Raw genomic sequence first — 115338 nt, forward strand, 5'->3', positions numbered from 1 at the left:
CCAAATTCTTAAGGCAAATGATTTCAGACCTACGATTCAATTATCAATGAGCTTGTAAGGACAGAACAAAGGCAATTTCAGGTGAGCAAGGTCTCAAAAAAAAAAAAAGAAAAAGAAAAAGAAAAGAAAAGAAAAGAAAAGAAAAGAAAAGAAAAGAAAAGAAAAAGAAAAGAAAGGAGTCTTCCAGGCAGCCTTGTTTGGAAAGCTTTTGGAGCATATGCTCCACTAAAACAATAGAGTAAACCAAGAGAAGAGAAAGATGTTGGAGTTGGGAAACAAAGGGTGCCTAGGATGATGGTGAAGAGAAATTCCAGAAGTCAGCAATGTCCCACATGTACAGGGAAACCACTTTAGTTTGGATCATGTCAGAAGGTGAAGAGAGGAGAGTATACAAGAAATTAAAATACACATTCATATGTAGTGTGCCTGAATGCCTGTTGAGAACATTCAGGCAACTGGTGAAATTTGTTGTTGTTGTTGTTTTTTACTGATAAGGACACAGAACTAAGGAAACCATGAAAAAGGAAATTATAAAATTAGTAACTCCAGGCAAACAAATAATCGAAAGAAAAAGTAATATAATATTACATGATTCATTGTGTTTGCTTAGTCATCATTAGGTAACACTGAATGCTATCTGATACTAAAGTTCTATATATTAAGAGGACAGAAGGAAGGAAAGTGTGTGCTTATGTGTGAGAGCAGAGGGAAGAAAGAGTCAAAATCTTCACCTTCCATAGTGGAAAATCAAGTGGTAATGCCTAGAAGTGTTTTGGTTCTGTTTTGTTTTGTTGTGGATTTGGAAGCAATAACCAAAAAAAAAAAAAAATCAGTTATAGTTGTTGAAAGTCGTTGGCTTGGGGAGGAGACATGGAAGAGGTAGGAAATTGCTGCTTTTCATAATGGATCTAGTTGACTATTTAACTTTGTATACAATGAACACTGAAGAAGAACCAGACCAAAAGAGGAGAAAGGAAAATACTAGAAAGAAATATAGCAAAACGTTAGTTTTTATCTCTGGGTTTATGGTATTTTCAGATTTTCTCCAGTTTCTAAAATAAACATGATCTAGTTTTTTTATCATGAAACACATATTTTAGGTTAAGGAGAGGGAGGAAGAGCGATAGTGAAAATAAGCTGTTTTGACAAGAGGATTTGGGAAGGCTTCACTGATTGTGACATTTGGCCATATCTTTAAGGGAACAAAGTATGTGGGCACTGAGAGGAAGAGCATTCTAGAAAGCTATGCAAAGATCCTGGGGGGTGGGAATGTGCTTGAACCATGACTGGCACCTGTGAAGAAGGGTACAGAGGCCAGGTGTGTGGTAAGTGTGGTGAGTGAAGATGAGGTCAGAGGGAGAGCTTGGGGCCAGACCCTTATGGTGCATGTTAAAGACTTTAGATTTGGGGTGCCTGGGTGGCTCAGTCAGTTAAGCATGTGACTTCGGCTCAGGTCAGTGATCTCACTGGGTTTGTGAGTTCGAGCCTCACATCGGGCTCTGTTCTGACAGCTCAGAGCCTGGAGCTTCCTTCAGATTGTGTCTACTCCTCTCTCTGTCCCTCCCATGCTCATGCTCTGTTCTCTGTTTGTCTCTCAATAATAAACGTTAAAATAAAATTTTTTTTAAAAAAAGAAAAAAAAATAAAGACTTTAGATTTATCCTGACTGCTATGGGAAAATGGCAAAATCTTGAGGAGAAAAGTGAAATGATTTGATTTGCATTTTAACCGGATCACAGTGGCTGCTGCTGTGTGTTGGGGGGTGGGGAGGGGAGAAGGGAGGTGCTAGAGTGGAAACTGGAAGACCATTTAGGAGCCTCTTGCTGTAGTTCCAATGAGGGATTTTTTTTTTAGGGTTAAACACTTGTGTTCAAAGAGTTTTTACTTTCTTTTAGTAGCAGAAACACCTTTTCAAAGGAAATCTTACATTGATCCCTCATCTATAAAACATTAAAGTGAAGCATAAAAGTGAAGGGGCTTTAGTTGAAGTAGGAGGTGGAGGGTCCAGAGCCACCCCCACCCCACATCCTCTTGTCCCAGCCTCTGCATCCTGGTGATCCCTGGGAGGTGTGCCTTTGAACTTTGGGTTTTGCAAACTCTGATTCCACCTAGCTTCCTCCTTTCACTGAGGAGGTTCAGTGGCAGGAGGAGTTGGATGAGGAGTAGGTTTGTGTAGGAGCACTTCCCAGGTGAGGTTCATGCTGTGGGAAAAGTTGGGGAGGTAGGAAAAAAGAATTATGCTCCATGCCCCTGTGAGGCAGAGCAATAACCAGGCATCTTCACTCCAGCTCAGGGCACTTCTACTGAACATACTGTTGGGAAGTGCAGTTTGTCAGGCTTTTACCATGTTTAGTGTCCCCATCTCCCCATCCTTTCCCCAGGGGATGATACACTTTGACCCAACTAGAATCTATAAGAAAAGCTGGGGCACAGTGTGCAGTAGGGAGGGAACCAGTGAGGACAATGGGTGAAGCATCTGCTGTAGAGAGGATCTAGGCTCTTTCAAACTTTTCCCACCCCACAGTGTGCTAGTAAATGTTTGATAACTGCTTTCTGGAAGAAGGAAGGAAGGAAGGAAGGAAAGAAGAGAGGGAGGGAAGGAGGGTGGGCGAAAAGGAGAAAGGAGGGGGAAAAGAAGGAGGGAGGGAAGGAGGGAGGAAGGAAGGAAGGAAGGAAGGAAGGAAGGAAGGAAGGGAGGAAAGAAGAGAGAGAGGGAAGGAGGGAGGGAGGAAGGAAGGAAGGAAGGAATCAGGCACCTGATTTGTAGCATTTGCAGATTTCCATGGTGTAAATAGTCATCATGACGGATTTAATGGCAGCAACATGAAGCCGCTGAACACAAATTTGGAAAGTTGCCCGTCATTATACAGTACTCCCACCATACAGATGCAATAGATGAAATAACCTCATGATCTTTGATAATAGTAGAATCTAGTAATTCTAGTAATAATTTTCAGTGATGAATTTTGAGTAGTTAGTTCTTTTACATTTAATTTAACTGTTTAATGGCTGTGTTTAGCAACCAGCTGGCATAGTTTCTGAAAAGTTAACAATCAACTGTCACCAGCCAGTTTCAAGCAGCACCCCACTGCCCCACCTCTCAAAAAATCTCTCTGAATTTGAATCAAGAATTTCAGTCTGCAGAAAAACCGTGTTATAGCTATACAGAGGAACACCACAGAGTAATAAACAGGAATGAACTACTGGTTTACCAAAACCTCAAGTGATACAAACATTATGGAAGCCTGCATTAAAAGGTTACATAATGTATGATTTCACTTTTCTGATAGGCTTTAAAGGCAAAACTATTGTGATGGAGAACAGATCAGTGGGTTGCTGAGGGGTAGTGATGGCAGGAGGGAGTGGCAATAAAGGGGCAGCATGACACAGTTTCTTGGGGGTGATGGACTGTTTTATTTCCTGATTGTGGTGGAGATCACATGAATTTATACATGTGTTAAAATTCATAGAACTATATACAAAAACAGTTTTACTGTATAATAATTTTTCAAAAAGGAGGAAAAGTCAGCATATTGTTAAAAATAACAACAAACAGAATTTCAGTCTGAATTGAGCAAGCCATTCTGCCGTTTTGGGCCTCCTTGGAAATCTGCTGTCACAAGAGAGGTGTAGATAGTCGGGAGCTGCAGAATTAAGTGCCTATGAGGGGTGCGGTGGGTAATGCAAATGGGAGACAATAGGGAATGGTAAAGACTGTGGAGAACTAGTGAATTTTCACCTGCCTAAATGGAGCAGCTACAGCTTCTGCCTCTGCTGATGGCTACCATGCTGGATTGTGGGCCTAGCTTGTCTGATCTTTTGAATTTTATGATAAATAAGGACTCCAGATTTTTAAAAAAATGTTATTTATTTATTTTGAGAGAGGGAGAAAGTATGAATGGGGAAGGGTCAGAGAGAGGGACCCTCTCTCTGGGAGAGAGAGAATCCCAAGCAAGCTCTGCACTATCAGTGCAGAGCCCTATGCGGGGCTTGAACTCATGAACCATGACATCATGACCTGAGCCGAAGTTGGATGCTTAACTGACTGAGCCACTAGGCGCCCCAGGACTCTGGATTTTTTAGAGGTGAAATTTCCTTATTGGTAAGTACTCCCAGAACCCCGCAAAACATGTATATGAATCATAATCAGCTTAAGGGCTGCCAGTTTGCAGCTGCTGGATAGGATGCTTTGTACTATTTTTTTTTTTTTTTTTATAACTCTTTGGGCCAGGATTATAAGTCCTGATAAGCAGTTTCTTCATCAGAGGGTGCATCAGAGATTTGGAAGTAACCCTGAAGGTTCTTGCACCACTGAAAGTAAAATTAAGCCCTGTGCTACCCCATGATGTAAAAATTGTGCAGTTGAAGTGCTGTGAACAACACTGTGCCTTTGTGACTGTCAGAATCCACGCATGGGCAAGAGGACCCAGGCCTGAAGTGGACTCAGTGGTGCTGCTCCTCTTACTGGAGGCCCTGCAGCAGCACTTGAAAATGTGTCATTTGGTCCGTCACAGATCATAGCCTCTCATAAATGGGCCTGACTTCTCTGCACACATTACTGATTTTGTGATGATGAGTGAGAATTGAGACCATCTTTCATCCCCATTGCCAGACCATGACTGATGCTCTTACACACTTAGATATGCACTTGGCATGTAACAGGGGAAGGCCCATTATAAAGGACTGAAAAATGGCATCAGAGTAGGAAACATGTATCCGGAGCAGAAAGCTGGGGAATGCAGTGTAAATGTGAGTAGGACAAATGAGTCATGAGTTGGAGGGCCTGGATGGCTCCTCTTCCCTGTCCAATACAATTACATTATATACCAACCAAAGGAAGACCCTGTTTAAGATTTTGTGGGGGTGGGCCTGGGGCTGAGAGGGGACTAGAAAGTGACTTGCCTGAAGATGCTTTAATCCTCAGGAATGCATCTCCAGGAAGCCCAGATCCAGGCTGAAGGAAAGTAATAGGAAGAAATCTGTAGATTCGGGAGTCTCACTCTTGGGGCCAGAACCCATGAGGGAAAGTCATGGGTTTTCTTGCCAATATGGCAGCCAGAGCTTTTGCCCAACATGGTTCCCCTTTCCCATTTCATCTAAAAACCAAAACTTGTTTTAAAACTTTTTTAATGCTTATTTTTGAGAGAGAGAGAGAGAGAGAGAGAGAGGGAGCGCGCGCGCACGCGCAATGGGGGAGGGGCAGAGAGAGAGGGAGAAGCAGAATCTGAGGCAGGCTCCAGGCTCTGAGCTGTCAGCACAGAGCCCCACATGGGGCTCAAACTCATGAACTGCAAGATCATGACCTGAGCTAACGTCAGACACTTAACTGACTAAGCCACCCAGGCGCCCCCCAAAACTTGTTTTTTAGAGGGAACCTATTCCACATAGCTTGGGAAGGAAAGTGGCCTTTCTCTCTCTTCCAGAGGAGAGAGGCCTCTCTAATCAGAACACCATTTTCCTAGCTTCAGTGATTAGTTCAAGGACGGACTTGTGACTCCAGCTGGTGTAATCTGAGTTCTTTCTGGAACTTGTGCTGGAAATGGAAAGAGTCACTTTTCTCTGTCAGCATTAGCTTTAAGGATGATATGACCAACAGGGTCTTGCCACCATGTGGAAGAGTCTGTGAAAGGAAAATTGAACTATTAAGTGCTTTTGATGGAGCTCCTGGATACAGTCTTACCTGAAGTCCAGCTCTGAACTTTGTAGTTCCATGTGCCAATTTCTTCCTTCTTTCCTTACTTTGTCTTTTTTTTTTCCCTCTTATCGTAGTTTGTAATGATTTCTGTCATTTGCAACCAGAAAGTCCTGACTAATACGTCACCCTATATAGGTACCTAATACTAAACAGGTTGATGTCACATATTCAATATATTAATAGTAAATTTAATATTATGTGAATATAAGATTTAGTTTATTCATTCAACTAATGTACCAAAACTATGGTAGATACTAGTGATCAAATTATGAACAAGATAAACAAAATGGTTGATCTACCCCCATTGCCCTCATTAATATTCAGTTAGGTATTTTGTAACTATAACATTCAATTAATTCACTCAACCATTGCCTACTATATGCCAGGATAATATTATGATAAAAGAATGAACAAGGGGCGCCTGGGTGGCTCAGTCGGTTGAGCGTCTGACTTCGGCTCAGGTCATGATCTCACAGTCCGTGAGTTCGAGCCCCGCATCGGGCTCTGTGCTGACGGCTCAGAGCCTGGAGCCTGCTTCACATTCTGTGTCTCCCTCTCTCTTTGCCCCTTCCCTGCTCATGCTCTGTCTCTCTCTGCCTCAAAAATAAATAAACATTAAAAAAATTAAAAAAAAAAAAAAAAAGAATGAACAAGATAGATGTGGTTCCTTTCCTCATAAACTGTTAACTCTCTGCCTCAGCTTCTTCACCTACAAAGTGAGTATAATAGTCCCTAATTCCAAAAGTTGTTGTGACTATATGAGATATATAAAATGCTTAAAATAATTTCTAGCACATGGTCAGTGCTCAATAAATTGTAGATTGTAATTTTTAATACTGAAATTTTTGGAGATTCAAGATTTTCATTTATTTCTTTTTAAAGTTTGGTCATTTTCTTTTGTACTGCAATAAGAAGTAGTTTTGGGGACCAGATAATACGAGTTCGTATCCTGCTTCTTCCAGTTACTGATTAAAAGACTTTGGGCAAATCATTTAATTTCTCTGGGTTTTAGTTTGCTCATCTGTAAAATGTCAAATGGAATAATAATACCTTCTTTGAGATGGCACACAGCAGAAACTTAATTATTATTATTAATCCATGCACAGAAATATAATGATAACATTGCTTGAGGAAAAATCATCTCAGAGAAAGCAGTAATAACTATTATTATTTTTGTAAATAGCATTCAGAATCTCCACCTAGCCCAATTCTCATACTTTTCACTAAAATACTTCTGGGAACAGAAGAGGGGAAATTATCCTGAGGGTGGGAGTCTAGGGGAGGATGGTGACCCACAGTGGCCTCCTGCAAATGAGAAATCAATTTGTCTAAACTGACCAAGTTTTTGCTTTCCAGTGTATGCTAAATTCAGGCTATTTTAATATGAAGATGTTTTGAATTACCTATCAGTTAAATTACTTTCAGCCCTCTTCTTTCTACCTGACATGCCAGTAGGAAATGGCTGGTTTATTCTGGGGCTTCATGTGGGTCCACCCATCCTATGCATCCCTCACAGCTGCCCATTGGGGGGATTCTGGGGCCCCCACTTTGAGAAACACAACCTAAGAGCATTCTGAGTGGCAGTGGGCTTGGAAGTGATGCCCTACTCAATGCCGTGTCACAAAGGGGTGGCCTCCCAAGACACCCACAGCACCAAAGTGAGAACAGGGGTAAGTGGACCCAGGTCAGCCTCTCCCTGCCTAATTTGGCAAATTAGTACTAGAGGCAACATATATTACATAATTCTGTCACCAAGATGATGAAAAGGCAGGATAAAGATGTAGAGAAGTACATCAGTCAGGGCAATAAATCCTAAAGGAATATTATTCCCCCTACCAGGCTGCCCTGGAAAGATGCTGGCTGAGGGAGAACCAGATACCAGCAGCTAAGCATAAGTCAGCCAGTAGGCTGAGAAGGGGGAGAACAGAGCAAGAAAAGAAGGCAGCTCGGTCATTGAGAGTGAATTGCATGCATTTGGAGAGTAGGGGTGATGGAAAACTTTAGGATTGGGCACCCCACAGTCTTTTAATATGATCAGGGTGAGACAAATGAGCATCAAATTTGCTGGAGTTGACCTGGAGCCGGCTGCATGGGCCATATGGTTTCCCTGACCCATAAAAGTCACTAAGTGAGGAAGTAATTTATTGCTGGAGATCGCTGTCCGCCCCAGAATATCCTGGTGTGTTCGCTTCATTGTTTCCTTAATATGGGAATGGGAGAGGAACCGGGCTGTGAGAGGGCTGGGGGTTGGGGGGAGCAAGCAGCTTTGGGTTATTTGCTCTAACAGTTAGACCTCGTTTATTGGAGAGGAGGAAGTTTGGGAAGTCTGATGCCTCTGCCGATTGCGCTGGGTTCACTGGAGTTTTTCCTGCCTGGCCGCTGAGTGACTTGTGGGAGAGGGAGAGAGCTGGGAACATAAAGAGGGAAAAGGGGCCATGAACTTCAAATGAATAACTTGGCATTTGCACAGTTGGAAGAGAGGACATTTCATAAATGGCAAATCATTCCGGAGCCCAGGGAAAGAAGCCAGCCAATATGTCTAATGAATTGGTGCCATAAACGTGAGGGCTGTTTCCTCCCCTGAACATTGCAAATGAAACATCAAAACAATAGCTGCTGATAACCTCTCAATGGAAGCTGAATTCCGACAGAGGTTCCTTTGCTCTGGTAGCTGTCCTGTTTAACAATGAGCCTCCTAACAAAGGCTCCAGACCAGGCAGCAGGAGCCTTGAAAGTTTGCTGGTGCAATTGAGAGTCTTTTCTTTCTTCTTCCTCTTCTCTTTTTAATAGCCCCAGGCTTCGCAGTAGCAATTATTTCAGAGAAGGTATCCTAGGTTTCTTACCTCTGTGTTATCTGAAGATGTTATCTGTATGAACTTGAAATAGGAGCTTTTGCTCCAACACCTGTCAGATCTGCCTCTGCTTTTAGCATAAAAAACCCATGTACTGACGCTAAGAACATTTTTGACTTTCTGTTTTTCAGGCTGCATGAAAACAGATTCTGCTGAATTGCTACCTGGACATTTAAAAAGAGCTTCCTTAGAGGATTCCTGACTTAGCTCTAGCAATCTTAACCATCACATGGGCTAAATGAACCCTGGATCATTTGTTTGCCCTTTGGCAGGTAGGATTTTCAAAAGTTAGACCCATGTAAAAATGTGCTCAAATAGTCCCTCAGAACAAACATTTTTCGTGGGCTTCTATAGCCCGCACAACACGTAAGGCATCTGTCTTCTCTCAGACTGAATCATACTAGCCACATTCTTTTAGGTCCTTAGCCACGGGCCTTTCTATCTTCCAGTACTTAAAGAACTAGCTACCACCTAGAAGGGTTGGTATCTGGGAAGGAAGATAGAAATCTGGAGGAGAATACAAACTCCAGTCATACCCGTAAATGGCAGTCATTTGTCCTCTGAGGCTGCTCTGGGAAGGAGGGGATGCTAGGAGTCACGTGGAAAACTTAGAAGAGAGGGGTGTAGTGCTCTGTCCTGTGTGTCTGTTTTAGCATTTGCAATTGTACAACCCTGACCTTCTTGTCTTATGAAAAGATCAGGGGCTGGGGAGTCAGGTGACCCAGATTTAAATCCCAGCTATATTAGGCTACTGGCCTGTGTGACTTTGGGCAAGTTTCTTAACCTCTCTGGCCCTTACTTTCCTTAGCTGAAAAGAAGGGCTCATGATACTTATTTCAAATAGGTTGTTGTGAAGATCAAATTCTGAGGCATGTTGGGAAGAAACTGGGATGAGTCCTTTATGTGTGGTCCAGCGGGGTTCCCTCCCCCCCCATAGAAGAGGTGCCATGGTCCCACTCATTTAGTCTATTATCTCTTAACTCAAAAATCATATCCTTAAACTTTCCTTCTCCTAAAATTGTTCTTTCTGTGGGTAAACTTTCAACGGCTTCTATTCCAGTTTTTAAAAGGGATAACATCCATTAACACTTTGGCTTGAATTAGTTTAGGAACTGGCTAGATTGATGATGACATTGAAGGAGAAACATAGCAGAGAAGGGTGTGGAAATAAGTGAAGGCTTTTCAGGGACATGGAGCTCCATTCCTGGCTGTGACAAAGGGGAAGTATATAGTGGGGAGGGACTTAGGGCAGTGTTGTGGAGAGAGGAAGAAATTGAAAAATCCAAGAACCATTAGAAGATGGAAAGGGAGTACAGAAGAGGCAATTATGGGCATAGAGTGGCTGCTAGCTCCAGGTAGGAGGGACCACTCTTCCTTTGAGATACAAGGGAAGGGAGAAATCATGTGGGCTGAGAGAGACAATCCAGGGAAGAGAGGAGACTGGCAGAATTAGTTCAGTGGGTTAAAGGGTAAAGGGTGAGGCTTTGGAGCCAAGTAGCATAGATGTGTTCCTTTCTGGGAAACTAGCCATCTGATCTTAGGCAATCTGTGTATTTCCGATGACATGACAGTTACTACATCTATAAATGGGGATGGTATCTAATTTGAAGAGCTGACTCAATGACATATTGTAAAATACCCAGAACATGCAGGTTCTTAATAAAGAACCCACTGCATATCATTGTCATTGGCATTATCTGCTGACAGTGGGGATTTTGAATAGCCTGACGACTCAATGAGAGGGACACAATGTTTGGAGGGGCCACTGTGGAATAGTAGTAGTAACAAAAGGTAAGGGCTCAGTGGAAAGTAAGACAGAATGGATTAATAGTGGACCAAGTCCATGGTGTCTGGTGATGCCCAGCAACATCCTCAGCCCAGGATCAGAACTAGAGAACACAGAACTGGATGAGGGGATCCAGGGCTGGGGTCTGGTGTTTGGAACAAGCAGGTGGTTACAGAAGGATGGGGAATAGGTTTTTCCTGTGGTCTGCACTGCTGACAGCTGCACAAGGGGAAGGCAGAGGGGTCAAGTCCAGAAAGGTCTTGGTGACGGCAAAGAGCTGATGGCACAGTGGAGTGGAAGAGTGCAGTCAGAAGGGAAAGGCCTCAGCTGTGTACTCACCAGGGAAACAGCCCAGAAATACCAATGTAAAATGAGGCTGTGATGCAGGGACTATGGGGTCAAGAGGTCTGATGTGTTGTCAACAGGGATGGTGAAGTCCTGAGAATTCCTTGGTGGCCAGAAAGAATATGGACTGCAGTTATCCAAGAATGAAGAATTGGGTCATGGGGAGGGTCAGTAGTCAAGAAAAGCCATAATGTGAAGAGATGGCTTTGCCAGACCTAGCAAGTCCAGTAGGGAGAAAGACGCTTTGATGGAAGAATGGAGGGCAAGTTCTTGAACGGAGATGTGCATTTGGGTTTGGCTTGCACATTATTAAAAAAAAAAAACAACTGAGCCAACATTTATATACTTTTGTAAAAAATAATCTTGATTTCTGACTTCTGTAGAAAAGTAGGATTATCTGGCAATCCTATGTCTGTATTCCTATATGTTGACATTTTACTATCCTCATTAGAAGGGGATGTGTGATTTGTCTGTTCATTATCCCCCCCACCCCCACCATTCCCTGTTGATCCCCAACACTGAGGTTAAATGTCATTTGTTATTTATTCTTGAACTTTCCCCCCCTTTTTTTTATGGTAAGAAAATATATGTGTATAGAATATGCATATGGAGGCATTTGAGTTTGTGACCTTGATTTGGAACAAAGCCTGTACCAATGAAACTAGGCCTAGATCCAGTGGCAGATGAGGGAACCTTAGTTGTTCTAGGAACTTTGTGACCATAGTGCTAGGCAGAGAAGGGGTACAGGAAGATAGAAGTAGTGGGTCAGAAAGGACTGAAAGAAGGGAATAAAATGCTATAAAAATAAGAAAACCACAGTTCCTAGGGCTACTTGCCTGGGTCCCTTGAAACACTTCTTCAAAGTGGTTGTACCTAGCTCCCTTCCCCATCATGAGGACTGGGCCAATGGGATCAGGGCTCTGTGGTAGATCCTTTGGTTTGCCTGTCCAGTGGGGAGTTATGAGGCCCCTACTTCATCTACTTCCTTGCTGGCCAAAGTTACTTTTACTATAAGCTTTTGACAATGTCAGATTTTCCATTTTCCAGTCTTCCTTACAACTAAGGGTTAGGCACTATCTTAGTCTATTCGGGCTACTATAACAGATTACCATAGACTGGGTGGCTTATAAACAACAGACATTCATTTCTCACAGTCCTAGAAGCTGGGAAGTTTAAGATCATGGCACTGGCAGATCTGACATATGGTGAGAGCTCGCTTCCTCAGAGATGGTGCCTTCTCACTGTATGCTCCCATGATGAATGGGGTTGATGGTGGGGATGCAGCTTTCTTAGGCCACTTTTACAAGATCAGTAATCCCATTCATGAGGGCTGTGCCTTAACCCAATCATGTCCCAAAGGCCCCGCCTCCTAGTACCATCACTGTGGGGGTTAGAGTTTCAACAAAGGAGTTTTGGGGGTTCATAAACATTCAACCTACAGTAGGCATGTGGTTCAATTATGGCCAATGGGGCTTGAGGGAAAGTTTCTTGGGGGAACTTTGGGAAACATTTCTTCCTTAATCAAGCATGATTCATGAGAGGAAGCATTCGTTTTCTTCAGTCAGATGCTGGGGTGTTCATTTAGATTGCCATCACCATGACACCCATCTTGTGCCCATGATGGGACAAGCCAAAGGATCTAGCCAGCATGCCAATCCTGGGGGGGCATGGAAAGCTGCCAGGAACCTGGGTCCTTGATGACATTTTTGAGGCACTGAAACAACCTCCTACCATCCACCTCCGGAATATTTTATGTACAGTAATACATTTTCATCACTGTTTAGGCTGCTTTAAATTAGATGTGTTGTTCCTTGCAGCCAAAACCATTGTAAAGAATAGAGACCTTATTCAGAGCTGGGTTTATTTTTTTAATTTTTTATTTATTTTTTTAATGTTTTTATTTATTTTTGAGACGGAGAGAGACAGAGCATGAGCAGGGGAGAGGCAGAGAGAGAGAGGGAGACACAGAATCCAAAGCAGGCTCCAGGATCCAAGCTGTCAGCCCAGAGCCTGACGCGGGGCTCGAACTCACGGACTGTGAGATCGTGACCTGAGCCGAAGTCGGACGCTCAACCGACTGAGCCACCCAGGCGCCCCAGAGCTGGGTTTATTAATGGGGATGCAGGCCGGTGAGCTGGGTGTCCTCCCAGAAATTGGATAAACACAGTGCTATTTTCCTAGTGGATCCATTTAATTTGATGACAGCTCAAATAGTACTTTCATATGAAAACAAACATGGATAACACTGGTATGGCGTATACAATTCATAAGATAAAACATGAGTCTTGGGGCTACTTCCAGGCAAGTTTCCCAGAAGCTTGGGAGATGGTAAGATGTATATACATAGTGCTTCTCTTTCTATTGGGAACAAGACATAAGACAATTCAAATTAAACTGCAGTTAGAAAGATTAAGTTAGACACAGGGAAGGATTTTGTCTATTATGATTATTAAAGGGACTCTACACGGGAAATGGCATAGGGCAGTGGAATATCAGAGCTTTGGGAGTTTGAAAGAGAAGAGTATTGTGGTTTCAAATGCAGTTTTGCCTGAACTAGTTTTCTCCACTTTCTAGATCCTTGTCAGTACCTTGTCATTGTTTTCTATTTGTGAAGAATAATGGTTTTGGGTTTTTGTTTTGTTTTGTTTTGTTTTCTCTCAGAGGAAGATTGTGTTCCAGACCCTCCAATGTTTCTTTGGTGATTTATCCTTTGTTTTAATTTAATGTGCTACTCTAATGCTGCCCTGGGGTTTTCCTTTAAGTAGTTAATGTGAATGAAGGGAGAAAATCGCCAGGAGTCAGCCAAATGTTGAGACAGATTGTAAATACCTGTAGGGAAAGTATTTAAGCATTTCCGATAGGAAGGATACTGTAAATTTTACATGCGAGGGCTCTGCATCAAAGCCCAGATCCCAGCTTTTCTCCCCACTTTGTGACTTCATAGACAAGATCAGCACAAAGAACCCACTGTTTCCACAGGCATTTACATCACTGCACTATCTTGTTATTCCTGACTTCTTGCCAATCATATTGAGAATTTCTTAAGGGGAGTAGAAAAAAGAATAATCAAACCAGATTTGCCTCCTTGACAGTGAAGAATAGAAAGAAAAGGCTCCCAGAGACAGGCTTTTCTTTTCTTTTCCCTCTTTATTTTAGCTGTATGTTTTAACTTGACACTCTGCCTTTGAGAGCCCCTGGAGTCCAAGCTGATGAAAAGCAGAGTTATTTTCTTCCACGGCTCAAACTCACATTAATTTTTTTTTTTTTTTTTAAACAGGAAATTTGGAGAAGCATTGGTTTAGGGAATAGGCCCATCACACTTCTTCTCCGGCTTATAAACCCATATTCCAGGCCCCTAGACTGAGGATGTGGTTGCTCCTTTTGGCTCTGTCAGCAATGGCAGGCACAGAGGGCAGCAATAGGAGGGTGGAAGGAGAGGTGGAAAAGTCTCCTCCAATCTGCGTTCCAGGGGCATCTGCTCCCCCTTTTGAAAAAGGTTTCTCCTGTGCTAGCTTGTTTATCCAGGCCAGACCTGCTCTAGCAGTTCTCTACTTCAGCCGTTAGCCTCTCAGCAAGCTAGAGTAGGTCCTCTTCCTTTGTCTACTCATTCAGTCTTGCAGCAAGTTGAGTAAGCACCTAATCATTGTTGCAAAAGCTGACATTGTGTGTGTGTGTGTGTCTGCCATTTCTCAGAAGGAGGAGTGGAGGGGAGGGTTAAGAGTGTGGAGTCTGAAAGCCCAACTGTTTAAGGGTGAATCTTGACTAACCAAATGACCTTGGCCAAGTTCCCAAACCTCTGTAGGTCCTGGATAATAGCATCCCACCAGCTTCTTGTGAGGATTGAATGAGGTATTTTATTCTTAAAGCTTAGCCCATCTACCTGGGAGGACATAGCTGGTAGATGGTTATTGTTGGGATCATTGTCAATAGTGTTCAGGAACCCACAAACATGGTGGCCCTTCCCATGGAGCTCTTCTCCTTTTCTGGGCATTTTCAATGTTTATTTATTTATCTTGAAAGAAAGAGAGAGAGAGAGAGAGAGAGAGCATGCACACATATTGGTGCAAATGGGGGAAGGGCAGAGAGAGAGGGAGACAGAGAATCCCAAGCAGGTTCTGCACTGTCAGCACAGAGCCCCATGCAGGGCTTGAACTCACAAAGTGTGAGATCATGACCTGAGCCAAAACCAAGAGTTGGCTTAACCAACTGAGCCACCAGTTACCTCTTCAGGGCATTTTCTTACCATTTTTATTCCCTGAGCCATCTTCTGCCCACCTCAGTGATTCACCAAGTGAATATTCAATACCTACCAGGAGCTCTGCACTGTACTCAGTGCTGTGGGGTGACAAAAAGAATAGGTGCTATTGGGCCCTTAAGGGGAATTCTGCCTGAGTTGTGTGCTGACCAGTGGGAGGGTGCTGGGAGGGAGTCAGTGTGTTAGGGAGGGAATGGAGAAGGACTGGATCCCACCCTGGTCTGCAGCAGAACCCTGGGTAAGTCATTTTTCCCTCCTGGGGCCTCATCTTCCCCATCTGTAAAAGCAGAAGATTGGTCAACGGTGTTCAAACTTTTTAGGCCAGGAACCATAGTAAGAAATGTCGGGGTGCCTGAATGGTTCAGTCAGTTAGGCGTCCAACTCTTGATTTCAGGTCAAGTCATGATTTCACTGTTTTTGAGTTTGAGTCCCACACGGGGCTCTGTGCTAACAGTGGGGAGCCTGCTTGAGATTCTCTCTCTTCCTCTCTCTACTCCTCCCCTGCTTGCTCTCTCTTAAGAAAAAGAAAAAAGTGTCCACAGTTTTATGTCGTGACCCTCAGACCTATGTATATAACTGAGATAATACTTTTATGAAAAAATAATTACCCTTACTATGTGAAATTCTCTGTGTTTTCTATTTTTAAAGAATGCTGATCATAACCCTTTATATTGACTTCCTGACCCCTAATGGTTCAGTTTGAAAACCCTGGACTAGATGATCCCCAAGGAGCATTTTAGCATAAACTTTCCATAATTTTATATCTACATGGGCTGCTTGGATTTAAGAGAAGAAGGAATAATTAATCTCCCAGAGTAGTGACTGGCTAGAGCTCACTAGATTAATTTTAAAACAATTATATGTATATATAGATGGTTGGCTCTCATACTAGCTTTCTGGAATTCAAGGACATGGTCTAATGGAAAAGAAGAGGCTAATTGTTGGGATTCATTTGCTGGAGCATGATGAGGCTGCAAATAGTTACAATGTGCATTGCTCATCTGAATTGGGTTTTCATTTGTGGAAAGAGAAGAAAGAATCCTGTCATTAAAGTTTGTTCCTGCTCTCTAAAGTATGGGAATTCTGGAAAGAATCCACTCTCCTCAAGGAAAAAAAAAAAAAAAAAAAAAGCCAGCTTGTTTTAATCCCTAAATGGATACAGTCCTGTGAATTAGGACTTGGGAGAAAGAACTTCCCTGCCTATGTAAATGTTTGTTTTTGCTCTAATGTGTTTGTCCATTTGCTTGACTGCTCAGGAGATAGTCATCTAGAAACACAAACTTCAGGAGAAATTTAAAATCCAGAACAAACAAAACCCACCAACCCAACCCCCACAGACAGAAAATCAACCTGTGACCACCTAATGTGACGTCCTTAGGCTGTCCTTTCACATTTCAGAGAGAAAACTTACATCGCAGTGGGCCTTTCAAGACTAGGCTCTGTACTAGGGCTTACAAACACCCAGGGATTTCGGGGAAGCCCCTTCATGCTATCCTGAGTCAAGTGAAATCAAAGACTTTTCTACTTTTTTTTTTTTTTTTTTTAAAACAGAGGGCTCTCTCTTGCTCTTTGCACCCAAAGGAAACTTCTGGAATTTTCAGTGACTTTCTGGGATCAATGGCTTTTTTTTAACGTCTTGAGATTTTCTAAGCGCTTCCCTTAGTTTGGAACAAAGCCTGATCAACACCTGCAGACTGACAGGCCCTTTGGGAAAAATGTCAGCCTGAACTTTCATGGGTGCAGACTTTGTCTTAAAGAAGTCAAGGCAGGCTTTCTGTTCTTTCAAACTGTTGTCTGGCCTAGACTTTGCTCAAAAACACAGGATTCTGGGGGCTCCTGGGTGGCTCTGACGGTTGGGCATCTGATTCTTGATCTGGCCTCAGGTCATGATCTCATGGTTTCGTGGGGTTTGGGCTCCGTGCCTGGCTGCATGCTGTCAGTGTGGGACCTGCTTGGGATTCTCTCTTTCCCCCTCTTTCTGTCCCTGCCCCGCTAGCATTCTCTCTCTGAATAAATAAATAAACTTAAGAGAGAAAAAACAAAACAAAACACAGGATTCTGAGTCAATGGGTTAGGCAAGTTTGTTAACCTCCCATGCCTCTGTAAAATACAGCTAATAATAGTATTGAATTTATAGGATTAAATTATATAACACATATACAGTGTGTAGAATCAGTGGTAGGTTAGTCAGTAAAGAGCAGCCTCTAGTGTTCCTGTTGTTTTACACATTATCCCAGGAAGAAGGTGGAAAATTCAGAGGCAGAGATGGAAAGAATGATGCTAAAGGAGGTACCACTTGCCTAAGACCATGTTATAAGTCCAGAAGAATGGAACCAAGATAGTATTATTGGCCCATCCGTCTAACTGGGGCACGGGAGGGAGGTGGCTATGCAGTCTTGGTGAAAACGGGTCAAGAGAGAGTGCTCCAAGAAATGGGGATAGAGATACCAACCCTGAAGGGTTGCTAAAAAGATAAACTTAGCGGATGAAGCTTTTGATTGGAACTTGGCACATGGCAGGGCTGGATAAATGGTGACTATAATAATAGCTTTCTTTTACTACAGCTCAGCCCCTTCATTGGAGCTTCAGGCTTTCTGAATTCAGAGCCTTCCTCTAGGTAAGGAAATGGCAGTTTGCCGGAATACAATGGTCTTTTTAAGGCAGCCGAGATGCTTATCTTATTCCAATATTTACCCTATTGAATAGGATTTGGGTGGCTTACTTTTCTATTCCTCTGGGGAGTAAGGTTTCACTGTGTTAAGTTGAATATCAACTTTTAAATGAAAAATGGATAAACCTGAAAGAAAAACCCTTTTTTGACCCAGGGAAGAAAAATGCTCTGCTGAAATCTGGCTGGGATTCTTCCCCACCCCACAACCTTAGGGCCAGGGAGCCCAGGGGAAAGCTGGAAGGGGTTTGGATTGGGTGAAATAACCACAGACGTTTAGCAGGAACCCTATCCAGGCTCATGGTGAACATCTGGAATGTTCTAGCATTTGATTGCGTATCACTGGATGGTAACTTGCCCTGAGTGCAGAGCAGCTGTTGACTGAGCCAGAGCTCTCACCTCCACCACCCCACCCCCCACCAGGTGGCCCTAGGTCTGGTCAGCCTTCCTGGTTTAGGCTAGGTTAAATCCTACACCATTTATTTTGTTCCAGTTTGTCTCAAATCAGCCCCAGGAAATAGAATCAATGATAACAACTTCTTTAAGTAAGAAGAACAATGGCCAAATTAGCCCTGTGGGTATAGGTGTGTGTTCAGCTATCAGCACTTCTCCTTAGAATGGAAGACTTCATAATCACTACCAAAAGTTTTCCCTTCAGGTAAGACTCAAGACAACTGTGTGTATTTGGAATATCCAAAAGTTTCAAGTGTTTTTTCTTTTCCAGGACTGTCAAGGACTAGATATATTTTTTTTTTTTTAACATTTATTTATTTTTGAGACAGAGAGAGAGCATGAATGGGGGAGGGACAGAGAGAGAGGGAGACACAGAATCGGAAGCAGGCTCCAGGCTCTGAGCTGTCAGCACAGAGCCCGACGCGGGGCTCGAACTCACGGACCGTGAGATCGTGACCTGAGCTGAAGTCGGACGCTCAACCGACTGAGCCACCCAGGCGCCCCAAGATATATTTGTACTCAGATAATCTTCTCAATATAACTCTGTAAAACAGGGTTTTACAGTTGAAGAAACTGAGGCATAGTGCAGTTGGGTCACTTCAGGATTCAATAGCTGGTGAAGGACAGAGCCAGTGTTTAAAAGTGTGTGCATACAATTCTTAGCATGATACTCTTGCTGGAGCCATTTTTGGAAACTGAGCAAGCTGTGGGTGTGTAAAGGTGGTGGTTTTTATTTCCCTCAGTAAGCTTCCATCAGGTTAGAGGATAGGACCGGCCAGAGGAAGTGAAAGAAAAATGAGAGAAATAAAGATATTGCTTGTGAAATTAAGATTCAGGTTCCAGCATGTGTTTATGTGGTACCAACTAAAATTCTTTAGATTTCCAAGATACTGGGAGGCAGGGAGGACACTCAGCCTCTTCTACCCCACCTGAGTAATTTCATTTGTTCTATTTAGTTGATGGAGGAATCATGGACAAGTTGTCCAGGGAGAAAAGACTGGAGTTGTGACAGACAGTGGGCATTCTAGTCTTCACCTTTCTTGGAAGCTGAGGCTATGTGAAAAGAGAAGATGGGCAGTAGCTGCCCATGAGCTCATGAGAAAAAAAATCTCAAAGCAATGCTTAAGTGTTACACTAGCAAGGCCCTCCTCCCCCAGACTTCTACTTTCAAACATGAGAATTTCTCCAATGATGTTTTGAAGTCTCCCATCAGCACAGAATTGCTTATTCACTTTGTTCAATCCATACATAGGTGTTTATTGAGAATTGTCTGTGTGCCAGGCACTTTTATAGAACCTAGAGATATAAGGATGAAAATATGGACAGGTATGATGGCATTAGCAACAATAACAAAAACTGTAATATAATGAACAATGGTACAAACAACATTAAAATTAATAAACAGAGTAGGATAAAATAGCACTGTATATGCCAATTATCAAGTCAGTATCCATAATATGTAAAGAGCACTTATAAATCAACAAGAAAAAGACACACCCAGTAGAAAAAAGAGCAGAGAATAGAAACAAGTTATTTCCAGAGGACTGGGGGGGAAGGCCCTTGCCTTGTATTCAGGGTTTAGCAAAGGAGGAAAATTCATTTATAAGTGATAAGTGCTGTGAACAGAAGTAAGTACAGAGGAGTTACATCACCTGTGTGTTAGTTTCGGAAGTTCAAAGGTAGCAAAAATCAACTGAGTAGAAATTACCCTTAATAGATCTCTTAAATCCCCAATGTACTGTTTACCTGATTTTGTGTATACAAACCTTTACCTCTTGGCATTTAAGAAGCACTGGTAGAGACTAAGTGAAGGAACAGAAAGAATACAGAGGTCTAGAGATTCAATCAGTTCTGTTCTTCCAGTGGAGGGATATAGGCCAGGTTGGGCCTGTTGGGTTTGAGGTGTCCTGGGGACCTCTGGTTGGAGCTTTCCAGCGCAGTTGTACACATGGGTTTAGGCTTAGCTCAGAGCTGGGAAGAGAGTACTGGGACCTTGCATTGAGAATCAGCTGCTGCTGGGGAGCCTGCGTGGCTCAGTCAGTTAAGTGTCTGACTCAGGTCATGATCTTACAGTTCTTGAGTTTGAGCCTCACATCGGGCTCGCTGCTGTCAGTGCAGAGCCTGCTTTGGATCCTCTGTTTCCCTCTCTTTCTGCCCTTCCCCTGCTCATGCTCGCTCTTTCTCTCTTTCTCAAAATAAATAAACAAACATTAAAAAAATGTGGTTTGCACATGTTACAGTCGCTACTCTAACTCCCAGTTTCCATATTAATCTCTTGCTTTTTGTTTTCTCTTATGCTTCATTAGTATTCAAAAAAATTTTTGGAAGTAAAATTCACACAACACAAAATTTACCATTTTATTTATTTATTTATTTATTTATTTATTTATTTATTTAGAGATAAAGAGCTAGTGTGAGTGGGGGGGCAGGGGGGAGAGAGACTGGGAGAGAGGATCCCAAGCAGGCTCTGTACTGTAAGTGCAGAGCCAGAAGTGGGTCTCGAACTCATGAAACTGTGAGATCATGACCTGAGCTGAAGTCAAGAGTCAGATGCTTAACCACTGAGCCACCCAGGTGCCCCTTAACTGTTCTAAAGTGTTCAACTCAGTGGCTTTTGGTACATTCACAATGTTATGCAACCATCACTGCTATCTAATTCCAGAACAGTTTTGTCACCCTGAAAAGAAACCCCTTATACATTAAGTGGTCACTTCCCCTTTCCCTTTCCCCACAACCACTGGCAACCACTAATCTGCTTTCTGTCTGTATGGATTTTCCTATTCTGGAAATTTGCTATAAATGGAAACATATATGTGGCCATTTATGCCTCATCACATGGCAAATGCTTTCAAGGCTCATCCATGTTGTAGCATGTATCAAGTGCTTCATTCCTTTTTATGGCTAAACCATATTCCATTTTAATAGATACACCAATTAAAAAAATCTGTTTATCAGTGGATGGACATTTGGGTTGTCTCATTACTCTTTTTAAAAATATTCTTGGGGGGGCGCCTGGGTGGCTCAGTCGGTTGAGCGTCCAACTTCAGCTCAGGTCACCATCTCGCTGTCCGTGAGTTCGAGCCCCGCGTCGGGCTCTGGGCTGATGGCTCAGAGCCTGGAGCCTGCTTCCGATTCTGTGTCTCCCTCTCTCTCTGCCCCTCCCCTGTTCATGCTCTGTCTCTCTCTGTCTCAAAAATAAATAAACGTTAAAAAAAAAAAAACTTTAAAAATATTCTTGGGGTGCCTGGATGGCTCAGTTGATTTAGTGTCCGACTTTGGTTCTGCACATAATCTTGCAGTTTGTGGGTTTGAGCCCCCCCCCACCATCGGGTTTGCCTCTGTTAGTGCAGACCCCTATTTGGATCCTCTGTCTCTTTCTCTCTGCTTTTCCCCCACTTGCACTCGTTCAAGAATATACTAAGCATTCAAAAAATATTCTTTGGTGTTGTATATAGCTTATAGCCACCTCAAATTCTTTTTTTTTAATAAGGCACAAGACAGATAGGCAATTAAAATTTATATATGTGTCTATGTATGTATATAGCTGCATGTAAGATTCTGTACAGTGACCAACACAAACAAAGTATTGTCATCATTTCTGAGCTCAGATAATAAAGTGTGGTCTCTAATTATTCAGTGAGGTATTCATCCATTATTTGTGACCAGTTCTGAGTCTCTCCTGGGTCCCTACATTTCGCTTAGAGGTTAAGGTGTGTCTGGAGATGTGATCCATTTGTCCTGGTGATAACTGCTCACCTGACCCACTGCCCCTCACCAGCACAGACACCTCTTCCTCCTTGGAGTCAGGAACAAGAAAAGGGAGCAGGATTGGACTGCTTTTCCCAAGTCCTTTTTGTTCTTTTTTTTTTTTTTTTTTAGGTTTATTTATTTTTGAGAGAGAGAGGGAGAAAGAGAGAGACAGAGCATGAACAGGGCAGAGAGAGAGGGAGACACAGAATCCAAAGCACAGAGCTGTCAGCACAGAGCCCAACTCGGAGCCCAAACTCACAAGTGGTGAGATCATGACCTGAGCCCAAGTCGGAGGCTCAACCGACTGAGCCACCCAGGCGCCCCTCCAAGTCCCTTTTGCTGTTTACAACCATGGATGGATTTGAATTAAAATGAGGTCATGGGCTATTAAGATGACAGTGCAGTCTGTGGGGTGCGTGAATCACCTGTGTGTGTGAAATGCCCATGGCTGTTTGGTAGAATTCAGGCTCCAGTCTCTGTTTTCTTCTGTGGGTGGGTTTAGGAGTGGATAGCAGACGTGTCATTGGAAATGAATGTGCTCCGTGGGCATCCAAGATCACCTCTCTGCCTCTACCCTCCCCCTTATCTGGACTCACAGAACAAAACTGCATGAAAAGCCTTCCTGAACAGGAAAAAGTGGCCAAACTTCAGTTGGTTCTGTTTTTGGAGAACTTAGTTATGTGCAGCAGCCTGAGCCGTACCTTGATGGTGGGAAATAAGGATAGGATCAAGGCAAGGATGTGCAGTGGGTGTCTTTAGGGCCACTCTGCCTAGTCAGTAGTTCTGGAGGGCAGCTGAGGAGGCCAGGAGAGATTCTTCCTGGCTGTCCTTGGCTATTATTGATGGCTGTTCTACTGTCTTAAGAACATGCCAAGAGAGAGTCAGAGTGCTGGGCTGGTCTCTGGGAACAACGACAACAACAACACAGTGTCTGAAATCAGTTCAAGACATTCAAGGATGGGCCAATTCCTATGGCTTTTTTTTTTTTTTTTTTTTTTTTTTTTTTTTTTTTTTTTTTTTTTTTTTGGTGGGGGTGATGAGCCTGTCTGGGGGCATAAATTCCTAACCTTTGAATTCTTACCAGAAAGTGTGGCTGTGTAGTCCTGTGATGAGGTCACTCAGAGCCACTTTGTAGATGCAGAATTCCAGGCTAATTGAATGGAGCAGCTGGCTCCAGTGGGCAAGTTTTATGTTCTGATGATCTCCAGAACTGTCCTGTGTGGTAAAATGTACTCCCCACCCCCCACCCCACCCTCCCATAGGCAACTTGGTGAGCAAGGTGGCAGCAGCAGAAGAGGGCGTGTGGACACTGGGCTGGTTGGGTTGGTTAGGTTGGGTCTCTGACCAGGTGAGAAATGTCAGACTTTGGGTTCTTTAGAAGTTTAAGCTAGACCATGGTTTCAGATCTGGGTTGCAGATCTCATGAGAAGTAAGAGAAATTGAGTGCATTAGAGACATAAGATCACTAGAGACAGCCCATGTTCCAGTTCCAGAGGGCCCAGGAGGGGGACAGTGGGCCAGAAGCAGGATCACATATGATGCAGACTCATGCACACATGTGTGAGCACATGTGCACTCTGAATGTGGTGTGTATATGTGCATCTAGGGTTTGTGTGTGCAGAGGGTGCTGGATGTGTTTATGTTTTGAGACCAGTGTGCAGATGTGAATGTGAGCAGGGGGCCCTAAGCACTTGCAAGAACTTTGGTATGTGAATTTAGAGGTTGGCAGGTGTGCATTGGTGTTTGGGTTGTGGGTTGGGCTGCTTGTGAATTTAAACCTCACATGTGGTCAAGGCCAACTGTGCTAAGTAACTTGTCTTCTGAGGTTTGCTGTTCTTAAAGGCTGTCAGGAGTCGAGAATCTGGGGTTGCACTTAGATCTTTTTAGGGTTTCATTTACTGAAATTAATGGAGCTGTGAAACCTACTGCGAGAGGTAAGTAGAATTACTGGGATCTTAATAATAAATGCATGCTGACCATTCTCAGGAAAAACTTTCTCCTGCAAACCTCTGACTTCTAGTTTCTGGTTCTAGCTTCTGAGTTCAGATGCCTTCCATAGGCTATAAACTCAAAGACAACTCATAGGTTTAAATTGCATCTCGAGCTGTCAGCAACTCGGATGGACCATACTTGGGGGGAGAGAGAGGAGAATCAGAGTCACCTTAGAGTTGGAGAGAACTGCAGAGCTGTTGACGAACTCCTGGGTGAGTTAGGCGTGCTGAGTTCTGGATTGGGTTATGCTGGCTGACCATGGATGAAGAGATGCTTCTGGACATAGTGGCTCATGTGCAAGACCATGGTGTTGGGCATGGACTCTCCACACCCCCTTCATGTGCGACGGTGTTAGGATTTCAGGCCACCAGCTGCCCGCCCATGGTTTCAGGCCACAGTAGTAGATCTCCAGTAGTGTTTCTGCACCTTTTGTACCACTTTGGAAAGGTAGCAATTCAGGTTTTTGGAAAAATGATCAATTGTTCCTAATGGACAAAGCCCTTTAGTTTGCAACCAGTCGATACGTGTTCACAAAATCAATATTTTCCCACAAAACTATGTGTTTTCTGGTGTTTCAGGCAGTGTTAAAAGGTAGCAAAATCCACTGGTGCCTTCCATGCACCAAATAGATGCTGAGCTGCCTGCCCTTCACGGACCCAGGATTGCTCTCCGCACCCTGTGAGGCAGGCGCTATTATCCACCTTTCAGGAATGAGAAACAGAGGCACTGAGAAGTTAAGTAGTGGAAGCTTGTGTGCTTCACCACTCTGCTAGTCTCTTGTCTCACATTCTTAAGATCTTGGCTACATAGAATCCCTTTCTTCATCTAAGAATTCGCTGATAGGAAAATGCATTGTGTTTGAAGGGAGAAGCACAATCCCAACAGATTCCACATAGTGACAAAACCCAGTCCCTCTACTGAGCAGGAGAAAGCCTAGGCTGGAAGCAGCAGACTGGAGCATCCCAATCCGGGAACCAGCTTCCTGCAGCCCACAGCCTCCTGGTGGAGGGAGGGGGAGAACCTTGAGGTGTGGGGGTGGGTACAAGGTGGGGGGCTGGGGGATAGGCTTGTGGGGCCAGCCTAGTGAACCTTTGGTTTCAGGCCCTTCTAGTAAAATTAGCCCAGTGCTCTGTTTCCAGTGATAAGTGGTGGGATTTCATCCCTCCAACAAAGACCCTTTGACACATTTATTAATGAATTATTAAACATGATGTTTGGAGACATTTTCCTGTTAAAGAATAATCCTCAAGTCCTTGAAAATGGATCAGTGCCCCTCCTAAGTCCCTTTCAAAATCTTCCTCCCCACCAGCATAGCTGCTGGGTTTTGTGCCCTGAGACTGACTGAGGTGCCTTGCACAGGCCGCCACTCTTTGTTTTTCCCTCCTCACAAGTTAATTTTCCCAGGGTCATGCGGCGGCAGCTCACTATGGACACAGCATTTTCCTGCAAGATATTTTCTGAAGCCACCAACAGCCTTTTGGTTTTCAGCATCCTCATTTAAAGAAATTTGCATTAACAGCTCTTTGGGCCCCCTCATTTACATACATGTTTGAAAGGGCAGGAGCTTGGGGAATGCGATGAAAAAAACGTGAATGTGCTGGTATTGCATGCTCCGCAGGGATGCCCACAGCTTTCAAAAAGTAGACATTTAACTTCCAGTTATCTCACTATGTTTCTGTGCAGTGATGGAGTCTGGGAAGAAAATAAATGCTGCTTGTTCGTTTTTTCCTACCTTTGCCTCTTATGACAGAGAACAATGAGAGAACAGTTTTTTTTGTGTGGAACGGTTTTTCTGGGGGTGGGGGAAACAGGGCATTAATTAAGACCCATTAGGGAATGAAATGGAATGTGTCCTAAAGGAGCCGAAAATGTTTTGCAGTTAGTACCGGATCTGATTTGGTGCAGTACCCTACAGGCAAGATATCTTTGAGTTTATGATTCTGAGAATCATTTTGACCTGTGGGTCAAAATACGATTATTTTGAATCAGTGATGTTGTATATTGTTTTATTTTTTATTTTATTAAAAAAATTTTTTTTTAACATTTATTTATTTTTGAGATAGAGAGAGAGCATGAACAGGGGAGGGTCAGAGAAAGAGGGAGACACAGAATCTGAAACAGGCTCCAGACTCTGAGCTGTCAGCACAGAGCCCGACGCGGGGCACGAACCCACGGACCGGGAGACCATGACCTGAGATGAAGTCGGACGCTTAACCGACTGAGCCACCCAGGTGCCCCAATGATGTTGTATATTGTTTAGAAATTAGGTTGGATCTATGACATTTGCCAAGTCCTGTTGAGACATGAATGTAAGTGTTTTGTGCTTCATATGGTAGATCCTAGCTAGGGTAATTACCGAACCACAAGTATAACTCCTTCCAAGTTTTACAATCGAAAAAAAAAAAAAAAAAAAGGCAAGGAAAGCCTTGTGTGCAGCCATATTTTAAAAAAGAATATGAAAAATAAGATGTAAATTTGAGTGGCATGAAGTTTTATTTAGACCTGTTGAATCTGACTTAAACTGGGATCCATGGATCCCCTGCAGAGGAGTTTATGTTTAGAATTCTGAATTTCTCTAATTGAAAATTAGCATGTCCTTTAATTATGAATGTAGGTGACAAACCACATAGCATTAGCAGACCTATGACTATAAACAGCAGAAATGACAGCTATTTCCATAGCACACTGAAATTATTTCAGATATGTCAAAAGATGATTTGCTTCACTGCTTTACAATTATGGCAGTGACTAGGCTACCCCCTAAATTTTGTGTTAAGTGTTTTTAAAAAAATTGTTTTTAATGTTTATTTTTTTTGGCCCTGTGATCTGTTTACCAAGACCCTCAGGTGATTCTAATGTTCTGTAAAGTGTGGTACCCCATGCTTAAACCATCCCTTATCTCTGGGATTGAATAAAATTGGAGGCAGCTGTTCTCTACCACATGCTCGACTCTGCTATTTGCTCTTAGCTGTAGCTGGGATGATTTCGGCTTTTGACCCATTTAGGCTTGCCTTGGCTTTGGGAGCTTCTAGCGCTTTGAGATTTATCTTTGGGACTGAACATGTCTTACTCTTAGGCTAGTTTACTTTATCAAGGCTACAGGCAAAAGTGATCCTCATCAGCTGGATTCCAACAGTGGACGGGGAAGCTTGGAAGTAGGGGTATGGGTGTGGGTTGGCTGATGTGCTTAGAGTAAGTAACTCGTTCTCAATTCCTCTTAGCTTCACCTTTGCCCTTGGTGTTTGTCCACCTCTTCCCTGCCCCAGTCCACATATGTGAGGCAGGCTTTTTATAGCTTGACTTTGGTCACATTGGGAATATTTACACCATGGGAATCACAAATGCTTCAAATCAAGGTATTTTTTATTTGTTTTTTCTGTTCTGTTTTGGTTTTTAAAGAGTTCGTTTATGAGCACACCTCTGAACTCATGATTTAAATAAAAATTGGCACTAGTTTGTGTGAACTTGAGAATGTGATTCAACCTGTTAACTATCACTGTACACAACTGAGAAAACATAATAGGTCTAGATAAGAGAATGGAAATTATACATAATTCAAAGAAAATTATATTTAACATTTTGAGTCATTTCTTCCATGCTATGCATTTTGTTTAAATATTTGAGATTATACAATTTGGCATTCTTTTTATCAACCACCTTTATATCATAAGCATTTTCCTATGTTTTTATTAAAATTATTTGAAAACATGTTTTTTAATAGCTGTGTTAATATCTCACTCTTGCGATTAAACACTATCTGATCTGCATTATACATGATGCTGCAAGGTCTCTCTTTTTCTGCATTTTAATTGTTTTCTTAGATTATATTCCCAGGAGAAAAATTACTGGATCAGCTTTTGAAGTTTAAAAACATAATTCCAAGTTGTTTTAGAAAATGTTTATACTAGTTTATATTCCGCCCCAAGTGGAGAGGGAGTAACTCCTTTTAGTTGCTATGTTGACCACACTGAGAGTTCTGTTTTAACATAGAAACCAGCATTTTGGCACATTGCATTTGGATGTCTGTTTGTTGTCTGATAGCTTTAGAAGGAGACAACCAAATTTGGAGTATTACTAAAAAAAAATGTTGGTATCATGACAATTCCTTAGGCTTTACTGGGGGAAGGAGGTTGGCCAACATGAATAGAAATGATAGTCATATTCTTTTTATGTGCCAATCTTTAGGAATTTGAATGCATTGCAATGAAAGTTGAAATATGAAGAGAGGTTTTGCATATGGCCATATTGAGTGAGGGTGACAGTGACACATGGTTTATCCCAGAGCAGTGGTGGCTGGGAAGTTAACCACTATACTTCATTCTTCTGTTGCTGGAGACAGTGTAGTCCTCTTCCATCTAGGTGGTGGTAGGGTGGGGAGTGAGAAGCAGGAGTGAGTGAGGGGGATGTAGCCAAGATTGTACCACTCCTTTTATTAATTAAACATTTAAAACAGCAGCAGCAACCTTTATTGTTTTATTCTTATTACAAAAGGAATGTATGCTCAACATAAGTTAATTTGAAAAATATAGACAATCTAGAATAAATATTACTCAGAAAAAAAATGACTACTTATCAGTTGCATTCTTCCAGTCTTTTTTCCTGTGCACCTGTATGTACATATAGTTTTTATCTTTTGCATATACAATTTTATTTATCTATTTTTAATGTTTATTTATTTTCGAGACAGAGAGAGACAGAGCATGAGCAGAGGAGGGGTAGAAAGAGGGGGAGACACAGAATCTGAAGCAGGCTCCAGGCTCTGAGCTGTCAGCACAGAGTCCGACGCGGGGCTTGAACTCATGAGCTGTGACATCATGACCTAAGCTGAAGTCAGTTGCTTAACTGGCTGAGCCACTCAGGCGCCCCTGCATATGCAATTTTAGACAAAAAAGGCATGGTGTACAAGCTGTTGTATGCTTTCCTTTTTTCTTCCTTTTACTCCCTTTAAACTGAATAGACTGTAAATACCTCTCTATGTCATTTAATAGCCTTCTAAGCATCCTCTTAAATGTCTGCCCGATATTCTATATATGGATATACTATTTTTATTTAAGCCATCCCTTATGATTGGACACTTTTGCATCATGTGTTTTACATTATTGTCAATAATACTTTTTATCCACTGAACCCTGGGTTTTATAGCTAGCAGCTTTGTTTGGGAACAGTTCAGAGAGAAGCTGACTCAGTCCTAGAAGTTCCCAGCTGACCGACTCCAAGACGGATTCTTGTGCCTGTGCTTTGCACTTCTTTCCTCTCCGACCATTCCCCTCTCTTGCTCTCACAGATCTATGACACAGGGAGGTACAGGACTCTCCATATTCCCTGCTCAATCTGACTTGTACTTCATCTCAGGAGCACACAGAGCCTCCGACTGAGATAATTCTAACTATACCATGCTGCCTCTGCTGCTTTTGTGCTTAAAATAATTACGGGCACTGTTAAACAGTAAGGTGGTAATGTGAGGATTAGGAGAGAAATGACAGTCTCTTGCCCGACCCCTGCCAACCTCCAATAACCTATCACTCCTCAGAGGTAACCAGTTATAATTTTTTAACTTGTTTCCATATTTTAAAAAATGTTTATTTATTTATTTTTGAGAGAGGGAGAGACAGAGACAGTGCAAGCAGGGGAAGAGAGCAGAGAGAGAGAGAGACAGAGGATCCAAAGCAGGCTCTGTGCTGATAGCAGAGAACCCCACATGGGGCTCAAACTCACAAACCGAACCATGAGATCATGACCTGAGCTGAAGTTGGATTCTTAACTATCTGAGCTACCTAGGCCCCCCGTTTCCTTATTTTTGTATAACATGCTTACATAGCATTTCCTCCATTTTCCATTTTATCTATTGTTTTCCTACTATAAAGTTAGAGTATTCTGCTTAGAGTCTCCAATTCCACACCCAATTACATTCTATTGTTTTAATTTTTTTTAATGTTTATTTATTTTTGAAAGACAGACGGATCATGAGTGGGAGAGCGGCAGAGAGAGAGAGGAAGACACAGAATCCTAAGCAGGCTCCAGGCTCTGAGCTGTCAGCAGAGAGCCTGACATGGGATAAACTGTGAGATCATGACCTGGGCTGAAGTCAGACCCTTAACTGACTGAGCCACCCAGGCATCCGCTAATTATATTCTATTGATAGAGCTATATAACAGTTTGAATTAGATCAATATTTGGTATTTACATCACTATGAGTAGGTAGACATTGTTCACACCTGAGCCAAGTAGTGTATTAGAATTATATTTCCTTTTTTTGTGTAACATTTCATTTTCCCTGCAGTCAATAATTGCATTTGGGGGGGGGGGGAATCTTCATTTGCACCTGTTACTAATATATCCCTAAAGTCTCTACCAGAGTTTAAAAATTCTTCTCCACATGGTCAAAACTATCACATAATTTTTTAGTCTTCCCACTCCCCTTTTTGGGAGACACTTTTCCTAGAACGCTTTATCCATTTTCTCCTCAGCTGTCCTAGGACTTCTTTTCATCATTATCTTTGGAATTCACTTAGCTTTTCTCTTAAGTGGGATACCTGTTTCCAGGATCTCTTGTCTTTCTCTTTCTTAGTTTATTCCATTGGTGTGCTGGTAAATGTTTAACAACCATCTGGGGAGGGGCAAAGAGAGAGGAAGTCATAATTTGTACTGTTGCTTATTTCTGTGGTGTTCCCACCTTGGCCAATTTTAAGCCACCAATGTGATGTTACTAAATTTGGTGTATTAGAGTTCTCCAGAGAAACACAATGAGTAGAAGATACATATTTAGCTCCTCAAAAAAAAATATGTATATTCAGATTGATAGATAAATAGAAATCTCTATCTGTCTGTCTCTATCTGGAGACGTTTGTAATGAGGAATTGGCTCATGTGATTATGGTGGCTGAGAATTCCCACCATCTGCCTTCAGCAAGCTGGAAGACCAGGAAAGCTGGTGGGATAAATCTAGTCTGAGTCCTAAGACCTGAGAACCAGGGGAGCCATGGGTGTAAATCCAGGAGAAGATCAATGCCCTGGTTAGCAGGCAGCTAGGAAGTGAAAGAGGCAAATTCTTCCTTCCTCTGCCTTTTTGTTCTCAGACCTTTACTGGATTGAATAATGCCCACCCACAGTGAGGAGGGCAAGATACCTTACTGAGTCCACCAATTCAGATGGTAACCTTATCCAGAAACACCCTCACAGACACACCAGCGATATTATTTAATCTTGGCACTCTTTGGCCCAGTCAAGTTGACATAAGGGTAATCATCACACTCAGAATTGGGAAGAGATGCTCTTGTGGGCTGGTAAGAGCCAGCTACAGCATGCCACTGGGTTACCACCTTAATTTTGATGGAGCACATATTCTAATAGCTTTCTGAGAAAAGGTATGTGGAAGTAATTGTTTTGAAAACTTTCATATTTTTTGAAATGGCTATTTTACTCACACTTGATTGACATCTTGATATTAAAATCTGGGTGGGGAATGGTTTTCACTCAGAACTTTGGGGGTGTTGCTCCATATTTTTTTTCCTATTTCCTTTGTTGCTGGGGAGAACCCCAGTGCCATCCAGGGTCTAATCCTTTGTATGTATCTTACTTGTCTTTTTTGGAAGCCTCTAGAATCTTTTCTTTATCCTTGATGATTGTAAATTTCATGATGATGCATTCTGCCTCCCAATTGTTCAGAATCCTTAGCAGATGTTTTTCAATCAGGATGCTCATCCTTTTCAGTTCTGAGAAACTTTCTTATAATTCTTTGATTTCCACTCTTCCATTTTCTTTTCCTAGAACTCTTGCTTGTTGAATATTAGATCTCTTGTTTTGATCTTCTATTCTTTCTTTCTTTCTCTTGCTTCTTTCTTTCTTTGTCTCTCTCTCTCTCTCTCTCTCTCCCTCCCTCCCTCTCTCCTTCCTTCCCTCTTTTAGATTGCCAGAAGTTTTTCTCAACTATGTTGTAGCCCTTCTATGTAACATTAGGTGTTCCTGTCAGGTTAATGACACTTGGGTGCGGGGCCATGTCCTATATGGGGATGAGGAGGGAGGCCAGAAAGCCTGAGAGGTAGTCTACCAGGTCTGGTGAAAGGAGAGCATGGCCCTCCCATCCTCCCAGCCTCCCCTCAGCTTGCATTCTAAATGACACATCTTAATCTTAAAAATGTAGAATCTCATGAAAGATTACTTTAAATTTTATGGTGCCCAGTGTCACAGTCACATTTGTTTATTTTTGAGAGACAGAGAAAGACAGAGCATAAGCAGGGAAGGGGCAGAGAGAGAATGAGACACAGAATCTGAAGCAGGTTCCAGGCTCTGAGCTGTCAGCACAGAGCCTGACATGGGGCTTGAACTCACAAACCATGAGATCATGACGTGAGCTGAAGCTGGACGCTTAACCAACTGAGCCACCCAGGCCCCCCAATAACAAGGAGCATTTTGATACTTAAATAGGACTATTACTATTCAATGATGGATTTGAATTGTTTTCTTCCAGCTGCCTTTCATCCACCCTCCCTTGACCAAAGTAATGATAATAAAAATGGCTAAGGTTTATTGAGCATTTACCATATCCCAGGCCCTGTTCTAAGTACTATGTATTTATTTCAGTCTTACAAAACCCAATGAAGTAGATGGTTTCATTATTCCCATTTACAGTTGAGGAAACAAAGGCTCAGATAGGCCTAGGGATACACAGCTAGTAAATGTAATGTTGAGACTTAAACCCTGCAATTAACTATGGATTGTGCACTACTATGAAATCTTCACGAAGTGGGTTCTGTATGTGGATCCTTCACTTGAGGAAATCCAGGAGCCCAGGGAAGTTCTCCCCAGAGGGGAGGCTGAGTATCCCAGGACTCAGCTCTGAAGCTGGGTGAGAATGCACAACAGGCTTAGCAGATGTCCCAACCCACAAGGGAGGTGGTTCCTCGGGGCTGAACACCCTTTACAGCTGTCCACAAGAGCAGCCTTGACAGGCCTGGCCAACAGTGGCACCTCTCCTGTGCAAGCAGCCTTAACCACTAACACTGTTTTGCCTCAGCGGCCAGGCTCAACTCCCGACAGGCCTTGTTTAAACAGGCGGCTCGTAACAGCTGGGGCTGGCTCAGCAGAGCGTGCGGGCAGCCAAGGATGTTCCGAGTGCAGGTGCCTGTCTCTGAATGTGCAATCATGCAAATCCGAGCACCCAGACTGACGTGAATTGAAAGCCTGGTGTTCAGTTCCAATAAACTCAACTGTCTATTGCCAGAGCAGCCTGGACTGGCAGTCTTCTACTCATCAATTCAAATGAGCATGTGTGGTAATAGAGGACAGAAGTGTGGGGTGAATCCCAATCAGGGCTTACTCCCTTTGGGTAGGCAGCATCTGAGAAAGGCTTTAGACACCTTTCAGGGAGTAATTCTTATAGGAACTGGTCATGAGACAGAAGGTGTTGCTGGAGAAGGAGGTGAGGGAAATCACACTCTCTACTCATAGGATCTTGGAAATCACTGGATCTTCCCTCCACTGTTTTACAGTGAGGTGTAAAGGTGAAAGCCAGCAAGATAAGGAGGTCCCAGGGGCACACAGCTCACCCACAGGCTAGAACCCTGGTTCCCGAGTTTTGGTTTTCCTTTTAGCCATTCCACCCATCAGATTGTCCCTTCTAGCTCACTGCTTTGAGCACCAGGTCACAAGTGAGTTTAACACCAAACAACAGCTCTCTCCCCAAAGTCACTCAAGGAGACTAGTGATAGCAAACTTGGTATAATGTGAAGAACTGAAAGGGTTGCTTGAAACAGAAAAGGGGAAGCTGAAGGCAGGTTGTGGCGCAAATATCTGGGCATTGTCTCAGGGACAAAGCAGCTTGAGGGGCCACAAGACTTGTTATCCTCTCTCCTGACACTGTTCTCATGGACTCTCAAAGAGCCTTCAGAACTGGATCTTAACTGTTAAATGTCTGCTTTGTGAGGGTCCTCACGTTGCCATTAATAGTAAGCAACTCCAGCGAATAAAAAGCAAACCTGGGGCATCCATTCTCTACCAGTAGAACAACATTCTCTTTGGTCCATCTCGTCAACCAGGACTGCCCTACAGCCCATGGGCCCTGTCACATAGACCTTTGACAACTCCCCCTGCCATTCACTGCACAGCCCTGCCCTCCCCTGGCTTCCAAAGTCCATGTAAATGCTCTAGAGATGACTCTCATTAGTCTCCTAATTTGCAATAAGCACCAGGATTGTATTATTTAAATGCCACAGAGGCCAGTGCAAGGGGCATGAATTAAATGGTATAAGCTTCTTACCTCTCAATCACCAATTCAGGAAATCACCTTCAACAGCATCTTTTAGCTCACCTGCCAAGCTGGTCTATATGCTTAAGCCCCCACACCATCCCTCCAGGCCAGGTTTGGAGCAAAGAGGCTATTTTGGCTTCAAATGGTGGTTATACAATTTCTATTTTTTCACCGTACCCCCACCTGGTGTAGCACATCCCAGGAGAAATGGTAAAAATTAAGATGGATACACCTAGTTACTTGTAGCTAAAAATGAACACCTCAGATTTTAAAGTTCAAAAAAATTTCTAGAAAGCATGGATGGAGGATGGACATACATCTTCTATGTTAACTCAGGCAGCATGCAAACATCGTTACAATCCCAGTCTTAGATGGAAGCTGACTTGTAGTTTCACACCCAAATTCTGAATTCCTGGGAGAGAGAATCTGATTGGCTTTTCATGGGTCAGGGTGTCTGTGGTTGGTCCAGTCATCAGAAGGCAGGGTCACCCACACTGGAAGCCTACCCTCATAAGATGCTTGGGGAAATTTCTCAAGAGAAAAGGGGTTTCTGGTGAGCTGAGCAGTCACCGAAAAGATGTCTGCTCCCATTTCCTAATTGAATATCCAGGTTAAATTGCCTATCTGTCACCAAGTAGTCTATTTAAGTTTGGGGACTGCTAGCCAATTTCCCCAAGGCCAGACAGCCCTGTAGTAAATCAGCTTCTCAGGTGTGTGGAATCCAGGCTCTCTGGAATGTCAAAGGGAGCAGTGCCCTTGAAACCATCTTCTTACAACTCAGACGTATAGCATTGGTTTAATCCCTTTCTTTTTACAGATGAGGAAACAGGTTTGGGGAAGAGACAAGCCCTGCTCAAGGGCAGCCCATCCCCAGCAGATATTTCATCATGTAGGGAAGCTGGAAGAACCACCTTGCTAAATCCTTCACCAGCCATCAGCACCGCTGTGGAAATGCTGACTGGATAAATACTATATCTCAGGGCAAGATTTGTGGCCCTTGGAGGCCTTCCTGTAACAATGCCTAAGGAGGTTTTAATGATCTGCCTACCGGGCATTTCCGAAACATTCATTTCAGAGAAGGCCAAGGTGCTCAGACTATAATTCTGAAGCTAATTTCTCCCTGGACTCTCATGCCCTGGCAGTAAGAGAAAGCGAACAAGGAGAATGACTAGGATTGCGCCGTCCTTGATTCTTGTCCTTTTGACCTTGTGCTGCTGAAAGAAGATGGGCTTGGTGTGCCTTTTTACACCTGCTTCAAAATGTTGTTACAGAGGGCATACAAGGAGGGGAGGAGAGAGCCATTGCCCAGTGCCTCTGCCTGCAATATATCTTCTTGTAGTTCTTATGCTCTTAACCCCAAGATCACTGGGAACCAGTAGAGTGCAGGATTGAGCTGGGGGTGGAGGTGGGAGTGGGCTGATGTGAAGAGGGGCCATTGTCACAGCTTCTTTGAGCACACTGTATCCCAGATCATGAGCAAGCGGAAGGATTAGGGAGGAGAAGATGAAAGGTAAGCCAGGGAAAATAGGTGAAGGAAGTAGGTATTAAAGTAAGAAGTGAAATTCGTGGGAAGCATATCCAATGCTTTGTCCATGCTCAACTGGATTAGGAACATATAATGAAAGCAAACAGATGTAATGGGGTGGGGATGATTAATGGTGTCTTGCGATACGTCAGGAAATGACTTTGTTCAGAAGAGCTACGAGAGGAAATTGAACTTAATTCTTTTAGTTGTAGTCACTTAACTTCTTAGTACACACCTGTAAAACCAGAAAGGAAGAGAGGGCTGAGGTTTAATATGTTGTTTGCAAAGTAACTTGAGATATGAATGTCTTGAGAATGTGCTTCAGCTTTATCAAGGACTAGGTTTTTCCTACACGATTACTGTGGTAAGTGGATGTCCCCAGTGGTGACTGGTTAAAAGTCATCTTCCAATGAAATGAAAGTACAGCTTCTCTCCAACTACTCACTCCAGAATGGATTTACTGGCTTTCCAGAGGCCCAGTGAAGGTTTATCTGTACCATAAACCCCACGACACATCTTTCCTCCTTGGAGTTCTTATACTGCTTAGTTTCCTTCACTCATCGTTGCATTGCATCACTTATGGTTTTGTATTACTAGTGCACTGTAGTGGGATCTGCATCTTTCAGACTATTCTAACATGGGACTTATGGCAAGACGGTCCTGCCCCCTTGTAGAAGGCAATGACTACCCCGCTAGAGTCTCCATTTCTCAGTCTTCCTTGGAGCTAAGTATGGCTGATGATGGAATGTGAAAAGACATCCACAGTTGTTCCTTGCAAAGAAATTGCCTGCCCTTTCTTTTCTCCCTCCTTTCTTTCCAAGTGGCTAGACTGTCAACTACCTATGCAATAATGAAAGAAGAGGAGGAATGTGAGACATGGATTGGCTTTGCAAAATTGAGTTGCCTACCTGCTTTGGACTGTCCATCTGCCCCTTGATTTGAAGTAAGAGAGAAAGACATTGATATCTTGTTTTACCTCCACAGTACTGATATCATTGTAGCAGCTTATCCTGTATCTAAGCTAATAAAGAAGTTAAATGCTTTGTGTTTCTTTCTTTCCTTGTTGGTATACAGATGTTTTCTCCCAACCTCCTGGGAAGATATGAGGGTTCTGTCCTTCTTGCTCCTCAGGAAAGGGGATTGATTTTTCTCTTGAGTTCTGGGTCTGATGGGTACCATGTTATGAAAAAACAAAAGAGGGTTTGAAGAGGAGGTAGAGGGAAGGAGATAGGGATTTCATTAGTGCTAAAAAGGATATGGTGGTAGGTGGACAGAGAAGAAGCAAGGAATCTTCTCCTGGGTGGTCCCAGGAGCTGAGACTGAGCCCAGAAGTTATTAAGCGGGGAGAGGGTCTGCTGTGTGGATAGAGATGTGAGTTCAGAGCTAGCAAAAGACTAGCAAGAGGAGTACTGTTCAAGTCCTGTATGGAAATTGAGTCATGACATTTGGGATGAGCCTAGGTACTATGCTGGCAGAACTTTGTGTAGGTATCTGGTGAGGCCTTCCCTTCAACATTTGGTAGCTTGACATCCTACTATGCTCCAGGACTGTGCCCAGCCCCATTGATTACCCTGTGTCAGCTCTTCCCTGCATCCTCCACCTTAGGGTACTGCCGGATGCAGGAATAGGCCTGGGGGGAGTGAAAGTTCCCCCGGCAACTGAACTTAGCAGTGAAATTGCCAGATTTAGGGGAAAAAACCCAGGACGCTAATTAAATTTGAATTTTGGGCAACAACATACACTTTTTTTGTATAAGTATGCTCCATGCAGTAATGCATGTGTTTTATCTGGCTACCTTATCTGGCAGGAGGGTCTCTAGAAGTCTCCTGAGCTGGGCCAATGGTAGTAACACCTGTGTCACATTGTTCTTTCAGGAGTGTGGATGGTACAAACCCAAAGTAGGAAGATTAATTCCAGTGCCACCCATGGCATGAGGATGAAGTGAGGGTCCCCACTGACTGTAAACTACCTGGAGGGCAGGCACTAATCAGATGTATCTGATGATTCCATTCAGCACAAGCAGAGGGATGGGCACAGGCTTGACACTCAGTAAAGCCTTGCTGCCAACTTGAGTTGAAAGGTCCTGTGCTGAACTGAAGGGAGCAGTGGATTGGGAGTCAGGAACCTGGGTGCTGTTCCTGGTGTTGTTTTCAATTTGGCATGTGCTCATCAGCAATTTTCTCTACTTCTCTGGTTCTCTTCTTCTCTGGTTCCTAGTTTTAATAAGGATTAAAACTTATGGTTTTAACTTGTGTCCTTTAGCAAAGTGGGAGAGGTAAGAAGAGGGAGGATCCAAATAGGGAGGACCAGATCTGCGTTGCCTACTGGAAGCAAATTACCAGCAGCAGCTTGGTATATGACACACAGCATCTATTAAGAGTCAGTTAACAAGATTGACCTCATTTTCCCCTTTTCCTCCATTCAATAGATTTGGGGAAGTCCATTCTCCTGTGATTCTTCTCCCAAGATGCTCTTAGGGAGCTCCAGAGTGGCTCCCTGGCCCAGAACATCAGCTTGGTAACTGTGGTCAGAAAGTCTGGCCAGTCTGCCCAAAGGCTTGCCACCAACTACCATTGGGGTTGTCATGGGGACACCTGGGCCATCAAGCTCAGCCGCAGGCTTCTCTGCTCATTGCTGCCCTGCTACCCTGGCACCAGAACTCCAGGAAGAACCAGACCCTCTCAGTTAGCTTCAATCCCAGTCACAGGCCCCTCCCTCCCTTCCTCAAGTCTAACTTGGGATGGACTCCATGATTCATAATCCACAGCACATTTCTTGTTTCTCAGGCATTTGCTCGTAGCCTCTTGGGCTGGGAGATGAGGAGGACTGATGGTTCAGTATGAATTTCTCTCTAGGAAAAGCCATTTTTCTTCTGCTTTTAGGTGCGCAGTGTGGCTTGAGAGATCACTTCCCATCCCTTTCTGTGGCAGGTACATGCAACTATGAGAAACCCTCATGGTTGACTTGTCTTTTGTTGATGGAACTGAAAGGCTTAGTCACTTCCCCAAATAAAGGGAGTGGGCTCCAAAGGAAGTGAGAACCTCTGCTTCTAGAAATCAAAACTAAAAGCCACCCCTCCAAGTAATTATTCCCTCACTGAAATTTAAAAAAATAATTAAAAAAAATCTCTCTTTACAAGGTTCTCTACTATATAGCCAATGTCCTGTGTTAGGTTTCATTAGAGGACTACAGCCTTGCAGAGAAGGTGAGAGTAATATGAAACAAAACCAGAGGGCATAGAACAGGGCACCACCGAATGGCATCAGACGTCAGTCCTGGGAAACGTGAGGAGTGGGAGATGAGGCAGGGCTTGGGGCATCCTAGAGGCTTCCTGGGAGGAGACGGAATGTGAGCCAAGCCTCAAAGGATGACTCTGCTTTGAAAAATCAGAAGGAAGAACATTCAAGATCAAAGTCCTGACATCATGATGAGGTATAAATGAGCATTATTGTGTTTATGGGAAGGTGAGGAAACACAGGGAGTGGCACTGGGTATCCTCACTGCCTTTCACTAAGTAGGATAGAAAGAGGATTCATCTAGGTGGCAACTCTGATCAACTGGGAATGGCTTCCTGGGGTGCTGTGCTGAGAATAGAATTAAGGCCACAGAGCTAAGTAAAGAGGAGTGCTGTCATTGATTAGTGATGTTTGCCATAGGTACAGGAGGAGAGAGGAGTGATGTATGTTTCAAGAATATGTCACTGTGTCCTAGAAACTGTTGGATGCAAGTTCAAAAGAACCTCCAGTGTGGGGACTTTATTCCTCTTTCCTGTCCTGAGTTTAAGTCAGGTAGACACTGGGAATAAACTCTGTGACTTTGAACAATATCTTACTACGTTTCGCCAAGCACCCAAGCCTAACTGTACCAATTCCCCACTCTTGCTTTTCTTTTTTTTTTTTTTTTAACGTTTATTTATTTTTGAGACAGAGAGAGACAGAGCATGAACGGGGGAGGGTCAGAGAGAGGGAGACACAGAATCTGAAACAGGCTCCAGGCTCTGAGCTGTCAGCACAGAGCCCGACGCAGGGCTCGAACTCACGGACTGTGAGATCATGACCTGAGCCGAAGTTGGCCGCTTAACCGACTGAGCCACCCAGGTGCCCCATCCCCACTCTTGCTTTTCATGCTGGTCTGAGAAGCCAGGGTTCTTGTCTCTGCTCCCTGGTTATAAAAGAGAACAGTGTTTTCAACTGTGACAAATAACTTTGGTTCAAGGGAAGACGATGAAGGCACCAAGAGTGGAAGAGAACAGGGGAAATTCTGCCTGTGGATACTTGCTGATACTCATGTGAGTGTGTTATTTCCTAATATGTGGCACTGGGCTTGTATTGCTTCATGTACCCAAGTCTTATCTCCCTATCACGGTTTTAAGTTCCTTGAGGTCAGGGACTGTGATGTCTTTATCTTAGGGGTTAAAGAGACAGGAACTGGGTCTGTGCTCTTTGCGTGTCTATCATGCTTTGCATATGGTGGACGTTTGTGTCCTTCAGAGTGTTAGATGCTTATAAGATGACTGTTGGGTTGCATGAGAGTCCTGCTGATGGCTTGTCTGCTTTAAAGAAAAAAAACTGAGCTGTGATCCTTGAGTCTAAGCAATTGGCAGAACATAACAATGTGCCATTCATTCCACCTCCTGTTTCGACTTTTTTCTTAGAGCCTGAGTCTTCTCTCAATTCACAGGATCCTCCCTTGTGGGTGGAGGTGGACTGTGTGGGGACAAAGAGAGGACTGGCTGGATAGTGTATCTTTATAAATATTCTCCCTGGAGCCTGCCGAGTGGCATTTTTCTGTCTGCGCTGAAGTTGTCCAACTGGTATTTTCAAAGGATGCCTTTCTGCAAAATTGGAGCCTGGAGGGTGACTTTTCAGGAAACAGTCTCTGGTCTCTGATCCATTAAAAAAACTGTACACTGGTAGGCAGATTGTGCCACTCCAGCAACAAAGTAACCTGGCATGCATGATAAGAAGTGGCTGGGGTGATTCTGCATCATGGCATTAATGATGAAATAACACAGTAGGATTGTGGAAGGATCAGGGGACGTTGAGTTGTGGAGAGCCAGTCAGCTAGACTTACAGAGCATAAAATGGAAGGCCAGCTTAGCCCAGCTGGAAATGCTTTGTAAAAGTAGAAAACAGGTTTAAGAGTACATACACCTTACAGATAGATAGGAGGTGACATCTATAGACTATCTATAGATATTGGGGTGCCTGGTTTGGTCAATTGGTCAAGTGTCTGACTCTTGATTTTGGCTCAGGTCATGATCTCACAATTCCTGGGATTGAGGGCTCTGCACTGACAGCATGGAGCCTGCTTGGGATTCTCTCCCTCTCTCTCTGCCCCTCCCCAAGTTAAATGCGCACATGTGCACGCACACTTTCTCTCTCTCAAAATGCATAAATAAACTTAAAAAAAAGAGTATCTATACGTATCATTGTGTGGGTTTTGAGTTTGCCTGCAGCTTCTTAAACTATCTTTGATGGGAGAGCTTTCTGGCAAGCAAGACTAAGTAAAATCTCCTTACTTTCAGATTTTGCATCATGGTTGTTTTTTCTAGGATGGTAGACAGTTGACTAGAGAGTTTATGCTGAACATCTCGCTGCAGGAGCTTAGAGCTAAAAGGGAGCACTAGTGTATGAGCTACCCTGCCCACTTTGGGTTCTAGCTGAGAACAATGAGACCTACATGGGTACCTGTACCTGGCCTGTTCACATGCTTTAGTTAGTGACCAGCCCAGGCTCAGGACTCAGCATTGCTGCTTCCAGATCTGGGCATAGTCCACCCCACCTCCCTGGCCTTTTGGAGGACAGGAGCTCAGCTGGCTCTGGCTCCTCTGAGGTCTAGAGAGGAGCCCTTGCCACCACTCTGATCTGAAATTGTTGCCCCACCAAACTCCAGCTGCCACACCATCTATACAACATGGACAGCATCAGGCACCTTGCTCAACGTAAAGGAGAGTTACACTTTGAAAAAAGGAATACACCTAAAATCACAGCCCGGGCTGGTAAAAACCTACAGCTCACTGTAGAAAAGATGCTGAATAATGTGGATCTCTAATAAGTGTTAGCAGCCGTATTGAGTTAGTAGCAGTTAAGGGTATGACCTCAGGGCAAGTCACGTAACCTCTTTGTGCCTCAGTTTCCTCATTTGTAAAGTGGTGCTAATGACAGTATCTACCTTACTGACTTCTTGAACACACACACACACACACACACACACACACACACACACACACACTTTATAGTCCTTATAATGATGCCTAGTACATAGTAAGCAACATAAGGACAGTTGGTAATACTTACGTGTGTTATTACCTAAGAGTGGCCCTGGTCTTATATTGCTTCATGTACCCAAGCCTTATCTCCTTATCAAGGTATAAATCCTTTGAGGTCAGGGACTGTGCTCTTTTTATCTTAGAAAGTTACAGTGACAGGAATCAGGTTGGCTATTATCATACTAGTTTTAATATGTCTCCAAATGGTTTTGGTTGTTGTAGCTGTTTACAACAGCAATTGAGCAACTGCCCCGTTGTATAAAGTAGCTCACTCAACTTTTCCACTGTCCATATGAACAAGGCATTAAAACCACCTGCTGCAGGGGTGTTGTTGGGGCTCCATGCCTCATGCCCTCAGCCTGGATCATCAGCTTCCCTCTTACCAGCTTCCTGCTTTGAATACTCGCTGACTGTCCCAGCTTTTCTTCCTTAGGGTTTTCTCCTGAGCTGTTGGAGGTCTGTTAAACCTGGGAATGCAGGAGTGAATGCTCCCTTGACAAATGAAGGACAAGACCCTCCTGCCTTTCTGATGTTCTGCAGTGAAGTACTTTCTACACTAAGACCTGTCACACTTGAATGTGAACCAGAATCACCCAGGGCTCTAATTAAAATGAAAATTCTGATTCAGGAGGTCTGAGGTGGGACAGGATTCTGCTTTTCTTCTTTTTTAAAAATGCTTATTTATTTATTTATTTATTTATGGGGGAGAGAGAGAGAGAGAGGGAACACAAGTTGGGGAGGGACAGAGACAGAGGGAGATACAAAATCTGAAGCAGGCTCCAGGTTCTGTGCTATCAGCACAGAGCCCCATGGGGGGCTTGAACCCATCGTGAGATCATGACCTGAGCCAAAGTCGGACGCTTAACCAACTGAGCCACCCAGGTGCCCCCGATGATTCTGCTTTTCTAATCTGCCCCCAGGTGATGCTGGTGCCGATGATCTATGGACCATACTCATAGTAAAAAGTTCTATGGGGTTTCCTCAGTAATTTCCTCAGGAGATAGAACAAGAGTTGCCCTGCAGTGGTACCCAGTGCAATAACATGCTCGTATTACTCTTCTCTCCTTTCCTGTCTCAACTCTCCCTGGCTTCCTGGGATCACCTCCCAAATAAACCACCTGTTCTGCATCCAAATTTTTGCTTGGACTCTAGAGCATCTACAGTAAGACACCCCCACTGATGTGGGTCACACACACATATAGAGATGGGACACCAGCCTGGGTCTGATCTCTGGGCTCTTTGTACTACACCTTTATACCTTTGTGCTGTACTCCCTCTCTAGTAGACTATGACCACTTTAGATTTTGAGTTTAGCTGCAGATAACTGAAAACCCAAGTAACAATGGCCTAAGCACAATAGGAACTCATTTTCCTTGTGTAAAGGCAAATCCCCAGGTATTGAGTTGATGATGTTGATTTGGTGGCTCAGGGATTTTTAGCTGAGTGGCCTCTGAATCTCTTGGCATTTTTGTCATGGTTGGAAAAACATCGCCACATCTCCTGTCGTCATGTCTGCATTTCAGGGAGGAGGATGAGAAAGACTGAAGGGCAAAAGGGTACATGCCAGTTGAGAATGCTCTTTCCCTCCTTCTATGAACTTTCTTTGAAGCACTACCTAAAAACTCCCCCCCAAGTATTTCAAAGGCTGAAACTTTCACGTGGCCACTGCAATTTATAAACACTTTGGAAAAATGTAGTTTTTTTCTGAAAAATTGGCGTGTTGCTGTCCCAACACAATAGGCTGTAGCCAATCACTCCTGTAGGAGATTAACTGGGGTTTCAGGAGAGTTCTTTTTGAAGGGCTTTACATGAGTTTTCCAAAGCTCTCTTGTGTCAAAATGGGGGGTGGGCAGAGAGGGAAGTATTGGGGGCAGAGGAAGTAGAGTGTTGTATTCCTGTTCTAGACACCTTCCTAGGCACCTCCCTGGTACCATTCAAGGGCTGACCCTTGGCCTGCAGGATTTGACTGGTCAGTTAAAGAGCAGGGCTTTAACTTCAGGCTAGGTTGACTTTCTCCCAAAGTATAAGAACTCAAAAACAGTTTTACAACTTCTGGGACTAATTTTTCCCAAGGACCTCCATTCAACCAACAGGAGAAATTAATATTCTTCCTATTAACATAAACTTAATCCCATTTCTAGTGGACCAATGACACTTATTATAACCCTGGTCTCATACAAGGAGGAATCTGCCTCTTCTCTGCCTGGGTTATGCTTCAAAGCTTGATAACATTGGCTCCCCAAGATAGATAATGACCTCAAATAATTTCTCCTTGATCTGTAGTTTCTGGTGTCCCCACTCCTCCCAGTACATCATTCTATTGTGCTCCACATCTCAGCCAGGTAAGTACTGGGTTATTTAGACAGGTATCTTACCCACTCACTTGTGAGCATCTGCAGTTTCATGTTTTTATTCTTATTCTTTCAAATGCCTGGAGCAGTCAGTTAATTAATACAGCAATGATATAACCGAGAAAGATCCCTTTTCTCCTGGAACTTGGAGTCTTCTTCTCAAAGTAGGTCGGGACTTTAAGTGTGTGTTGACTGATTTAATTATTCAAAGAATGGTAAAAACTTAAATATAGAAATGTTCTTGAAGATGTTTCCTCTGTATTTTGAAGTCAGGTAGCTCAGCTCTACTACTTAAATTCACTGTGTAAATTTAGGCATATCAACCCACTTGTTTGTCCTATTTCACCACCTATACAATGGAGCTAGTACTAATAATGTATATTTGAGTACTTACTTTGTGCCAGGTGCATGCATTAACTCAGTTAAGTTCTTAGCATTGAATTCTTATAAGGTGTAAGTAAATTAATATGTGGAAAATTCTTGGCATGGTATCTGGCACATTGCAAGCTTCCAAATGTAGTTATTATAATCCGTTCTCAGTTCTTTCCTAATATTAATGTTGGGTTGGAGATCTGTTTGCAGTGTCTATTTGTTTCTTCTTTTTTAACTCAAGGTAATATGGAGCCATTCTCAAGTCCTCCAGAACCTTCATGCTTGTCTCTATGTTTCAACCACGCACGTTGATTCCTCTGGGCTACTTGCTTCAAATTGGTCTGTTACTCTTCACCCCGCTTCTTCTCTGAAAGCATTTCCTTCTCTTGGTGGTGGAGGTGAAAAATGAGTGTATATTTCAGGCTTTCCAATGCTTTCTAAATTTCAAAGTCTATCTACATAGCCTTACTGACAACTTTTTTTCTTTTCATATGATAACCAAAAAAAAAAAAAAAAAAAAATTGTAAGTGGTAAGAGTTGGGTCAAAGGACGCCATCGTTATAATACATTATCTCTATAAGGTGTTTTATAGTTTATAAAGCCCTTTCACCTACATCTTACTGAAGTCTCACAGCAACTCCAGGTTGTCTTCATTGAAATCTTCATGACACAATTGCCCATTAAGTTTGAAAGCAGGTTTTAAGGGAGAGGAGAGCTGCCTCATGCAATCATCTGGTGGATCCTTACTTTAGAATTAGCTAAGCTCTTACTTAGTTAAGCTCTTTGTGACAAGCTTAAAAATGGGCACTGTAGGTAGGGAAGGAAGACTGAATTATTATTATTATTAATTATTATTATTTTAAAATGTTTATTTATTTATTTATTTAGAGAGAGAGAGAGAGAGAGAGAGAGAGAGAGAAAGAGAGAGCGCGCGTGCACGCGCATGAGCTGGGAAGGGGCAGAGAAAGAGGGAGACGGAGTATCCAAAGAGGGCTCTGTGCTGACAGCTGAGAGCATTGACGTGGGGTTTGAACTCACGACTGTGAGATCATGCCCTGAGACCAAGTTAACTGACTGAGCCACCTAGGTGCCCCAAGGAAGACTGTATTTTTAATGATGAGCTTCCTGAGGAAAGGGATCATGTCTGTCAGGGAGCGTCCCCAGGGCTCAGGTGAGTAAATGCTTGTTCAATGAGTAAGTGAATGAATGGTGATGAAGAGCTTAAATGCTTCATTATTTGAATGATCACAACCGAAATTATTCAAATTTAAACCTGTTTAGTTCTCAATGAGTTGTTTGTGGTAGTGATAATTAATTGCAGACTTGGGGACTCTTAAGTCTTCTTCAGGGGCTTGAGGTGTATACAGGGAAGCAGGAAGAGATGGTTTTAGGTGAGGGAAGTCCTTGGACAAAGTCTTTGAAAATCTGGATGCACTTTCAAAATGTACTTACAAAGGATTTACCCAGAAGGAGTTCCTGACCGTGAGACTTGGATGGGGAGAAATAAAGGAGATAAATGAAGCAACAGAGCCAAGAATCTCTGTACACATGTGCTTGAAGGCTGGGGATGGACCTCCTGTTTGACTTTGAAATTCTTTCATTGTGTATTGTTTCATATTTAACCTCATTTCCTGGGCAGTCTCCTTAATGGTTCTTACTTTTTTATGGGGGTGGTGGTGGTGGTCTTGAGGAAGGTTCTGGAACCCTTTTTGAGATTCTGGTGACAGTTATGCAATCCCTGTAGAAAAATGCACACATGCACACGTATAGATGGCTCAGCTCCCCAAATCAGAGGACCTGGTTAAACACCTCCTGTCTCTCACCATACTTCCCAGAAGGAGGGGTTAGTTATCCTTACTTAGAAATGTTCTTAATGTGCCCCATTGTTCCCAACTTTGTCCTCTTTTTGAGAGCAATTATCACCCCACTATCCAAATCACACTTTGTGCTATCTTGGGCTGTCTTCAGCTCAGCACTTTTGTAGTGCTTTGTAGTGAGCTGAGACAGCTGCTGGGAAAAGGAGGGATTATCCTATCTCCAGTGGTCCATTATCTAGGAACCACCAATTGATTGCCTGGTTTCCACAGAATGAGCATAGTCCTTAGCTTTGACTATGTCTCTGGAAGCATAAAGAAAGAAGGTGAGGTTGATGTTGGTAAAATTTGCTGAGGGAATTAAAAAAAGCCAGCTGTGATTTATATATTTTGGGTGTGGGGGGCAGGAATGGGGCCAGAAGGGAGGGGCAGGAGAGATGAATATATGATTGATGGCTGATGACATTATCATGGTTTTCTTCAAATTGTACTTGTAGAAGATGATTAATCAAAGGTACTTGAGTTTGACCAAACTGTTCCCTCTCCTGACCCTCATTTTACTTATGATCTATCTATCTATCTATCTATCTATCTATCTATCTATCTATTTTGAGAGAGAGAGAGAGAGAGAGAGAGCGAGTGCATGCGCATGAGCAGGGGAAAGGAAGAGAAAGAGGCTCTGAGCTGTCAGCACAGAGCCCAATGCACGGCTCTGTTCCATGAACTGTGAGATCGTGACCTGAGCCGAAATCAAGAGTCTGAACAACTCACTGAACCACCCAGGCACCCTCACCCTCATTTAAATTTTTCTGTGGTGATCTACCAGGTTATTTTGCTTATACTCATTCCCAAAGCTGAGCTTTTTTGGCCAGTAGAGACAAGGCATGAAGCAAATTTTTATTACTTCCCTTCTGCTGGGTCTCTTGTATAAGTTTCCCCAGATGGGCTTTTTCCTTCCTGAGCTATTGATTGGTTGTCTTTGTCACAGGCTCAGTGATTTCGGATTTCCTGTTGCTGAAAAAAAAAGAGAAAGAAATGAAGAAGAGCTGTTGGTTGAGGTCTTCCTCAGAGACACTTGGGGCCGTCCCCTTAGTTCACTGTTCTTACTCTTTTGTTTACCTTTATAAAAATAACACGAAGACATATAGGACACATCAATAGACCCACCCACATTTGCAGTGAAAGCTTATTTTTAGTGAAAATATTATGCTAGAATAGGATCCATCATTACCAAGGTGCTGTACCTATTTTAAGGAAATAAACTGTTGAAGATGTTCACTGTTAGTTTTGGTGTTACTGGTATGTGAGGAACACTTGATAAACCCAGCAAATGTTCCCATGTTTCTTCCTACTCCTCTTCCAGATGATTGAAGATCCAGACCCCCTTTGTTTTATGTGTAACCTCTAAACTTGAACTGCCACCTTGTGTTGGTGGATCTATTTGGAAACCATACCTTTTTGCATCTCAGGAGCATTTTACTTTTTCTGGGATGTTTTTCAGTTTGCGTGCTTGACTCACAGATAGCCCTTAGACACTTTAAATTTTACTTTGCTATCATGCAGTAGTAGAAATATCACATTTCCAGCTTTTTTTTTTTTTTTTTTTTTTTGGTGTCACCTCAATACCAAGAATGGTCTCTAAAGTTTATTGAACCACCCAGGGTCAGAAATATGAGCTCAGCTTTTTGTTGGGCTTGACCTATTGACCCAGGAGAGCAGCTGGTGTGGTTCCTACAGCTGCCCTGGCTTGTGGAGCTTTTTACCCAAAGGAGCTCCCTTTTATGGACTTCTCTGGGAGGAGGGCTATTCCTGAATGGATTTCTCTCTGAAGGCTCTATGAGGCCTGGCAGAGAAAACAATGATAAGGAGAAGACAAACAGAGAGCCGAAGGATTACCTCACAAGAACAACACATCAACAATGAGGAAAACTTCTTTGAAGTGAAGTGAACCCCTGATCTTTATTGGTTGTTCTACCACAACTGGAGGGAAAAGATGGAGGAGCACAGACCCTTTGGGTTGTGAGGGAGCACAGAGCAGAGCAATGCTTCCCTGAAGGTGGTACTGTGGCAAGGGAGAGGTTAGGGCATGGCTGACAGAGGGCCTGTTAGGAATTATTCAGTGATGCCAATTGTCCAGCAACTCAGACTTCCCCCACACGCATACACACTCTGAGCTCCTCTGAGCTCTATTCAAATGTCCACTAAAGCCCTTATCTGCTGATCACATTATGCTGAGTTAATCTGCTTCCCCCGACTACAGAGCTCTTCCAAGATAAGGACCAATTCCTATTCTCTTGGAATCCCCAGGGCCTGGCCTAATGTAGGGCCCAATAAACACCAATTAAATACTGCCATTGCATCTTGCACCCACTGCCATCCAGTACTCCTACACAATGTGGTTAATTCTCTCTACTTCCTCCCCTGCTCTATTGAAAGCTTAAGCAACCAGGGACCATTTCTAAGTGGTTTGTCTTCACAAGACCTACAGGAGTGCCCAGGGCCTAGGAGGCTAACTACTATGTCGTGTTTGTAGTGTACATATGAAGCAGAGAGTAAATAGGGTGGTAGCCTTGGCTCTGTCACCACCATAGCCGACCTCTCAAGAGAGTCACCCTACCTTGCTGGGCCTGTAAAACCACCTTTACTGCTCAGAAAGATTCTGTAAAAAGCTGAAATCCAGGCAGCTATGATGGATATCCCTGGTGGAGTGAGCTGCATAAATCATTAAGAGGTAGAAGGTCTGGGTTCTAGTTCTCAACTAATTGGCTGATGGTCTTGGGTAAGCCCCAGAACATGGTGGCAATAATATTCATGATATTTACCTCACAGAGTTTTTATTTTTTATATTTATATTGACTATTTTAAAGAAATATAAAAATAATATGTGCTTGTGATAAGAAGTACTGTATTATAGGGTGCCTCGTTGGTTCAGGTGGAAAAGTGTGGGACTCTTGATTTTGGGTCATGAGTTCAAGCCCCACGTCAGGTGTAGAGATTACTTAAGAAAAAAACCTACAAAATGCTGTATTATGGAAGAAAATAGGGTGAAAGATCAAAGTTCCAGCCTCCTACTTCCAATCAATCTTTCTCACACTGGGTCTACCTGCCACTCACCTGGGTCTTTGGGGGATCTGGTGAGATCACACAACTTAACCTAGAAATGAAGCAGTGTATAAACATATGGTACTCCACACAGATGCCAAGTATTGTTATTATTACTACTGTTAGTAGTAGTGGTGGTAGTTGGAGATAGAGAATCCATTTTGGATAATTCCAAAATGAACTAGTAGGGAGGTAGGAGAATGTTAATAGCAATGCCACCTATGACAGTAATAATGTTATCCTGTGAATCCCCAGATGGCTTAAAAATGTCCACTGCTGAACTCTTTTAGGTTAGGAGGCAAGAGGAACCTTTGGTGATTCAGAGTGTGGGGGTCAGAATGCCTGTGGCAGAACCTGCTGCACCACTCCACACCACAGGCCCTCTGGAAAGTGCCGTGACCTCTGAGCCCAACTTTATTCCTCTGTAAAATGGAGGCAAAGGAAGTATTCTCTTCACAGGGTTGAGTGAGTATACATGAAGCACTTAGCACAGGGCCTGATATGCAATGAGTGCTCAATAAATTGTACCTTATGATTGGTGAAACCCTGGGCAGATGGCCATAAGAGAACTGCCCAGAAAGATATTTGCCAGCCACATCTACTTGGAAACAAACTGTGTGGGATTTAGTGCCTTCTGATGGTTCAGTAAATATTCAGAAGAAGAGATTCTAGGTTTCTTGCATTTAAAAACAGCTTTCTCTGAATCTATAAGGATTCTCTTGGGATTTCCCATATTCATACTTGAATATATCACCCTCCTGCATAAGATATCACCATCTATAATGGCAATTGTGAAATCCAATATATGAGTGTGAAACCCAATGAGAATTCACTCCTTCAGCAAATGTACCCAAAACTTGCTTTGGAGAAAATCAAAGGCCACCTTGCAAGATGGCTTCTTCTATTTTTATTTTTTCATAAAAGAATACATTAAATTGACAAATGGATAGTACCATATATCAGTATGATGGCATTCCTAATTAATGTATTGGCCTTGATGCCTACAACATGGGTTTTCTCATTAAAAACATTCAGCTGGAGGCATATCTTCTGCTCCTTGGATTTCCCACTAGGTTTAGAAATGAAACTGTTGCCTTGATACTTTCTGGGGAGTCTCTCTGCCTTTTAAATGTTGTCCATCAATCTCCCTGCTATTCAAACTGGTTCTTAAAGTCTCAACTTTCCCCCTGAAGTTTCTTTCCCTTACAGTTTAATTGTCAGGGAGAGTGGCCTTTGCTTAGAGTTTGGGGTTGGGGAGAAGGTGTTCAGAAAGATGACAGGGGAGGGGCAGGTTCTGTACCCCTTCAGCATTTCCTGGCAAGATTCCTGTGATGTGACATCCCAAGGACACTAGGTGTTTATTTATTCTTGGTTTCTAGGTTTCATTGGGGTTATTATCACATTGTTTCTTAGGGGCTCTGGTTGGCCTCACATCAATTCTGCCTGATGCCCACACCTTTGAGGTCTGTTTTGACACACAGTATGTGTCTAGGAACCCCACAATATCCTGAAAACATTTGCTTGACCTGGAAGGGCCATCTTTCTCTTTTCTGGTGAAATGAGGCCTGCCAGAATGTAAGAGCTTGAAGCCTTTGGACCTTCTTAGCCCTGTCAAAGTTTAGATTCCAAATGTAAGTCTTGCTGTGGCTTCTTCCCCAATTTCTCTTTCTTGAGAATCTATGCTCTTTGGCTAACAGTGAAGGGCTGGTTGGTTGCCTGCCTTTATAGTTTGGTCCTAAGGTCCACAGAAATCTGAAATCAGCTATGAAGGATGCTCCTTGGAGGAAGCAGAGCCCTGAAAACCAACTTTGCCACCATTGTGGCTTGTGGTGAAGTGTCTTGGGCATGCTGGACAAGGACACAGGCCAGAGTTTGGAGAGGGGATGCTGATCTGCATTTCCTGGAAGGCCAAGCCTGGAAGCCACAGAAGACAGCCTGGCCTTAGCTCTGAATGCCAAATAGGCACCGATTTCACACCTTCCCCACAGCTGCCCCGGGACAACACCCAAAGGAATTGGCCATTAAAATGAATAGCTTAGCCAATGCTCCCCATTTTTTGCCTCCCTTTTGGGAAATGTGTGAAAGCTGTGGACAGGGTTCCCTGAAATGTGCGTCAACATGCTCAACACTCTGCACTGGAGATTTATTTCTATCTCACAGGGACCTGCTGGACTGAAATGTCTAGGGCCATCACATCTTGAATGCAAAATGCATCATAGAGGTCATTTCCTTGCCTCTGACACGGTATCCGCTTTCCTGTGAGCCATGTTTATGCACTTTGAGCAGTGTTGGTTAAATCCCAAAGCCAAATGGTCATCAGATGCAGGAAGCACCCGGTCACTTGGCACTGAGGAAAACTTAATACGGCCATAAACATTTTATGTGGGTCTTTACCACTGTTATTTAATTAAGTCTCACATTACAGTGCTGCAGGAGGGCGGCACTGTGCAGCTGGGTGACAGATGGGTGGACTAGGAACAGAAAGCAACCATTAGGAGTTCAGTGTGTCTAAAAGAGAACCAGCTTGGGAATCGAACAGACTAGGGCTTGAATGTTGGTTCTGTCCTATAGGTGAGTGTCTGGACCTCTCAGAGCCTTGCTTTCCTCATCTGCAAAATGGGGTCAGTACAATAGAAACTCCTGAAAGGTGAGGATTTATTAAATCATGTGTATAAGGCTCAGGTCGTGATCTCATGGTTCATGGGTTTGAGCCCCGTGTCGGGCTCTGTACTGACAGCTCAGAGCCTGGAGCAGCTTCAGATTCTGTGTCTCCCTATCTGCCTGTCCCCCACTCACACTCTGTCTATCTGTCTCAAAAATAAATAAGCATTAAATAGTGTGTATAGGGCAGTTTCTAGGAGCTCACCACTAGAGTTTGTAGGAGAACTCCTAGCGTGTATTGGGCCTGTGACTTGAGGTACGTGTGTTGTCCCAGTTCGGGTCTCCATCCTGGCATAGGACTGGCATTTGTGCTTTGTGAAGCTCATTTGCAGGTTTGTTTCTCCTTATTTGAGTTTCCTGGCTTCATATTCAGGGTGTGGCAATGCTGATGAAATACTGGTCTCACTATACAAAGAAGATTTTGCAGATCCTCACGGGACACACAGGTTGTTAGATAACAGGTATGGGCCTGTGGATCCATCCCCTATTTTGTTCCTAGAGGTTTCTGTGATCAGACCTCTCCTGTCTGAGAGAGGGAGCTGGCTGTGCTGCACAGTTCTGTATGATAAGAACTGGTGAACCCCACAGAGCTGTGTAAGGAGTGAACGCTGGTCTTGCTATTTTCATGTGTTTAACAATTAAGCTTAGGGTATAAAGGCACAATTCAAGAAATTCCCATTTCCAAATACTTCTTCCTATTGTGTGGATTCAGATAGAAAGGGTAAAGGAAATTAATAAAGGAAAACTAAATTCATGAAACACAATTAAAGGGTTTTGACTATTATCTATTTATCTGTCTATCATTAATTATCTACCTATCATCTATTTAGATAATAATGGAGACTCACAGTGTCTAGAAGGATGTTTTTTATATGCACCCCTTATCATGGAGAGAAAAACCACTCTTTGTTAAGTCTTCTCCTTAAGTCAGATTTGAAGCTCCCTTTGTCTTTATCCATCTGTTGTTCATTTGTTTATCGTATGTCTTTTGTCCATCCATCCATGTGTGGATCCATCTGCACCTATTACATTCAAGGTACAGGTGAAGGCTGCGAGGCTGTAAGTATCACACTTATCTTCTGTATGGGGCCAGGTTAGGGTAGTGCTTAAGTTCTTTGATTTAGGAGTTCGACAGACAGCCTTGGGTTTATAGTCTTACTCTTCATTTACTCATTAAGGAAACCTCGGTAGGTTGTTTACGTATTGAGGCACCAGTTCCCTCATCAGAAAAATGATGATAAGAATATCCCCTTGTGAAGAACAAAGGAAATAATATATGTGAAGTGTTTTGCCTTGGGTTGGGCATGTGCTAAATCTTCATAAAAGTGAGTGACGCAATGTGTAACTATAGTAAATGCTCACTAAATAGAGTACAGTTGCATAAGTAGTCCAGCAGTGAAGACAAAGCACCTCTGAAATGCTTAAATATTGTTTAGCTTGCAAAAATTCAACAGAGGTACAAGTTTTAGGCACATACTCAATGTACATGCATGTGTGTGTCCATGCTTTGTGACTATGCATGTATGTGTGTGCACATGTGTAGTGAAGGAATGCCGTCTGTGGAGCAAACTTTCCCTACATACTTATGGGGGAAAATTCTATGTGCACTTAGATTCTCAAGTGAGAACGTTAGAAGGTATTACCTTTGTCCCCAACATCAACTTTATAAAATATAAGGCCTTTGGGAATAATATATTTCAGTTGTATGCCTTATATGGTCTTTGTTATTAGTAGTTCCTTATGTTGTCTTGGTTAATACCGTTTTTTTGTGATGAAACTTATCTTCTGTGCCTGGAGTGCTACTGACTGTAGCTATTAACAACTTGTTGCACTTAGTTATTAATTGGGTATTCTTTCCTAATATCTTCATTTTTCAATATCATTATTCTTATCATGGTTTTATTCAGACTCTTCACATGCATCTTATAAAGCAACTTAACAAACCCTCAGGATTCAGACAAATATTCAGGATTCAGGCAAGTGTTTCTCAGGAAATTTGACTTTCAGGAAGTAGGGGGCAATTTTCCTGTCCTGATATAGGAGACTCTAGAAGAGGCTCTGTCTTCAGTTGGAAACCGATTAGTGCTGGTGTAATCATTGCTGGAGTGTAGGTCCTGACTCTCATACCAAATATTTCCCACTTATTTTTACCAGGTTGGTTGTGTCAGATAGTTTATATCAAGAGTCCTTGAAGAAAATCTTAATGGCATATCTAGAAAGCTATTTAATAACATCTGGAAGCACAGACCAAAGATATGATACAGGAAATACAACAAACCCAGAGAATGAAACAAGCCTGGGGCATGGCATTTTAGACCCTGATGAGGAGTGGATAATGGTGCTTCTAGCCCAACTGTGGTGATAGGGGATTAGGAAAAATAAGCTAGGGAAACAGACCACCCAAGTTGAGATGTGTATGTGTTCATTCTTGTTTTACAATTTGAAGTGTAATGGAAATTAATTTCTCAGGAGAGCATTAATTCCTTTGTGTAAGGGAGTAACAGCAGGTTGGATGTGTCACATAAAACCCAATAGCAACGACTTGGTTCTATGCTGAGGTTCACAGCATGGGAATAGGCCACCTCCCTGGCTCTACAGCATGTTGACAAGAGACAGAGCCAAAGACCAGGGATCCTGGGGGTGGCATCTACTGGGGTTTGTGTTTTAGGCCTCACTGATCAAAGTAGCCTGGCCGTATCCTTTTAAGTCATGGACGAGATGGAAAAGGGCCAGAGTTCAGGCTGAGGCAAACATGGCTGAGTCAGAAGAAATTGTATTGACAATTTCAGCAATAGCAATTCCTCTGATACTCAATGTGCAGGCGAGGAGAAAGAGGATACTGGGGATGTATGCAGGGAGCCATATGTAAGAACGTTCACAGCAGCACTGTGTATAATAACAAAAACTGAAGAATTAACTTAAATATCTGTCAAGAAGAGTCTGGACAAGTGAATTGGGCTACATTTATGCAGTGGAATAATAGACAGTGATGACAAGGGAATGAACTTGAGCTAAAGTATTAACATGGATGACTTTCAACTATACAATGCTGAACAAAAAAGCATACGGAAGAAAATATGTGGTATAAAACCCTTTATATAAATTTCATGAAAATGTAAAATAATACTATATATTATGTTCGGATATTTATACATATATATGTATGTATGTAGAAAAGTATTTAGAGTATTTAAAGATGTATGGAAATAGTAAAACCCAAATTTAGTTTAGTGAGTTATCTTTGGGAAGTTAGAGATGGGGATGTCACCAGGAAGGTGGGGGCACATGAGATATCAATTATATGGATGTTTTATCTTTTAAGGTGGGCAGTGGATACCCGTGTTTTTTTGTTTTTGTTTTTTAATGTTTATTTTTGAGAGAGTGAGAGGCAATGAGGGGAGAGAGAGAGGGAGACACAGAATCTGGAGCTGGCTCCAGGCTCCAAGCTATCAACACAGACCTTGACCCAGGGCTTGATCTCCCAAACTACAAGATCATGACCTGAGCCAAAGTCGGACACTCAACCTGCTTAGCCACCTGAGCACCCCCCTGCCATGTGTTTTATAGTATTACTCTTTATAGTTTTTTGTAAGTCTGAAATATTTCATGATAGCTTATGCACATCCCTTTTATGCACAGAGAATGTGTTGAGAATCAAGAGGGAAGCTTTGCTTGGGGAGGAGTACTGAAAGATTACAGAGAAGCATAAAGTAATGCTGTATTTTGCAAGAGTAGGTGCTTAATATATATGTCCTGAATTCATGAAGGCTGGGAAGGTAAGAATACAGAGTCAGAAAGTAATAGAGAAGGCGAATGAGATGAAAGCGTCTGGGGAGGAGAAAGTTTGGAGCCGGTGATGTGTGGAAAGTAGCAGCACAGGCAATCAAGCAAAGCAGGAAGATCTGTGAGCCGGATGGGTACTGAGCCACTGCTGTGAAAACTAACCAAATGCCCCACTTCCTCGGCTTCCACAGGTTCGGGAAGATTTTTCACTGTGCTTGGAATTCCTGGTGCCAGAAGGTCACCTTCTAGGTCCTGCCTGTCATAATGCCTTAAATGATTTCTTAAGAAATTATTCTTGCAAGAGAAAGGGAGAAAGAAAATGCATTTGAGTTTGTTTGTTCCTACAAGAAAGTAATCAAAAGATGGTGATCAGCGTTATGATTAATGAACTGCTGTATATTAACCATGATGGGTTTTTGGGAGTCATACCATATGTCTTCATTATTATTATTTCTTTGCTTGAGTGATTTATTCTCCTGGACTCTGCGAACACGAGTTAGGCTTTTAGAGTTAGCAGGCAGGAAAATGTCCATTTTTTACCCTACTTAAAACCGGTTTCTCAACAAAGCCCACTGTGCCCTGAGCTCCTTTGATGTTGCTCAGTAGACGTTGTGAACATATCAGACAAATTCATTTTTAACTGCTCACTGAAGGCTTTGTGATTATCATCTAGTTGTTGTTCCTACCATTTGGACAGACCCTTACTGAACAATGTTGAATTAATCAGGCAGAACGGAGCCTGGCTTTCTCCATTCCTTTTGTCACAATGGAGTGAGCCCTGGGCTCAAAGCAAGTGGAATTCTAGGGCCAAGGAGGTTTCTGCCTGTGCTTACTTTTGTTATTTGGTTTGATTTAAACATCACTTTTAGTTTGCCTTCTTCCTCCTCCCTTGCCTTGAGCCTCCATGGCTCAAACTATTAAAGATGGTTTCGAGGAAAGAAATGCAAAATAGCAAGAGACAGCACTGCTTGCTTTCTAGGTGAAAAAGACTGTTTGGGGGAAATGAAGTTCTGTCTCTCTCTAATGACATTGTTTAGTTTTGCATCCTATTTTAGTTGGATGGTGAAGCGAACCAGATCTCTTTCCAGCCATTCTTGACTCTTTATTTCCAGGTGGGGGCATCCTCAACAGAGCTTTACGTCCTGTCAGAATCTAAGGCTATTTTAGGAAATCCTTGCTGGATTGAGAAAAGACATGTAGTATAATTATGGTGACCAAGCCATGTGCCCCAGATTTTCCATGATGGTCTCTAATTCATGTTGTTTGAGGCTTTTCAATAAAGGCAGTTTATTTTACGTGTATCAACACAGTCTGATAAAGGGTATATGTGTGTGTTTATAATATATATGTAACTCCCCCCCAACACACACACTTATGATTTGTGGGTTTATTTGCATGAAGTCTTCTTTAGGATCTTGTGGCTTTAGAACATGTGATCTAGCCAGTTTTGTAGAAATAGCTAAGTAACTGAGCAGCCTAGAACAAGTCACTTCCTGTTGCTGGGACTTCTCAGTTCCCCGCTGCCCTCACACAGCAAGATCTCAGTAACTGTGCTGGACAGAACCAAGTGTGAAGCTCTTTGGGAATTCTCTCTGGATCTTCGTCCTTTCTTCTTGTCCTCTGTACTTGTCTCAGTCTCCACGTTGTATGACACCTCACTGTTGTCCTGTGTGTTTCCCCTATGGGTCTGCAAGAGACTAGGGGCTGGAACAGTCTTTATATTTGTTATTTCCATTGTTTAGCACAGTGCCAGGCAAATATACAATTAAACAATGACTAGAAGGAAATACACCAAAAAGATAACAATGCTGAGAAAATGGAGGATATGTTGTTCTTGATAGTTTTTCATATTTTCCTCTCTTTTTTTTTAAACCATTATAGGTATTACCTAAAGAATCAGAAAAACAATAAATGTTTTTGTTTTGTTTTTTCCCTTTGAGCACTCAGGATCAGAGAGGGATCTAAGGAGTGTGATGAACAGATTTCCATGCTGAAGACTGTTGCAGCATCCTCTGCCTCAGCTCCTGAAACATGGGAGCAGCTGACTCCTCCTTCTGCTCTTCCACAAACTGGGCCATGCCACTGTGATGGGCGGCCATGTGGGTGTCAGAGCTGAGGACTCGGTCTACTATGGGCTGTCCCCTTCCAGGAATTGATTTGAGCTGTGTCATGATAATCGAGCACAAACCAACATGGACACTGAATGCTTCATATACTCAATGTCCCAGCAGCTGGCAGTCCCTCAGGATTCTGGACCCCAGCTGTGGCTTCACTGGGGGCTGAGCTGAGTGATAAGCCATGCCCTAGGTACGCTAGGTTGAAGAGGTGATTGGAAGGAGCCAGGTTTTAGTTCTTGCTCTCTAGGAGGCTGATCTAGTTGGGCTAGTAATCTGTATGCATTAGAAGCTAACCATCACAAAGCACTGTTTAAGCTTCAAATGAATGTTGAAGAAGACCAAATGGGTCACAGGAGTTCCTAGGAGGGAGTAATAGTGGAAAGGCTACGTAAGAATGTGTTTTGAGATGGGATTTGGAGTATCTCCAAGTGTGGGGAGAAGAAGCCCTTCCAGGAAAGGAAACAACTTGTAGAAAGGCATGGGAATGGAAGTAAGGTGTTTAGTTTTAGGGTGTGGCAGGGAAGTGGATGATGGGTGGGAACAGGGAAGAAAATATGCAGTCTGGAATGGAAGGTGCTAATTTGGGGAGACTGGGAAATTAGAACAGAGAGCTAGGGATGGGTCAGGTATGGGAGGGCCGTGAGAATCGGACAAAGGCATAGACTTGAATTGGTTGCTGGTAAGGACCCGTTGTGAGGCTGTCAGGGGAGGAGGTAATGTAATGTATCTGCTCAGGGCCACAGATTCTTCCCATAGATCAGAATGAGTCATGAAAATGGTTAAGAACATGGGCTTTGGGTAATGCTTCCTGGTTGATTCCTGGTTTCACATTGTATTACCCATCTGCAGAATGGGGATAATGATAGCCTCTTCTCACAGAATTGCTTTGGGGACAAAGGAAATAATTCATGTAAAATATTTAACACAATGACTGGCCCATTGAATGAGCCTAATGAATAGCTATTATGTACAAATTAATACTAAAACTCATTCTATCAGTATGGTAAAAATGGTTATAAGTTTGAAAAGCCAGCTGTTAAAAACAACTAGAAATGATTTCATTAAAGGAGTGAGCTTGAGAATACTTCAGAATCTTTGTTGGAAAGTCCCATCGTATCTCACAGTTTAGCTTTATTTATTGTCACTTAGCTTTTGTGAAATATTTACGTTGGCAAATATAGTTACTCAACTATAATTTTTGTTCGTTATCCCCCTAAGCTTGGTGAGGAAGATTAGTTTGTTTATCTTATATTGCAGAAGACATACATAGATATAAACACAGTGATGTTTAGTTACAACATCTCTTCCGTTAGCATTTACCACAGTTATCAGAGCTTCTCTGGTGGAACAAAGTGAGGTATAGGGATGATGGCAGCCAGGTTCTTCTGTGCTATGAAGAAGGTAGTGAACAATTCAAAGAGACCAGGGTGATTCCTTCTCAGCCAAAGATAAGTCCCAAAGATAAGAAGGTTAAGAATGACCAGAATTGCTAAAATAGGACTTGCAAAGCAAATGAAGTACTTCACACTCTTCAGAACCGTAGTTATTCTTTTAGATGCTGTAGGTTAAATTATCCCTAATTGAAATGTAACTACTTTTGGGAGGGATGCTATTTTCGTGCCATTATCTGTGGACTTCTTAGTGGAGAATTATATTCAAAGCCAGAGGAAGATGTTCCTAAACTCAGCTGCCCCTTTGACATTCCTTTGTCCTGGGCAGGCATACGTGACTTTTTTAAATTGATAACAATGGTGAGCTGAGAAGATCCCCTGGGGAATATGACTCATGGTGAGTCAGGTGCACATGGAAGCTTGATCCAGCCCTATTGTCTTTTGCCAACAGGTCTCTACCCTGCTCCACCTGGAATATCAGTGGAATTACATTATGTGGATATGATAGAAGGAAAGTCATCCAACACCAGTGTTCTTTCGGGCTACCTGGCAGCATATTTTCATATTTTCCTCTTTTTTTTAATGTTTATTTATTTTTGAGAGAGAGAGAGAGAGAGAGAGAGAGAGAGAGACAGGAGCGTGAGTGGGGAGGGGCAGAGAGAGAGAGGGAGACACAGAATCCGAAGCAGGCTCTGGGCTCAGAGCTGTCAGCACAGAGCCCGACGTGGGGCTCATACTCACTAACTGTGAGATTATGGCCTGAGCCGAAGTCAGACGCTCAACTGACTGAGCGCTGACTAGGCACCCCTTCCCTCTTTTTTTTTTTTTTTTAAACATTAGTAGGTATTACCTAAAGAATCAGAAAAAGAAAAACAATAATTGTTTTTGTTTTGTTTTTTCCCTTTGAGCACTCAGGATCAGAGAGGGATCTAAGGAGTGTGATGAACAGATTTCCATGTTGAAGACTGTTGCAGCATCCTCTGCCTCAGCTCCTGAAACATGGGAGCAGCTGACTCCTTCTTCCGCTCTTCCACAAACTGGGCCATGCCACTGTGATGGGCGGCCATGTGGGTGTCAGAGCTGAGGACTCGGTCTACTGTGGGCTGTCCCCTTCCAGGAATTGATTTGAGCTGTGTCATGATAATTGAGCACAAACCAACATGGACACTGAATGCTTCATATACTCAATGTCCCAGCAGCTGGCAGTCCCTCAGGATTCTGGACCCCAGCCGTGGCTTCACTGGGGGCTGAGCTGAGTGATGAGGTATAGGGATGATGGGGCCAGCACCGGTTACCACTGTAGAGGGTGGCCCAAGTTCATGTGTGCTGGTTAACCAGACAGATGATGATGGTAGCCCAGGTAGGCTCTGATCTGGGGTTGCTATTTGGTCTGTGGATCCCAGAGAAGAAGGTAGGGAAGAGGGGTCTAAAAGAGAAGGAGAAGGGCACTGAACATAGCCCTGTACCATTCACTGTTTTGTGCAGGGCACAGCCTTAATATGGGATGCCTCCTAGGTCCCAGGTTCTTCCCACACATGATGGCTGGTCCTTTCCAGAGATGATGAGCTAAGTGCCTACGCTGGGCTTCAAACCCCAGCCCATGGAACTGCATCCTGTGTCCTCCTCTCTACCCCACACTATTTCCTTTCAGGGACAGAGGCCCTCTGTAGGAGGAAAAGATTGACTTTCTCTCCTTTTGCTTCTAGAAATATGTCGCACCCCAGGGCCAAGCCCTTTGCAATTTGCTTCCAAGATGGGTAGTATGTGTTGGTTGTTTTCCCTGCTATGCATCCATTTCCCCTTCCTCTAGAAACAGCATTCCAGTTTTCCTTGGGGTCAGCATCCCTTCCTCAGTCTTACCCCATGTGGGCCAGATGGGGCTGCATCCATCTCCTAAACCCTCATGCACGTGCATGTGGACCAGTGGGTATTAGTTCTGGGGTTTTTAACATTGCTATCATCAAAGAAATGCTTTTTTTTTTTCTTCTCCTGGGTTTACTAACTTGGTAAATAGATGTAAACTTGGAATTTTCTGGTAGAAATCTAAGGGAATAGGTAAGAAAATCTTTCCCAGAAAATACAGTAACTAAGAGACAGAGAAATATTCCTGAAGACATCATTTGAGTGTCTGGATCCAACTGTGCCTGAAGACACAATATAGATTTTTTTCTCAGTTACGTGAGCCGAGTAAATTATCTTTGTTGTTTGAGTTGTTTTGACCTGCTTCATTTATTACTTACAGCCTAAAAATCTTGGATAATATAGGTCACATTCTACACTATCAAAAGTTGTACAATTATATTTATAAACTATATTTTCCTGATTTCTGTACCTTTACGTATTATCTCTGATATGCCAGCAGCCAGCCACACATCCCGGGACCACAACAATCCTGAGTGGCAGAGAAGGGTGGTCCTTTCACATCTCCAATATGTGGTGGCTGCTGGCCACTTGGGCTAGAGGAGAGAGTCTGAGGGAACATTTAGTTGAAGAGCTTTCCTGAACCAAGATTTTCCAGATACCTTACGTTTTTTTTTCTGTTTGTATTGTATAACAGTGAAAAATCCCCGGGCAAATATTGGCACTCTGGGATCTGTAGAAAGGGTATAAAAATCATCTGCTGAAATAAAAGTCAAGTGTATCCTGAGTGGTGCTTTCAGGGATCTGAAATATTTCAGGAGACTATTACAAGGTTCTGAAATCACAATTTTAGCACTTGCCTGGACCCTAGAATGCTCCTCAGCCAACTCCCTCATTTCAGAGGAGGAATGATTCAACGAGACCAGGAAATTATGATAAGACCTCATAGCTAATATAATTGTAGACTGCTATCATTGAGAAAATGTCCCTCTAATAACCTCATAGAGACCAGGGACTAGACCCTTTCCTTACTGTATTAGGACTCTTCAGTTGCAAGTGACAGATAAGAACTGAATCTCACAAAAGGGGACTTTACTGCAGTCACAGCTGAAGAGTCTGGGATCATGGTCTAACTTCAGGTAAGGATGGATCCAGGCATTCATAATTACATCATAAAGACAAAGTGATTTTGCTTTGTATTAATGACACTACTTTCCTCTGTGTTGGCTTTAATTCTCCAGCAGATTCTGTCCACATAGTGGCTTCTGGTAGCAGGAAGATTTTATTCTATCATAGTAGTAATTCCAGTTGATAAAGAGCTTCTATTTTCCAATAGTTCCAGCGGATTCCCAGGGCTCATGCTCATTGGCTCAAAGAGAGTCACCCTGGATCAGTCAATGTGGCCGGGGATTGATGGTGCTGTTAGCATCATGGGGCCATTCCAGACTTCAGTAGCTCAGGGAGGGCTGGGCGCCACTCAAACCAGCTAGACGATACAGGATGGGGGAGAGGTGGCAAAAGTGAATGTGCTCTTGTTACCCGGAGGAGGAATAATAGTTGCCAGAAACAACAGATGCCTGCTACTCTTACCTTGAGCAAGGAGGGGGTCTGGGGAAGGCCGGAGCTTTTCTGTGGGGGCCAAGTCCCAGGGCTCAGTAATGGCATCTGGCCTTAGGCCAGTTGCCCTTTCAACTTAGCAATGTAACCTCTGAGGTTTTACTCAACTGTGGAGATGAGGTTTCACAGGAGGAGTATCAGTTTGGCCATTTCCAGTGGGCTGGCCTCTGATAAATATCCCCATCTTGGCTGTGCTCCTCCATTTTCTAGCCACGATAGGGCACCACGCCAAGCATATCTCAGACAAATATCTGTATTGTTTGTGGCGTGATTGTGACTTCCTGTCTTCCAATTTAGTTTTCTGCCTTGCTTTTCACTGTCTGGGTCATTTGATATTACATCTGGTGCTTCCTGTTTTTTAAGTCTCCGACTCTAGTCATCCGACTAAAGAAACCAGGGGTCAACTTCTTCATAAGTGATGCCTGCTTTAGTCACTTGTTTTGGTATACCAATTGACATTTGCGTAAGGAAAGCTGTCAGGTGTCTGCTGGTTTTCTCAGCCTCACACACTTCCCTATTTATGAGTTTTTGTTTTTCAGACATTGGGACTTTCTCTCCCTTGTGTGGACGTGGTGGTGGGAGGAGGGGTGGCCACCTCCTATTACCACTCCCCCCCCCCCCACTCCCACCCATTCAGTAATGGCTCTCTCTCTCTGTGTGAAAGAGCTCCCTGCCCCCTTAGAGTCCTGAGTCTCATGGGTCCACCTCTCAGAACAAGGCTGCTTCAGGTGTGACAGGTTTAGCCACGCTCCTGGTACCTTCCCTCTCTTGTTTCCCAGTCCTGGGGTTCCCTGGTCTCCCTTTCCTCTCAGCCTCAAAGGGGTCAGCTCTGATGGAAAGCCTTTAGTCAGGCCAGCAAAAAAGCTACTAAATGCAGCTTTCTTATTCTTGCCAAAGAGAGAAATGCTACAAAGTGCTACAATGTGCACTTCACTTAACCTTTGTTTCCACAGAATGGCCGGACTTGGGAGGAAGGGGATAAAGCCCCAAGACATTTACATGGAGGAATAGACTATTTAGGATATCACTTGCACAGCTTCCTGGCCCTCTTGGGAGGGGAGCTTTGCTGGCCTGAGCTGTCCCAGACTTGCTTTATTTCTTTTTTGGTCGAGGTGGAGGGATGCATTCAGTGAATTTTCTGAGCTAATGGGGGGGAGTGGAGATTTATTTCATCTTAAAGGTAATGGCAGCTTTTGAGGAGGGTGTGCTGGGGAATCTGTAAAAACATTGGAACCTGCACTTGGAACTTGACACTCTGCTCCTTCTCTGTATGACGCCTTTGCTGAACAAGGGAACTGGGTGGACATGGCCGCTGTGAAACATCAGGGCATCATCGTGAGCAGTTCTGCTGATGTCTCCTGAGGCAGTAGTTGGACTCACAAAGGCTCAGAGCACAGAGGAAAGATTCTGACTCTGACCCCCTCTGCTTCACAGGGACTTGAGGGGCGGAGGCCATATGTCCCCTCACTCTACCTCACCTCAGTGAGGTGAGGGACCTCAGCGGCCTCACCTCTACCTCAGTGGCCTAGGGACCACTGGGACCTGGAAAACTTGAGGGCCTCCAGTATTTCTGGAAAGCTTGGCGCAAGACTGAGGAAATTCCCTTCCTGTGTCTGAACCCTTCCTTCACTGTCCTTTCTCTGAGTGACTGTAGAGGAGTGTGCAACCATCTGGCCAATTCTGTACTTCTGCATGTGTGACATGTACATAATCAACCACACAGTGAACTCAGCCCTTTATATTCCTCAGTCAAAGCCAAATGCTTCCATGAGCTTCCTGGCAAAGGCAGTACTGCTAAGTGGCATGACTTAAAACAGGAAAACAACCCAGTAAAATCCCAAACCAAAAACCCCCCTATTTCTGTGTAATGTTTTAAATGACCTTATTTCTTCTCTGAAGCTACCTCATGAGGTCAGCAGTACAGGCATCACTGGTGGGTGGGACAGCGTAGATGGAAAGGGAAGGGACCTGTCCAAGGTCAGTGGGCTTCCAAGTCCAAATCCAAAAATGCTTGCATTTAAGTTTTAGTGGACAAGTGAAACAAAACCAAACAATAAAAAAACAGTTGTTCACCCAGACAGACAAAAGATTCGTAAGTGACAAGTTGCTGGAGAAGCCATCCAAAGCAGATGGGGCCATCACAAAGTTATCATTGCCTCTAGAAAGGCGCAGGCAGATATCTGGGGTGTAACATATTTCTAGAGTCTCCCTACTTTCTGCTTCCATGTGGGAAGGGGTCCTGCCATACCCTGTCCCTGTAGATCTGACACATGTCAACCAGGGCTTTGGGTGTTTCCTCGGTGCCTACGGGAAGGTAGCAGCTCTCCCTCGGCTGGACTCCACCTCTGTTCCCCCTCTATTTCTTTTTAAAAAATTTTTAATGTTTATTTATTTTCGAGAAAGAAAGAGAGAGAGAGAGAAAAAGAGAGAGAGAGAGACAAAGCACGAGTGGGGGAGGGGCAGAGAGAGAGACAGAGACAGAGTCTGAAGCAGGCTCCATCCAGGCTCTGAGTTGCCAGCACAGAGAGCCCAATGTGGGGCTTGAACTCACGGACCAACTCAGCCACCAGGCGCCCCCCTCTATTTCTACTTTCTTGCTCCCACCTCAAACCGGGTCTTATTTCAGCCCCTGAGAAATACCTGTGTCTAACAAGTCTTGTTTTCCGGACATTCTGTTCAGTGCTTCCTGTGGGAATCCACAGGAATCCACAGGAATGCAAAGGCATAATGATTTGGAGTCATGGGTTCAAGTCTTCACTCAGCCGTTCTTACTGAGTGATCTCAGGCTAGGCACTTAATCCTTTTAAATCCCACCTGCTTAATTTAATCTGTAAAACAGGTGGTTTTATATGGATTTCTAAGAGTGCTTTATACAATGCCTGACACCTAGCAAGTACCCAATACAAGGAGGCTATTATTAGCATCCTGCTGATAAATGCAGTTGTGATTTTCCTAATCCTATGTAAAATTCTAATGAACAGCTACTTTTGATTATTATGATTATCAGGGATACTTTGATTTTTAACCGTCTTCCCTTTCAAACATATATCTGTGTATAGCTTCGTATGGCAGTAAAGTCTCTAGAATTAGTCAGACAAGGGCATCTTCAGGTTTCATGGTTTATCTGCTACGTGACACTTCACTTCCTTTAGTCTGTTTACTGATCTGAAAGCTAAGGCCAAGGGCAGCTTCTTCAGATCATACTGCGTTCATGAGAATTGCATGAAAAAAGCTCATTCTTAGTTGTCATATTTGTTATGTTTTATTGAGTATCTACTGCATGCTCAATGTTCTTACACTTGCTTTGTTATTTTGTCAACTCAATGATTGTGTGGCATTGGTATTATTATTATTCCCATTTTTTGGATGAGGAATATGAGACTGAGTGAGGCCAAGTAACTTATCTGAAGTCACACTGCCAGTAAGTGGTAGAAACTGAATCCCTCCACACTGCTCTTCCCCTAAGCCCTAAACAAACACACATTTTACCCCAATCCTGGGGTCAATATCTACTTTCTCTTTAGCTTTTGGTGTTTCCAAGATTTGTTCTCTGAGCATGGCTCTGTCCTCAGCCAGGATGTCTAGAGGCTTCCCCTCCTCCCCTCTATCACCTCTGTCTCTTTCCATGTATATCTCCCTCACCAGCCTCCGGCATCTCTGAGGCCAGGGGGTTGGCCCAGTCCCTCCTTCCTCAGTGCTGGTGGCTGTCCTGGCCCATGGCAGACCTTCACCCAGTTTATGTCAAATTAGTAACTGATGAATGTAAGGCAGTGACAGTGGGGATTTCAGGGTACCAGGCTACCCCCCAACTTCTGCCTGTCTCCATCTCTGTATTACCTAGCAGAGACAGGCTGCTTGAGATGTCCTGACCATTTTTGTGGCCTGTGGACTCCACTTCCCCCAGAGTCATCAGCTCCCTGCCCATGCTGAGCTCATCTGCCTCTCTCTGGCAGGATGGTCCAGGCCCAGTGGCTGGCATAGGGTCCCCCATCCTGCCCCCAACTTGTACCACCCTTCAGGTGCTATTCATTCACCCAGAGATTCCGGGCCATACCAATTCCCCAGACCTCCGGGCCTGGGCCTCTACTGCTGACCATAGTCACCTGCAGGCTTCCAGACATGCGTGCTTCCATTCATTCATTCATTCAGTCAGTCTCCAACTAATCTAGATCATACAGATACCGAGGCAAATAAAGAACTCACAGTTAAGGGGCCTCTCAGACCTGGATTTGCCTTAGAAACACCTGGAACGGTTTTTACAAATACGGACTGCCAGCCCCTACTTGAGACCTACAGAAGCTGAATCAACTAGGAGCAGGGTTCTGGGAATCTGTCTATTTAAGGATCTCTCAGAGTAACTCTGAGGCACAGCGGTTTGGAGAACCTAGTCTGGGAATTCACTCTGTAGTAAATGCCCTGAAAAGGCATAGAAACCAAGAGAGAGGGCTATAGAGGGGAATATTGCCCTGCCTCACCCCTTATCATTTGCATTTGGGCTTGATGGCCTCTGACAATCCTGCAGGGCTTATTTCTTCCTGAGGGCCACTCTGTATAAAACTGCTGCCTAACAGTCCTCCCCTGGGGACAGGGACAATACCTGTTTTCCTCCCTGCTGTGTCCCAGTGCTTACAGCAGGGACTGCTATCCAGTAAGGACCCGGTTAAGTATCTATGAATGAATGAATGACTGAATGAATGAATGAATGAACTCCCAATTGCCTTTAGGTGCAGGATGGGCCCTCAGCTTATCAGCTCCATGATACTGCGTGTGTATGTGAGTCTAGGGAGCTGACGGAGAGCCCTCCAGCTTTGCAGTCTAGGGGCCTCTCTCTAGGCCCTGGCCTCTAAGGAGAATGAGGGCTCAAAGCCGAGTCTGTGATCCTGCCAGGACAAAGGAGAGTATGGAGCAGACCTAACCCTCTGGGAAGTGTGGAGTTTGCCAAAGACAGAAATTGGCCTGTGCTGGGCTTTTGAGCAAGTGAGAGATGGCTGGCATGGGGTAGTCATTAAAACGGCAGTTGACCTCCTGGCAGCTCGAGTGAGACCCTGTAGACCTCGGCCCTCCCCAGCTGGCCCAGTGGGACTCTCAGAGAGAGGCCCATCCATCACGGGGGTCCTCTGGGAGGGCCACTGGCGTTTTTCTGTGAGTCAGTTATGGGGCTCTGTTTTCAACACAGATCTTGTCAAATTCAAGCTGTCAACTGCACAGACCCTGAAAGCCTGTCACTGCCCCCTGGGGACACTCGTGTGGCGGGCAACTTTGAGGGGGGCTTGGCTGAGTGTGGGACTGTGGTGATAAGAAGGACAAATGAGAAGAAGCCACCTGGGCCGATAGCCCATTGTGCTAGTCCACACCACCCCCACTATGTTTGTCCTTGAGGGACATCTGGGCAGCTGCACTGAGCATGTGTCCTCCCTTACCCCCCTCAGTTACCTCTCTCCCCCTGTGCCATCTCTCACAGGGAACATGGGAGAAGCTGGTGCACAGAGGGGGTTGAGGATACTGACTGGCTCTGTCACCTAGAAGCTGTGTGACCTTGGGCAAGTTACTCAATCTCTCTGAATCAGTTTCCTCAGGTTGTGGTGAAGATGACATCAGATGATACACTGCTAAGACAGGGCCTGGAACATTGTGTTTGCTCAATGATTACCAGCTATTATTAGTATGTTTATAGAGGTGAGGCATAAAGCAGCTTGGATTCCTTGTTGGTTTTCTCTCATTTAAACTGTGCTTGGCCACACAACATCCTAGTACACATTTATTTATTTTTATTTTCTTCAGTGTTTGTTTATTTATTCTGAGAGAGAGGGAAAGCAAGCAGGGAAGAGGCAGAGAGAGAGGGAGAGAGAGAATCCCAAGCAGGCTCCCTACTGCCAGCACAAAGGGCTGACATGGGGCTCGAACTCATGAAATGTGAGATCATGACCTGAGCCAAAAGCAAGAGTTGGATGCTTAACCGATGGAGCCACCAAGGTGCCCCCATATTAGTACTCATTTAGAGATGAGTAAGTGGAGGCCAAGCTGGGATTTGAGGCCAGGTGCTGACACCCATCTGGCCTTCAGCTAGTCTGATGAGGGACCAGGCAGTCCCTCCAGTCCTGAGTGTGGGCATAGCCATCCAGGTGTTCTTCAGAGGGGAAGAAGCTGGACTCTGTGTGGGCTTTCTCCTGTCCTGTGGTGGAGGGCAGACACTGGTCTGATTGGTGGGTTCTCCCCAGACCATCTCCGGGGCAGGAGGTATCTTATCTGAGGCCAGGGAAAACTCTAAATCTGGACCAATGAGTTGAACATTGAAATCACTTCAGATAGAAAGAGCCATCTGAACAGGTTGTGAAATATGAAGAAGGCCAAGAGCAAATCCAAATTTTGAAGAATCTGGATGCTCTGGAGGTGATAGGAGAGGCAGCAAGACTGAGGAAAAGGAAAGCTTCCCAAGACAATGCCTGGTGCATTCACTGATGTCTGTGAGAAGGTTGTTTTGGACCTCCTGCAGTAGCCTATTTAAAGGGCCCAGAATGTTCTAGAAAGCTCTTCTGAGGGAAAGCCAGAGTCCTCCCACCTTGCATCTGTGGTGAATATTGGCTGGTGGGACTGATCCCAAACCTTCTCCTCCTTGGGAAGAAATATTCCTGGTTGGAGATTATTGATAGAAATTGCAAGACCTTCATACCCACAGGCTAGCTCTTCACCAGCATTTATGAAGCACCTGCTGAGTTAGGGTGAGATATAAAAAATTATAGGACAAGGACTGTTAGCCTGGCCTTCCCACTGTACTGGAGGGTCCCTACCTCTTGCCATCCTAAGGGGCTTGCTAATGCCCCTCTGGAGGGGAATTGTCCTTTGCTCCTCCCTTGCAATCGGGGCAGGTGGAGGAGGGCAGCCAGAACCAGGCTGTGACCCTTGAATTATGGCAATAGCAACTTCTATGTGGCAGCAGGGCTGGTGGGTGGAGGGATGAAGGGAGAGGTTAGTGGTGGCCAGGCAGTGAGTGGGTTGGCATGGGTTACTAAAGTGCACTGCCCACTTCCACAATTACTCAAAGGCACAAGCTGCATTTCCTACTGGCCCTTTAAGAAAGGCACCTGTCTTGTGAAATGCCAGGGCAGAGTGGAAACCAAGAGTGTGTGACCAGACACCACTCCCTCTTTGCTTATAGTCATGGTCATGGTCACGCAATCACCAGTCCAGGCCTTTGAGGGATGTGGGAACTTGCTTGTGCAGGCATCCCAGGTTACCTGCCCCTACCCCAACACACACACACACACACACACACACACACACACACACAGCTTACTAAACAACACTGGGCTGCCAATGTCTCTGATCACGTTAGTGGCTGCGGACCAGTCATTTTCTCTCTTTCTGGGTATCAAAGAGTTTGAACTAGATTTGTTTCGAAAATGTTGTTTTGTGTACCACTGGCAAAATACAAGCTGAATTTAGGTAGTGTGTGAGTGAACTATTTTATACATTTGTTTTAATGATTATGAGAGAAAATTTAAGTGACATATCAAACTTATGACTCCATGGTTATTATTGGCTGGGGTAAAGTTAAGTGCATGTAAGTAAAACAGGTGAGTCAAATGCAAAAAAAAAAAAAATTAAGCAAATAATAATAGTTAGTGCTATCCACTGAACTACAATGGGAGCCAAAAAATGAAAACAACATATGTACTTTGAAATTTTGTATTAGTCACATTTTAAAAAAAGGAACAGGTGAAAGTAATTTTTAAAACAGATATTTTCTTTAGATATATCTGAAATATCATTTTGACATGTAATCAGAAATTATCAGAAGATATTATATATATATATATATATATATATATATATATATATATTTCGTAATAGTTCTTCAAAATCTGATGTGTGTTTCACACTTATGTCACATCTCAGTTTGGCCTAGCCATACTTCAGGGGGTCAGTGGCCGCACGAGGGCTTTGGCTACCATGCTGGAAGTGTAGGTCTTGGTGGTATGCAGACATGGCAACATTATGGAGGTGGAGTATAAATTTCTGCATTCTGGAGCCTTCCAACTCCGCTCTAACATCTGTGCTTCTCCCACACGCTCATTCTGTGCCTCACCCTGCATCAACTCTCCCTAAGTCTCCAAAGTGAAGCCCCCTTCCTGCCCATACTCTCTTCTCTTTTCCTCTCTGACCAAACAATGTACTCCATCAGTTGCCCACTGGAAATTTTACGTTGGGAAGTTCGTGTGGCATGTATCTGGCAAATCTTTTGCAAGAAATAAATCAGAAGCCCCTTCTGAAAGCCAGATAGAAATGCCTTTTGGGTCGTCCCTGCTGCTGTCTCTTAATCATCAGCCAGTGGCAACTTGCATGCATGTATTCACCAGTGATGGATCTACCTTCTCTAATTCATTTGGCAGGTGGCCTGAGGGGATGTGACAAGCTCTTCTGCAAGTCCCTTAACATCATTTGTTATCAATGTTTTATATTCATCAGAATCATCTGGGGAACTTCTTAAATATGCAAGGGTGATTTTGACACCATTGGATGGGGCATATGATTGTGATTCTGGGCATGTGATTCTGATACACATGGAAGTTTGAGAACCACTGCCTCAAATCTGTTCCTAGAGTATTTAGGCTGGTCATGGCTTGTTGGAAAACTCCACGTTGGAATTTGTAGGCTTTGTCATTTCAGATGTAAGCTCTAGAATAGGAATCATAGACTCTTTCCACCCCAGTCATGACTAAACTAATTGGAAATGCTCCTGAATTTTCCACAGAGGACTGACAATCAACCCAAAATTGCCTCAGAAGAAATACCTATTAAACTCTAACCCAGCCAGGCATCAGCTCCTTGGACCCTTAACAATTATTATTTTCAAAAAGGGTTCTCACTCTCATCCCACATTTGTTATCCCTGCCATTTTATCCCCTGTAATGCTCTCCGGGGACCAATTAATATTATCTGAATGGAAGCATGAGTCAGAAGTGGAAATGAGCTTGTCTTGGATCAGATTTCAGTGTGTGTGTGCAACACACACACAAAGCATTATATCAGAAGGAAATTGCGTGTGTGTGTGTGTGTGTGTGTGTGTGTGTGTGTGTGCATGTGCGCACGCACAGGAAAACTACCTATACCCAGAATCTCAGGTCTCATCAAGAAACCCATCCTGCCATCCACTCCAGAAATAAAGCCCCTGTGACTCACAAGTTTAGATGTGGGGGTAAAGTGAACTCAATTCATGTGAAGGTAGCAAACAAGAGAAGGATTCTCAAGCCCAAATACGATGGAATTAAGACAAAGACCCAAGAGAAAACAGAAGGATCCTTAAAGTAAGGCAGGGGGCAGATTTAGATTCATGAGAGGTATTCTCTGTACCAGGTATTTAACATTTGTTACCTTTTAATGACCCTGTAGAGGAGATATTTTCAGACTCATTTAGCAGACCAAGATGTTGAAGCCCAGAGAGTGACTTGCCCTGTGTCACATGGTAGGTGGGTAGTGGAGCTGGGTCTAAATGATTAGAGGGTTGACTCTAAAGCTAGTGTTTTTCTCTGAATGCCAAGTGCTTTCTCAGGACAGCAATTGCTCAGCCTGTATCAGGGTTGACTATAAACTGCCTGACCTACTCCTTGTGAAGAAAAAAGAAAGCAAGAAGATGAAATTAAACTGTGTCTTTGTCGAAGACAGATCCCTATGTCCCTAGAGAGCCTGGCCTCTCTCCCTGCCAGCATCTGTTCCTATGGTGCACTTGTGAAGGTGACTGTCTCAGTCTGGGAGCTGCAGCATCATTAACTGGGTCCATGTGTCTTGTACCAGCCAGGGAACTGCTTGGACGCAGATGGAACACTCAAAGGGATAATGGAGGAGACTTTAATGAAAAAACAATTGAGATGTGCGGGTAGGGTTCAGGAACCAAGTACGGAAGAAGAAACACCCAAGGGAAGCTGTTACCACTCTGGGCCTGGAGGTGCAAGCAGAGGGAGAGTCTTCTCAAACCTGGGGACGGGTAGAGGGACCCCCCAGATGGGAACCCCAGATGCCTACCTATGAGGCATAGGTAGAGGCATGCAGCTCCTGCCAAAGCAGCAGAGGGATCAGGGGAATCAGTCCCTCAGCCTCTCTCCTCTCACCCACTGATCCTGTGCCCTGGCAAATAGGACTAACCAGTGCATACCCAAAGCCTGTGGAATGCTGCCTGGCACGCAGTTATGGCTAAGTAAGTGCTGGCCATTATTCCCATCATTGGTAACTGGATCCTCTGGCCTGGGGCCTTCCTGAGGCTGTTTCTCCAGAGGATGAATAGAGAGCTCTTGTCTCTGCTGAAAATCAGTAGCAGAGGAAAGGTGGGATTGGCTGCTGGAGCCTAGTATGATCTTCTCTCACATAGTTGGCTATAACCACATTCAAGTTATAAGGGAAACTCCTGTTTGGTTAACTCCAGAGTTAAATGACTCTGAATTAGACTATCTTTCTGCTGAGAAATGTGGAGACTGACCCTGGATCAGGAGGATCTGTGATTTGCTTGATCAAGAAATCAGGAGAGGATTTGTGCTGAGTTTTCCATGTATGCCTTCTGACAGAGTGACCTAACCAATTCAAATAGGAAGCACCTTGTGATGGAAGGAGAGCCACTGTGCGGATTATTTTCCATTGGCACCTCCACCTCCCTCTAGCCCCTGAGCCTGTCTCCTCTCTTCTACACCTTGCTCTGAGCTCAATGGGGGCCAATTCCTGAGGACTGAATCATTCAGGTGCCCTTACTAGCCGGCTTCCAGTTGGGTTTAGCAAAGAGGGGAACACAGCAGGAGACCCTACAGTGGGGATGCAGAGAGGTGGGTTATTTCTCTGTCCTGAGTCTCTGGCAACGGCCATATCCCTCCTTTATTACAATTTCCACTGAGCAGCTATCCTTCAATCTCTAGCTTCCACTGGGCTCTAGTAATATTGCTTCCTCCTTGAGTCCCTTCAGTACTAGGTTGGTTATAGCTTCCCACTTGTGGCTGGTCCCTGGGCACCTTGCCTTCCTTGGTTTGTTCCCTCAACCTCGCTCACACTTCTGTCAGGAATCCTTCCATTAGAACTCCTGTGATGGTTTGTGAGCTGTATTATCTGCTGACCCTGACCTACTCAGCCTCTTCTAACCAATTCCTACCTAGCAGATGCTCAACTAAGAATCCCGAATGGAATGGATCTGTGGTGTGTGGGTATCTTAGAGGGCATGCTTATGTTCTTATGCAAATACAACATGTATGTGTGTGTGTGTGTGTGTGTGTGTGTGTGAGAGAGAGAGAGATGCATGAGTAAATGGACTCTAGAACTTACTTCTATTTTATTTCAAAGATTTGAAATGAAACAGTAGAATTTCAAAGATTTGAAATAAAATAGTAGATTTCAAAGCCAATAGACATTAGAAATGACCAACAGTATGCCTGGCCTTGTCATTCACAAGTCATCAGAAATGTGCTATATCTTGGTCATATTTAATTAAATCCTGTCCATTTTGGACTGAGGACTTTATTCCATTTGATACCCCTTTGGTGTCAAATAAGGAAAAGGAGATAATAGGGTTCTATTTTCTTAGCCCCTCCAGATGCCATTGTGGGGCCATGACATACTATTCCATGCCTGTCTCTCTGGAGGCTTCCTTGGCCGTTGTCCTTAGCATTTGGCCATACTTGAAGCAAAGTGAGCCGAAGAGAAAGTTGGCTTTGAAACTGTGGACCCAATGAGGTTAGAGTGGTTTCCTGTCCCCATTAAGAAGAACCATATCTGTCACACACGTTGATAGATGACTGTGCTTTTCAGAGTTCTGCCTGATAAAAGGACATGGAGATATATGGGATTCCCACACCCTCCAGTGCCCCCCAAGGAAATGAGTTATTCCCAGAAAGTTCCAGCATCTTTAATATGGGAGACATATTTTGGCACACATGCCTTGAAGTCAGTCCATCAATCTGGCATTGTTTAACTTCCCTGAGAAGCAGTGCTATGGGAAGAACTGTTAAATGTTTCCAAAACATGTTTTGAAAAGAAGCCACCAGAAGGAGAAACAATTTGCCAAAAATAAGTCCTTCACCCACTGAAGCACTTTTGTTGTTGTTTGCTCCAATGAAATGAAAACCCCAAACCCTCAAACTGAAGCATGTCCCAAATTTTATGGCCTGACCTGAGGAGTTTCATTTAGAAGGACGTACACAGGGTTATTTAGGGCTCTCGGGGTTCACAATGGAGACTAAGGCAGCCACGGGTATGATGGCAGTAGGCTGAGCTGCTGGAGACTTGGTGCACATTTCTCTCCCTTTCTGCTCAATGGCCTCAACCTCAGTCTTGCTCTCTCCCCTGTCTGCTGCAAACAACTGCCCTTTTCCTCAGGAAATAGCTTGGACCTTTACCATTGATTTCAGTGTGTTCATCTCTCTGATCTTGGAGTTTGGAATCTATCCCTTCTCTGGTCCCTTCTTTTTGGCAACTTCTTGATCTGTCTTTTTGGAATTCAGCCTTCCATTCTGCTGCTCATTTGTGCTTGACCCTTAAGTCCAAAATCCCTGCTCCAGCCCTGAGTATCCGGAACCTCACCATCTGGGCTCATCCCCAGCCCCCATGCTTCCTCCTGTCTCCACCAAGTGTTTGTGTAGGGTGGGGAGGGGTTAGATTCTATTCTTGGCCTCGAAAACTATAACTGGTTCTCCATGATAAGAGAAATGCAAATTGAAACAATGAAGTACCATTCACATTTACCAGATTAGCAAAAATTAATTAAGTCTGATGACAACAGGGATGGTGAGATGTGGGCACAAAGGAACTCTGATGTGAGTGTAAATTGGTATAGTTGCTTTGGAGAATGATTTGGCAATGTCTATTGAAGCCAAAGGCATGTTCCTGCTATAAAATATCAATTCCGCTCCTTGGTATATAGCCCAGAGAAATTGTTGTGTAAGTGTACAGATTTGTGTTTGTGTGTATACATGGCTACATACTTGCATGTAGATACACACACACACACACACACACACACACATATGCACATGCACAAAAGAATTCTGATTACATAGCCCACAAGCTATGGTTTATGGAATGGGTTAACGGAATTGAATACTACAACATGTAGCAGTTAATATAAATGTACTGGGTCAACTTTTCATCAACATGTATGAATTCTAAAACAATGATGAGTGAAAAAACAAGTTGTAAAAGGATATATGTGTTTGTTACATACACATACATAATATATAGAGATGCGATTTGTATTAAAATATAAACAATATGATTAAAATTTTTTTAATGTTTATTTTTGAGAGAAAGAGACAGTGAGTGGGGAAGGGGCAGAGAGAGAGGAAGACACAGAATCTGAAGCAGACTCCAGGCTCAGAGCTGTCAGCACAGAGCCCGATGTGGGGCTCGAACTCATGAGCCATGAGATCATGACCTGAGCCAAAATCTGATGCTTAACTGACTGAGCCACCCAAGCGCCCCAAAACAGTATGATTTTTATTAACACGTTCATGTTCATTAAAAGGCCAAAACACACATGGGAATGGTATAGGCTAAATTCAGGTTAATGGCTACCGTTGAGAAAGGTGAGGGAAGGATGAAGAAACAGGAGGAAACAACTGTATCTGGACATTTTTACTGTTTTGAAAGGAGAGAAAGGGAGAGAGAGAGTGGGCTGAGGCAAGTATGGTAAAATACGTTTAATGTTGGTGATGGGCTTCTAAAGGTGTAGTTTGTTCTTTTTTCTACTCAGCGTAATTAAAATGTTCATATTTATAAATTTAAAACAGTAAGAATATTATTTCTCAGACATACTTTTGTCTTGTGTAGCTGAACTAACTCGAGAATTCATAGAAATCTATTTTGGGGTGGGGTAGGGGTACAAGGCCTTTGAGAACCTCTGGCCAGCAGCTTCCGTCTGGTTCCAGAATGTCTTCTATGACTTACCTGTGGCCCTGTGTGAATACATGCCCTGCCATGGATCTCTAATGACTGGGGCTTCCCCCAACTGGAACACTCTTGGAAAGTTACTGCCTTGGATTGAAATCAGCCTCCTGGTAGCTTCAGGCCATTGGTCCCAGTTCTCAGCTTCCATGTGTAAGATCTCACCACAATGGCCCTTGGAACTGCCGGGAATCATAGACTTTGGGGCCAGCCTAGCCGGACAACTAGAGAAGAGAGTGGAAGCCAAGGACCTGGAGTCAACCCTCAGGCGTTCCTCTTTGGAAAGGCTGGCTTGTGAAGGGACTTGCCAGGATGAGAGCCCTGAGAGGAGGAAGCCTGGCCCTCAGGGCAAGATTCAGTTGATGGGAAGCAAACTCTGCCCCTGCATTGCTGCTTTCCCAGGCCTCACTTCCCCAAACACGGGCCCGTGAACAGCTGCAGTGCCTGCTGGGATCTCTAGGGCCAGCCAGCAGAAGGGAGGGATCTGAGCCAGTGACTCATAGGGACCCTCCGCAGGACCCTCCTCTTCCCTGTCTTTTGTGAAGTCAGCTAGAAAAGGAGGTCACATGCCTAATTCCCCTTTGCACTGGTCCGCCTTAAAAAGAAAGCCTGGCACCAAAAACAAAGAAACAAAACAACCTTCCTCTGATTCTTTTGTATCTTGTTAAAATGTAGCCAAACTTGGAAAAAAAAAATTTGTAGGCAGAAGTGAGAACCTATTTTCCACACTGCTGACAAAACAGTGACTACCTTAATTTTTCAGGACCATCATCTCTGCACTTTTGGTGAATTAGGTTTTCTTAACATTCATTTTTTTTAGGTGTGTTTGTTTTAGGAGAAAATGGTAAATGATTTGGTAAAAAAAAAAAAAAAAAAAAAAAATCAGCTGCCACAGCAAGATCTGAAATTTGTTCAACTTTAGCCTAATCTTTGTTTCATTCAGATTGTTTGGAATGAGAAGCTTGAAATCACTAAGAACCAGGTGCCTCAGCTCTCTAGGTTCTTTCTCGGTGGTAATCTCAATGAAGCGGGGAGATGAACTGATGTTGCTTGATGGCCCTGGCCTTACCTGTTCTCTGGTTGTAGGCTCAGTTCTATAGGTGAGTGACTGTCCCAGCTTGTTTGCATCAGAATCTCCTGAGAGCTTTATGCAGTGGGAGCCATGCCCCAGGTGCACCTAGACCAATTGAACCAGAATCTTTGGGAGTGGGACCCAGGCATCTGTACTTGTAAAAACTCTCCAGGAGATTCTAAACAAGCCAAGTGTGGTACCTTGAAACATCAGGAAGGTGTTCTTAGGGACTTATGGAAAAGAACAAACACTAAAGATTTTGTTATGTTCAAAATAACATTCAGAACACTTGAGGGCTTGCCATTGGTGGGGCACTGTTCCAAATGTTTTCTGTAGGTTATCTAATTAAAACTTTAGAACAGCCTGCTGAGGTAGGTTATTTATATCACAGAAGAGGAAACTGACCTTCAAATAGGTTAAGGAACTTGCCCAAGGTGATGCAGCAGAAACGTAATTCCATTCCCGCCCCCCCCCCCCCTTTCAGAGGCTGTGCTAGGCTCTGATGATATTTACTAGGGTGGAAAATCCCTTTCTCTCCCCTCCCACACACACACACACAAACTCTCTCTCTCTCTCTCTCTCTCTCTCTCTCTCTCTCTCTGAATTCTCAGGGCACCACAGTTCTTGAGCTTTCTTATTAGTGTTTCACTGAGTATGACTTTAAAGCAAGTGAGGCATCGCATCTGGTATTTGGGTACAAAGGGTCAGCAGTTAGTTTCGTTATTTCCCTCAACTGAAAGGCAGAAAAGATAGTGTTTGCTTCTAGAAGACCTGGGAAATTGATGGAATTTCTTATTTTTCAAAAGGTGTGATGATGTCATGAAAAGGACCCATGAGATCTGGGTTTGTCTTAGTTTTTCCATCCATGTGCTGGGTAATGCTGACCAAGAGACTTCCTCTTCCTGGGCTTCCTCATCTGAAAAAGAAGGAATTGAACCAAGTGTTTGTTAAAAGGCCTTCCAGCTCCATGATCCAAAGGATAGCTATCATCATAGCAGACCAGCATCAGCAGCCTGGTCTGTGGCCATATGTCCATGGATTCCTGCCTTAGCATCGTATTTACAAAACCTATTTCCCAGGCTTATGGTCAGGGATGTAATAAGGAGCAGTCATCTTTGGACAATGGACAAGTCACTAGAGTAGCAAAATGTGATACAGGAATAGTTGGAAAAGACACACTTTATTATGTATTGAAGAATTTGTGGATTTTAATTGAATATGGATGAAAGTAGAAATAAAAAAATACATGTTCAAAGAAAGACAACCTCACTCCAGATTTCTGGATCGAACCAGATATGTGAGACTGGACACTGCCACACCTTGGAGGGATGTGCTGCTAGGTGGAACTCATGAGAGAGGCCAGCTGTCTGTCAGAATCTGGCATTCAATCTTGCGTGTCCCGAGACCCAATTCAGAGATCTGCCTTGAGAAAAACACAATTGTAAGCTACTGACGATCTTGTTAACTTACAGTGAGGGACATTTTTTCCCTTGGAAAGAAGTTTGCAACTGCCATCAGGGAATAACCCTGTACCTCAGATTGGGGAAAGTGGTTTGGAACTGGAAAGGTGGCTAGGTGAGCTTGGGGTCAGGTCAAAGGCAGAGAGACAACCACAGAGGACATTTCCTCAGATGTATTGTAGATATTGACTGCCCAGTGACCATTCCCACTTCCCAACAGCACCCCACTTCCCTTCTTGGGATTTTTCTCTTCTCCATTGTGTTTAGAACTTGGAACTGGTTAATCCAATACATACCCTCCTATGTTAAAAGGGAAAGTCTCCTCTTAATGGAGACTTCTGCTGAGAAGCAGGCATGTGGCCTCAGCTTGCTCCATTGTATTCTCTCTCCCAGGACTTTGTTTCTTGAATGGGAGTAATGGTTGGAGTTTATTTATACTGGAGACCCACCCAGGTAAGGTTGTGCAGTAGCTTCTATGACTAAGACCTTCAGGATTGACCTGGGTGTAATCTGTTCTAAGCCTGGTTTGCCCTCCTCTGTGTTGGTCCTCTGTGCTTTTCTATATATTTTCCCTTTCAGTAACACATACCCCCTAAGCCCCCCTTTTTTCCTGGAAATAGTCCAGTGTCAGTTGCTATATTTGAACTCAAAAACCCTCACTGACGCAAGTGCTGGTGAGACCCTCCTTTGCCTGACACAGGATACACTCCTCTTATGATGAAGCTTAGTCCAGCTCGCTGTTTCTCTTTCTCCTGGAAGTCATGGGTAAACACTGCCAACCTCTGACCCTGTGGTTTTCCTTTCTCCACAAACTCACCCTCCTTCTGTTTATACAGAACTTCTCCAGGCAGTACACAAAACAGCTGATTATTTCTCCATTTGCTAAAACCAGTTGTAGTTCAATCCTGTCACCTTAAAGGGAGTCTTAGGTGTTCCCAAACTCTTTGGGCACACACTTGGAGAAACTCTTCTAGGTTATTCCCTGCTATTTCTTTTAGTATAATAACTAACCTTATCCATTGTGTGTGGATTTCACCAAACTAACTTTCCACGGACAACTGCATTTCTTTCTAAGTTCTTGGAAGTCACTTCATTTCTACTCTTCATTTACCATCTAGATGTTTAAATTCATCTTGAAATAATTAATAACCCTTTGAAAATTCTGACTTCCATGCCTCTTGACTGTGGATAGCCTCTTTTGTTCAAGCTCGTGTATTAACTCTTTATTGTACTTTATCTCCTAGATAACAACCTATAGGGTGCAAAGAAGTAGGAGACTGGTTTCTTGCCTATAAGGGTTTATAAACCTATTGGAAGTGAGGGTTTATAAACCTATTGTGTACATGAAATAATTCTAGAACAGCCTATACCTTTGAGGCCCCCCCACGCCAGGGGCCTGTGATAATGATTTTAAAACTGTGTTTCTGAAGCCCTAGCTGTGTGGTGCCACTTGGGGTTACCTGGGGTGTCTGGAGGTGCGGAGGGGCCCATCTGTTCTGTAGGGTGTCATTGGAACAGTAATCAAGGCAGACTTATCTGCCTTGAGAAAAACCACAAGCCACTGACAGACAACATTGCTGACTACAGTGAGGGATCTTTCTTCCCTTCGAAAGTAAAGACTACATCTGCCATAGGGGAAGAACCCTCTTCCCCAGCCCAGGAAGGACAGATTGCAACTGGAAAGGTGGCTAGGTGAGCATGGAGTCAGGTCAAATGCAGAAGGATATTTTCTCAAAAGAGGGTCTGAAGACCACGGGAGCCGATCTTAAGCTGGTGTGCAAGGTGCTTCTTGATCTTTCCATGGACTACAGATTCAGATGCATGTCCTGCTGCCAGAACCTCTGATGTTTTTCTCCTGCTGGGCCTCTGTACTGCCTGCCCTTCAATGTGTGGCTTTCTCTGCTTTGCCTGCATCACCGGCACCCCCAAAACCATACCCCACCTTGATAATAAACCCATTGAAAGCAGAGGCCTCATTTCATCTGCATGGACCCTGGTAACTAAGCAAGGGCCTGGCATGGTTGTTGAATTAGAGACTAGGTTTCTTGGTGTTTCTGTAAGCATTACAGAATCTGGAGATAGGGAAGATCATTTCTAGCTGGAGTGGTCTGAGAAGACTTCCCCAAAAAAGTCAGGTTTGCATTCAGCCTTTGAGATACGTGGCATATTTAGTTCATGGAAAGGAAGGAAGACAATTTAAGGCATAGAAACATTGCCGAGTAAAGGCTTAGAGCATGGTTTCTGAGTATCCCATTGACTGGTAAAGTGCCACTGGAGAGAGTCAATAGGGGAATGTTTAAAATATACCCATGCCTGGATCCCACTGCAGACCAAATGAATCATCTCTGGAATGGGCCCGGGGCCTTGGTTCTGTACAGCTTCCCTGATGAATCTAATGTGCAACAGGGCTGACGATGGTCTTGGGACCCTCAGGTTTCATAGGAGGGGTGGAAAAAGGGACTGGGTTTGAAGAATGGAGACTCCTGATGGAATCTCTTCCATTTTTAGCCAGGAATTTGGGACTTGAGCCAATGCATATTAGGGTGCTTTTCATGTTTTGCAAACTAGGTTTTATGGCAGGTTAATCTGGTTCAGATTCAAATTGAGGGAAGGTGGTGAGAGGCTGGGAAACCTGAGAGTAGGATGGCACAAGGTTCCAGGAGAGGCCTGCTCTCAGGTGGAGGAGCAGAAAAGAGAAGATGAACCCAAAGAGACTCTGAAAAGGAAGAATTAATAGAACAAAGTGGGATGAAAAGTGAGGACACGTTTTCTAATCAGATGAAGCAGCAACAGTAGAAATCTCCCTGTACATAAACAGTCCCCAAATCATGCAGGTGAGGAAGTAGGGAATGGTGTTCAATCTCTATATCCTCTCCCCTGGCCATTGTTGCTGGTCATTAGGAGCCCAGTCCTTTTTTTGATTCAACATCTCCTAAACTATCAGTGCATTCTATTCCCCCCTTTCCTTCCTCGAGAAACTTTCTGGAAGGAGAATCTACACTGATGTCCTTATTTCCCTACCATCTACACTCCCTCTAATCCCCTGCAATCTGTCACCTACCCTCAGTCTCTCTTGACAGCCTCCAGTGGCCTCCACTCTTTAACCCCAACTTCTTTCCAAGCTTCTCTCCTCTCCACCTCATGGCGGCACTTAACTTTCTTAAAGTGTGATGCTCTTGGCTTCTGGGCTGGCTCCGAAGTCTCCTTCCACTGCTCAGCTGCTCTTTCTCTAACTTGCATTTTTCTTTCCATCCATGCCAGATTCACCCGGATCCATCTCCAGGTTCTTTCTCCATTTTCATTTCCAACAGTCAGGAGGATATTGTCCACCTGGTTGTCCCATCTATGCCCTATACTCTCTGTCATTACGGTCACCAGTATTTGCAAAGTCCTTTGTTGCATAGAAGGTGCTTTACCCCCAGTGTTTCATGTGAGCTTCTTTGTCTTCCAACCCTGCTTCTTTTATTCTGCTCTTCCCTCAGACTGGATCTTGGCTCCGTTGCCTGCTAACTGAAACCCCAGTTTCTCAGTCTAAAATGGGGATAATTACACTTGCATTATAGGGGCACTGTGAGCATTAAACTAGAAAATGTATGAGAAAATGGCAAGCTCACAATGACTTTTTTATTCCTTGAAGGCAGGATCTAGGTTTTGTTTTGTTTTGTTTTGTTTCTTGCTAACTCCTGAAGGAAATGCTCCTAAAATAATGGAATGAACAAATTCCAAACACTACAAAGAGAAGTTGCCTAAGTGATGATTTTGAGTAAATTTTGAGGAAGTGGCAAATTTCAACCGAACTAGGACTGAACTTATTTTTCCTTCTGAATACCTTCTCAGGGAGGCTGAGTAGGCTACAGGTGTTTGGGGCAAGGTTTGCATGGAAGGGCCTGAATTTTGACAAGGTTGGCTCTGCGTGATGCACAAAGACGGTGTACAAAGACAGCAGTGTGAGTGCTTTTGCTACTTGTGACCTTGCGTGTCAAGGCAAGATTCTATCTTATTGAGGGGTATCAAGTGTTTGTCAGCATCTGAGCTGGAAGATTTGATCGCAAGATTTTTACTGTCTGAGCTAGTCTGCTAATTTCTTGTCAATTTTGATTTATGAGTTGTTTCGGATCTACGAACTGCTGAGTAACCCGATCCCTGACTTGCTACTTGGATTACTGCCTACAAATATTTGGGTGGCTGTAAAGTGATAACATCTAAGCAATAAGGACAATAATCAGATGGTCCCCATGACAGGGCTGCAGGTGACTTACTGGTAATACGATGTTCTGGTATAACTGTGAAAAATTACTTGGCCTTGAGGCCTGAAATGCATCTAGGATTGTTCAGGAACTATGAACACCAGATGGCCTTGCTTTAATGCATCATTCTTAATTCACCTTTTTCAACTACCAAACAGTGATTTGGAACACTGTAGTCAAAGCTCTTCGGACTTGGTTCTAGAATTGCAAGGAAAGTGCCTGTTATGTTTGAAATACTGTGGTAGACATTGTGAAGGTATTGGATCAAGTGTGGTAAAAAGTGAGGAAGTGGACTGTATTTAATTTTTTTTGCTTCATGTATGGGAAAACAAAAAGATAGTTTTCCAAAAACATCTTCACTAAGCTTAATGGCATTCTGTGATAGTATTTAAAACATCTTATTTTTGTTATGTAGGTAGATTTCCAATGAGAACATGAATACTTGTTTTGGTGGCTAATGGGTTATGGAGATAAGTGGACAGATAATGTCAGGATAAGCTGCAAACAAATGAAGTTCAGTTTCAGTGACCTTTGTTACTCCTTGCATCAAGAGGTTAAATCTATTATCTCATCCCTGAAGCTGTGTGGTCCCATGACTTGCTTTTCCCCATAGAATGCAGTGTAATTTGTACAACTTTCGAGCCTAATTCTTGAGAAGCCTTGTCTTCTGGGAATGCTGTCCTTGTCTTCTGGGAATGCTGCCCTGGGTCTGTGAAGAAGCCACATGGAGCAGAGATGAGCCTAGCCAGCCAAGCCCCCCTGGATTCACCAGCTGAGAGCCAGCATCAACCTGTAGACATGGGGACGAGGTTGTCTCAGGTCATCTGACTCTGTCCAGCCCCAGTTGGGTTCCAGATAACTGCAGTCATATGAGTGACCCCAAGAGATAGAAGAAGACTCCACCCAGCTGAGCCCAGCTCAGATTGCTCACCCAGAGAATCATGAGCATTCAAAATCATTGTAAAGATTGTTTTAAGCCACACAACTTTGGGATTATTTGTCATGTAGCAATAGGTAAGTGATCTAGAGGAGAAAACGAGAACATGGGCAAATACTATTAAATGTTAACTTTATTGAGAAATAAAACAAATAAATTGGACAGTGATTTGTTAGATCCTAGAAGTTTAAAGTGGGAAGGGACTTCAGAGGTCATCTCTGATTCTTCTGGTTCCTGACGCTAGTTTCATGGATGTGTGTTCACCATTGCTGTGAGACTAGCTGCTCTATGAGAGCTGGGGCCAGGCTTCATGCTTCTTGGTATCCCTCCAGAGAGCTCAGAGCCCAGCACTTATACAAGTCCTCAGTGAATTTTTGTTGCTTGCTGGGTTACATAAGAAGTGGCATGGAGGTCCTGGAGTCATGAGTTTCCAAGGGAGTGTGACCCTGGGCCTGACAGCTGCTTAGCTTAGTCACATATCTTACATACTCTTGCAGTGGTGCATTTTGGATACAGTGGGTTTGAGTTGCCAAGGATGGCATGATTCTGCATGTCTGCAGGTTAGTGCCCGAGAGGTCAGAGAAGGCAATCTTCAGCACTTTAGAACCACATTTTATGTACCATTAATTTTTGACACTGGACCAAGGCATCCCTGTCATCTGTATCCAAGGGGCTCCTGGGTGGCCCAGTCAGTTAAGTGTCCAACTCTTGGTTTTGGCTCAGGTCGTGATCTCACGGTTCATGAGTTTGAGCCTCACATGAGGCTCAGCACTGACAGTGTGGAGACTGCTTAGGATTCTCTCTCTCTCTCTCTCTCTCTCTCTCTCTGCCCTCCTCAACTCATGCTTGCTCTCTCTCAAAATAAACTTAAAAAAAGGAAAATAAAATTTTGCCAGAAATAAATGCATTTCTTGGCGTACCCTTAAATTAATAGCTGACCCCTCAAACCAAAGGAACAGAATAGCCAGTAACTCCTCAAAGAGAGCCACCCCCCTTTCTCTCATTACCAATACTCTCTAGCCAGCTGTCCAAGGCTGCAGAATGTCCCTTTGCCAGCCAAGTCCGATCCCACCCTCAAAAATAAAAATTGCTGCTGCTTCTTCAGGGAGGTTGTAATTATAAGAGACTCAATTATGTAACAAATTATATGTATTATAAATATAAAAGACTCAATTATATAACAAATTGCTTAGAAATTATTATTTAAATTGTGTATTGGCAGGAATTGGATATTTGAATATAATGAGTGTCATTGATTATAAAAGCATCTTCTCTAAGCTGATACAATAACCGCCTCTGTTGGTTTGCTGCTCAAAATACCAGCCAGCTGGAAGACTCCAAAAATTTAGGTTTGTTTGAATCACGTTTGGAATATGTAAGGAGATTGGCTCCCTTTGTAGTTTCTGTTTTTGGGTGATAAGGCTCCCTAGAATAGATCCATAGCCCCAGCGTGGGGCGGTCGCTCTGGTAGGGCTTTCTGCCGGGGCAAGTGGGGCTGGTGCCCAAAGAACCAGGACAGTGCAGGGCTGGGAAGCCTATAGCCTGCAAGCCAGAAGACGGTGCCCTACACCTCGAGACATTCAGTCCTCTCTCCCCCCCAACCTGCTCAGCCCACATGGGGAAGGAAAAGCATGCATCTGTTTGGTGGGCTGTGTTCTGTGCTAAACCCTCCATTGCTTTCTTGAAGGCTTGACACTTAGGGGTGGTGGATGCCAGGAGTGCGATAGAACGTTTGTACTGTGTGAATCATTACTGTAGGGAGTTGTGGCAGGTTGGAAGAGACTGCCTGATTTAATACAGAGGAGAATTAGGAAGAGCTCAAAGCCCTCAGCCCATCAACTGGCTGCTCTCACACCCAGAGCTCCTGATCGAACCAGGAGAGGAGTTTAGCAGCTAAGGGCATTCAGGTTTTTCCAGGAGGACTTCAAGGAAACCTTGTCAAATAAGGGTCATGCTTTTGGCCACTGTGGACCTTATAGTCCAAGCATTGGCACACCTTTTCTGTAAAGGACAAGATGGTAAATGTTTTAAGCTTTGTAGACCATAGACTTCTGTTTCTTCTCTTTTTCTTTCTCCTTCTTCTTCATTGTTGTTGTTTAAACAACATGTTAAAAATGTAAAAGTCATTCTGCGCTTTTGGGTAATTAAAAAAAAGTGGTTGCTGAGTGGATGCCTCATATTGCACACTGGGTTCCCATCTTGTTTCCTTTCCTCCCTGTTGAATCCCAGCAGTTGGAGAAATTGAAGATATTTTGTGTTTTGTGGAGCCCTTGGCAACATATGGCCACTTGAGTGTTTTCTAAGGCTACTCTCTTGGTTCTGAGGGTTACTCTGCCAAGCCCTGTAGCAACCTTTGTGATCCACTCCCAAAGGAATGTGGCTGCCCCTGGGTTGGGAGAAAAACTCCTGAACCAGGGATTGCTCTCACCTGGACTGATTCTGAACATCTGCTGCTCCTCAGGTTTCTGTGTTTTTGGTCAAGAGGCCAGGATTGCATGGGGCACCTGGGTGGCTTAAGCATCTGACTTTAGCCCAAGTCATGATCTCACAGTTCATCAGTTTGAGCCCTGCATTGGGTGAGCACAAGCCCTGCTTCTGGTGAGCATTAGACCTGCTTCGGGTGAGCCTCACTTCTCTTTCTCTCTTTCTCTCTCTCTGCTCCTTGTGTGATCCTTTCTCTTTCTGCCCTTTGCTCACTTGTGCCCCCGCCCCCGCAAAAAAAAAAAAAAAAAAAAAAAAAAAAAAAAAAAGCAAACACACACACACACACACACAAAGAAGAAGAAGCCAGGATTGCAGCAAGATCAGAAGACTTGACTGCTCTTTCCCAAAACCATGGTTACCCTTTTAGACTCAGATATCTTGTGATTGGCTTCACCCTGTGCTTGCAGAAGGGTTTGTATTTGAGCCTTAGTCTAGAGGTTCCCATTCAACTCAGGATGTTTGGTTCTCTCCCAAGGTAATTTAAGGGTTACTTCCTTTCAGAGATTATATTTTTAAGATGGCAAGTTTGTCAGAGTACTCTTGGGCATCAGCTATAGAAATCACAGACTCTACTGGCTTGAATAGTAAGAAACATCATTATCTTGTATGACAAGAAGTCTTGAGGTAGGGTGCAGAGTTGGTTAATTTGGTAGTTCTCACTTGTCATTAAGGACCAAGTTCTTTCTTCTCTTCTCTGCCACAGTCAGTGTGTTGTCTTTGTCTTTATATCAGCTTTGCTCATGAATGCAGGATGGCTGCCATAGATCCAGTTGTCACATCTCCATGACAATATCCAAGAGGAGAAAAGAAACTACATGGATCCCTTTCATCCACAAGGAAAATTCTTCCTAGAGGCTTCTTACTTTCTTTCATCTTTCATTAGCTATGACTGTGTCCTATAGGTTTAGATCAATTATGTCTCATCTTCTGGGGCTAGGACCACATATCCTGGGAGAATAAGGTTGTATTGAGGAGTTTAGCCACCTACATGACATCGGGGTTCTGTTGGGAGAAAAGAGAGGGAGAACATCCATTCAAAGTATGTTAACACAATAACGATTCCTCAGAATCTTCCGTCCTTGAGATGCTGAAGGACTCCGAGCCTTCTGAAGTTTTAAAAGGGAACTTTTAGAGAAGGCTAATTAAAAAAAAAATCATGGGAATACCTCGAGCTATTTTGTCTTGCCCTATCCTGCTGTTAGTCAAGAAGTATGGGTCTGTCTCAACTCACCCTTGACCCTTGGCATCATGGCTTTGAAGATAGCTAATTATAGTTTATTGAGTACCTACTATGCAGTGGTCCTAGTGGGAAGGACTTTACACATATGGTTCCTAATAATATGGCTATACTGGAAGGACTACATTATTATCTGCATTCTACAGATTGGGAATCTGCAACTAGACAAGTTTAGTAGCTTGCCTTTGACCACGCAGCCTGTATGTGTGGCTAGGCAAGGAGCCAGCAAGAATTTTTTGAGTATCCAGGCACTGCACTAGGTGCTGAGGATATAAAAAAGAATCAAGTCTGGTCCCTGTCCTTAGGGAGCACACAACATGCCCCTTTCTGGGAGGTTGCCCTAGATAATGTATGTCCCTTGTCTTGCCTGGAAAACAACTTTGAGTGGGTGAGAAAATTAGGCACTGCCATGTGCCTGCCACCTAAAGCCCTCCTACCTTCTGCCATGAAGCCCAAAAGGACTAACTACGCTGAATAGTCTGGTAAACGGAGTCAAAGCATAGACTTTTGTGTCATACTGCCTGGGTTCAAATCCCATCTCTAGCATTTTCTGGGTGGATGATCACTGGCATGATATTCAACCTCTCAGTGGGCTTCTGTGAGTCTAGATGAAGGAGACCCTCTAAAAGCACAGAAGACCTCAGTAAAAATCGTCAGTTATTATTACCAACGTATATTGCTTTTAAATGCACTTGTCTTATCATGTAAAGATTATCAGAGGCCTGGCTTCCCTACCCACCTTAGTCTCACAGCATCTCACATCCTCCCCCAGGCTCGGACACCAGTGTCACAGGCTGCAGCTTGCAGGCTGTTCTGGATAGCACCTGGCGCTTTGAAGTGCTTGATACAAGCTCGGTAGTGTGAATGGTGGTGTGAATGGCAAGCTCTGGCAGCCAATTCTTCCTGAAGCTTTGACCTGCTTCTGCATGCTGGCTGCAGAGGGAGTCTGTGGAACAGAAAACAAGCTCTTAGCTGCCTCTTTGGGGGCACTGGCCCACTCTTGGCTTTCTTATGCTGTTTATAAATACAGCCCACTATGCCAAGTGTCCTCAGATGGAGACGTGACAGAACGTGGGCAGGGGAATCCTCACGTGGGGCTCTTGTCTCATTGCAGGTTCAGACTGGGCCATCAGGAAGTCGCCTAGCCTTGGTTTCCTCTCCTCTGAACTGGGAGGGCCTTATCAAGCCTGCAGTCTCATTGAAAAATCCCCTGGGGAGCGGAAACAGAGATGGGTGCCTGTGAGAAATAGGGCAGCCTGGACCTGCCTCACAGGCAGCTGGCGTTGAGGAGTGTGCTCCATGGCCCGGGACATAGCTCATCCATCTGGAAAAGCTGCTGTTGGGGGTGCCTGCTGCCCACGAGGCCAAGCAGCCTAATCGATCTTTGGGAGATAATTAAGGCCCACAAAGCCTTGCCGGGCTCTATCGGTGCAAGGTGCTATTAAGAACAAGATAAAAGCTTAGAGCCTTGATTGAATCTTGAAAACAAGGCCCTTGTGGGCATTTTTCTTTGTCATTGTGTCATGGGAGAAAGGAGAGTCCCAGGGAAGGGGGAGGAAGATGAAGGAGCAGAGGGAAAAGCAGTGTTTGAGACCATGAAAAAGAGCGAAACTTCTAGGGTGCCCTGAGCTTTTTTGTTTTCTTTTTTGTAGTAAAGGGGAACACTGTGAGGGACAGGTGGCACATCTGGGGGTGACACCACACAGCACCCTTTCCTTTGGTTGCCATTGTCTCATCCTGACCATCATGCCTGCAGCAGGAGCTTGTTCCTTCAGAGGCGACTCTACTGTCACGCTCTCCTGGGGATGGCTTTGCAGTAACCCCGGGCCACGGTCTGCCTTTCCTTCCCCTTCTGCATGGCTTTGCTTCCATGTTTGTAAGGGGGGGTGGGTCTGCTTAGGAAAGCCTTGGATGGACCGGCCTCCCCTCTGGCCCTCAGAACTTTATTGAGCATTTGCTCTCCTTTTACTGCTTTGCCTTTGGGAAAGCCTGCTCTCAAGGCTGAAATCCAGCTGAAGAGATCTGATTTCTCAGAAGCCATTTTGATCTTTTCACTTCAAAGGGAGTCCTTTTCACGCCTGAGCCCCAGTTTGGTGGCCCCAGACCTGCCCCTTTGGGCTGCGGGTCTGGATGAGGCCCTTGGTCTCTTCCTTACTTCCTGCATGTGGAGCCCAGGATCCCAGCACTGGGGCTGCCTGGGAAAGCTTGAAGAAGTGGGATTTTTCCCCCCTGTCCCTGGTCTCTGGCCCCTTCAGATGTGCTGTGTTTTCATCTGAGTCTACTCCACTTATGTTTCTATTTCCAAAGTCTTCCTACCACCATCCTCATTCATTTTATCAAAACATGGTCTGGAAGCTGGGGCTGACCTTAACTTTGGGGGTCTTCTCCTTCAAAGAGGCTTCCCTGCTAGGTCCTACCCTCCCTTGCCCTCACCTAAGGTGAGATGCCCTTCCTCTGGGCTTGCACTGTGTTCTGTAATGCTCTGCAACTTCCCCGATTCAGTTCCTATCACATTTTGCATAGTTACCCCTTTCTTGTCTGTGACCCTCAAGAGATGGTGAGGTCCTTGAAGAAAGTGGCTGTTCCTCTTTTATTCTTCCACCTTGATCCTAACATCAAGCACAATGCCAACACAGTAGGCTCTCAACCTGCAATGCATAATGCATGTCCAGTGAACTAATGAATTCTTTCCTGCAGTTCTTTCAAGCCATCCTAGGATTTGGCTGAGGTGGGTCAGGGGCAATCCAGCTTGGTGGAAGGGAGAGACGGTGGGCAGGGGGAGGGGGGAGGGGCATTCTCCTCTCGCACCACCTCCCACCCACCAGGTAATTTCCAGACCCAGCTCCTGCTTTGTCTACAGCAAGTTTACTTTGATCCGTCTTATATTTATATAGACATATATTAAATTACATATTATGCATATCACATGTAACACACATAATATATATATAGTATATATGTAACATATCATGTATAGTATAATGTGACATATATATGATGTACACACATACATATAAAGATATTTTATCAAAAGGGTTCTGTTTTTAAAAAGTTTGAAAACCAAGAACTTGAACTTTTTTGCTTGATGTTCATTATTTATTTTTGAGAGAGAGACAGAGCACGAGCAGGGGAGGGGCAGAGAGAGAAGGAGACACAGAATCCAAAGCAGGCTCCAGGCTCTGAGCTGTCAGCATAGAGCCCACCATGGGGCTTGAACCTATGAACTGTGAGATCAATGACCTGAACCAAAGTCGGACACTTAATTGACTTAGCCACCCAGGTGCCCCAGGACCTTGAACTTTTAATTGGAGGTTTCTCTCTTAGGGCATTTGCTTTTGAAGCCATTACTAATTACCACTTGGAGAATGGAAAGCTTTGTCACTGCTGAAAGCATTTTAGGATTTTACTGAGCTGATGGAGGCATTCCTTTTGCGATAGTGATTTTCTTCTGGCATACGGACTCCCTCCCCCACCACCACTGCCCCCCACATCAACAGTCCTGGCCGGTGTTAAGGAATGAAGAAGGAGTTGGATTATTGGAAGCCACAAAGCCATTAATGTCATTTGTCCCAGAGGGTTTTGCTTATTGTTGTTTTGTTCAGCCTCAGGCCAGCTGGGAGGCCAGTGTTGACCAGGTTGATGTGTGAGGGATGGGAATCCTCCCAGACATAGGCAAAGTGCCTGTTTCTCTTGCTGACCTGTGAGGGGGCAGCTGGTTGTCAGCTCTTGACCTCCTTTCTCTGAACTGCTTCCCCCTCTCCTCTGAATTCCTCCACCTCTTTCCTTCTTCCTAGATGCTGAGTCCTTCTATCACAAGGTTCCCTGTGGGCTTGTCCTTCCTAGTACAAGAGCCTAAGCTCTGGCTTAGGGAACTTGACTCCTTACCAAAATCGGACCAGCTTCTTTCTCATGGTGCAATAGTGGCCAAGCACTGAACTGGGAGTCCTAGAACCTGGTCTTGAGTCTTGATTACTCACCAGCCATGGGACCTCAGGTTAGTCACACATTCTCCAGAGTCTTGGTAAATGGGAATAATCACCATGGTCTTCTTACCATGAGGTGAGCTTCATCTGAAACCCTCCGTCAGTCTTTCTCAGCTTTTCCTGCAATTTTATTCCTCTGTGGAGATTTTAGTATTCCAATTCCCAGGTCAAGCCCCCAAACCAATTAAATCAGACTTTTTGGTATTGAGACCCAGAAATTAGTATTTTTTAAAACTCTAGAGGTAATTCTAAAATGCAGCTAAGGCTGAGAACCACTGTTTAAGGTTCACTCAAAATACAAGCAGATTCTGAACTTCCATCTGAAACGAATTGCTTTCCATCTGAAAGCAGAAAATGTCTGAAAACTAATCTGTGGTAGTTCTCAGTCCTGATTTGATTCAGAATCTCTTTAAGAATCTCCTGAAAGTTGTATATCCATTTCCTCAGGAATGAACATACTCACAAAAGATTGCATGTAATTTCAGCATATAACGTCACCTTCTTAGTAACATTGCCTGCTACAACATAGCACCTCTCCACACCCACATGCATTTCCTATCCTCCTGCCACATTTTATGCTTTCTCTGTAACCTTTATCATGGTTTGCATGAATATCTTCAAGTCCCTCACTATGCCAAAGTTTCTCAAGGTGTGGTTCCAGGACCACCTTTATTTAATCAAGATATGCAGGATGGGATCCGGGAATCTGCATTTGCAGAAGCCCCCTGAGTTTCTCCTGAACGCTGAAGCTTGAGAGCCACTGGGCTGGAGCCCAGAATTCTTGAGTCAGTATGTACAGGGGAAAATTTGTTGCTATCTCTTTTAGGCCACGTACTTGTTCCTCCAGACCCTGCCCTTCAGTTGGGAATCCCATCTCCCTCAGCATATCAGTGATCTTGGGTCGATTTTCTGATGTTCCAGAGAGATCCTAGGTATTTTCCAGTTTACCTTAGAAGCTTGTGGGAATGTGGCTCACTTGTATGATTTGAGGGGCTTGGATTAAGGTCCTCTATCTGATGGGAAAGTTATCCACTTATTTCACCTGGAATTCCATCACTGTCCAGTCATTCTTCTTAAACTCCAGCATCCACCTCTAGTACAATAGGTAACAAAAACCATGAACAACAGGTATATTTGATTCCATCTCTCTGATCCAAGTTTTCCATTGGCTTCTTATCACCTACAGGGGGAAGCATATCCCTATTTTTTGTTACCGAGAGGCTCTTCAATATCTGGCTCACCTCTCCAGCCTCTGTGCCCACTGCCCTCACTACGCACTCCAGTGGGACTTAACTGCATGTTGTTCTTGGAGCATCACATACCCGTTCCTTCCCTGGGTATCCTCTGAGATTGTTCTTATATCTCTTTACACATGTCACTCCACTCCCCAGACTCTCAGATGACTCAGAATGCAAGCCAAGTCCTCTTGTGGCCTCCAAGGCCCTGCAGGATCTGTCCATCACCCTCCTTATCTCTCTGCCCTCATGTTCTGCTACTCCCCTGGGTTAGTTTCCCAGTGTAACAAAGGTCTGCAAACTGGGCGGCTTAAAACAATGGAAATTTATTCTCTCATCGTTTTGAGGGCTAGAAGTCCCAAACCAAGGTGTTGACAGGGCCACCGTCCCTCTGTTACTTGAAGGGAAGGATCCTTCTATGCCTCTTTCTAGCTTCTGATGGTTTTCATGTGTCATTCATTGCTTTGCGGGGGCAGTGCTCTAATCTCTGCCTCTGTCATCACATTGCTTTCTCCCTGCTTGTCCCTGTGTCTTCATATGGCCATCTTTTTATAAGAACAGCAGTCACATTGGAGCAGAGACCACCCTGCTCCTGTAAGACCTCATTGTAACTAATTATGTCTGCAATGACCCTGTTTCCAAGTAAGGTCCCATTCTGAGTTTACTGGAGGTTAGGACTTCGAAACATCATTTTTGGGGGGACATAATTCAATATGCAACACCACCATCTTCTTCATTCTGTTTTAGTCCCACTGGCCTGAAAATGCCAGATTTAGCAAACAGAAATTACAGGATACCTCGTATGTCCCAAATGTTGCCTGGAATTTTTTTTTTTTTGGTATAAATATGTCCTGTTTGATATCTGGGACATACCTATGCTAAAAAAATGTATATGTTGTTTATCTGAAATTCAAATTTAACTGGGCATTCCATATTTTATCTGGCAGCCTGTATTCCTTGTTCCTTGAACACAGCAAGCATGCTCCCACCTCAAGGTATTTGTTCTGGCTATTCCCTCTGCTCTGGGATGCTCATTCTCTCATTGCCTTTCTGAATACTTGTCCCTCATATACATACTTCCTGTCCTCCTTTCTTGCTTTAATTCTTTCCTTTAATCCCTTGTCACTATCTATCTATATGTTTTACCTGCTGATTGTGTTTATTGTTGTTACCCCCAGTAGAATTTAAGACTGATGCTTCTGTTCACTGCCATCTCCCCAGGGCCAAGAACAGTGTCTGGCACATAGTTCAGGAAATGTTTATGGAATGGATGAGGAAATGAATCCTTTCACTTTTGCTCAAGCACTGGAGAGTGGGCGTCTGTGGGCTTTGCTTACCTAGGGTGAACCTTCTGGTAGAAGTGCCCCTCCCTTGCTCTCAGTAGAAGTGGTTTAGAAAAGTCCCGGCCCAAACTCCAGATTCATAGGTATAGCATGATGCAGGCCATCCTGTCAATTCCATCCACTTGGCTGTGGCCATTGGTTCAGGGATGGGAACAGGACCCAAGTTAGACTCATTGGAGCCAGTCTTAGAATTTCTGCTGGAACTACTAAGTTAGAGCCCTCTCTTCCTACCGGTGTTTCTGAGAGGAACAGGATGTCAGGTGGAGCTGCTGATAGCCATCTTATCACCATAGAGGAAGAGCAAGGGGTCAGATCCTGGCCAAGTGCCTTTGTGTGATCTTTCAGGCCTGACCATAGGCAATTACAAAGGTGTTATGTCAGCTTGGGTTGTTATAACACAATACCATAGACTGGGTGGCTTCAACAACATACATTTATTTCTCATGTTTCTACAGGCTTGGAAGTTTAAGATCAAAGTGCTGGTGAATTCTGTTTCTGGTGAAGGCCTGCTTCCTGGCTTACAGACAGCTACCATCTCCCTGTGTGCTCACATGACCTCTTTGTGAGTATGTACACATAGACAGAAAGAGAACTCTGGTTTCTTTTCCTCTTCTTATAAGGACACTAATCTTGTCATGGGGAGCCCCACACCCACCATCTGATTTAACTCTACCTTCCAAAGAAAGGCTCTACTGCCAAAGGCCATCACATTGAGGGTTAGAGCTTCAGCATATGAATGGGGGCCGGACACACAAACGTTACTCCATAACACCTTATCTGGCAGGTCTCCTAGGGTAAGGCTGCCCTTCCTACACCAGATTTGGTGCACAGCCAATGCGTGGTAGGCTATGAAGAGAGTTGCAGTCAAGGACTAGGCCCCTGTGGCCAGCTAGTCTCTTATGCTTGCTTGCATTACTGGTCCAGGCACCTCCATCAAAGGCCTCTCTTGTGGGGAGGAGGTTACAATTAGGCTGAAGCCTTGTTGTGGGAAGGGGAAACTTGAAGACACTTTTTTCCACTCTGAACTTGGTACTCGGGACTTTCCTACTAGGTATCCCTGTTCCCCTTGGCCTCAGATCCATAGAAAAGCAGGAACCTATTGTTTGGGGCTCTCTAAGCAGTGAGCCAATTCCTCCCAGGAGTACTGATGCAGCTGGCCTTCCCCAGGTACTGTTACATGGGGAAAAATGGAACACTGGGGAGCCAGCTCTTTAGCTTCTTCCTTACACTATGGCAGTAAGTAAATAAAGCCTTGATTGTTCCTTTCATTTTGACTTGTCTTAATTGACTGCTTTGCCACCTGGCAGATCAACTCAGCCCTTGGCAGTCTGCTTGAGAATGGAACCAACACAGAGGAAACACAGCTGAGAGACAAAGAGGGGTAACTGGGCCTCTATCACATCACCTCAGTGCCCCTAAATCTAGTTGTACTGGAAGCCATTGTGACTCTTAGACCTTTTAGTTTTTGAGCATAAGGCAATTAGATGTGTTTTTGTGTCAGTGAATCCTGAGTCAAGTACATCCCCTCAGTGCCCCATCCCCAGTAGAACTCAGGAACTCCTGTTCTCTGTGTACTTGCCTTCACCATGGTCCAGATCAGCCTGTCCTATTCTGCTTCATGTGCTTGCCTCTTCAAGAGATACCTTCTCTTAGAAGCTAGGGGCGTGGCTTCTCTTTTTCTGTCTTTTTTTAAATCCCCATAGAATCAGACAAAAAAACTGTAAGAATGAGGACTTATGAAGAATGAAACTCCAGTGGGCTATTTATAATCAATTAGGTGATTATAAATAGGATGAAAACTCTTCTTAATATTGAAAAAATTTACATTAAAAACTTTTTTTTAAATCCACTTGGGAAATCAAATCGGTGTCAGGAGATAAAATCTGTATTAGTCATTTTTGCTGCATAATAAGTTATCCAAAATCTCATAGGCTTAGAACAACCAACATTTATCATCTCAGTTTCTCAGAGCCTAGAGTCAGATACAGCTTAGCTGGGTCCCCTGTTTCTGGATTTCTGACAAGGCTATGATTATTGTATCACTGAAGCTGCAGTCATTTCAAGGCTCAACGGGGAAAGGATCCACCTGTAAGCTCACTTATGTGGTTGTTTGCAAACCTCAGGTCCTCAGTGTCTTTTGGCTAGAGACATCAGTACCTTGCCACACGGGCCTCTCCATAGGGCTGCTCACAACATGGCACTTGGCTTCCTTCAGAGTAATGAAAGAAGAAAAGAGAGAGAGATCCAAGATGGTGGTCACAGTCTTTTTATGATCTAATCTCAGAAACAATATCACAACATTATCCCCATATTCTATTTGTCAGAAATTAGTCACTAGGTCCACCCCACACTCAAGGAGAGATTATTATATAAGGGCCTGAATACCAGGAGGCAGGGATCATTGGGAGTTATCATAGAGGTTGCCTACCCCAAGATTCACATTCCTTCCACACGCAAAATACCTACCATATCCTACCAAGGTCCCTAAAATCTCATATTATCACATCACTTCAAAGTCCAAAACAGCATCTAAATTAAGTTCCGGTGTGGATGAGACCCAACTGTGGTGTCTTAAATACAGATCTTCTTTATCTGCAGACCAGTGGAACTAATGAAGTAAGTTATCTGGCCCCCATCTATAGTTGTTGGGCTGGAAGACATTCCTGTCCAACATGGTGGAAAATTGGAGACATAAGAGTTCATTGGTCATGGAAATTCTGAAAGCCAGCCACACAAGTGCTGGACATTTCTTAATTAGATCCCAAGGCCTAGGATTAATTCTCCATGGCTCTTGGCTTCACTCTCTAGGCAATTGACTCTGCCCTCGCAGTCATCTTTTCTTTTTTATGGAAGGTAGCACATTTTTTTTTGTAGCTGAGCAGCAATCTCAGCCTGCTTCTTGCCAGTAGAACTCTGGAGGTTGAAAACGTCTCCTCATTCTGTACTGTCTCTTTCTCCTGCAGTCCAAGTTGGCAATGTTTCTAAAAATATAAGGCTTTAAAGACACTTGGAGGTCTCTTGTGAATCTCTTTGGGGTTCACTCCATTAGGCAAAAGCCATACGTACAAATTTCTTTGACATAAGCCCCATCTGCTTTTGATGAGATGGCTGAGGTCCAACACCCTTAACTTTCTAGAGATCCTATAGTTTGATTGAGAGGATTTGTGAGGCAAACCCTTAATCCCTTGAGATATTATAAGAAATATGTGTTTGGTCTCTATCCCTAGCTCCTGGGCAGGACTCCTTAGGATATTATCTTTATAATGTCCTAAGGGATAATAGCAGTAGGAACATATTTTGTTATAATATTTGGTTTTTGTTCCTAGCTTCTGAAACAGCTCCAGACTGATAAAGCTGAAAGGAGCACCTTATGTTAATGAGGTGAATTTTGGAAAGTCCCTAAGGATAAGTGGCTGGTTGCCAGGGGAAACAACCACATGATTAGAGAGTTAGAACTTTCAGCCCCACCTCCTGAATTCCAGGGGCCACTAAAGGCCAATGGTTTAATCAATCGTGCCTATGCAATGAAGCCTCCATAAAAATCCTGACCAAAGGGGTTCAGACAGCTTCTGGGTTGGTGAACACATGGTGGTGCTGGGAGGTGGTGCCCTTGGAGAGGACATGGAAACTCTTGTCCCTTCCCACATTCCTTATCCCATGTGTCTCTTCTAGTTGGCTGTTTCTGAGTTGTATTCTTTATAATAAAAGGGCAATACTAAGTAAAGTGCTTCCTTGAGGTCTGTGAACCATTCTGGTGAATTATTGAGCCTGAGAAAGAGGTTGTGGGAACCCCCCCATTTACAATTGGTTGGTCAGAAGTATAGGTGACAGCCAGGACTTGAGATTGGTGTCTGAAGTGGGAGGGGGAAGTTTTGTGGGACTGAGCCCTTGACGTGTGGGGTCTGCACTAATTCCAGGCTGTTAGTGTCAGAATCTGGTTAAATTGTAGGACACACAGTTGGTGTCCTATGAGAACTGGAGAGTTGCTTGGTGTGGAAAACCCACACATCTGGTGTCAGCAGTGTTATAAGTAGATGGAAACAGGACTATTTCTTCTTCTTTAAGGGGGCCTTCGTAGACTGTGAGGCACTATCTTTGATCTTTCTGAGGTCTTAAAAAGTTTTACTTTTATATATGCTCAGTTTCATCTTTAGACACTGTTTTCCTGGTAGTGTCTTTGGATTTGACATTTGCTTGGATGCTGTCTGGAGAGGCTGAAAATTTTCAAAACCCTTTTTTTTTTTTTGATGAGTGGTGGGAACTATAACAGTTTATTTCTTTCCTCCTTCATTTGGCTATAAGTAGCAAAAAGACATCAAGTGGTACCTCCATCACTTTGGAAACACCGCTTAACTTGATGACCCAGTTCATTAGGAATATTTCTACTTTCAATGTAACTGCAGGTAAGTGTTGCTAAACTTCCTGCTATTACATTATGGTCTATCTTCCTGTAGTTTACAACAGTATCTCATTTCCTCCTGAGACCTCACCAGCAGTATCTCCAATACCAAGATTTCTACTAACAGTCTATTCAAGAAATTTAGGTTTTCTTTAACATGCTCCCCAAATTCCTTTAGCCTCTGTGCACTGCTGGGTTCCAAAGCCTCTCTCACACATATTTGTTCCAAGAACCAAAAATCTGTATTAATCCCTTTTCTCATCTTACCTTCACAGTCAACTATTCTCACATATATGAAGCATCATTTTGTTTGCGAAGATTTCTCACAAAATTATACTCTTGTTGCATGAGCATACATTTTTACTCTCTTAAATGGTATTGTTTTAGATATCTCATTCTGTTTCTCATTCTTTTCAATCATCACCATGCTTTCAAGCTCCATCCATGATGCGATGTGGACATCTCGTCAGTGGCTTCCAACTGTGGGTAATACACGATGGGTTACTCCTCCCCCGCCCCATGTTTTATATGTCCAGTGCCCCAGGGATGAGCATCCAGATTATCTCCACTTGCATGCCATCATCACAAATAATGTGGTCATGAGCATCCTAATCCAGAGACTCTTATGAATCTGTGTGAGGATTTCTTTGTGATATACGCATACCCAGAAGTGAAATTAATGACACTTAGGATATAGGTAGGCTTACTTTGACTAGGAAGTGCCATATTACCCACAATCTTCATGCCCTAGTCTTCATTCCCATCAGCTATGCATCAAGGAACTCATTATGCCACATCTAGGCTGACACTCAGTATCATCATCCAGTTTAAAAATTTTTTTCAGTCTATTTGGTATGAAATCGTATCTCATTTTGATTGGCATTTTCCCTGACAATTGATGAGTTTGAGCATCTCTTCAGATACTTTGGGCTTTCATCTTCCACACACTGTCTGCTCATATCCTTGTTTGTATCCTTGATCTTTAAGATCAGAGAGCAGGTATGATTTCTTCTGCATTCTCCGTTGCTCCCAGCAGCACTGGTGGGTATTGATTGATGATTGATGAGAAGGTCAGTGTGGCTGTGTAATTTGAGCTTCTGGATTTTCGAGGCCTACTTTTCCTCCACAGAGCCTGAGGTGTTTGCCTGTATTCATTCAGAACACATTCATCAAATGGCTACCCCATGCCAAGTCTTCCTGTGCAACTCTCCCTCCCGGCAAAGCCCAAATGACCTGTCAGTCACTCTATCAATTGAACAGAAGAATGAAACTTGTCACACTAGTCATCTGGCATCGGACAGATTCTAGTAACATTTTAGGGGTCCTTTTATAGGCTCAAATACTCTATGATCATCTGATTCTAACTTACTGACTAGTTGATTTTTTTCTTTTATTGTTATTTTTTTGTAAGATTTTTTTTTAAAGGTTTATTTGTTTTTGAGAGAGAGAGAGAGAGCATGAGCTGGGGAGGGACAGAGAGAGATGGGAACATAGGATCCAAAGTGAGCTCCAACAGCAAGCCTGATGTGTGGCTTGAACTCAGGAACCATGAGATCATGACCTGAGCTGAAGTCAGAGGCTCAACTGACTGAGCCACCCAAGTGCACCTCTTTTATTGTTATTTATTTATTTATTTATTTATTTATCTTTCATATGGAACTTCTTTTTTTTTTTAATTTTTATTTAATTTATTTTTTAAATTTACATCCGAGTTACTTAGCATATAGTGCAACAATGATTTCAGGAGTAGATTCCTTAATGTTCCTTACCCATTTAGCCCATCCCTTCTCCCACAACTCCTCCAGCAACCCTCTGTTTGTTCTCCATATTTAAGAGTCTCTTATGTTTTTGTCCCCCTCCCTGTTTTTATATTATTTTTTCTTCCCTTCCCTTATGTTCATCTGTTTTGTATCTTAAGGTCCTTATATGGGTGAAGTCATACAATATTTGTCTTTCTCTGACTGACTGATTTTGCTTAGCATAATATCCTCTAGTTCCATCCATGTCATTGCAAGGGGCAAGATTTCATTCTTTTTGATTGCTGAGTAATACTCCATTGTATACATATATGCCACATCTTCTTTATACATTCATCATCGATGGACACTTGGGCTCATTCCATACTTTGGCTATTGTCGATAGTGCTGCTATAAACATTGGAGTGCATGTGTCCCTTTGAAACAGCACACCTGTATCCCTTGGATAAATACCTAATAGTGCAATTGCTGGGTCATAGGGTAGTTCTATTTTTAATTTTTTGAGGAACCTCCATACTGGTTTCCAGAGTGGCTGCACCAGTTTGCATTCCCACCAGCAGTGCAAAAGAGATCCTCTTTCTCCGCATCCTCGCCAACATCTGTTGTTGCCCAAGTTGTTAATGTTAGCCATTCTGCCAGGTGTAAGGTGGTATCTCATTGTGGTTTTGATTTGTATCTCCCTGATGATGAGTGATGTTGAGCTTTTTTTCATGTGTCGGTTGGCCATCTGGATGTCTTCTTTGGAGAAGTGTCTATTCATGTCTTTTGCCCATTTCTTCACTGGATATTGTTTTTTGGGGGTTGAGTTTGATAAGTTGTTTAAAGATTTTGGATACTAACCTTTTATCTGATACGTCGTTTGCAAATGTCTTCTCCCATTCCATCGGTTGCCTTTTAGTTTTGCTGATTGTTTCCTTCACTGTGCAGAAGATTTTTATTTTGATGAGGTCCCAATAGTTCATTTTTGCGTTTATTTCTCTTGCCTCTGGAGATGTGTTGAGTAAGAAGTTGCTATGGCCAAGGTCAAAGAGGTTTTGGCCTGCTTTCTCCTTGAGGATTTTGATGGCTTCCTGTCTTACATTTAGGTCTTTCATCCATTTTGAGTTTATTTTTGTGTATGGTGTAAGAAAGTGGTCCAGATTCATTCTTCTGCATGTCACTGTCCAGTTTTCCTAGCACCACTTGGTGAAGAGACTGTGTTTATTCCATTGGATATTCTTTCCTGCTTTGTCAAAGATTAGTTGGTCATACGTTTGTGGGTCCATTTCTGGGTTCTCTATTCTGTTCTATTGATCTGAGTGTCTGTTCTTGTGCCAGTACCATACTGTCTTGGTGATTACAGCTTTGTAGTATACCTTGAAGTCCAGGATTGTGATGCCTCCAGCTTTGGTTTTCTTTTTCAAGATCACTTTGGCTATTCAGGGTCTTTTCTGGTTCCATACAAATTTTAGGATTGTTTGTTCTAGCTCTGTGAAGAATGCTGGTGTTATTTTGATAGGGATTGCATTGAATATGTAGACTGCTTTGGGTAATATCAACATTTTAACAATATTTGTTCTTCCTCTCCAGGAGTGTGGAATATTTTTCCATTTTTTTGTGTGTTTTATTGTTATTTTTAACTGCCATGTGCCTAAAGCAAGGCAAGATCCAAGGAATCTTGGCTATATGTTTGCAAATCAACAGCCTTTTGTTAAGGGTCTCTGCTTGTGAGGCACAATCCCACCTCTTTTGAAATATGACTGCTATAAACTGTCACGGACTTCATAGTCAAAAAGTAAACTCTCCTTACTGTACTTGCTACAAAGTTCACAAGCCTCAGTGTGACAACATTTATCTGCTTTTCCAGAGAGAATAAGTGTTCTGAGCCTAACCTAACTACTCTCACACCACCCACTCCAGGTAGGCTTAGGATCCCAAATCTGTAAGTTACCTCTACCTCATATTGTAATTGTCTGTTTATTTGTTCTTCTTCCTCTAGATCTGGGACACATTGAGGACACAGACTGTGTCTTATTCATTTGTTTAGTTTACTGTACTTACCAAGGCATTTGTCACAGAGCAAGTGTTCAATAAACATTTATTGATTGAACAAATGGACACATGAAAAACTGTTTATTGAGCACCTACATGCCACACACTGTGTAAGGTTCTGGGAATTCATTGATGAGTAACACACAGTTTAATTATAAAATAGTGTGGAAAAGGTACAGAGGAGGGGTGCCACATCTTATGGGGAGGTGAACTTCAAACAAATAAGGAATGCCATTTGTAACACTCATCTTCATCTCCAAAAGAGTTCTTCTGCCTTAAATTCTGGATATGGCTTGTACTGGACTTGGAGGAAATATGCTTTCTCTGTGTGCAGATGTGTGAGAGGTGTGGATGTGGATGCTGCCTGTCCAAGTGTGCCTGCTCCATCCTAGCCTGAAGTTAGTACAGGGAGGCCAAAGGCTATTTTCCCACCTTCCAAAGGGGCTTGATCAAATGGCTGGGCTATCTATAGAGCCGTCTGGGGCTGGAGTGTGGACAAACAAGTGAGCATCACAACATTGGACCCTTAATTCCTTTGGTATGTGATCCAACAATTGGGAAAACCTGAGTTGGCCTAGGAGTGAGCTTGCCCAGCTCCATCTCAAATCCATGTCAATTTTCAACACTTTAGTCAAGTGAAAGGGACTTGGGTCAAGGTCTGTCTAAAAGATTGGGCTTTGAGGGAAAGTTAGATAAGTAAGTTTGCTGAAAGGTCTAGTTATATGCCTCTTGGAAAACATGCTAGCCAGACCTCTGCAGGGACCTCATCCCACTTCACATCAGCTCAGCGAGAGGATTTAAAAAAAAAAAATTTTTTTTAATGTTTATTTGAGACAGAGAGAGACAGAGCATGAATGGGGGAGGGTCAGAGAGAGGGAGACACAGAATCCAAAGCAGGCTCCAGGCTCTGAGCTGTCAGCACAGAGCCCGACGCGGGGCTCGAACTCACAGACCGTGAGATCATGACCTGAGCCAAAGTCGGATGCTCAACCAACTGAGCCACCCAGGCACCCCTCAGCGAGAGGATTTTTAACAGTGACTCCTAAAATGGACAATAGATGTAGGGCAGAGTCGGAAAGCATGCTACATTTGGCATTATGTATTCCACAGAAAAACAAAAACTAATTTCTTTGTTCTCACTTTATTTTTTTAAAAAAATTTTTTTTCAATGTTTTTTATTTATTTTTGGGACAGAGAGAGACAGAGCATGAACGGGGGAGGGGCAGAGAGAGAGGGAGACGCAGAATCGGAAACAGGCTCCAGGCTCCGAGCCATCCGCCCAGAGCCTGACGCGGGGCTCGAACTCACGGACCGCGAGATCGTGACCTGGCTGAAGTCGGACGCTTAACCGACTGCGCCACCCAGGCGCCCCCTCTTTGTTCTCACTTTAAAAGATACTTCTTATATAAAAGGTTTCTTTGCAAAGAATCACTTAATAGTTGGTAGTTGATCAAGCAAAACAAATTTGGGCTCTCTTGAGCAAATCCCTAAAGAGATTTCCTTCATTTTCATATCTGTGGATTTTGGAGAGTGGAATCTAATGTGAAATGATCTTTGATAAATTTTTTTCATTGATGTTCTACAGGGCAGAGTTCTTTTATCTTTATTTGCTCCATAATCTTGAGGCACTTGCTCAATAACCACAGTGTGGGCTTCAGTTAAATATGCAATTCCTGCCTCTGCCACTCTTTTTTTAAAAATTGAACTAGTTTGTTTGTGTGCAGTTAATTCTACTTTTTATGTACTTAACCACTGATAACTAGGATCTAGTGCGCATGAGTTTCCCTTTTTTGTTTGTTTGCTTGGGTTCTGTGAGCTTTTCCATCATAAACCAAAATAGCCAATAGCAGATGAATTGATGAATGCTACCACTAACAATAACTGGGCAATGTGAGGACAACCAGTAGAGCAGGGGTTGGCAAATATCTTCTGTAAAGGGTCAGACAGTAAATATTTTAGGCTTTGTGAGTCATTATAGTCTGTGTCATTACTATTTACATCTGCCTTTGTAGTGCCAACTCAGCTGTAGACATATGTAAATGAATGAGCACTGCCATATTTCAATAAAATTTTATTTACAAAAACAGGCACTAGGCCAGATTTAGCCTGTGGCTATACTTTGTTGATCCCTAATCCAGAGCAAGTGATAGAGACAAATAACTTTAGCTATGAAAAATATCATAAGGGCCCACCCTTCGAAACTCTAATTTTGCACTGTATCTTAGCATACAGCATCTGCGACTCCAGTTTTGTTTCTTGAACTTTAGGTTTATCGGGGGAGTGAGGGATTAGAACGACAGTGTTTACAGAGGTGTTTAGTGATGAGAAGCTCTAAGAGGTGCCCTTCCCTCTCCTCTCTCATTTTTAAGGTGAAGCCTCTTCTCTTAGCTGGGCCATGGTAATGGGCTGAAATAGAGAAGGGTCTGGGATGGAAACCAGCCACTTTGTAGAGGATCTGTGTCTCTCAGGGGAGCTGGGGTTTGGTACTTAGGGAGAAAGAAGGGACATACTTCTAGGAGTCTACTCTAGCAGCCCAGAGATGAACAAGAAAAGAGACCAAATTCCCCAAGTCTCTTCGGTGCAAGGTTTGTTGGGGTTTTGGAGAGGTCAATTCCAGAGCACAGCTTCCAGGCACAGAGTCCCAGATTTTGACTGGCAATTTGTATTTCACCGGTAAAGAAGATCCTGTGGCAGTTCTGGTGTGCTCTTTGCAGCTGTTGACAGATGTGAACAATCCATTGCCATGTGGACTCCTTATAATATTTCAGTGTTTGCTGAGGCAATGATTCCACTGTCTGCATGTGATTTCAGAGGGTAGCAAAAGACCTAGAAAGAGGTGAGAAACTAAAGCTCAGGTGTCTTACTTGGAAGGGGGCCAATAAGTACGTTAGTGCATGGAGTGGATGTTGCAGCTGAGACCAAATTCTAAGGTTGATTCTGCCTGGAGTAGATCTGTAATCTTGTTTTTTTGCTCCATCATTTTTTTTTTTTTCCAGGTCTGAGCAAACACAAGCCATCCTTGAGTTCCTGGTTCTGGTAGGTTCCCAAGCGAGCAGCATATGTTGGATGGAGGAGCAGTTCATGCTTGGATGTTTTTAGAGGGCTGACCCAGCACCGGTGTCAGGGCCATCAGTTAGACAGTGGGAGAGGGGAGCAATGAAGTTGGTAATTACACACCACAGCACCGTTGACCTCCAAGAGCAGGTGGCGAGAGCAAGTGAAATTCCAGGCTCTGTCACTCAAGATTCATTTTCGCTCTTGTGTTTAGGCCTGAGGGGATGCTCACTGATCTGGAAGAGATTGTCTACACTGTTTTTTTTTATTTTTTTATTTTTTTTTTATTTTTTAATATATGAAATTTACTGTCAAATTGGTTTCCATACAACACCCAGTGCTCATCCCAAAAGGTGCCCTCCTCAATACCCATCACCCACCCTGCCCTCCCTCCCACCCTACACTGTTTTGTTAATAATAAGGACAATAAGAAAATGATGTATTTAATACAGAAGGATATTTTTCCTTTCCTTAGTTATTTCAAAGTTGCTATTATATTTTTAAAACCGCTGTCTCTTTATTGCTCTCTGTCTCTTATGTACATATATATACATATACATATACATATACATATATATATATGTATATGTATATATATGCAACATTGGGAAGATCAGGATCTGTAGCTGTAGTAAGAGTTCAATATTTACTGCTTCTCTTTTTATTATTCATTATTATTTTAAGTTTATTTATTTATTTTGAGAGAGTGTGAGCAAGGGAGGGGCAGAGAGAGAGAGAGAGAAAGAGAGAGAAAGAGAATCCCAAGCAGGCTCCACACTGTCAGCACAGAGCCTGACATGGGGCTTGAACTCAAGACCATGAGATCATGACCTGAGCTGAAACCAAGAGTCAGACGCTGAACCAACTGAGCCACTCAGGCGCCCCCAATATTCACTGCCTCTATAGAACTGGTCCTTTGGTAAGGCCTTTGCAGCCCTGATATTTCCATTTCTTCACAATTGCCTCCTTTTACAGAGCCACCATTATTCATGTGTCACAGGTGTAGAGAGGAGGGCTGACAAAGTGACACCCAAGCCCGGGCAACAGATTGGGTGAATATCCTTCAGGCTACCCAGTTGTGCTTGCAGTTTTCAACTTCTCTCTGAGCTGTGGTTCCCAGTTCTGTTCCCCCTTGGTCTCCAGCATCTCTCCCTACCAGTGATGCAGCTTCGCTTCTGGCCTTCAGTGGGGTGCGGAGCTGAGTGAACTGTCTTGGATGACTTCCTCAGTCCTGAGCAGCCCACAGTCGAGGTGGGTGTGGACAGCGGGACATAACAGCTTCGGTTTCCCTAGCTCTTGAGCCTCTTAAGATAACAGACCCCAGTGTGCAATTGATGTTCGGGACAGATAGAGGTCTTGGCAGAAGCTGAGATCACTTTCCAATTTCACTGAGATTATGAAAACAACGTTTTTGAACTTGGAATCCTAGCACTCCTGACCCTGAGCATTTTCTTTTTCTTTTGTCACAGACTTCTTTGAAGACCAAGACACCGGTTTCCTTCAACTTGAGAGACAATGTTTCAGGTGATAAGAAAAGACAAACTATCAGAAACCCCAGAGGTGCCAATTACCCACTTTTTTCATGCTAACAACTTGCATTTCTACTCATTGGTTTATACAAGAGTAACCATCTCTTTCTCTTAACATGCTGGAGGTGGGGTGGGGGGTGGTGGTTGTTCCAAAGTAGCCAGATCAGACTTTTTAATGAGCAAGAGTTGGAGGGGGAGAAAAAAAAGGTAAATTGACTTTTTACAGGAAACACAGCATTCCTCAAAAACGATTAAACATTCTGTCATCCAGAATATCCCTATCCTGTTGACCTTATTTACAGATTTCATGAAAAATACATCATCATAACATTGATATATGGACCCTGTAGCATCCAATTTCTTGGAGGCATCTGTACCTGATAAGGATGTTGGTCATGCACTCACGAACGTGGGGGCAATATAAATGAGATGATGCCCCATGGAATATAATACACATAGATGCTTTTCTAAAATACGCTCATATCTGTTGGAAATAAGGCAATTTGGCTCTCCACCTTGGCTCTGAATGAAATAATGTTCTGGGTTGGGGAGGCAGGTAATAAAAGCCACAATTGTGAAGTGTTACTGGCAGTCCTTTCATTGTTACTGCAAGCTGGGCATACATTTGTCTTCATTGTCAAAGTGCTGGTGTTGTTTACAAGTTAAAGACAAGGAAGCCAGGAAAGCTTATTCAGGTCTCTTGGCTGGGAAAACACCGTTTCCTCATCACGAATCCCAAATTACATTTTGAGCTGGAATTAGGCAACACATCGCTTTAAATTTGGTCAGATTTTCCTTGGTGCTTTCCTCATACCTGCCTCTGGAGTTTGGAGGACCTGGAAATAGTTGTGATTAGAGGGTGATGTGAAAACAAACAGAGCCATTTCTGCCCCCACCAGGTTTCAGCTGACTGGATACTGAGAACAGCCTTGGCGTCTAGCCTTTGCCTATTTGCAACACCTTTACCAACTTTCCTCATCCCTCAGGGGAAACAAAAGGTGGATGCAGTAATTTTGGAGGTGGAGTGAGGGTTGTTAAACTCCTTCACTGCAGACAGTGATGCAGGTAGAAAAGCTTTATTCTGCATCCAGGTCTCCATCTATTTACAATCAATCTTGATTATCAGGACAAAGCTCAAAACCAGCAGGCACCTGACTCTCAGAGCAGCTCTCACACCTACTGGATGAAGAACAAGAAGGAACTTGTAATCCTTCCTTGTACTTTGGAGAAAAAGCAGCCCAACCTTCTCAATCGGAGGTATTTATGGGAGGGGGTTTGGCATAGCTGGAAGGGAAATGCACACACACACACACACACACACACACACACACTTCAAAAACAAATCTAAAATGCAAGGGACTTCAGCGATGGGAACAGGGACTGAAATCCCAGCTCAGAGCTTGCAAATCCTCAGTAAGCAAAAAGCAACCCTCTGTGTGCCCCATCCTCATTTATGACCGGTCAACAAAGCAACTGCAGGTGATCTCAACTGCTGATGCTGCTGAGGAGGCCTCTCAGATGGCCGGGCTCCTGCAAACTTATTCACTGCCTCATTAAAGCAATTTCGAAATCAATTCCGGATTTGACAAGCCGTCAGTACATTGTTGCTTCTCGGTGATGGGAGTGACATGTTAACAGCAATTAGACTTTTGCACACGCACGTTGAAGCCTGTTCAGCATATTCTTTATTAGAAGAGCCTAAAAAGCGTTATTATAATCATCTAACCTGGGGTCATGGACACATGCTCTATGATCTCTGCCTCTGTCAGCAGTCCCCTTGGTGAAATTTTGCCTATTGTCCGTAGAGATTAAAAGGAAGTGCTTACCCCAGATGCGATATTGGAAAATCAAAGGTCAGAGCAAAGCTTGTGGTAACCTCCATGTTTTTTAATACAAGTTATAGGAGCAATCAGATTAGCATGAACAGATACTGCTCCTTCTAACAGATGGAGCAGGATTCTTATGCAAACGAGGGAGGACAGGCTTCAGTCGTTTGGTGGCCACATGAGTGGCGATGTTGTTATCTCGACTGTGGTTGGCCAGCACTTGGATAGTGAAGATGGGAAAGCCTTCACTCCAATTCAGCAGAGGCTTATCAGTCCTTTATGTCATGGAAAACTACTCTCTTCTGTAATAAAATCATCCTGTCCTGTTTGGAATGGCGCTCTTTGTAGACAGTTCTCTTGGTCAGCTGAAGTTATCAGCGGGAGCTGTGTTCCTCTGCTTTGGGAGCCCAATGGAACCTACTGAAAACAAACATTGTAACCTGATTTTCCCAAGACTCTACCAGCCAAATGAGATCCAGATAAGTCTCAAAGCTCATCGGACCCTATTTATTTCTGGGGAGTCTCAAGACAGAGTCTGTCACATGCCCACAAACAATTCTCTCCTGGTCTTCTCTTCTGATTTCTGCTTGGATGGCTACCATTTGAGAGTAGTTTTATGCCCAGTATTCAGTGTGAATAACATCCCCTCAGGTAAGTACTTGTATTATAACCACTTTGAAGATGAGAAAACAGGAGAGTAGCAAGGTTCAGCCAGTGGCTCAGTGTCTCATGGGTACAACACCAGATGCAAGCTCAGGCAGTCTGGCTTCCAGTCTCCCACGGTGAGTCATTACTCTACTGGCCTCTTGAGCCAAAGCTGGTGCCCACCCAAGGGGACCACCTCCCCAAACTCCCAATGTTGCAAAATAGTCACTGTTCCAAGTAAATATTTATTGACTGACTGATTTACTGAAAATGAATGAATTCTGATTGACTTCATGATGGCCAAATTCATGCAGTTATATGATATTTCAAATTCCCAGGCTTCCCAAGCACACCCAGTTTGCTTACAACTGACCTATTTAAAATTGCAAACAACTCTCAACTCTTGTAGTCCTTATCCCCTTTCCCCACTTTAAGTGGTGATGCTCATTACCACTGACATATGGTGTATTTTGTTTGCCTATCTCTCCCACTACAATATAAAGGCAAGAATTTTTCAATGTTTTGTTCACTGCTGTTTCAGTGCTAGAACAGTGCCAGCAACAAACTAGGGTCTTGATAATTGTTGAGTAAATGAAAGGGTTATGTATTTCAGGTATAAATAGGGTGGGGAATGTGTCCTATCTTTGGTTGAGAAATACATTCAGAAATATATTCACAGACCCATTGATGAGAAATACAGCACAAAAAGCTGGGAGGAATTTAGCACTCTTCTTACCACCTTTGTCACTTTTAGAGAGTTATTTGCTTTTGGTAACACCAAGCCTTTGGTAACACTAAGTAGAAATAGAACTAAAGGTCCTTAAAAGTCCTTGTCTGGAAGACTTCCCACCCCACATTCTACCCACTTAGTGTGACCAGATCTAGAGATTTCCTTTTCCACATCGCTTATTATTAAAGATCTTCCCAGAAAGTACCCCCCTGATCTGATGTTGCCCCCTGCCCCTTTGGGTTGCTTCCTGGTTGGCTGACTGCAGGGGCTTTAGAGGGTCCCTGTTGTTTTGTTGGATCAGGGGGTTGCTTAGCTTTTGAAGCAGGCCTACTCATTGCTCATTTCCCCCAGGCACTTGTTTTTAAAGCCAAAGCTTCAAAGGCAAGCAACATTTGAAATTCCTCAGCTATTCATTCAGTTGGTAAAACTAGATGCACACCCTTAAGAAGCCATTTGTTACTTTCATCAGGTTCAGCAGATAATCAGGAAGCCACCATTTGGAGGATGAGCTGACAGTTTATCATTAGAATCAGTAGGTCTGCAGAGGGTGTGCTTGGGGTTAATACTTTAATGTTAAGCTTTCCAAAGAGAGGTTTTAGGAAAATTGAGTGTGGAAATTTGCACATGTGTGTGCATATTTGATGATGATGATGATGATGATGATGGTGGTGGTGGTGGTGATGGTGATGATTTTGGATGGTGGGTAGGCAAAAGGCTGAGAAGAAATCATAGCATTTCCATCAAGAAGTTTTCAAAGTGTGGTCCAGGCATCTCTGGGGGTCCAGAAAACTTTTTAACCTTTTTAGGGGTTCTGTAAAGTCAAAACTATTTTCATAATAACACTAAGATGTTATTTGCCCTTTTCACTGTCATTCCCTCATCAGTGTACTGAGAAGGTTCCAGAAGCTACCTGTCGTGTGATATGGCAATAGAATGAATGCAAACGCTAGTATCAGAAACTAGCTGTCCCCTATTAAGCCAAACACTAAAGAGATTTGCAAAAAACCATAAAATAATGGTTTAGTTATAAAAATATAGCTACCTTCCACAAGGTAGCTCTTCCCCTTTAGTTATAAAAATATAACTTCTCCCTTTAGTTATAAAAATATAGCTACCTTCCATAAATTATATTTTTATGTTAACATGTAATAGGCTTATTATTTTTAAATGATTTAATAAATTTAAACAAATTCTCAGTTTTAATTTTTAACACAGTAAAGACTGGAATGAATGTATATATACATATATATATATACATATACATATATATATACACACATATATACATACACATATATATATATACACACATATATACATACACATATATATGTGTGTGTATGTATATATATATGTAATATATTGTATATATATATATATTCCACTATATAAAAACACTTTCAGATCCTCAAAATTTTTAAAAGAGTAAAGAGGTTGAGACCAAAAAGTTTGAGAACCACAGTAATAGGGCAGTCAAAACTTGGTCTGAATAAAGCCGCAGAGAATTATACATTTCAGAACAAGAAGGATCCTTGAAGGATGATCTGGTCCAGTCCCCTTGCTTGCTCAGGCAGGCTAGTATTACTCTTTTTTACATATGGGATTACTGAGACCCAGAAGGTTCACAGGCTTCTCACAAACTCCACAGCTGTTGAGTGCAGAATTAGGGAAAAGAATGAGGCTGTGGCAAGACTGGGACACAGGTTTTATTCCTTTTTCTGCAGACAACTCTACCCACTACCCCACTCTGCCAGAAACATGAATGGTCCTTATTAAGAAAACATAAACAACAAACATACCAATTTATCTTCTTCTTTTCTCTTTTTCTTTGGCTGTTAAATTTATCTTTGGTAATTTTTCTGGTGGTGGATCTGAATGTGCTAAATAGAACCATTTATTTGCTTAGCTTATTGGGTTTAAAGGCCGTGGTTCTGAAGTTGGTGATGTTGGCCATGCTGGCTGCAGTCCTCACAGGGGTCAGCTTGTGAGGGATCCATCTCCATGCTCACGAGGCTGTTGGCAAGCCTCAGGTTCTGGCTGGCCGTTCACTAGAGACTTTAGTCCCTTGCCACATGGATCACTCCACAGGGCAGCTCACAACATGGCAGCTGGTTTCCCTCAGAGTGAGAGTGAGAGGGGCTACCCAAGATGGAACCCATAGTCTTCTTGTCTCCCAATCTCGGGAATGACACCTCAGCACTTTTGCTATATTCTTATTTTTAGACGTGAGTCACTAGGTCCAGTCCACATTCAAGGGGAGGGGATTATGCATAGGTATGAATACCAGGAGGCAAGGGTCATTGGGAGCCATCTTAAAGGTTGACTACTACAACCTCTAACCTAACATTTGATCCTCTCACTCATCCAGTGACCTCATCACACAGTGCCTCTTAAGTGTAAATAACCTGTGCTCACTATCTATGGGAAGTCTGATACAAAGGTTAAAAACATGAACTCTGTAGCCTATCTTCCTGGATTTGACCTCATCTCTACTGTTTTGATAGCTGCTGACCTCAGGCAAGTAACGCTGTGTCTCAGTTTCCCACCCATAAGATGGGGCTGATAACGTTGCTCCGTCATGGGACCTGGTGTGAAAATTGAGTTAATACATATTACAGAGCTGTTAAAACTGTGGCTGGCATGGAGTAAGCATCAAATAGGTACTTACGGTTATAGGTTTCCCCCGCTATCTGAAAGCAGATATTAGGCTTTTCTGATATCTTAGGGCACATCTTGCTAACCAACGCCCGGAATAAATTGAGCTAAAGCATAGATGCTCACAGGCACAGTTCAAAGCTATGGTGGCTTGATACTGCGTGAAGCTCCCAGAGAAGGAGGCTGGTGGCATGAGTCTCACTGCTTGAGGTGTACACTGCCTCTATCATGGCTCACGGGAAAACCAGTGCTGAACACTGGTTTGCTTTTCACCTTTTTTCATAAAAGAAAAAATAATTTTGGATTCCTTTTGGTTAGCACAAACAAATACTAATGTAGGGCTTTCATGAAAGTGAAGTGGCATAACGTGAAGGTTTGAAAAGTACGGATAGGGGCACCTGGGTGGCTCAGTCGGTTAAGCTTCCGACTTCAGCTCAGGTCAAGATCTCGTGGTCCGTGAGTCCTTGAGTTCGAGCCCCACGTCGCGCTCTCGGCTGATGGCTCAGAGCCTGGAGCCTGCTTCCATTCTGTGTCTCCCTCTCTCTCTGCCCCTCCCCCGTTCATGCTCTGTCTCTCGCTGTCTCAAAAATAAATAAACGTTAAAAAAAAAAAAAAAAAGAAAAGTACGGATACCTGTATCACTATTATGCACCAGGAACGTTATACAACTTACTTATTGCCAGCAATATCCCCATGAGGTAGGTATTTTCACACCATCTGACTAATGAAAAACTAATGCTTAGAGAGTTTAAGCATCTTGCCCAACCAAGGTATATCATCACTGGAAAATAATGGGACCGGGATTCTTTATTGGGGTTGTATAATCCTAGTTCTGGCCTTCTACTCTTTTACTTTGGGGAATACACCATGGAAAGAAAATGGTCAGGGAGAGTAAACTAAGAATACACTTAATCTGGGGAACCTGGATGGCTCAGTTGGTTAAATGTCCAACTCTTTATTTCGGCTCAGGTCATGATCTCACAGTTTGTGGCATTGAGCCCATGTTGGGCTCTGCACTGACAGTGCAGAGCCTGCTTGGGATTCTCTCTCTTTCTCTCTCTCTCTCTCTCTCTCTCTCTCTGTCTCTCTTTCTCTCCCCCTTCCCTGCTTGTGCGCTGTGTCTCTCTGTTTGAAAAAAAAAAAAAAAAACATTAAAGAAAAGAATATACTTAATGTGCTGCTGATGTAATTATGAATTAAAAGGAAGACACTTTTTGATCATGCCTATGTACACCATTGAGTATTTTCTAGGACTAAATTAAACTTTGAGAATAATGACTGGCAGCCAGACAGACTCAAAAATAACCAAGTACTTAAGCTATAATTGCTTACCATGTGATTTTCCCATCCTTTCTATGGTACTTACCTTGCAATTAAATGATCAATAGTTATCCTGTAAGTAGCAAGTATGCCCATGAAATTTGTGACCTGGAAAATCAGCCATTATAAGAGTGGAAGTGTTAAATGGTCTGGAAATGATCAGTGAGAAGGTAAGGATGCCTCCTCCTTTTGACATATCTACTGAGGCACTAAATTCAGAGATACCCAAACAAGTTCCCAGGCTTTGAGTTGACAGCATCTGCAGCCCCTTCCACACAGGAGCTGGAGCTGCCTATGGTGGTGTCTCCGTCCAGGCTGGAGCGTCTCCTTGTACATCTAGGTGGGGTGGTGCGGCTCTCTAGACCTAGTCAATAAACCCTCCATCATCAGTTTTCAGGCCAGTGCATGACTAAGCATGGCCAAGTGTGGCCCGGTGGCCTGCTGTGTTGGTTGCTCTTAGCAGACCTGGGTGTGTTTCCTGTGACTTCCTTGTGGAGAGAAACTTCAGGGAAGGCAAATGTCTGTTGATGGGCCATGGGAGATTGGGGGAGCACTCACTCCTTCCAAGTTCGGTGCAG

General features: G+C 43.5%; 1 long non-coding RNA gene across 1 annotated transcript; it reads left to right on the forward strand.

The window, feature by feature from the left end:
- Positions 1-8705: 8705 nt before the first annotated feature.
- LOC122241316 lies at positions 8706-106027 on the forward strand. The gene is made up of 3 exons (XR_006221384.1): positions 8706-8819; positions 95270-95376; positions 105998-106027. It is a non-coding gene; the product is annotated as an uncharacterized LOC122241316 (long non-coding RNA).
- The last annotated feature ends 9311 nt before the right edge of the window (positions 106028-115338 follow it).

This window comes from Panthera tigris, chromosome C1, assembly GCF_018350195.1.
Source record: "Panthera tigris isolate Pti1 chromosome C1, P.tigris_Pti1_mat1.1, whole genome shotgun sequence".
Lineage (NCBI taxonomy): Eukaryota > Metazoa > Chordata > Mammalia > Carnivora > Felidae > Panthera > Panthera tigris.